Raw genomic sequence first — 124,868 nt, 5'->3', positions numbered from 1 at the left:
CGCCTTGTCTGTGGAACTGGTGTGCTAGCACCTGGTGCCCCAGGTTATATGAGGCAACAGATACATGTAACACCGGATGGCTAAGTTCTTGGTCATCTACCAACATGTTTAAATTGACATACACACACCCTTGTTCCCCCTTACAGAGAAAAGGTGGAGCAAAGAACGGTAGCGAGTAACAGACCATGACACCTCTTAGAGGATAAAGTTCTCTCATTTTCCCATGTGGAAAAATATATAGGAAAGTTCCAATAACAAAATTTTGAAATGGAGACATTAACAAATCATCTTTTCCCACAAACCTGGCTGAAAGTTCGTGTGTGCAGCATTTTGGAGCCAGTATGAAGGTAAATCCATTGAAAAAGATTGGGGCAGAGGTAATCTTTTGTAATCCAGAGTTTGTTGCCCTGAACTACCATTTATAGTATTTTCCATCTCTTGTTCTGTATAAACTTTTAAAGAGTAATATATAAAAAATAGTCTCAAGGGGTTGTTTTTTTAAAAAACAAAACAATTACGTGAAATCCATATTTATAAAGAAAGAACAGGAGCATATTTAATTTTCACATTTCAGGGCATAAATTAACTACTGAAGGATCTAATACAGGTGACAAAGTGCAAAATACAAAACTTAAATCTGTTCATGCAGAAGATCTAAACATACTTTGAAAGAAGTCCTATTGAGTTCAGTGAGATCGTGTACCCTGTAAAAAGTGTGTTTAGGTTTGTGTCTAGATTTGTGATTTATTTGAGTTTGAGTGGTATAATTATGTTTACATCAGAACCTTTGTATCTGATTAAAAGCCATGTCACACATACAGATAGCACCTGCATGTAGGAAATTCCCTGCAGGCCTCAGCCAGGTGCTGAATTGCAGCTTCATCTTCTCTTGCTGTGGAACACATGATCTGCCAATAAATGCTATCAATGTAGGAAATATGTGATTTTTGAAGTAGCTCTGGTGCATAGTGATACAGGGAAACTCCACTACAGCCCTAGACATTTGGGGAAGTTCTCCAACTATTGCCTTCCCATCCAGAAATGAGAATGATATTCATTTCTTACAATGACAATTGTGAAACAAATCTAACATGACTTTTGTAGAATATTATTGCACTATAGATGTGTGATTTAGGTAGAATTTTGCAGGCCATCTGGATTTGTCCAGCCATCCAAAACTGTTTAACCATGTATGTGTATGCGGTGTCCCTACTTCAGCATCATATAACTTTTGTAAAACTTGTCATGACAATAGCAGTGTGTGGTTATTCCAGCTAATGACTTGCAAGAGTTCCTAGGTCCATAGGCAGAGTTAATTTTATAATACAGCAAAGCCACATTTTCTGCTGATCTAGAGATTTATCAACATGAGTCTGACCAAACTGCGGGAAGCAGTGGAAGACAGGAGTGCCTGGCGTGCTCTGGTCCATGGGGTCACGAAGAGTCGGACACGACTAAACAAACAAAAAAGAGATTTATCAAGCAGGTAGACTGGATGTAGGCACTACCAAGCATACCCACAATTGCTGCCATTAAAGAGTAACTTTCTCTCTATTCATGACTTAACACCTTGGTAAAATCAGATGGTATTTAATATTTCCACTATGCATATATGGTAATTTGTAGTAGCCCAGTATGAGCTGTCAGGTTGAAGGGTGCCATGGCAACACTTAATTGATTTTATTTTTCAGTAGGGTGTAATGGGATGGTTTGTGTAGGATTTGGAAATTTAGCAATAACAGTTTCACTATTTAAAGAACCCAGAAATAGCAGAGTGTCTTAATGTAACTAGCTCAGCACATGTTCTGCATTTAAGTAGGATTTACCTACGCCATTGGAAATATTTTTGTTTACTTCCTTCCAAACATGTAGAACTGAGAGGTTGTAGTTCAGTGGCATGCTTTGCATGGAGAAGGTCCTAGGTTCAATCTCTGACATCTCCAACTTTTGTAGAATAGGTAAGGTGATTTATTAATGTTTTAAAATATTACTTTATTCCCATTGAATAGAGCAGGATTTATTTAAAGCGTTTTTCATTGCTCTTCAGCTGAATGGGCTCCCAAAAGAGACTTACACAGGATAACAAAATGGTGGCAGTGATGACCACAAACCTGGAAGCCTTTAAAAGAGGGATAGACAAATTTATGAAGGATATTCATATTGATGACTACTAGACATGGTGGGCATGTTCTACCACCACTGTTGGAGGCAGCATACTTCTGAACATCAGGTGCTAGAAACCACAACAGAGGAGAAGGCTGTTGCACTAAGATCCTGCTTGCATAGGCATCTGGTTGGCTGCTGTAAGAACAGGATGCTGGACTAGGTGAACTACTGGCCAGATGCAGTAGTGCTATTCTTACAATCTTACTAATAACAAAGAAAACAGTTGGTAGGCTTGCACTGTGGTGTTGTTGTTGTTGTTTAGTCATTTAGTCATGTCCGACTCTTCGTGACCCCATGGACCAGAGCATGCCAGGCACTCCTGTCTTCCACTGCCTCCCACAGTTTGGTCAAACTCATGCTGGTAGCTTCAAGAACACTGTCCAACCATCTCGTCCTCTGTCGTCCCCTTCTCCTTGTGCCCTCAATCTTTCCCAACATCAGGGGCTTTTCCAGGGAGTCTTCTCTTCTCATGAGGTGGCCAAAGTATTGGAGCCTCAGCTTCACGATCTGTCCTTCCAGTGAGCACTCAGGGCTGATTTCCTTCAGAATGGATAGGTTTGATCTTCTTGCAGTCCATGGGACTCTCAAGAGTCTCCTCCAGCACCATAATTCAAAAGCATCAATTCTTTGGCGATCAGCCTTCTTTATGGTCCAGCTCTCACTTCCATACATCACTACTGGGAAAACCATAGCTTTGACTATACGGGCCTTTGTTGGCAAGGTGATGTCTCTGCTCTACAAGACACGATACGAAAGGGGGATGGGGAGAGAAGAGGGTAAAAGCAAACTGAGGCATCAGGTCTTAGAGTCTTACAGTGACTAGCTTGAATAGAAGCTGGTCAGAGATGTGAAGAGTAGCTGAACCTTGTGCGAGAATTTGACCTGAATTATACAACTTTGGTCCTCTTTTCTGGGCCAGTCCATACAGTAGAACCTGGGGAGAATCTCCTTTCTTTTCCCAAGGACCGAGGCCTTAATAGTTCCCAGTAGGTTCCTGCCCCAGAAGTTATGGGGCTCCTCAGATGTGATGAAATTCCTAGATGAATTTATACCGTCCCTGCAGGGATTTGAATGCACATCGTCACGTTTGATAGCCTTTCACACTTGTCATATGGCACACAGACCTGGCTTCCCACTGTGTGGCACACGTGCCTTTTGTGTAAGAATTTGGCTACTTGTGAAGCAGACCGAAGAGTAGTACCTCTGTTTGTGCTTTGCAGAGCAAATGTTTGTGGCTCAAAAGTTTCTAGGAAAGGGGCATCAACAGGTCTGTTGCACACTGTGTTGGAATTGGACTTTTAGTGTGCTCTTTGGGACTCTGTCTTGTTACCTATCAGACAGGTGCAGTCTGTATTATATTTCAGTGCCTGATGAAGACCTTCCCACAAGCCTTTTAAATAAGTACAGGTTTTTATCCTGGTTTTTAACTGCAATCGACTTGAGATTGAATTTATATATGTTTTTAATTGTTAATCACTTCAGGATATTTCCTAGGAAGCTATTCATAAGTGAAATCAGTCATACTGTAATCAGTGGGATTATGAAACCAACTGCATTCATTCATTCATTCATTCATTCATTTATTTATTTATTTATTTATTTAGGAACTATCAAGACTAGTCTTTTAAGGTGCCACAAGAGTCTCTGATTGTTGTTGGTGCAAGAAACTTACACAGCTAGCCCTCTGGAAATAGTTATTAGAGTTTTCCTGTTCTTTTTAAACCATCTTTGCACTTGTAGAAAGCATCTGGAACTCTGCTTATTTTATATCACCTTATTACATTAAATAATCATAGTAATATTTATTATTGTTATATTCTTATCTATACCCTACCTTTTTCCCGGTTGGGGCTCAAGGCATCTTCCAGATAAAACCTAGAATTAGTAAAAACACAGAAAAAACAATCATTAAAAACAATTAAATATTGATGAAATTAAAACTATATACATATATAAAATCAGTTTAAAATATACAAATAAATACAATAAAAATAGCATGGCACCAGCCATCAAAATAAGTAATTTGACCAGAATATAATGTGAGATTAACTGAATAATGAGAAAATCATTAACATCTCTAGTATGTTTGACAAGTACAAAAATAAATACAGTTTTACAAAACAACTGCTATTCAATGCCGTAACTATGTAGCAGAATGTATAAAATAGTTCCTGTTCAAAATCAAGGCATCAGTACTCCGCTTGTTGACATGAGTAGAAATTTGATATAAAATATTGAGAGAAACTGACTAAATTTGAAACACTATTACCTCAATTCAGTGAAGCACATATTCCTGTAACTACGCAGACAGTATGAACAACCTTGACAAACATGGAATAGTTCACCAGCTGTTCAGCCCAGAAACAACTATATGTGATTGACAGTTATGCTTCCCAAGTCCTGACCCACTACAGTTCAGAGGAAGAAGCTACAAAACGTATTATAACTTCACAACAACTGGCAGATGGTACTAGCTGCAGTGGGCTGCTGCTCACTGTAATATATTGCCCTCTGGCGTGGTCTTGGTCTGCTTCAGGAGTAGCTAACCATTGGCCCTCTGGATGGTGTTGGAATCCAGCTCCCACCAGCATTTCCAGTAGTCACAGATAATGGGAGTCTTAGACCAGCAACATCAGTATTTTTCAAACTTGGGTCTCCAGATGTTTTTGGACTACAATTCCCATCATCTCTAGCTAGCAATACCAGTGGTCAAGGATGATGAGAATTGTAGTCTGAAAACAGCTGGAGGTGCAAGATTGGGAAACACTGATCTAGAGATTACTGGTTAGTCACACCGGTCTACTTCTTTCTTGTCTCTTTATGACATTGGATCAAATGTCCTTCGTCCCTTGTGTTCCTGGAGCTCTATACTGAAGTCACAAGTAAACTCCATTCAGCTTAGTGAGACCTTATTTTGAGTCAACATGTATAGGATTAGTGCTGCCAGTCTCCTGCTGAAAGCAAAAGTGCTTCCTGCTCTGAAGTGTAACCTGAGGTAGGTGTCAAGTAAAGAAGACATGGAAAGATTCACATAATTAATTCCATGAGCAAGAACAAAGTACTGAGATGCATAGAAACTCAAAGAAGAATGAGGAAATGACATACCATATGATGATGTCTTCTGGGAAAAGGGTAGGTGAACCAGAAGTAATTTACAAATGTTGAAAAGAGCACAAGGATCCAGTGTAAGGTCAAATTGTTTACTAAACTGGGTGTAGCATTTGAGATTAATTCACAAGAGACTATCGTTTTAACTGAGCCCCACTCATCTCTTGCCATGCTCCAAATTCCGCCAGATTTCCCCACATACAAGGAGTGATGAACCTTAGGCCTAGGGTTAAATGCAGTCCTCTAGATTATTCTTTCAAGAGATGGCTGGCTGCACTTCAGAGGGCAATGTGTTCCACAATCTGGGTGCAACTACTCGGAAGTCCCTTTCATCCCAACCAGGAGATCTATGGGAGTACGTGTACCAGAATTTTTTGTTTATATAGGTCACAGGACTAGTGGAATCTACCTTCAATATTTTCCTCAAACCTATCAGGAACTAGATCCCATCACACTCCTAAACAGTGTGTTAAATTGCTGCACTGCTCTTTTTAAATTTTAAATGATAATTTAAACTGCTCTTAAAGTCCCCAAAGGTCTTCTTACCTGTAATTTAAACTAGCCTACCTGCCACACAGGTGGCGCTGTGGGTTAAACCACAGAGCCTAGGACTTGCCAATCAGAAGGTCGGCGGTTTGAATCCCTGCGACAAGGTGAGCTCCCATTGCTTGGTCCCTTCTCCTGCCAACCTAGTAGTTTGAAAGCATGTCAAAGTGCAAGTAGATAAATAGGTACCACTCCAGCGGGAAGGTAAATGTGTTTCTGTGCGCTGCTCTGGTTCACCAGAAGCGGCTCAGTCATGCTGGCCACATGACCCGGAAGCTGTATGCCGGCTCCCTTGGCCAGTAAAGTGTGATGAGTGCTGCAACCCCAGAGTCGTCTGTGACTGGACCTAATGGTCAGGGATACCTTTACCTTTACCTGCCTTAAACCATTCCTTGTCTCATTCCTTGTGATCAGGTTAAATTAACCAGTGTTTCCTCCCTCTTCTTCCTGGGATCCTTTTTAAAAATGCATTATTTCAAATCCTGAAATATTGGCCCGCATATTCTGCCCATGCCCCTCATTCCACCATCAGCACTAAAGCACACATTCTCTTTTCTCTAGGCAAAACACATTCAGTTCCTTTAGCCTGGAAATCCTATTGGATTTTTCCTTTAGCCACGTGATTATTTGGGTAGAAGAAACTATTTTCAGCTTGTCAATAGCTTTTAACAAGGTTTTCCAATTTTACTAGTGACAAAAAAATAGCTTGAGCACTGCTCCTTTTGATAATTTGAAAATGCTGCTTCTCGGGCAGTTATCATCACCTAAAACATACATGCTTTTATTTTTGTATACAACAAGTCAGAGTTCGCGTGGAAATTTCATTTTGCTGCGAGCTGCCCAGCTCACCCATTTACTGAAATCATTTAACAGTGTTTAGCTCTGATCTCAGTCTGTTTTAAGCATCTCTTTATTTTGCAATACCAAAGTTTTATGGCAAGTGCAATCTAAATCGCTGATTAAAAAAAACCAAACCACTGAACAAAAGCAATCCTAGCACTGACTCAGACGGGCCTAGTGGAATGTAATTGGATAACACTTTCTAATTTGATTTCAAGCCATTTACCTTTCCCACCAATGGGCCACAAATCTTATAGCAGTTTCTTGAAATCAACGATTCGAAAGCATTATAATAATGTGGATGAGCATGGTGGAAAACCCAAGATATAATGCAAGAAGACAACATCTTTACTAAGCCAATTAGTTTGTCAGAGATTAAGCATGTCTGGTATGATCTGCTTTTGTTCTGTCAAGGACCACCACGGTGTAAGCAGTGGCTTTGCTTATACACTGGCTGCAATTTTAAGTGGGGTTGAGCAGATATTAACAACAGCACAAGCCTTACAAACTGTCACAAGCAACATCAAAGCTACAGTGTATAAACAAGACCTCGGCCATTGCCTTCTATGGTGAATTATCGCTTATACTTTTTGCCCAGAATAAAAGCATGCAATATTAGAGGAGGGCAACGATCTTGCTTTGAAATCTTTTCTTTCTTTCCGTTGACCAGGAGTGAATGTTTTCATCAGTATATTTTTCAGTAAAGATTAAACGTTCTTCCCCAGTGTATTCACATGCACACACAGACCATAAACAAATCTTAAACCCAGCGATGTCATTCTAATCTAAGGTAACAAAGTCTGCAACTGTCTGTGGCTTTTGTATATTCGAAATCAGGCACCATCAACAGGTTCATAAGGATTGCCATCAATAAAAATTAAAAGTTGTTGTGTTTAGAAGCACCCTAGGAAGATGTTTAAATTGTTAGGGCATCTGCTAATTCGTTTATTTAGTTGCTTGCATTTTTTTTTCAGATGAGAGAGAAGCTGATGAGCGATTAGAAAAGATGTGGAGAATTATCTGAGAGAAAAGACACTGTACACAACAACACACCTGAGGATGTTGGAAACCAGGGAGCCTAGATATAAGGCTTAGCTAACCAGAGAAAAAGAAACAATGCAATATGATGCATGCTTACTCGGAAGTCAAGTCTCACTTCATTCAGCAGATCTTACCGCAGAAAAAGGTGCATAAAATCACAGCCTAGCAGTGCAGTGCTCTGCGTGTTCAGTCCCCCACTGTGTTCTGTTACTTCTGAGTAATGTGCTTAGGGATTGCAACTCAAGAAACTTTAAGGAAGGGCTGAGGCTAAGAATCTAGAAATGCATCGAAAAACACACTTTTGTGGCACCAGCTCGATCCATAGCATTTAATGGTTAACTTTGACTTTAAGTTTCACTTTATTGAGGTCAATGGGATTTGTATCTGTGGGGCAGCTATTAAACCACACCACAGCTGTTCCGAGTCCACAGAGTGCTAAAGCTCACATGCCTTAAACATTCAGAGAAGCAAAGCCTGAGTAAGCTGTCCAGTTAATATAGAGTGAAGGTTGAGAAAGGAGAATGGTGGTTCTATATGACTACTATAAAATGTTCACTGCCGCTATTAATGGTGATGTCTAATGCTGTACTCTTTTTTTTGTAAATATATTTGCCGTAGTCACAAATTCTGAACTGCTTGCTGATTTAATGCCTGTGTTTTAATATAGGTCTGTATAGGCTTAGATTAAAATCAAAGCAAAAGAGCTTTGCCAATTGCATGCTGAAAAGAGTATCAGATTATTTCAGCTGTTTAATCTCTCCTCCACTGATCTGCACTGGGCTTGCTTCAAATAAAAATAACTTTATACCACTGGTTAAATTCAAGGTGAAATACTGTATAGCACTAACTTCTTTTGCAAATAAAGATCAATTGTGGAAGGATATTTTTCCCTGCTGGCATTCAAAACTCCAATATGACTTCAATAATCCTACATCAGGGGTAAGCAAACTTTTTCAGCAGGGGGCCGGTCCACTGTCCCTCAGACCTTGTGGGGGGCTGGACTATATTTTTTGAGGGGAAATGAACCAATTCCTATGCCCCACAAATAACCCAGAGATGCATTTTAAGTAAAAGGACACATTCTACTCATGTAAAAACACGCTGATTCCTGGACTGTCCATGGGCCGGATTTAGAAGGCGATTGGACCGGATCAGGCCCCCGGGCCTTAGTTTGCCTACCCATGTCCTACATCATCAGAAAGGCTGAGTGGAACATCATGAGATGGAGACCTGCATCTTGGTGCCATGTTGGCCTTGTCCTTCACCCCAGCAAATGTAAAGGCCAGACTGGAGGGCATGTCTACAAAAGATGTCCTCAAGATGAGCCGTAAACACGTTGAGACAATGTAAGGAGGAAGATCTAAAGGGGAGGGAAAGGGGGTTTCCCTTTCTGCTGCCACCATGCACTGTGCAGGAGATTTGCACTATCTTGTAACACCTGCTGCAGGCTGTATACTGAGAATTGGGTGGGGTAGTGCAGACATATGACCAAGCATGAAAATATAAAGGTGCTTCTGAGCCAGCCAATTGGTGCACCTTCCAGAGTGATACCTGCTTCATCGGTGGGCAACTTGAGTTCTGAAGGCCACATAGGGCCCACAAGCTGTCCCAGAAACTCCAGCGGGTGCAGAATGCAGCAGCAAGGCTCCTCACGGAATCTCTGCCATGGGAGCATATTCACCCAGTGCTTTTCCAGCTGCACTGGCTCCCGGTGGAGTACAGGGTCAGATTTAAGGTGCTGCTTTTGACCTTTAAAGCCCTTCATGGCCTAGGACCCTTGTACCTACGGGACCGCCTCTCCCGGTATGCCCCACGGAGAGCCTCAAGGTCCATAAATAGCAACACCCTAGTGGTCCCGGGCCCTAAGGAAGTTAGATTAGCTTCAACCAGAGCCAGGGCCTTTTCAACACTGGCTCCAGCCTGGTGGAACGCTCTGTCTCATGAGACCAGGGCCCTGCAGGATCTGATTTCTTTCTGCAGGGCCTGTAAGACAGAGTTGTTCCGCCTGGCCTTTGGCTTGGAGCCAATTTGATTCCCTCCCCCCCCCATTTTCTTTTTTCTTTTCCTTCTCCTGCAATGAGGCTACATTTTAATATTTTAATGTTTCAATATTTTAATGTTGTATTTTAATCTTGTTTTTAAGTTGTATTCATTCAACTTGTTTTTATTATTGCTTGTTAGCCGCCCTAAGCCTGGCATTGGCTGCGGAGGGTGGGGTATAAATAAAAATTATTATAATATTATTATTAGTAGTAGTAGTAGTATGCCACTCCTTATGCCTCCTTATGAAGCCCCATTTCCCCATCCTATCAGAGTCCCTTCCTGCTTGTTTCTCCACCTCATTATTATTGTTTTAGTTTTTCTCCCTACTTCAGTGCAGTTTCAAAATAACCGAAAGGGACAATATTTTATTTGATTTAAAATAAATTGATGTTGTTGTTTTTTTAAAAAAAACATTTTCCTAGGTTTGAGGTTCAAGCATTTCCTACAGCTGTAGGAGCACAAATTGTTACACTTCTCTTTCTCTCTGGCATGCTACAGTCAGAAAGGAATTGTTTTCACTTGCTTTCCAAAATGGTTGTCTGTATTGGTATGTTGCACTTTTTAAAAACAACACCACCACTGTGTATTTATTTGAGAGCAGCCCTGTCAATCCCAGTGGGGATTCTGAGAATTCTAATCTCAGAAGCCATGGTGAAAATGGCAGTAGAGTAGTCTTAATGCCTCTTTGGTTAATTCAGAACACTTTTGTCTCTGGCTCTGCCTACCTGGTACCAAATGACAACGTTAGTGCCAGGTGGGCCTCCCTGGGAAAAGCATTTCAAAAGTGAAGTGCCACAGCCCCAAACTCTCTCTCTAGGATTACTAGCAGACTTAATTTAGAAGGTGGAGGCACCTGGATGAAAGCCTCACATAATGATCTTTGGACAAACAGACTGATGCAGGTGAAAATCATCCCAGAGGCATTCAGGAATCCAAGACATCGTAAGATCAGCACAGTAGTTTGAATTGAAAACAGACTGGGAGCTAATAAAGCTGATTCAGCACAGGTGAAATATGATCCTGACAACAGCCTGACAGTCATATTTTGAACTAAGTGCAGGTTAGTTAACAGTCTGTAATAGCAGGCCCACATATGACATCTCAGTAATCCAACTCAGCCTGGAGGAACAAGGGATCTTCTCTCAGATTTCTATACCATCTCTTCCCTTTTATACTAGAGACACTTCATGGACACTCAGTTTAGATGGCAAATATGTTTGCAGTGTGCTTGCCAAACCACAGATATGGTGGCAACATTCAAAGGGGAGAGACGTTAATTTGCATCAGAAACTGGGCTGTGTTTTACAGGTGTATATTTCCTATTCAAGAGTATGCTATTCGTATCTTAATACAAGTATATTTATAGATGCACATGGGCCTTTCGAAAGTTACAGTGTTCATTGTGCTCATATGCAGAAAACACATTTGCAGCAGAAAAGCTATTTGGAAGTAATTCCTATTGAGTTCTATGAGGCTTGCTCCCAGGTAAACGTGCATAGAATTGCAGCTTTATTGATGTAGCCAACCAGCTGGGTGGGGGACATGTGGATTTTAGTATCTGACACCACTCCAGTTTCCAAGTGATATGAGATTCCAGAGTTCATGCTCCATTTTGGAATGAGGCACAGCAGAGACTGTGGTGTCTTTATGATATATGGCTTATTTACACACATATAAAACCTGAGCCTACGATGGAGGGGTTCACAAACATCAACACCCCAAATGCATCTTATTTCTCCCATAGCTGCAGCCTTGGATTCAAACAGACATCAAACATTGCTCTGTCTCTCTGCCTTCTCCCAGCTTGCTGTTTTACATCTGTCCTACATCACTGCAACTCTTTTCTCCAACTTTGGAGAAAACAGACTTTGTCTGTTAAGGGAGGGGGCCCCACCCATTCTTCATCTCACACAGAGCCCCTTAATTCCCCATTACCTCACCGGTAAACTAGCTTGACTATTCCAGGAATTAGAAGTCTTGATTAGCTGTTAACACTTGCTGGATCCAGGGATTAGAGGGGTCTGGCATACTACTTAACGCTCCCTCCTCAAAACTCTAACTGTGTAACCAGAAAGCCACTGAATTAAAGATTCATACTTAGCCATACTTTTCTACACAGATCACATCCATGCCTGATCTTTACTTTCACCAGCATAAGTCAAATAACATGTAGAGTCACACCTTAGTTGTCAAACGCCTTGGTACTTATCCGTTTTGGCTCCTGAACGCCACAAACCTGGAATTGAGTGTTCCGGTTTGTGAATGTTCTTTGGAAGCCAAACGTCTGACACAGCTTCCGTGGCTTCCGATTGAGTGCCTGAAGCTCCTGGAGCCAATTGGAAGCCTTGCCTTGGTTTCTGAACGTTTTCAGAAGTTGAACAGATTCTGGAATGGATTCCGTTCAACAACCAAGGTACGACTGTACAGCCAATACGGGCCATTTCATGCATCCCCCCCTTTTCTTTCTGAGATAATCTCTATTGTAAGAAGAAGTGTGAGTTTCATTTCTTCCAAAGCATAGTTTGGGCAGCTGCTTGATGGTGCTCTTTGAAACCAGGGGCATTTTTACATAATTTTAGACTATACCTTATGTTCTTACAGCTTCCACTTATTTCAAAATGTAGTATGCCACCCCAATGCATTGGGGGGGCACCTTCCTGCTCATTCTAGTCAGCTTGTGCCCCAGAATCCTACACCTGATGGCACCACTGCAGGAAACTGTTTCATGTTTCACAGCACCTTCTTAGTTGAACGAAGTCATATTTTGAGTAATAGGCCGTCTGCACCAGATTTGTCGACCGTGCATTCTACAGATAACAGCATTAATCACCAAAGAATAAATTCCCCACCCCAATTTGATATATGTATAATCACGCAGTAGCATGTATCCTAGTTACACACGTAAGAGCCTTTCATGGCACCAGACGAGGCTTGGATCCCCAGCCCTTAATTAGCACAGGATAAAACAAAAAGGTGAAATTTATACTTCTCATATACCTTCAATCCTCTTCCTCGCCTTTGATCCTTCAAGAGTTGCAGATGTCTCTGTTTTTCTTCTGCTCTAAATGGGGACGCTAAAGGGAGGGGGGGAGGGAAACAGCAGTAGCCTCAGCTGAGCAGGGAGGTTTTGTTTCTTATGAGCGATCTTGTACCACAGCAATGTCAAAAGAACAAAAAAAAGCAATTACTACATGATTTTACACAGCCATTATCAAACCAAACAGCTGCTCAGTGTCTTAAAACACAGCATGTGCACAGAACATGGTGTGTACAATGGATGGGGGTGGGGGAGAGACGGCTTGAAATGGTACTTCCTGGTCCTGTCTCTGATGTCCACACAGAGGCTGTGCATCCCCAGGATACAGATTATGGTCCAGTTTCAACTAACCCACCGTGCCAGTGGAAGCCAGTGCAACGGCTCCCGCTAATGCCATTGGGCTTTCTCTCCTCCCCTCATGTGTCCCCCTTCCCTTAAATCCACTCTGGAGTGTCGGAAGAACCCCCAGAACAGTGAGCAAGAGGAGGAGAAGGGGAACTGGCTAGCAGAAATGCTTGCACTCAGCGAATGATCAGAAGTGCGCAACCTTGAGTCCCTCCCCCACTGCACAGTTTGGACATAATGTATGCCTTTCTCAGGCATGTCAATTATTGTGTGGAGGTCCTGGAGGACGGCAGCAGGCACAATCCTTTCTCAACCGCAGTCATGTCAATGGGGCTGGATTTTGCCAAGTGCACAAGGAACCATGGATTGCTTAAAACAAGGGCCACATTCCCTTAGGGACCATATGCCAGTAGAGGATGGGGCCTGAGGTAAAAGTGAGCACAGCAATGGTTGTAGTTCCTCCCCCTTTTTACACCCTCTCTGTCCCCCATTCAGGCAAGCAAGAGGCATTATCAGAATTCAAGGATACATTCCAGCCAGGCCAAAAGAAATCAAGGAGGCTATGTCTCCTTTTTCTTTGGCGATCCCTCATAGCCAAGTAAGATTGTCTTCCATGAACACGGTTTTAACAGTGAGTCCATAAGTAACTGTGGAGGCCAATTCTGGATCCACATGTCCTTCCACAGTGGGGACATAGGTTTCTGGGCAGGAACGGATCATGGTGAGGGTTTTAAGTTTGGAATAAGTAGTTGCTTTGGAAGACGATAATCAGGCATCATGACCAGTCCAACAAAGTTGATGTTGAAGAATCATTGCTTCATGGTGATCTTTGCTTCTTCCAGTACACTAACATTAGTTCACCTGTCTTCCCAAGTGATGTGTCAAATTTTTCAGAGACATCGTTGATGGAATTATAGGAGGCTGTGAAGAAGGCCTGGTGTGGCCTGGACAAAGTGGTGTGGCTACAGAGGGTCCCATGGACCAGAAAGAGAGGACTGGAGGGTTGCGGTCAGTCCTTGAGCCCGAAGCGCTCCAACTCTAGTGTAAAACTCATCTCCATCCAGACTCTTCTCTATTCCTCTTCCAACCTTTTTGTGATGATCCTTCTGAACTCAGACATAAGACAGACATGGCCACAAACTTTTAGACTATATACACAAGGAGTAGGGAATCTTTTTCAGTTCAAAGGCTGCATTGCCTTCTGCACATCCTTCTGGGATGCCAGCGGTAGGCAGAGCTACAAATGTGTATTTTCCCTTTGTGTGGTAGACTAGTTTCTACACACTCTCGCCTCCCCGTCTCTGTCCTCCATCCAGGCAAGCAAGGGGCGTTATCAGAGTCCATTATCAGGCATATTCCAGGCAGGCAAAAGTACTCAAGGAAAATGTGAGAATGCAGCCAGGAGAGAGAAGATTGCATTTGCCCCTGGGACATGAGTTCCCCACCCCTGACCTACTCCATTCATGACCCACCATAGATCACAAGCATTGCAATTCAGGCTTGTAAGGAATTGTGCTGCTCCTGATTGCTCCTTCAGCTTCATGCTTTGGGATGGTGAAAGTCCACCTTCAGTTCTCATCATTGAGGCCAAGGGATTAAATTTAATTCAGCTCATAATATGTGAGGGATCTTTAGAATCATGGAATTGTAGAGTAGGAAGGGACCCTGATGATCATCTAGTCCAACCCCTTGCAATAGAGGACTATGCAGCTTTCCCATATGGGAATTGAACTTGCAACCTTGGCATTATCAGCACCATGCTCTAACCAGCTGAGCTATCCAGGATGAAGATGCAAAATTGGGCTGTTTCTGGCTTATTGACATAATCATTGGATGTGCAGGTTTTGGTGTCTTCGGGTGTCTTCCCGTGTAAGAGTCGGGGTGTCTGGGCGACGTTTCGACGAGGTCTCACTCGTCATCTTCAGGCTGGTGTTTTCGGCTTCTTGTTACTGGAACAGAGCAGAATCTGGTGTTTGAGTTCCTATAAATACTGTTGAGGGGTGTGGTGTATAGCCTCCAACGTTCTAGGCAGAGAGGAAGTTCCTAGATTAGTGTGCCTTTTCTTCTTTTGTTCCTTAATTACTTGAGGGATATCTTGAGTGATTTCATGAGTGATATTCTGAATACCACTGGGTGGGTCATTAAGTGTAGATTAGTTGCTAAAGCTTTCGTGTCTTGACCTCTTGAGCTTGTGAAGAGTTTTTCTGAGAAGATGGCTGTGCTGCATTTAGTTGTGCTCTGGCTTGGCTTCGTGTATAGGGGCGAGCTGTGATTGGATGTCTGTGTAGAGCAGGTGAGCAGGTGTGTTCATTTCATTCTTACTTTGGAATGATCATGCTACATTTTACAGAACAAAACTTTTTGTAAAAATCTGGAGTTCTGCCTCAACCCAGTCCTTTAATTTCTAAAAAAATATATGATGTTGTAACTCGTAATCAGTGAAGCGAGCAACAACTTCCTGTCTGTCTCTGGCTTATTGCAGAAATTGTTTGACATTGCAAGCAGCTCTAATTAGCACTTTGGGGAGCCAGCTTCCGCAGATACCCAATAGCTTGTATGAATAGTTCCAACATGTCCTGTTGAAAACAACTATATTTATCCATCGTGTTATGTGACAAGATGGGTCATGATGCCATCTCTTCTTGAGAGGCAAATACCTTTGCAGATATATTGGTTTATGCATAGTTGTCAACACACCAAACCACCATTGTCCTATCTTCCTAGCTCCTACTGAAACCCAAGGGTGTCACAGTGGCATCACTGGTCTACAATACTGTTTTATTGACAAAGACTTTTCAATTTACCACACCATAGATACCAGTAATGGCATGTTTGGTGCATTTAGAGTAGAGCCCCAGAGCACCTTCCCAACACCAACAACACTACTGCTTCCCTAGACGAGGCAGCACCAATGTTTGGGGAGCACAGGAAGACCTGTAGGACTGCCTGATGAGCAGCTCAACAGTCCCACTGGTGAAACTGCACAGCCCCAAACTGGTTGCAACATGGCAGCCATGGGAAGAGATGCAACCACAAAAGCCTTCCCCAATGCCCCTAGGAAAGAGGAGGAGGAGGAGGAGTTGGAACTTGATATCCCGCCTTTCACCCCCCTTAAGAAGTCTCAAAGCGGCTAACATCTCCTTTCCCTTCCTCCCCCACAATAAACACTCTGAGGTGAGTGAGGCTGAGAGACTTCAGAGATGCGTGACTGGCCCAAGGTCATCCAGCAGCTGCATGTGGAGGAGCGGAGATGCAAACCCGGTTCCCCAGATTACGAGTCCACCCCTCTTAACCACTACACCACGCTGGCTCTCTGGATGGTTACCTTGCCTCTGTTTCCTTGCTTCAACTTAAACAAAGCCTTCCATTGCAGCCAACAGAAAGCTTTATTCCAAGCCTAAATGCTGGCAAGGGGAGAGTGAGTGTTGTGGTCGCAGTGTGTTCTTGGTGCCCACAACAGTTTCTCCCATTTGCAAATATACCCACGAGCCTAGAAAGGTTGGGGACCCCTGCAAAAACCAACTAACTATGGCACTCCCTCCCATTAACAATCAGGCAGTGAAAACCACCCTTTTCACTCTACCTCTCTACTGAAAATTTTCAATAAAATATAATTAAAACCAAAACAAAACCAGACAGGCACTGCCCCTGCTGAGCTTCAGACACCTGGTTAAAACTGTTTCACTTCAGGAGACCTTTGCGCCACTAATGCTGTTCTATTGCTTTGGTTCATTAATATCCGAGGCCCTGTTTTCAATCTTGTAATTTTATTTTGTAAGATGCATTGACTCACCAATGTGGTGAAATGCAGGGTATGCGGTGTTTTTTTTAGAGAGAAATAAAAGATCCACAGCTGGAGGTAGTTTTAGCTGTAAACATGCCAAACTTTCTGCACAAAATAGACAGTGTACATTTTAGGCCTTAAGGTCTCGTAGTCATAGCAGCATCTGTTGGGGCAATCACAGCTTCATTCATACCGTCAGATTAATCGATAGAACGGAATCTTAGGAGAAGACACTGGAATCCTTCTGAAAAATGTGTTTCCCCCTCTTTATCCTAGAAGCTTTTAAGGTCCGTTGCCAGTTATAAAGAGCCAATAAAGCTTGCTATTACCTCCTTAAGTTACCTTTCTCGTTTTATCATCTTTCATGCCCACCACAGGGCTTCCTCATTAAGTGCATGCAAGATAGTTTAGCAGCCACATTAAATATTTTGAATTTTTTAAAAAAGGATATAAATGGTACCATAGCTGGGCAAGGCTAGTGCACAGGGGCATCACAAATGGATATTTTGGCCCATTGCCTGTTTTATCTCCATCTTCAAATTACCGTCAGGTTTCAAACAAGGCAGTGGAATAGTTTAGTCTTTGTCCGTTCATGAAATCAGTGGCTGCTGTCATCATCACTCAGCTGCTGTTGGAGTGAGGAAGTGTTGCTGATTCATTACTGGGGAAGGGGAGATATTAATCAAAGTATATGTTCAGCATTTAATGCTTTAACATTTAAGAGTCCCCCTACCTTTACTGGAGCTGGGTGTCTTTCTCCCAATACCTCCTACAGTCATTTGTATCGAGTTGATGGGGGTTTGGACGCTTGAACTCGTTCCAGATGAAGGAGGTCAGCTGCAAGCACTTTCTACCCCAATACATTCTTAGAGATCCTAAGGCAAATTTGAAGTCCTGGCTGCAAAAGCAGCAGATAGAAATAGCCACAATGGCATTGGCATGAATAGGGCAATGGCTACCACTACCATCTGGGAGCCAGTGTGGTGTAGAGGTTAGAATGTCAGACTAGGACCTGGGAGACCAGGGTTTGAATCCTCACTCAGACTGAGTGAATGACCTTGGGTCAGTCTCTGTCTCTCAGCCTAAACGACCTCACAGGATTGTTGAGGATAAAATGGGGAGGGTGGAGAGCCAGGTATGCCCCATTGAGCCCCTTGGAAGGAACGTGGGACATCGAGACAATAAATAAAGAGCAGTGCTATGGATTTGGGGAGAAAAAAGGGAGCATGGGCAGCTGGCCTCTAGCTCTATCTGCAAAAGTGTTGCCAAGTTCTTAAAGGACTTGGGGGACAGGCCTATGCCACAAATTTGCATGTGCTGATTGATATACATAGGATGAGCAAATCCAGAGTGGGATCTGCCAGTAATGCACTTGGCACTTGGCAGTGCACCTAGCCGCCCTGCCACCAAAGTAAAACAAAAACATGTTTTTGAGAGAAGGGTAAAAATTAAACTATGTCACTAGCTCAACCCACCTAGGCAGGAGATCGGGGGTCTGGAGTGGGACAGGACTTGGACGTCCTGGGCCACCCACCTCACAATTATTATTAATATTTATTAAATTGGTTTACCACCCTTCATCTGAAGATCACAAAGCTGTTCACAACAGAAAAATACAAAATAAGAACACAAAATACAGTGCTACACCGGAAGTCGAATGGAATCCGTTCTGGAACTCTGTTCGACTTCCAAAACGTTCAGAAACTAAGGTGTGGCTTCTAATTGGCTGCAGGAAACTCCTGCAGCCAATCGGAATCTGCAGAATCCACGTCAGACGTTCGGGTTCCTAAAACGTTCACAAACCGGAACACTCACCTCCAGGTTTGCGGTGTTAGGGAGCCAAAATCTTTGACTCGCACAGCATTCGGGATCCAAGGTACGACTGTACATAATAAAAACAGAAACAAATCAATACATATTGAAAAGGTCATAGACTGCTAATCAGTCAAATGCCTGATTAAAGAGAAATGTTTTTGCCTGACACCTAAAGGTGCACGATGAAGGAATCAGGCGAGCCTCCCTGGGGAGAGCATTTCCATACACGGGAAGCCACCACAGCAAAGAACTGTTCTTGTGTTGCCACTCTCCGGACCTCTTATGGAGGAGGCACACGAAACAGGGCCTCCAATGATGACCACAGGGTCCAGGTTGGTTCATAAGGGGCGAGGCAGTCCTTGGGGTATTGCAGTCCTGAGCCATTTAAGGCACAATTTCAGCCAACCAGCCTTTTCTTGCTATTATAATATTCTCGACTTCTTTAAGCCACAGCTTCACTGCCAGGTCTCAGGAGCCTCTCATCATAGAAAGTATCAGGAGTGTTGCTGTCTGAAGCTCAAAGCAGCATTTGAAAATTTACTGCCCTTTAATTTAATCAAATGTTCTCATGTCCTTGTGTTGTGCACTGAGGAACAAAGCAACCAATTACGATTATGTCCCATCACAATCAGGCATTTGCCAAAGCAACTCCCGCTCAGAATAAATAATCTAGAATGTCTGGAGTTTTCCCTTGATTGCAAATGTAGTTACATCCCTACATCTTGCAGTTTTAGAAGACACCTTTTCAGCCAACAATAGAAAACAATAAAACAGGTTTCACTTTTAAATAGTTATTGTAATAATGGTATAATGCCAAAATGATTCCTGCCTTGGTGGGTTTAAGCGTAGATACAGGTCAAGTGTGGTGTCTAGGGCTTGCGTAAAGAAACCAGAATTGACACATTCACCCATCCCTAGTCAGGGATAATGGCAGTTGCAGGATCTGGCCTGCTGTGTGAAGAGACTGCAGCAAAAGGAGAGTGAAGGTGCTTCTAGCCTCAATGCCAATAGCTTGGTGTGACTTATTTTGCCACAATGCCATTTGCCTTTATTGCCTCAGGACTGCAATCTACTCTGCTGTAAAAGCACCTCCAGATATATGAAATCTATAAAATGTAATGTTTATAGTTGTGTTAAACAACGGGGGGCAGCGGCTTGGGTTCATATCTTCAGAAATTAATGAGAAGTGTATGATTTAGCCAAATCCCTAAATGTCAACCCTAAAGCACCATAAGGAATCTTACCAGGGCTGGGGGGGTGCTTTGGGGCTCTAGAAATTATCATTCAACCTCTGGGGTTTGTTTTGATTAGGAATTAAAAAAAAAAAATTGGAAGGAGAAGACATGTTTCCAGTGTATCCTGGTAATGCTAAGCACATCGGGAGCCTAATAATAAATGACATAGCCACCCCGCCAATATGTTTTGCAACCCAAGAGAAGAATCAGGAATCATCTACAGTTAAGATATACATGCATACATGCATATCACCATTGTCCTGAGAATTTTTAGCATGGCAAAGCATTTCAGAATCTGGAAGGATTGCCTAGTTCTGCCATAAGCATGTTCGCTTAAATTTAGAAATTAAGCCCTTTGACAAAACCCATTACAACGGGGGAAACAACAATAGCAGTGGTTGCAATAGCCCAACTTGCATGGCCATAAAAGGCCCCCTGATGATGCTATTGTGATGGGAGATTAAAACAGCCAAGCAGAGTCATTGCAAATTACTGAAACCTCAACCTATAAACAGGGAATGGAGAGAAGCGCCATGCAGAATATATATGTTTCAAAGCTGACAGAGTTCCAGAAGAAATCTCTCCACCATTTAATATTTTGCTATCTTACAGTGCAGTCCTATAAACATCTGCTCAACGTGGCCAATTGTCAGGGGTGAGGGAAGCTGAAATCCAGCAACATCTGGAACTTCACAGATGTTTCCATCCCTGCTGTACAGTCTGCCCTTCCTCTGAGGAGCTCCAGGGGGCTGTTGCTGTAGTACCCTCACTCCCTTTATCCCCACAACACACTTGTGTGAGAGTGTGATTGACCAAGAAACTCATCCAGTTATCCAATCCCTGAGTCATCTGAAGGCAGCCCTGTATAGGGAAGTTTTGATTATGGGATACGAATTGTTGAGGGGTTTTTCGAAGACCCCCAAATCATTGATTTTTCAATTGACTTGCCTAACATCAAGGACAAAGTGCTGCCTATCGGCAATTCCCCCCGGATGTCAGTTCCACCTTTGAAATCCCCGTAATGTCCAGGAAAATCTGAACGTACGGCAGCCCTAGAAATAGTAATATGATGATGTATGTAATAGGACGAAATGTTGGAAAGTACGAAGTGAATTTTGCAACTGAGTGAAGATTTCAATCTTTATCCCCCACCCCGTGAGCCTAGTAGGGCAGGTGGGTGGGGCTGCCAAACCGTTGATATCACAGTGACACCCATTTTGTCTCCATGGCACTTTGAAGCCCCAACAACCAGCTGATCATTGGGGCTTCATAGTGCCACACATGGATGTCTGCAAGCACCAGTGGTTAGCTGATTGTAGGGACTTGCAGAGGGCACAGGGTGTTGCAGTTTCCTACAAACCACTTTTTGTCCCAGTCATGTCTTTACCTGCCCTACACCTGTCATATATGGGTCTAGTCAGCACCATGGACTGTAGGTTCCTCACCAATGTTCTAGCCCAACTCTCTAACCACTACACTGCACCACACCAGCAACCTTAAAAAAATATTCAATTCACTAAGTTTACTTTATATTTTGCATCAAAGGTCATACCAAAGCTCTTACTGAAGCCGTCTAAAGTCACAGTACGGAAAATGTGAACATTATAGAGCATCTTTTAAGCTGGCATCCAACCATTTTTCATTTTAATGAAGGCACATCCTTTGCCTAAGCAGCGATGCCTCTCCTGTGTGTATAAATGGGTTTCCTTAAGTTGCTGGCTTAAAAACAGCTCTTATTAGCAGGCCGTGGGGTAAATGTATCTATCTGTCTGGAGCAGGATGCATTAACCAATTTTATTTGCAAATAACATTTGGCAGAACAGAGCAATAAAAGGGGGAGACCTAATAATCAGAAGATCAATTTTATACTGCTGCAAAAGCTTTTGGCTGTGTATTAACATATAAATTAGCTCGCTAAGGACACAAGAATGGTTTATGAGCTAAAGATGTAGGTAAAACAATATATTCAAGGACTGAGTTAAAGAAGTAGCTTTTTTGCTGAATTGTGGAAGGGGGAGGAGTCTGTAAACTTGGGAAAATCTTCCCAAGGAAGGCTGGTCTTTCTCTCATGGACTGTATGGGGGAAACTTTTCTTCTTAGAAAGGCTTTGCAATGAAATATTTGCCGGACTTGTTTTAATCTCTTTTGCCAACGCTTCTGCATTTATAACATAGCCCGGCTGTTGATTTATTGAGGATGCTGTAAGCATTCTATGCTTTTTACATCCTATGGATGAGGTTTTATTTAGCTGCTGGTGTTTTTGTATTACTTTACCGTCCCCCATGCCCCTGCAAAAATGATCTAAATATGTTTTTAGTGACTCTGTTAGCAGCTCTGAAACTTCAAAGAAAGCTGAGGAAATAAATAAAGAAATTTGGGCTGCGATCCAATATCCACTTTCCCGGGACTTAGTTCTGAGCAGACATGCAGAGGATTTGCTGCAAAATAAGTTTGTCACCTGTTGTATAAGTGGTAGAAAATCATACCTCTCTCTCTCCCTGCACTGCAATATCATCTTCCAGTTCCATCCCTTCCAACATTTCTCCGATGAAAATAGGGGCATTGTATTTAATAGTAGTAGTGGTGGACTTGTGATATAGTGAAAACGTATTGGGAAAATATATATAATAAATTAAAGAAGATTTTTAGGTATACGTTTTTGAAAAAAACAGAGTCCTTCCTGTTGGGAATGGTGGGAGAAGACATTGACAAGAATGACCAGAAACTGTTCTTATACGCAACAACAGCGGCGAGGTTATTGCTGGCTCAGGTATGGAAACAGCAAAAATTTCCTACAATAGAAGAATGGCAGTACAAGGTTATGGAGTTTGCAAAAATAGCCAAATTAACAGTAAAAATTTGACATCAGGGGGATGAAACATATCAAAAAGAATGGGGGGAAATTATGTTATATAGAGAGAAGATGATGTGAAATAGGGAACCAGTAGAATTAAAATAATATCTCATAACGGGAAAATACAAGAAATTTACTGGATAATAATATCAAAATGAATTAAAAATGTATATTAGGACTATTTTTGAACAATATTTGTAAATGAATATAGACAGACAACAAGAACTTGTGTATATATAGAAAGGTTTATTTGTTTACAGACATTTAATGGAAAAAATGAAGAAGAACAATCTTATTGAAAATGGACAAAGACAATACGAAAAGTCAAAGAGGACATAAAAAAGCCAGAAGAAGGAAGGAGGGAAGTCAGCTCGAGAGAGCAAGAACAAATGTGAAATATAATGTATGTGTATGTACAGTATGTAACTAAAAATTTAATAAAGATCATCTGAAAAAATAATTATAATAGCAGTATTAGTAGTAGTAGTAGTAATAATAATAATAATAATAATAATAATAATAATAATAATAATACCACGCCCATCTTTTTTGGTTGACCCAGCCACTCCAGGCAGCTTCCAACGTATAAAAATAATAACAAAACATTAAACATTAAAAGACTTACCTATACAGGGCTGCCTTCAGATGACTTAGGGTTTGGATAACTCCATACCCTCCTCCCACTCAGTCGCCCTACAGCTGAGGGGGAGGTGGTGGGCAGACCATCTGGGGCAGCACGGAGCCTGCGGGCACCCAAGCCACCGTGTCACTCCCAGGAGAGATGTGTGGCTCAGGCAGGCTGCAGGCCCCGTAGTGAGTGCCACCTGGCATTTTGTCACCCCTTCTTTAGTGGTGACACCTGGGGCGGACCGCCCCCACCGCCCCCCCTTCCTCTGCCCCGGGTGCTCATTGTTGCATACGAAGATCTCTGAACTGTGCCAGATCAGGCTAAAGATCTATATGGTGCTTCCCATTGTTGTCAGCCACATGCCTTGAAAAATCTCACACAATAATTACTGTCCCCATATCTTTAAAGTTTGCTTTTTTAAAAAAAAGTGAGCACAGATAAAATCTGAAAAAGACACTGAAACATATTATGCAGCTGTCTTGAGAATCAGTTTATAGTCTTCCCAGAAGAAGTCGCAGAGAACAGGACAGTTCCACCAATGCCAATGAAGTATTATTACATCTTTCACTATTAACAGCTTATTTTTCATTTTCACCACTTCCCACATATCTGTTCTGTATTAGTCGGGACATTGGATTTCTGCAAGGACACGGATGCAATTCCAAAGTGAACATCAAAAGAGAAACACAGACTTCAGAGAGAAATCCCTTGCAACGTATTAAGTGATCCCCAAAGAGCAAATAAACAATTGGATTAAATCCCAGAAACTGGCGGGCTTCTGAACTATACTTTGTAACAAGAAATTGTGCATGATGCATAGCAAAATGAAATATTGCTGCCGCTCAAACATAAAGGACAGCAACCTTCAAAATGAGACAAAGCTCAGGTGTACTAATTTAAACTTTGCAAAATCAGGAAGAAAGGGAAAACTTTAAAAACCAAATAGAGTGAAGCACAGAGTCCTATTTACTGTGGGGCTCTTTGGACATATGGTAGGTAGTCAGTGCAGTAACATACAGGGGGTCACCAATCTTTTGAGGTCTGTGGGTAAATCTGCAAACTGGACAAACTGTTGTGGGCACGCACACACCCCTCAACCAAACACTTGGTACGCTCTGTTCTATTGGCTACAGCTGAAGGCTTCTTTCAAGCCTAATTTCAGAAAGAAGTGGGGCAGAGAAGAATCTATGGCAGGGGTCAGCAGTCTTTTTCAGCAGGGGGCCGGTCCACTGTCCCTCAGACTTTGTGGGGGGCCGGACTATATTTAGGTGGGGGGGGGATGAACCAATTCCTATGCCCCACAAATAACCCAGAGATGCATTTTAAATACAGTGGTGCCTCACAAGACGAAATTAATTCATTCCGCAAGTTTTTTCGTCTAGCGAATTTTTCATCTTGCGAAGCACTGTGTTGGAAAAGTTTTGGAAAAGCTTCAAAAATCACCAAAAACCTCAAAAAAGGCTACCACACTGCGTTCTATGAGTTGCTCCTCAAAGTCAAGTCGCAACTGTATTAACGGTGTTAAGAAAAAGGAAACAAACTTGCAAAAAAAGCAAGACGTTTTCATCTTGCAAAGCAAGCCCATAGGGAAATTCGTCTTGCGAAGCAGCTCAAAAACCGCAAAACCCTTTCGTCTAGCGAGTTTTTCGTCTTGCGAGGCATTCGTCTTGCGGGGCACCACTGTAAAAGGACACATTCTACTCATGTAAAAACACCAGACAGGCCCACAAATAACCCAGAGATGCATTTTAAATAAAAGGACACATTCTACTCATGTAAAAACACGCTGATTCCGGGGGCATCTGCGGGCCGGATTTAGAAGGCGATTGGGCCAGATCTGGCCCCCGGGCCTTAGTTTGCCTCCCCATGATCTATGGGCTCCAGGGAAGGCCTCTGCATGCACCATGTTGGCAACTCCTGAGAGGTTTATTTGTTTTATTGCATCTATACCTCACCTTTTCCTTCAAGAAAGCTAAGTGGTTCTCCCCCTCCTCATTTAATTCCCACAACAAACTTGTGAGTTGGTTCCATAATTTTTTTTGGGGGGGGAGATTCTTGAGCAGATCACCCTCAGCGGTTCCATCTCTTCACTGCTGCCATTTTTATTTCCTCCTCAGCATTGCGGCCACCTCACTTCCCAGTAGGGCTGGACCCAGGAGAGAAAACGGGGCACTTCTCCACCAAACTCTATCTGCCCATAGCCAGCCCCCACCCACCTGCCTCCCTACTTCTAAGAGGTGGCACTGCCTGTAAAGCTCCCTCCTCCTTAGTCTCAGTGTTGCCTCTTACAGAGCGGGAGGAGGTTGGGAACAAAACTCCAATGAGCTGGCTCTGCCTCCTAATGGTTCTGGCTCCCCCTACTGTTGGCCTCCCAGCCTTCCATTCCACCAGCACCAATGGGCAACAGCCACCACTGGCCGGACCAAGACATTTTGCTGCCCGAGGCAATTGTTTATATACATAAGTATCCAAGGCCAGCAGGCAAATGAAAAATCAGCATTTCATTCAAGGTGTCCTTTAGAGCATCCCTTGTGTGTGTGGATTATTATCGCCAAATCCTCCAATTCTGTAGTCCTTGTTCTTTGATCTCTTATCCATATATCCTTCTCTTGGCAGCAGAAACAATAGCGTAGGCTGGATTGTAGCCAGAAGTGCTTCTATATATGCAATGCCTAGCAGGAAAATCTATGTCAGTCATCTGAGCTGAAAAGATCATATAGGATTAATTTCAAAACGAACAAAGCGAGATTATTCCTAGCAGGATTCCTAGTAAATTGGTGCAGGTCGTTTTCAAGACAGGGTTGTATAATTGAATGTCTAGCAAGAAAGATTACATAAAAGTGGAAATGCAGCTTTTCCTTCTGGAGAGCAAAAATAACCTGGGAAGAAATTGGTGTGAAATTATTTGGGGGGGGGGGTGTTTGAAAAAGTTGGTGAAATAATAAGATGCTGTATTGTTTATGGAAGCCATCCAGATGCTGAATTTATTTTATCAGCACATGCCTAATCCAGTTCCAAACAGAACTAATCCTTGACTAAAAAATCCTGGCATAGCAAATCCTCCTCTTTTTTTGGCAATAAGTACTTATTCACAAATAGCCTTCAGGACTTCAAACAAAAATAAATGGAGAGTTGCGAGGAAAAGAGTATTACTCGGTTCGGTGCAGAGAGTATTACTTTAAAGAAGAGTTCACATTCAAACATAATCCTTTCATCACATGCACCACACATGGAAAGTCATTACACCTAGTGAGGGTGTAAGAGGCAAAATCTGCCTGGCAACAACGTTCTTCCCTTCTATCAATGATTTCCATCTGTGCTCGCTGGTCACTCTCCTAAATCAGCGTTAAGGCTTAGTACCAGACTTGCAATTACTTCGCTGGAAGCAGATACCTTTGTGATAGTTCAAGCAGAAGGATACACCGAGAAACTCTATTTCTTTATATTTCAATTCCGTCACATCACCTAGGTTGAGAGGATCATGCCGGTTGAAAAACCAAAGACACATAATTATTTTTACTGTAGAATCTTCATATTAAATCCCCCCTCCAGCTCTAAAAAAGATTAATCTTCCCAACTCTTCACCCCATCAAACAGCAGTTTAATCTCACCATTTTTAAATTGCATTGAGGCTCTTTAATTGTGGGGTTTTCAAATGGATAGGCTACCATTTCTGTGGGGCAGAACTCTACAGTTACAAGCTTGAGTTACTAGAGAAATCCCACCAGAAGAGGGTGGGCAGAAGGTAATTTGCTTCTCCCTTCGGCAACACTCTGAGTTAGCTCCACCCAATTTTCAGGGAGCCTCTTTTCCCCTCAGCCCATCATACTACAGCTCACCCTGTTCAGGGTGGTCCTCCTTGGGATGGACTTTTTCAGAGAGGGGGAAGGAGGACTGGGGAAATCACTTTCTGCCCAAACCTTTCTGCTTCTCTAGATCTAAATGGTGCAAAGAAGAAATAAACAGGATAATATACTTGGTTTATTTCAAATCATCATGGAACAATGAAAGGAAGAAGGTGATATTTCAAATATGCAAAGCCGGTGGTGTTTTTCATTTCCTAGGCCAATAACTTGCCTACTGCTGATGTCTCCCCAAGTCACCCATGGCATCCAACATGTAGGAGCAGGTTGCCATTTTGGATATAGTCCACAGGGGAGATTCCTATGCATTGCAATGAGCACAGAGTCTTCAATAATATACATGTACATGTCTCTGAAATTGGATCTATGAGCTAAAAAAGATGTGTTCTTCTAATATCTGATTCCAGGAATAGTTTGGAGTTAGATACCTTGATAGTCAAGTAATCGATCCCATTGAGGTCAGGTGTAGCCTTGGGAAATATTGGGAAATGCCACAAGAACCATAAGAAAGAAAGGTTATTAAAGACACGGGAAACTGTAAAATGTAATTAAATTTTAACTGCTTTGTTGAGAATGAAATCAAAACTTCTCTGGTGGCCAGTAATTCAGTATGTACATTTCCTTATTAATGGTATTTTTATATCATCCTTCAATCATATTCCTAGTGCTTTGTATTACAAAGAAATATGAATTAAGATATATACATTTTAAAGATAATCATTTTATTGGCTCCTGGGACAATGGCTTTGTCAAATGTTTCTATTTTTCTGATAATTGTGTGTGCATGTGTGTGAAGTTTCTTTGGTTTTGTCACTTGTGTTTTTGTAAGAATTTTATAATAATCAAATGCTTACACATTCCTAACACCATCTGAAGCTGTTAAAATAAAATCCCAGTAAAATGTGTCATTTTGCCTGTTTCGTACAATGTGCCCCTCTAAGTAGTCTGGACTGAGCTTCAGACTCTTGGCCGCCATTCAATCCTCTACAAAGCCTACATCCCACCTATGAGAATTTAATAGAAAATTTCTCTCCCATTTTATAACTTTAAAATGCATTTTTTCCCCTCATGTATTGATGGAGTACAGTTGGGATGGATCTCGAACCCTCAGTGAGTTAGGAACTTCTCCTGCATGTGAAGACAGGCTCCGGCAGGTTGAGAGGACAAGACCAATAGTAGGTCCCATGATCAATATGGCAGTTAGTGTAAATTGCTGGAGTCCCCCTTCTTTAAGATTTAGCCTCCTCCCCAGGGTCTCTAGAAGCTAGATCTCAGATGGTGGAGAGGGCTGATCTTACTTCTAAGTGCACATGCATATCCATGTGTAAAAAAAGGTAAAGGTAAAGGTAAAGGTAAAGGTACCCCTGCCCGTACGGGCCAGTCGTGTCCGACACTAGGGTTGTGCGCCCATCTCACTTAAGAGGCCGGGGACCAGCGCTGTCCGGAGACACTTCTGGGTCACCTGGCCAGCATGACAAAGCTGCTCTAGCGAGCCAGCACCAGCGCAGCACATGGAAACGCCATTTACCTTCCCGCTATAAAGCGGTACCTATTTATCTACTTGCACTTAAGTGTGCTTTCGAACTGCTAGGTGGGCAGGAGCTGGGACCAAAGACGGGAGCTCACCCCGCCACGGGGATTCGAACCACCGACCATGCGATCGGCAAACCCTAGGCACTGAGGTTTTACCCACAGCACCACCCGCGTCCCCCCCAAAAAAGGTAAGGTAAAGGGTAAAGGACTCCTGGACGGTTATGTCCAGTCAAAGACGACTATGGGGTTGTGGCGTTCATCTTGCTTTCAGGCCAAGGGAGACGGCGTTTGTCCACAGACAGCTTTCCAGTTCATGTGGCCAGCATGACTAAACCACTTCTGGTGCAACAGAAACCAGAGTGCATGGAAACACTGTTTACCTTCCCGCCACACCTGTACTTATTTATCTACTTGCACTGGTATGCTTTTGAACTGCTAGGTTGGCAGAAGCTGGGACAGAGCAACGGGAGCTCACCCCGTCACAGGGATTCGAACCGCTGACCTTCCGATCGGCAAAGCCCAAGAGGCTCAGTGGTTTAAACCATAGCGCCACCCATGTCCAATTCTATAGATGTCTCAGATAGCTCCAAGGTAAGTTGGTATAGGATCAGGGGTGTCCCTAGGTGGCTGGGCCAAGAGGCCACAAAAATCACATCTCTCCAATCTGGCTCAGAGTGGCTAGGAACCCACCTGTGCAGTCCCCAGGCCATTCTTCCAACGCTCAGGGTGGCCCACATCTCCTTGCCAAGGGCACAAGGGAGCCTAGGCACACCTCTGAATAGGATTGCAGCCTACAGTGACATATGGCGCACAGCCAGCCACTTCGAAAACTGCAGCTGCTGTCCTATATTTTGAACTGTCAATAATGTAACTATATGATAATCCCCCCCCCACCGAGCACCTCTTCGGTGGTTGAACTTTAACCCAAAAGAGGAATGAATTGTTTGAGCATTTAAATCAGTGGCCGGCAGGGCCATATTAGAGCCACCAATGAATACAGCAGGCAGTGGCAAATCTTCAACAACCTATCTCAATAATAATGGAAATGGTAGATATAGGGTTACCTAATAATAACAATAATAATAATAATAATAATAATAATAATAATAATAATAATAATTTATTTATCCCCACCCATCTGGCTGGGTTTCCCCAGCCACTCTGGGCGGCTTCCAACAGAATATTAAAATACAATAACCTATTAAACATTAAAAGCTTCCCTAAACAGGGCTGCCTTCAGATGTCTTCTAAAAGTCTGGCAGTTGTGCACCAATTGTGCACCATATGTCCAGGAATTCCCAGACATGTCCTCTTTTGGTGGTCCTACATGCCCCTCCAGGTAAAATGGTAAAATGGGAAATTTTACCATTTAAATCAAATGTCCTGGATTTGGGTATTATTTTTTTTAAAAAATGTGCCCAGGTGGCTCTTGTTCAGGCTCTGATGTGGGCAGCTCAGGCGGCACTTTTTGGGTCTGGATTTTTACCTCTTGAAATTTGACAACCCTGCGGTAGAACTCTTGATGTGATCCTTGGCATTGGAGTGTTGAAAGCACAACTCTCATTTGTGAAACACTGGAGAGCATGAATTAACAGAGAAAAGAACAGAGTACAAAAATGCATATTATGCCCAGACTGCAAGCTCTTCTCGCTATTGCGTGTGTAGCATTCAACCGACAGAGGCTTTGTGAAGCTTCAGTGGTACTGTTGCGTCATACGTAATGTGGCACTACAACAGCCGCCACTTAACGTTTGTAATTGCTGTGCTCTTTCACTCCTGCACGACTGCTGCTTAGGTTCCATCAGCTTGAAATATTTATGCATTTAACTGTGCATGACCTACTCCTCATGCAAGCACTTTTTAAAGAAAAAGGCTCCCGGAGTCTGGTTAAGTGGTTCTTGAGAAAAATGGTTTTAGTTCAGGAACAGGACAGCAGGCACACCCAACCCAACCTAGTAAAAAATAAATGCCGGTAATGAAGCACAGTGGCAGATTTATGGCAAAATAATCAAAAGAAATTCAATGTGCCTATTAGAATGGAGTCATAGAATTGCAGAGTTGGAAGGAACCACAGAGGTCATCTAGCCCAACCCCCTGCCATGCAGGAATATTTTGCTCAACACGGGGCTTGAACCCATGAATTTGAGATTAAGAGTCTCGTGTTTTACCAGCTGAGCCATTCCAATCTCTTTTGCACTCGTGGCAGAGGCAAGATTTGAGCCAGGCACCTCCTGATTTGTAGCTCAGTCTCTTTTAGACAAATTGTGAGGCAGCTACACAAATATGGGGGTGTAATATGGGGCTTTTTCTTTCTTTCTTCTTTTTAGAAAAAAAGGCAAGTAAGGGAGAGTACGATAGAGGTGACTTAAAGTATACATGGTATAGAGAAAGTGGATAGGGAGATGTTCTCCTGCTCTCATAATATTAGAACTTGTTGTTGTTTAGTCATTTAGTCGTGTCCGACTCTTCGTGACCCCAGAGCACGCCAGGCACTCCTGTCTTCCACTGCCTCCCGCAGCTTGGTCAAACTTATGTTGGTAGCTTTGAGAACACTGTCCAACCATCTTGTCCTCTGTCGTCCCCTTCTCCTTGTGCCCTCAATCTTTCCCAGCATCAGGGTCTTTTCCGGAGAGTCTTATCTTCTCATGAGGTGGCCAAAGTATTGGAGCCTCAGCTTCAGGATCTGTCCTTCCTGTGAGCACTCAGGGCTGATTTCCTTCAGAATGGAGAGGTTTGATCTTCTTGCAGTCCATGGGACTCTCAAGAGTCTCCTCCAGCACCATAATTCAAAAGCACCAATTCTTCGGCGATCAGCCTTCTTTATGGTCCAGCTCTCACTTCCATACATAACTACAGGAAAACCATAGCTTTAACTATACGGACTTTTGTTGGCAAGGCGATGTCTCTGCTTTTTAAGATGCTGTCTAGGTTTGTCATTGCTTTTCTCCCAAGAAGCACTTGGAAGAATTTAGAACCACCCAATAAAGCTGAACCTTGGAAGATTCAGGATAGACAAAGGAAAGCACTTCTTTACTCAACACATAGTCAAACTATTGTCTAATATAAGATGTAAATCCACCAACTTGGATGACCCAGTCCATGGAAGATAAAGCCCACAAAGGCTACCAGCAGGGGTATATCTATGTTCTACATCCACTGCTAAAAGCAGGCTGCATCTGAATGCCAGTTGCTGGCAATCACAAGCAGAGAGAGTGCTGCTTGCAGGGCTCTTATGTTCTTACCTGCATCACCATCCTGTACCATATATTTTAGAACGGAGTCCTCTGAGAAGCCTTCATTCCACCAATAACCCTGGACAAAGCTCCTAACCTTAGTTGCCTGTCTGTAAAAAGGATATGACTTAAACATGCATCATAGATTTGTTGAGAACGAATGTGGAAAGTTTATCCTAAATTAAACGCTACCCTAGGGACACAGGTGGCACTGTGGGTTAAACCACAGAGCCTAGGGTTTGCCGATCAGAAGGTCAGCGGTTCAAATCCCTGCAACAGGGTGAGCTCCCGTTGCTCGGTCCCTGATCCTGCCAACCCAGCAGTTTGAAAGCCCGGCAAAGTGCAAGTAGATAAATAGGTACTGCTCTGGCAGGAAGGTAAACAGTGTTTCCGTGTGCTGCTCTGGTTCACCAGAAGCGGCTTAGTCATGCTGGCCACATGACCCAGAAGCTGTAGGCTGGCTCCCTCGGCCAATAAAGCGAGATGAGCGCCACAACCCCAGAGTCAGCCATGACTGGACCTAATGGTCAGGGGTCCCTTTACCTTTACCTTAAACCTACCCTGAAGTTTAAATATAGATAAATACATGTTTAATATTCATTCTTACAGGGGGGATTTTAAAAGAAAAAAATGGGAAACATGTGTTCCTGCATCTGTCTTCTTTTATCTCTGTCCCCGCCACCTCCAGACTACCAAGAGCAAGTTTTTCAATAGTTAGAAGCTCCATAATGAGACCATCTAGATCCGCTGGTGATCTCTTTGTGAGCTTCCCCATCCAGCTCACATTCCCTGTTTATAGGGCGCATGGTGAGAACATGTGCAGGATGACAGACAGCTCATGTACTGACAGCTTTTGGCAAAGCTGCATTATTTCACAGAGGACTCTCCATCTGTCGCTACATTCAGCAACACAAACTGACCTCGCCGGCCCTGGCAGATTAACATTTAATGATGCTTTCAGTTTGAGCCCTTATAATTTTTCATCTTCCAGGGGGCAAACAGAGAGCAGGAAACAGAATTCATGTGGTCTAGAGCACACTAGGGACAGGTTGGCAGTGGGTCCTTGCCAACAGGATCAGAAATGCTGTTTGCTTGTTTGGGCACCAAAGGTTTTGTCACAATCAAGTGGTATGTGGATTTTGCAAAGCACATTTAAAGCACATAGCTACCCCCTCCCTCAATAATCCTAGGAACTGTAATTCACACATCACAGAGCTATAATTACCAGCTCCCTTAAAAACTACAGTTCCCAGGATTCTTTGCAGGAGGCCTTATGTTTTAAATGTGCATTAAATGTGCTTTACATGTATGGTGTGAATTCGCTATGTAAAATACAAAGATGACCTTGCGAAAGTGAATGCAATTTCATTGCTGCTCCTTCTCAGCAAACGGAAACTATAGCCAACTGTCAGGAGACGCGCATGCTCTCTGGATTTAAACCAGAGAGAAATAAAACGCTGCAATTTTTACCCCACATTGATTTACTTTGTGTGCGCGTTTGTGAGTGTAGATATACATATATATAAATACACGTTTCTGCAATTCTGTCAATTCTCTAGTAACTAGTAACTGGAATAAAGTGGGTCAGGATTGTGTTTTATTCATACAGAGTGAATTAACTGCACGCTGTCCCCTCAAGCATAATCCATCTTTCCCTGGCCTAGAAAGAAACCCTGCTACAGGCCTGCACTAAGACCCCGACAGCAAGGAAGTTACGCTCTGGGTCCCCGTGCGCATAGGCGAAAATCACGTAAATGGGGAGTTTCCTCTAAACGCCCTCTCTGCTGTTGTCTCTCTAATCTAGACCAAAAACACTGTATCCAACAATTGAAGATGTGGAATTGAAGCTCTGGGGCTGGCTGGAGGAGGCGTGGGGAAATGACTGCAGCTGCCATGCTGCCCCACACATCAGCTGTTAGGTGGGGAGGCTGAGCAGCCTAAACAAAGCCCCGCTGTGCCTCCAGTCTCTTCAGGGGTTGCTCCACCCTCAATGACATTCTCTTCAGGCTCCAGGGAGGGTCTCCTTGCAAGCCATGAGGGCTCACCAGCTCTCTCATGCCATTTCCAAGTTTGAATTGAATTATTTCTTTCTTTCCTGGCACCACATGTCCATGTGCAGTCAATCATGTAAGGGGAGGGGTGCCTATACTATTGGGAGAGGCCTGTAACAGCGCCAGCTCAAGATACATTCCTACAAAGCACATGTATAGGTGGCATAAGATAAAGTCATTTGGTTAACATGGTAGGTTTCCCCGTTGCCCTCCAATTGATTAGCGCGGGTTGCAAGAGCACAATATTGTGTATGGGGCACAAATCCCATTAGAAATCCAATTGTTTTTTCCCTTTGGTTAGGGGGCCAGTTAAACATGCCGAGAGGCTCTGCAAAATAAGATTGTTTCCGTCCAATTACTCTGTTACTCTATTGCACCATTAAAATGAATGATTACAGCCCAGTCCACAAACTAGATCAGACAGATAGTTGGATTTAAGCCAATTGTGTCTTACTGCGGGAAATCAGCTTAAACTGAAGTCGGCTCATGTGCTCGCCTTTGAATCATAAGCAATCACAGTTTTACTAGCAGCTTCTATGAATACCTCACAAAACAACAAAATGCTTCAGTTTTATTTACTCCCATTTGATATTCCCAAAACAAGGGCATAAAACAGAAGTTCATTAAGTGTTTGCCAGGAAGAATTAATGTGGCAAACGAGCTTTCAGCAGCACTAAAGATTTCCCCATCCCCATTCTTTTCAGGGAGAGTTAAAGCCATCCTTTCAGATGCAGTTCCGATAGAAATAGAAGAAGTAATCAGTGAAAAATATCCCAGCGTAGTTAGGATCCGTTGAACAGTCTGCAAGATCCTGGTGGAACAAAACAATAAATAAAGTAAGATTAAGATAGATCCAATAATCATAGCTAAATGTTTTGTTCTTTTTTAGTCTTTTTTATATAAAAAAATAAGACTTACTGGAGCAGCAACACGAAAATGGTAAGCACTGTCATGGAACGAGCTTACAGGGAGATACCAAATATGATGGAATCCCTATATAACCAAATAAGAGAGAGTGAGAGAGAGAGAGAGAGAGAGAGAGAGATGATAGGGAATGAAACTTGCATGTATGTCTATTGCTGGAAATGCACATTAGGGAAGTAAGCTACATAAGTTATGGTTAGCTCACATAACTTAGGTAGCAATTTACATAACTTACATTCATTTCAATGTAACGAAAACATCACCACCACGTAAAAAAGCCATTAATTACATATCATCTGTGCACATCAAGAACAACAGCAACGTGAATGAATACCAACTGCATTCATTTCATTGATCACAGACAAATACGCAAACTGCAGTAATTTCCGCTTCCTTTCCCATTTTCGTCAGAATTCTCTGACATTCCTATTACACATGTGGGAAAGCTAGAGTTTCTAAAGCTATGGCCATTCTGGGGTTTGCCAAGGTCAGAATGAGAATTAGTACTTTATCCTAATTCAAGGGAAATACATCTTGCTTGTTTACAAGCTTTTGTTGTATTATTTCCAAGAGCTGGAGCCTCCCTAGGTCCCAGAAAATATAACAGCAGTGGGCAGTGCTTCCTTCTAGTTGTTTTTTAAGTGACAGATGATGTAAATAAAACTTCTTGTATGGAAGAGACAGGGACGTGGGTGGTGCTGTGGGTTAAACCACAGAGCCTAGGACTTGCTGATCAGAAGGTTGGTGGTTCGAATCCCCGCGATGGGGTGAGCTCCCGTTTCTTGGTCCCTGCTCCTGCCAACCTAGCAGTTCGAAAGCACATCAAAGTGCAAGTAGATAAATAGGTACCGCTCTGGTGGGAAGGTAAACGGCGTTTCCATGCACTGCTCTGGTTCGCCAGAAGCAGCTTAGTCATGCTGGCCACATAACCCGGAAGCTGTACACCAGCTCCCTCGGCCAATAAAGCGAGATGAGCGCCGCAACCCCAGAGTCGGCCATGACTGGACCTAATGGTCAGGGGTCACTTTACTTTTACCTTTATGGAAGAGACAACAGAACTAAGTACCTGTGTAGTTTCTGGAAAGGGTTCCCTCTTATGACGGGTTTGTTGTGGAAGACGAAAGCAAGACTTTCCAAAGGTGATTTTGCATTGAAAGATGATGAGTGGTTCTGTTGTACTTCAAGGAACAAGGATAATATTAAAAGCTGCAAGATTCTATAGTACTGCTTTAAAAAAATATACGAAATAAGACCTTGGGTGCTTTAACAAGCAAAGCACGCAAGGTAAATGTGTGGCTCCATACTGGGAGACAGAATTCCACTGAAAATCAATGCTAATTCTAACAATACAACTGCTCAAAAGAGTGTATAGACATGGAAATGGGATCATAGCAATTTGGAAATGTTGAGTATAAATTCTATGGGCCAGTTCATATATGACTGCTTGCATTCCCATTTCGCAGATCAAGTGAATGATCTACTTCCAGGAGCACCATAGTATAGCAGGGGGTAACTCTTATCAATAGTGCAAATCAAATTTTGTGAATGTTTGAATGATGGACTTTCAGGGCCAGTCCCACCATTAGACAGAGTGAAGCAGCTGCCTAGGCTGGTGGATTGCTGGAGGGTAGGGAGCAGAGGGGAGATGTTGGAGGACCTCCTATATTAGTCAGCTGCTGGCAGGTTCAGTGGAAGATGCTGTCCCATCATCAGTGATGAGCTGAAGTTAGATTCAACGGCCAGTACACTCAACGTCTGCACTCACAGGGGGTCTCTACTGTAAACATCAGCAGCCAAGCACAACACATGAATTGGCTCTAAGGATGCAACCCAGCTCCATTAATGCCAACTGAGGTTTCCAGCAGAATGTGAACCATTAAGGAACATTCGTAAATTTCGATTTAGGCTTTCTCATCCTTGCTGTTTCATTAGGATCTGTTAAGATCTGGGCACAATCTTTATTCATACCATATACATAATAACAGATAAGGTTAAAAAAAAGTTTATCTATAGCAAAATCTGTCTGTGTACTTACTTGATTTCCAGAGAGATTTTCACTATGACAGGTGTGTGTTTGTTAATGGGAACAATGTAACTATAATTTCCAGACCTAAAATAATAAATAGTGACAATGGCATTCAATATTTTGAAATTCTAGGCAAATGTCAATAAAAGTGAAAAAAAGTCAAATGCTGAGCCAATCAGCTATATGAACTGGAGACTGCAAAGTACAGCCTTAAGCAACCATATTAACTATTCTAATGGGAAACAGCAATAGCATAGCTGGGCAACAATTTCAGTGGGAGGCACTTTGAGACAGTCACCAGCACTGCACAGAATAGCAAAGTAGCCTGTTTTTTAAATGGAGAACAGCAGTGAGCAACAGGTAAAATAATTGAGCCATCCTCTTGCAAATTATGATCCAACCTTCAGCAGCAGGTCCCGGGGTGGGTTACAACACTTTAAAATTCAGTATTAAGAACAGCTGAAATAAATGACAGTCGTATGAATGAGCTAGGATGTGAACTAAAAGCAAAAACAAAATTCAGAAAATCTTGCCTTTCTGAAGATTCTTCATCCCCATGTGCAGATGGTGATGATTATCATTATTATTTATTAAATTTGTATACTTTATCCAAAGATCACACTGTGATTTCACAATATCAGTTTCCTGAGCATGCAGTATCACTTTTTTTGTTCTTAGATTAAAATATTTGCACCATTAATTGTGGACGCATTACACGATCACCTTACATATGTCTACTCAGAAGTAAGTCTCATTGAATTCAATGGCACTTTACTCCCAGGTATAGAATTGCCCTCTCCAAATAGCTAATCCCTGTTGAGTTAACTATAAGTTAGGGTAAGACCAACTGACAGCTAGGGATTCAAAGATCCGTTTTCTCAATTTTGTTTCTTTGAATCTGAACTTCAGTTTTCCACATTTCACAGCAACTTAGCATTTTTTTAAAATCCTCATAAAAACTCATCTGCATTCTAGTGCAAATTTCTCTTAATAAATACATTTTTATATGTAGTTTTGATCAATGTACCAATTTTGGCAAGCAATTTCCCCTAATCTATGAAATTCCGCAAACATTGGCTGCCTCGAGAACTTCATTGCAAAATTCAGATTAAGTGCAATTGCTGAAGGATAGGTGTGTTTCAGTCTGCATATTGTTTCAGAAATTTGTCGGATTTGGCTTTAAGTGCTTCTGAATAAAATTTCCCCTCCATCCTTACTGATTTTTCGCAGCAAAATCCTTAGCTCAACTTAACATATTGAGGCTCTGTGCTGCATTAGACAAAGAGATGTAAGGAAACAAATTTACCCACCCACACTGCAGGTTTTTGCGACAATAACGGCGATCTATTTTTTGTTGCGTCTCTAATATCTGCATAGAGATGATTGATGTGTCAGTCCCTGAAAGGAAGAATTGTTTTCGTGAGCATAGACACTTGGCATGAAGAACCTTTTTTTAAAAAAATGCACACACAATAATAATGAAAAGTTTATATGAAAACTTTTTGTTATAACCGGCTCCCCATTCCATTAGCTGCCTTTGCCCTCTGCCCTCACCCTGGCACTCCTGGTGAAAGGCCCTATGACTCGGAGTCCTGCAGTGATTTCATGCTCTTTATTGCAGCTTGTAAAACAATTACTGAATTTCCCCCCAAACCCCAGGCTTTTATATACATTATTTACACACTGAGTCCTGTCTGATTGGCTGGTTCTGCTTCCCTCCTGGAGCCTGATTGGTCTTCCCCTGCAGGCCAATCAGTTGTTGCATGCTAGCATCCTACCAGCTGATTAACTTCCTCCTGGAACCTGATTGGTCTTCTCCTGTATGCCAATCAGTTGTTGCATTCTAGGACCCTACCTCCTTATTGTTCTAGGATCCAAGCTTAGTACATAACACCCTATTAATGGTAGTGACTTCGCCTTATGGTTTTTGCATGAAGCAAAAGTCAAGCTTTCAGAAGACATATTAACTTTGAAGAGTCCTCTGGAATTGTAACTCTGATACACACACAGTTTCATCCAAATCACACCACATGTGAAAACAACAACGTGGTACCATTTCGAAAACACATGTACAAATCGTGTCAGAAACAAAGGATGGGACTTAGGGGAGCAATGGGTCAGTGTGTCTGGCTGTTAACCAGATAGTTGGTGGTTCAAGCCCATCCAGGGATGGCTGTGGGCAGGATTCCTGCATTTGAGAGGGTTGGACTAGATGACCCCAAGGTCCCTTCCAACCCTACAATTCTATGCTTCTATATGAATGAGCCCCAAGAATTGTTTCAAAAAGTGCAGATTAGGTAGGTTTACCTTTAAATGCAAACTCATTCAAATTTCTCCCCGTTCCTGCTGGTAACAGGAGGCAAAAGGAAGAGGTGGAGGAGAACACGACCCATTGGGCCAAGTTGTGGGTGACATCCCCAGAATAATTATTCACAAAGTGGGTCTAATACATTCCCTCAAAACTATTGACAGGAGGAAATCGTAATGGACCACAGAGACTAAGATGTGCCAGCTGTCCGGCAATAATCTACAGTGGTACCCCGGGTTACAGACGCTTTAGGTTACAGACTCTGCTAACCCAGAAATAGTACCTCGGGTTAAGAACTTTGCTTCGGGATGAGAACAGAAATCGGGCGGCAGCGACATGGCAGCAGTGGGAGGCCCCATTGGCTAAAGTGGTACCTCAGGTTAAGAACAGTTTCAGGTTAAGAACGGACCTCCAGAACGAATTAAGTTCTTAACCCGAGGTACCACTGTATATGTATAACTTCTCGAAACTAGATCAACATTTTAAAGTAACCAAAGGGGTTTTGAGGAACTTTATTTTTCAAAGGAAATAAAAAAATACTTTACAGTCATTTCCAAGGTCAGGCTTCTCAAACCAGTTGTTTCCTGGCAGTACTTTCCTTTTCGTTCCTGAGGAAAGAATAGTGGGCCTTCACAAACTGAAACAATTATATGACAAAAACAAATACAGCAAAATGAGCTTCTGCGTGAGTTTCCCAAGCACAGGTTTGAAGGACGCTTCCAGATGCTCTATTTTGAAGACAGTTCATTTTATGAAAGGGGACTTTTTCACACTCTAGAGGTCATATTCAGTTTCTCAAGGACCATTCCATTTGGAGAAGAGAATAAGCAAAGGGAATACTGTATACGGTTTGCATTGTAATACTCTGTTTTATTTACAAAAGTATAAAGTGAATTAGGTGTTGGGGGGTGCAGCAGAAAGTCCCGGCAGGATGAGCCAGGGCATGTCCACTGTTAAGTAGAGTGAGATGGTGGCCTCAGACCTTACATGGTGGGGAGGTGCTGGAGAGAACAGAGCTGTGTGTGTCATGTGACCTGCAGTGTGCTCCGTAGGCCAGTGTCCTTCAACCTTGGGTCCCCAGGTGTTGTGGGAACTACAACTCCCATCATCCTCCGTTAGTTTAGCCAATAGTCAGGGGTCATGGGAGTTATAGCCCCACAACATCTGGAGATCCATAGTTGAAGAATACTGTCCTAAGCTAGCCTGCTGCTCTCAGCTACAGCGGGGGAGCAGACCGTCCCTTTGTCAGCCTTGAAGTAAGTTTTAGCTACCAGTCTGGCCACTTTCCAGGATATAGAATGAGATGTGGTTCATCACATTTGCCTCAGATAGCAAAATATATTCAGCCAGCCCCTGGTGCTGGTCTGAAAGCATGATCTGTTCTGGTCACCAGCACATCAGTGAAAGCCCAGAGAAAGATAGGTAGCCGTGTTGGTATGCCATAGTCAAAATTATTATTGTGGGTTAGGAGTTGTTTAAGATTGGGTGGCTGTCTGTAGGCAATGAAAGGTCTTCCTCCCAGAGCTTGAGAAAGAGAACTGTCATTGTCCAGGAGAGGTTGTAGATCCACAATAATACTACAACCAGACTTAACACGGACACTGGCACCAGAGCCTGCAATAAACCCAGATGCCAACTTTGCTGCCACATACACCCGGACAACACCATTACTGGCCCCAACAACATCACACATACCATCTCGGGACTATTCAATTGCTCATCGTCTAACATTGTGTATGCCATCAAATGCTAACAGTGTCCTTCAGCTCTCTATATTGGACAAACAGGCCAAACCTTACGCCAAAGAATAAATGGACATAAATCTGACATCAAGAATCACAAAACAGAGAAATCAGTAGGAGAACACTTCAATCTCCCAGGACATTCTATACAAGATCTCAAAGTAGCTGTTTTACTACAAAGGAATTTCAGAAATAGACTGGAAAGAGAAGCTGCAGAATTGCAACTCATTACCAAACTTAAAACCATGGAGAGACCTGGTTTGAACAAAGAAATTGGATTCTTATCCCATTATACATGACTAAGCCATTTCTCAGCTTTTCACCCCTTGCCTTTTCCTGTAAGACCTATTACAGTCGTTAAGAGTCGTCAACAGGCTCATCTCAGCTATCTGCCTATCTCCTATTCCCACCACCCTTCTGTGTAATACCCCTCCCCACCTTCTCACAATATAGAAGGATCTGGCAACTTCTGTTTCAGTGTATCTGAAGAAGTGTGCATGCACACGAAAGCTCATACCAAGAACTAACTTAGTTGGTCTTTAAGGTGCTACTGGAAGGAATTTTTTTTATTTAGCCCAGAGAAAGATAACATGAGTAACTCCGCTTGTGGCCTGTTTTGTTTTGTTTTGTTTTTCAGATGGGCCAGCCAGAGAGGCTGCAGAAAGAAAAACCCATAATCCACCTTTGAACACCTTGCAACAGCAAGGTAAGCTGTGTACCCCCACCCCCTTGAAATTCTCAAGGAATCCTCATCTTCCCTGAGAAAGAGACAGAAAAACTGAAAAATAATCTTTCACAGAGAAATAAAACTTCTGAGAAACTGAGAACAGATTTCAGCAAAGAGCTAATTTTGTCTCCACATTATCGTCATTGGGCAAGTGTAGGAACACAGCTACATGGAGAGATCTATCCTCAGCAACCATTTTCACAATCACTACAATCACAGAAATTGCCTTCTCGTAAGTAGTAGCAACATCCATTCATGATTTAACTTACTATGTTCCTTTGCCTTCACCTTCTGATAATTTAGGTCTTTTCTTACTGTTTGATGACTTGGACAGCAGTAAGTTTCCTGACAAGGTAAAATGCCACAAAAATTCACTTCAGGAATGACGCCAGTAGGTTTGGGGCTTGAAGACAGTGTGCTGTATCTGGTCACTACAGTAGAAGAAATCCATGAGTGACACACATATCACCTTCACCAGTTTTAACATAGAGAAATTTGGGTGTGTCAATACATTCTAATTTTTCAGCTTCTTTTCAACAGTTAATTCATTCTACTTCTGCTCTCCACATTGAGTAGCAATGCACACCACAACAACGGGAAATTTTGACCCACATACCTGCCTTCAGAAATAGGCATGCCACTTGTGTGAGGGTTCAGTTCTGGGGGGAATCCATGCTCAAAGACAATATCATGCAATGTCGGGAACTCCCAGAAGCCCCTGGGGGTTTATTGTTTCATTTGTTGCTATGTTCAATATTTTTGTGGCTTTATATTGTAAGTGATGTGCCATCTTCCTTACCACCCTTGGGATGCTTCCAGAGCCCTCATACCTCCTTCCCAGAGGCTGGTAAGGAAGGAAAACCTGCTGGGATTGTGGAAAATAAATAAGTGGAAAATAAATAAAGGGAGAGCAGGGAAACGTTTCTCCCAATCTCCCTTTTTTTCCTGCCCACTGCATAAGGTTGCATATGTAAAGTGAGCATAAGTTGTGAGTCTAATGTATAGTGCTGCCCATATATTTTTAAGTGTACTTCTTCAGCCTTATAGCCTAGAAATATGGAGCAACGTCCAATGACGCCTGCTTGTTCGCACTGTAGAGTTCCATTTGCACTTCCGGTTTCTCTTACTCACCCCCCAAGATCCCTGCAAACACACCCCAAAGATCTGCTCTGAGGGCATCTTCCAACCCCCTGGAGCAGATCAAGGAGGAATGGAAGGCTTTTCAGGACTGAAGAGAGGAGGATAAATCCCGTTGTATGAGTGGATGTCCACTCATGCTATGCTGGCTCTACCTCATGGGCTTATTTAAAAAACCAGCACAATGAAGGTTATGGTTCTGAGGATGCAGAATTCTGTGTCACCTGCCAAATTCCATCAATGCAGGGTAAAGTTTTTAGATTTACTCTATTAACATTTTTTCAGCCTCAAATAACAGCTTAAAGCACAGTACCTGTCAAAGTGGTGGGTGGAGGGAGTGTTATCAGACTTGTTGAATTGCTGGGAAAGGTTGATAAAATCACATTAGCATAATAAAAAAAAACACCATGCAGATATTACTCTAACACAGCAGCAACAAGGGTATATAAGCATATTCAAGTATGCTTTGCTAGCACCAAGTGGGAAATAGGCATATAAAAGTGGCTGCTCCCAAAGAGTGCAATTGCATCTCCATGGAGGCTTGCCAATCCTTTTCATTTAATGCTTATACACTTTAAATAGGCTGCTATCTTCCCAACCCCAGAGCATTACAAAGAGGAAACAATGAAAGTTCAAATGAGCGACAAATCAGTTACTTGCCTGCTTGTAGAACTGGCCGTGACTGGGTCGGGAATGCTAAGGACATAAATGGTGGCTATCGACAGAACACTGTAACGAGACATTTATTCCATAGATTGACATCTATAATCATATACCCCCCAAAAAAGAGTATAGAAGAAGCAAAATCTTCGAAATATCTCCTCCCCATTGTTGAAGTTCTCTTATGAGCCTCAGTTATCATTTATTTCACTAAACCAGTACTTAATATTAGAATCAAAGAAATGAAGTCTGATGGTGTTGATGATTATCACCACCACTTAAATGTGGATGTATGTGTGTGTGTTCTTCCCTACAACAAGAAAACCATGTTTCATTTTTATTTTTTTTACAAAAAGCTTTTATGAATGAACTGATGAAGAAAACAACCAAGTGGTTGTATCCAGTGCTGCTGTTCTGCTTGCACAACAGATTTCCACTTGCACAATGGAGCTTCCTCTTCTTTCTTTCTTGCAGCCTTCAAAATCCAGTCCAGAGGGTTGAGGGACCCTCCAGGACAAATCTGATAACACGTAGAGGGTCAGAAAGGAAAAGTAAGTCCCATTGCACTAGTAGAACTTTGCTTGTGCAATGCTGAAATTACATCCCAACATCTCATTAATAATATGCTTTTCTTTACCAGACTGCCATAACTGCAACCAAGGCAATCACAGTTATCTGGAAGATCCTGGAGCTGGACCATGACTGATTTTTCTCTGGAGAACACATCTGAGGAAGAAGGAAGGAAGGAGCATGGGCTTAATCCATAATGCCTATGTGGAGCAGGCAGTGTGCATCATCGGAATATTTTTGTGCGAGTACAGCTCAGAGTCAACACTGAAAACTATTCAACTCCTGTTAAAGTTCCTTTGGCACCTCTAGGCAGAAGATCCCACAAGCACTTCTCCCTGGGAATAAAAATTCAAGGGCTTGGACCCAGGCTTAAGAGTCAACCCACTGAAATCAATGGGTCACAAGTCTAATTTCAGTGGATTTCAGTGGAACTAAGTCTTGACCCAAGCCAGGGGGGCGGGGGGCAGGGATTGACTAACAAACCATATGCTGCCTTTTCCTTACATCCAAAATTAGCTTCCTGAGACAACCAATTGCTGAGTTGAGGTGTCTGCAAAAAAAATTGCTCTTTTTTAAAAATTATTTGTCCTTCCCCCACAGCGTGCAGTTTAGCTCACTTGCTTTAGCAACCTACAATGCATTCTTTCATACATCTGTTCAGAAGTAAGCTGCAGTTTGAAGGTTCCAGGACTGTAGCCCCAGATTATATTGCCCTACCTGGAAGAGCCAGGATTGGCTCCCAGTACGTTTCCGAGCACAATTCAAAGTGTTGGTGCTGACCTTTAAAGCCCTAAACGGCCTTGGCCCAGTATAGCTGAAGGAGCGTCTCCACCCCCATCACTCAGCCCGGACACTGAGGTCCAGCGCCGAGGGCCTTCTGGCGGTTCCCTCATTGCGAGAAGCAAAGCTACAGGGAACCAGGCAGAGGGCCTTCTCGGTAGTGGCGCCCGCTCTGTGGAACGCCCTCCCACGAGATGTCAAAGCGATAAACAACTACCTGACATTCAGAAGACATCTTAAGGCAGCCCTGTTCAGGGAAGTTTTTAACGTGTGATATTTTAGTGTATTTCTGGTTTCTATGGAAGCCGCCCAGAGTGGCTGGGGAGGCCCAGCTAGATGGGCGGGGTATAAATAAATTATTATTAATTATTATTATTATTATTATTATTATTATTATTATTATTATTATTTGACCTTTTGCATGCAGAGCATGTAGCCTTTCCCCAACTTCCCCATGCTTGTTCCTACCTGGAAGCAAGGTGATTTCCATGTGTGTCCCCCCTTCCTTTTTAAGAGATTATAACCAATTCAACAGGTTTTCTGTTTAAATCGATAGTCTTTTTATCTACACATCGGAGAGTTATTCGCAATCTGTGTTCCTACTTTTACTCACCTTTATGGGAGCTGATTTTCTTGATGGTAAACGAGAAGTAGCTTGGCTAAAAATCCTGGAATACATATTTTTTTAAAAATGCTTTACTTTGTGAATTCATCGCAGGAAGTGATTAAAAAAAGAACATTAGAAGGGAAAATCAGCAAGGAGGGGAATCCTGTTGTTAGCTTGCTCAGATGAATGCCATCAAAGTTTGTTTTTCATGTTGAAACATTGGTTAGAATGACAAACCCCAGTAGACCTGAAGGAGCATCTCCACCCCCATCATTCTGCCCAGACACTGAGGTCCAGCTCTGAGGGCCTTCTGGAGGTTCCCTCATGGCAAGAAGTGAGGTTACAGGGAACCAGGCAGAGGGCCTTCTCAGTAGCTGTGCCCGCCCTGTGGAACGCCCTCCCACAAGATGTCAAGGAAACAAACAACTATCTGACTTTTAGAAGACATCTGAAGGCAGCCCTGTTTAGGGAAGTTTTTAATATTTGATGTTTTATTCTGTTTTTAATATTCTGATGGGAGCCACCCAGAGTGGTTGGGGAAACCCAGCCAGATGGGCAGGGTATTAATAATAATAATAATAATAATAATAATAATAATAATAATAATAATAATTATTATTATTATTATTATTATTATTATTATTATTATTATTATTATTATTTCTTCCATGGAAACTGCAATGGACATTTGGAGTGCATTCCATTTACATGAAAATAATATGCAACTAGAAACAGTTTTGCCAAAAGAATTAACTCTTCAGAAATCATGAGTATCAAAGGGCAAATCTGACCATGGCAATAGCAGCGCACAGAAACGCCGTTTATCTTCCCGCCTATTTATCTACTTGCACTTTGACGTGGTTTTGAACTGCTAGGTTGGCAGGGGCAGGGACCGAACAACGGAAGCTCACCCGTCGTGGGGATTCGAACCGCCGACCTTCTGATCGGCAAATCCTAGGCTCTGTGGTTTAACCCACAGTGCCACCCGCGTCCCAGGCAATAGCTATGGGTGAGTACTAATCCCTGATGCACACTGCTGGAAAAGGGTAAGATGCTGCAGAGATGTCCACTGGACTCCACCACTGATGATATGGCAGAGTGCCTGCAGCTGCCAGTGGGTAGTCACTGTAGCTCTCAAAAATGGGGCTTATTGGGTTCAAGCAAGGCTGATAAGGAACCAAAGCCCCAGTCTATTTCCTGTGCCAGGCTCAGTTGGGGTTGCTCCCTCAACTGCCTTACTTTTTTTTTTTTAGTGCTCTGAAACAAGTTGCAGTCTAAACAAGAAAACACAAAAATGTTCCTGAAGTATCCAGAAACTGCCGTCCTATGAATTCAGCTCTACCTCTAGACATACAGGTTATGTCTGACATGTTAAGGAAGCTGGTGAATTTGGCTGTGCCCCCTGAGGAGAAATGCAGATACCTTCTTGCGTTCTTTTCACTGGATGTTGTTGACTTCAAGCTGTTTATCTGTTTCAGTCTGGCTAGTTTTTTATTCCACGCTTCCAACTCTTCTATCCGGACTTCAAGATTGTTTGTTAATTTGCAAAGCTGCTTCACTGCACCCACATTCTCCATGAAAATTTGATCCTTGAAAGAAACACAGACAAAGAATCCCATCAATAAATAAGATGTGAAGAAAGGAATTACCTTAGCTGAGCATTCTAGATGGCTCCCTGAAGGTATTATTTCTGCTTTTTTAAACCACAAAACTCACTCCCCTTCCATTATATCGTGACTAATGATGTGCCAAAGTTTTCCCTAGTCTTTTTTTTTTTCCCCTCTGAAAATGTGACAGAAAAACGGAAGCTTCTTTTGCAGGGGAAGAAAACTTTTGAGAATTTGGAGAGCAGAGTTTGGCACAACACTAACCAAATCACAATTTGCTTTTAAGACTCTTGTCGATTTCAAAAGCTCTTCACCATGCACCAGACGAGATTGCTGTTCAGGAAACACAAGTGTAACCTTTACAATCCTTTGGATACTACCCTTGACATGTGATTTCTCAGTTCTACCCTAAAGAGAGTTCAAGTGCATGCAACACCAACACCTTTATTCAAAATAAAAAGACCACAAAAATCCCCCCACAACCCCCAAACTGCTGGATCAGTTATGTATGTAAATAATAAAAATAATAAATTATGTGCCATCTGCACTCAATTGCCGGTGAGCACTTGTGCAGGAAAGGCAGTGACTAACAAGACGACATCATGCAGCACCACACTAAAACATTTGTTTTAAATTAGTGTTGTGCCTAAACACTAAATAGATCGTGACAGGCATTCGAGGTTTCTGAATGTTTTCCTCCACAAACTGTTTCCCATGGACAGATTCAGAATTCCCTGTCACACGGTACGTTCTGTGCAGATCAGATGGTGCAAGCAGACTCAGCTGAACCATTTATCTTGCAACTCCAACACAACTTCCCCAGGGAGAGAAAGACAGATGGAAGAAGAGAGTCCCCTTATGCTATTTCTGAAATGGGAGCTTGGGAAGTTTGTTTATTTTTTTTTATTTTTTTTTTGCTAAGCAAGATAACAGACACTGAATCAGCTAACACCAGGTCCTCTTTGTGGGCCTTCTAGGAGGTGTCCTTGTTTCTTATGTATGAACTGGTCAATTTATATAAACCTGAAAAAGAACTGAGGGAATACGGTTTGAATTTGAATGCATGAAGAAGTGGCCATGCGGCTACATTGCGGAACAAGTTCCAAACATGTTCCAGAGTGCACCAAAGTGAGATAGAAAGGAGGGGAGTGAGGGACTGGTAAATCTGCTATTTCTACTCTATGACACTTTCTCATGAATTCACCTGAAACTCCATTCTGTCCCATTTCCTTGTTGATCTGTTGTTTTTTAATGTGCTTATTGATTTTATTGCATTTATATCCCATCTCTCTTCCAAGGAGCTCAAGTGTGCATACAATTCTCCCCATTTTATCCCCACAACAACCCTGTGGGAGAGGTGAGGCTGAGAGAGCATGACCGGAGCCCAAGGCCACACAGCAAACTTCATAAGTGGCCCAACACACTGCGCTACTATATCACGCTGGCTCTTCCGGACACATTTAAAGATGTAGTTGTTTCTCTGAAAGTAAGCACTTGAGAAATCTTTCAATACATCTCTTGAGCTGAGAACTGCCTTGGAATATTTAGGAAGTGCACCAAGTCATTGGCCTTCCAATCTATGCATTTGCCTGACTAGGGTAAGGTCACTAAGCATAGGCACCTCTTCGGCTTTGCAACTGGAAACAGTGTGTGTCTCCTGGAGGTCCTCTCCACCATGATACAAAGCCTGGACTGATGCCTCCATGACATCATGTATGGGTTGGTGTGAGTGGGGTTCTCCTCCACAGCTCACCTCATCTTCACAGTCCTTAAAGCCTTGTACAGTGGTACCTCGGGTTAAGTACTTAATTCGTTCCGGAGGTCCGTTCTTAACCTGAAACTCTTCTTAACCTGAAGCACTACTTTAGCTAATGGGGCCTCCTGCTGCTGCCGCGCCGCCGGAGCACGATTTCTGTTCTCATCCTGAAGCAAAGTTCTTAACCTGAAGCACTATTTCTGGGTTAGCGGAGTCTGTAACCTGAAGCATATGTAACCCGAGGTACCACTGTACTTTCTATGTGTATACATTCTCAAAGTAGTCAGAGATAGGCTAATTTCTGGAGGAACGAGTTCAAAGCGCCTGCTCCTCCTAACCCCACAACAGCTGAAATGGGTTAAGGGGTAGCATACCAGGTACTTGGGATCAGCAGCAGCAGGTGTGTCTCTCTCTGGTGTGATGTACACCGCAGTCCTAAGCACTTAGCACTTACTGTGCCCATGGAAGGTCCCTGGTCCAATCTTTGATGGTCATATCAGAATTCACAAAGACCGGATTTCTCAAGCTTCCCTAGAAGGAGCCACACCATTGGCTCAAGCCACATCGTTCCTCTTCACAAATGCAACCACGGGAGTGTGAAAGCAGCTCACACACGACATAAGAATGCTCCCTCAGGATCCCGGCTTTCTTCCTAGATGTTTGCAGGGTTGTGATGCCTCGGCAAGCTGCCCTTTCATTCCCATTTTTCTTACTCATCACACAAACAAACACATTTCTGTACAGAGGTGCAGCCACTCCTATGGTTGAGGGAAGTTGTCTATGCAAGGCCCCCAGGATGCTATACTATTTATATCGCTGTATTTCGGCAAACTGCTTTCCCACACCATAACGTGCAAATTGAAAGCTGCCATTCAGCCTTTGAATAAAGCAGTTATTGTTCCATATGTTATTAAGCTGCCACAGTACGTTTAAGCCATACAAAACACCATTGTAAACGCCGCACAGAGATGGTCTGGGGTTTTTTTATGGTGCCCAAATTGTACGGCCGCATATGATATGTAGCATAAACAAAACCTACACAGTTCGGAAAGCCCACACAATCAACAGAGACAAGACATTCCACAATTGGTTCGCTGAAGGGTATCTTCAAAACACTCATGGTCTTGAAGCCATTACATCGATGACATGCCCTGCACAGGAAATATGAATCTGATGCCTTCCCAACCGGTCATGCCCAGATCTCCACAAAAGTATAGTTTGTATGAGGAGAGGGAGACAGACTGGAGTTTTATTAAGTCACAAGGTCCTGCAGAGTGCCAGAGCTTGCAGCCATTTAAGTGAAACTGTGCAAGTTTATAGTGAAATCCACAAGAGGGGAGGGGCCTGCTAAAACAAAAAGTTGCAGTGTAGACCATTCCTCTTCTTTTGTACACCCCTCCAGGCTGCTGATGCCTGCTCTTTTGTGGAGGTGGATAGTGCTCTTTTGGCAACATAAGGACTGGCACTCAGATAATTTACATCAATATTAGTATAGGGTACCCAATGTAATGCCCTGTTGTTGGACTACAACTCCCATCATCCCTGACCATTAGCCTTGCTGACTGAGGCTGATGGAAGCTGGAGTCCAGAATCTGTAGTGCACCACATTGGCAACCTCAGGTATATACTATTAATATTTTCAGAAACAATCAAATTCGGCACATTTTTTCTGAACGGATGCAAGTATGGTTAACCTATTCCCCTTTGTGAAAATGCTCTTCTCCCATCAGGACCCAGTGATAAGAAAAATACAGGTCTACTTTATCTTGAGCAGCCTGAAGATCTGAAAGATCCAAATGATGAGGCCTAACATTTAATTCATGTTTGCCCTTGGTCCCATTTCATGCCAATGGTACAGGACTGAGAGTCTTGGAAGTTAATTCAGCTGGCAACATTGCCATAACACGTTGGCCAAAGGGAGATCCATATGAAAGGAAGGAAGAGCTCGTTATTACTACTTTTTTATTTCCAATGTATATTCTGCTTTTCCTCAAGGAAGCTCAAAGTGGCGTACATGAATCTCTCTCCCCCCCCACTCCCATTTTATCTTAACCACAATCCTTTGAGGTAGGCCAAGTCAATAGAGTGTGGCTGGCCTAAGGTCTTCTTGTGCACAAGGCCGAGTTGGGATTTGACCCTGGGTCTCCCCAGTTCAACATTCTGAAGTTGCCCTCGCCCTTTCCCTGCTTGGATGGGACACCTGTTTCTAATCACTGCTGTATTAAAACACAGAACCATCAAAGAGTAGACTATTACTTCTCTAGAAGGTGACTCTCAAAAACGATGTGACTAATCGTGAACACTAATTACAGTGAACTTAACAACTTCTCTTTTTCAAAGCAAGATGGTTTACTGCACTGTAGGAAAACAGAATTACCTTATCAACCATGAGGAAATGATCCACTTTTTCTCCATTTTCACATGTTAAGTCTCCAGTGTCTCTCACAGCTCTTGGCAGAAGTTCCTGAACTTCCTGGGCAATTACTCCTGCTCACAAAAAAATAAGAGAAGGGGTGCAATCGAAAGCAGAACATTTCTCACAGGGGGTTCCTTCTGTAAGCACTCATTGTTGCTTTACCTAGAAGCTAGAAGTTTTATTTTATTCTTAAGCACTGTAAATATTAATAAACAATGGATTACTGACTGCTATGGAAAACAGGGAGGACCTCCCTCCAAACGGAATGGAGTATCCTGAAAAAAGAACATGGCTTATTGATTTGAATACCGAACAGAAGCATTCCACACTGCAATATTTTGTTGCAGATTCCACTTGTCTAGGTGCAATGCCTGTATGTAGTCCCTGGTATAACCCAGGGGACTATTCCTCCCAGTTCAGACCCTTGGCCCACCTGCACATTTTGTACCTTATTATTTACTGAAAGACAGAGGCACCCCAATTTTGGAGCGCCCCCTCTAAAAAGGTTGACCAGGTACCTACTATGAGGTGTTTCCTGTGCTAGGCAACTCCCTTTTTATTTCCCCCAACTTTCGAGACACTTTTCTGAACTTGGGGCCTTGTGTAAAGGTTTGCTGTTGTGTTCGCATTTGCATTTTAGGTGTTTCGTTCTTTTGCCCATTGCCCTGGCGATGTGATTGAAGGGCAGTCTAAAAAACACAATACAATGCAATTGATACATTCATTAATTGGATTACTGTGTTACGTTTGAATGCCAAGGCAAACATTGCAATATTATAAAGGAAGATGATGCTGGGGTGTATTCAATATTATTATGCCTGAAGACCTGAAAACAACAGATGATTTGATGGAATACCTGTTTCGTGGATCTGGTTAATCCCCATAACAGATGCAAACTCGGGCTTGTAGTCGTATTCAACCAGCCGCATCTGTGTTATTCTTCTCAGCTGCTCATGCGTATCAACCTAATTGACCAAAGACAAGGCTTAGCGTGTTCAAATATTTAACACAGTCAAGTCATGTCAAAGGGCTTTCATGTGCACATGCTTCTGAAGTCTGAGGTGGCTGCAGTTAATATGCCTAGTTGTTATTAAGCAGCTTTAATGCCCCCATATTCCAATTCGTATTTTGAGGCAAAGGGAGAGGCAGTGCTATTTATCTAGAAAAAGAGGTGCAGGAACTCACCACAAACACCTCCCTCGTTCTCTTATAATGGCAATGGCACCCACCTGGGGGGGGGAGCCCTAGGGAGAGGGTTTCCACAAGGTGGGGTACCCCATTTTTGCCAATTTCAGCTTACCTACTGAAATAATCTGTGCTATATCCCATGCCATTCCAGAGGCTTCCTCAACCCTCAGGAGTAGCTTTCTGAGGATCACAGGGGGCTTAAACTAATAGGACAGGTTGTTGAAAATTGAGTGCCATGTTTTGTACAAGTACAGAAGTGCTTTCCACTAGTGCAAAACCACCACTGGATGTAACCCAGATACAGTCATACCTTGGTTCTCAAACGCTTGGTGACTCAAATGTTTTGGTTCCCGAATGCCGCAAACCCAGAAGTGAGTGTTCTGGTTTGCGAACATTTTTTGGAAGCCGAACGTCCAATGCGGTTTCCGAGTGAGTGCAGGAAGCTCCTGCAGCCAATCAGAAGCCGCGCCTTAGATTTCTAACGTTTTTGGAAGTAAAACGGACTTCTGGAATGGATTCCATTTGAGAACTAAGGTGCGACTGTACAGACTTCAAAACGTAGTCAGGATAGGTTCCTTTAAAAATAGTTCAATGACCAGCATCTCCAGGTGGGCTGGGGGAGATTCCGGCCTTAAACCCTGGAGTGTCGCTGCCAGTCAGTGTAGACAATACTGAGTGAGATGGACCAATAGTCTGACTCCGTATAAGGCCGCTTCTTATGTTCCTCACTTCCCACTTAATGGAAATGATGGGGACAACCCCTTCCCCATATAACTACTGCCAGCCTGAGTTGGCAATACTGGCCTAGATGGACAAAATACTTTTATGCCGTATAAGGCAGCTTCTTATTTTTTCCTTCCTCCACATCCCTTCTGGCACCCTGCTAGTTTTTTAAGCTATGAGGCAAAAGCTATGAAACATCTGGATTCTTCGCAACGCAATGCCTGCCTCTCAGTCGCCGTCTCCATGCGAACATGCGCTGCTGTGTTGGGAAATTACTTCCCTGTCTCACTCACCTCCTGGATATTCTGTTTGGCTCGCCTGTCAGATGGATGCATGACTGCTCCCATAACTTTCATGTTTCCACAGACAACCAGGGCTTCATCTGGTGCGTCTGTGTTAATTCCCACTCGACCGTGGCAAACGGCGGTTTCAGGAACATGTCCTCGCTGCCAGAGCGTATCGCTGTCATTCTCAAACTGTCCAGGGTTAGAGGCCTGAAAACATTTTCAGGTCAGTAGCGTACAAACACAGAACTCGTTTTCTAAAGGGGGGGGGATTAGTACCATGCAAAATCCTTCCAGAGAAATGCACCCTCATGCTTCTTTGTGACACAGCAAAATTAACAGCTGGGTAAAAACAACCTCACCCAAAAGGAGTCGGTGTGTGTTGAAATACTTTAAAGATGCAACAGGGGGCAAGGAAGGGAAGACCTGAAGCAAACATCTGGTCCAAAATCACCTCACTGAATCTTATCAGAGAGGGAAGGGGGCAGGATGGAGGATGGGATTGGGAGCATCTACTAAAGCAAAGTGACTTTCAAAAGTGCACAACTGATATTAGACAAATCTGGCTAGATAACAAGAAAAGAATCTGCAATGGCATAAATCCCCCAAAGGGGTGTTCTGGGGCATGGCCTGAGCAGGACAGGGCAAGTGTCCCCAAAAACCTGGGACATCCCATTTTTTCCTCTGAAGAGGATGGTGGCCATTTTGGGTGCCATGATCTCAGGCAATTTCCCCCTTTAAAAAGCAGCTTTACTGGGCCACAATATTGTGCAGCTCCCCCAAACACACGTCTTTGGGTGCTGTGCCCAGAAAAGCACTTTCAGAGGGGATAATCGCGGTGAGAAATAGCACAAGGTCATGGCGTCCAAAATGGCCGCCATCCTTTCACAAGAAAAAGATGGCATCCCAGAAGATGGCGTCCTGGTTTTTGTCTTTGGTGTACCGGAAGGTATGAGAAGAGACTTGCACCTATTCCCAACCCTGTTCAGCTCAGTCATGTCCTCAGAACTCAGGCCCACCCAGCCAGCCATAATCCCTTGCCAGAGGGTCCTGAAGGAAGCTTGGAACAAGGGTAAGAGCATATATTACACTGGCCTAAATTATGCCCGCTTCCTGTTATTAGGATTGCTCTGTCACCTGGCAATAAATTTCACTCAACTCAGCCGGATGTAATTCTGAGTAGACATGCCTAGGATTGTGCTGTAAACACTATAACATTTGACTGGAACATCTTACCATTCAGGGAAGTGGGATGAGAATGCAAAATTAGGGCAGGTGTTCAAAATACGACGAAGCTGAGATTCTAGTGATTTATTAGCGTTTATTTTAAAAAAGAACAGACAAATGGGAATTCAAGGATTCCCATTTGTATCCAAGCAAAACAGCACCGGGGGAAGCTTTCTTTCTTTTTAACCGTTCTCTGCCATCTGTAAGTATGTGGAGCCAAGCACCTCACAATTAGAGCATGATCTGATATGCCTGTTAACCACAACTCGGTGAGTAGATGGCTGAGTTTTCCCAGTATTGCAGGAAAAGCAGAGCAGAGCTTCTCTCTTTGCTGCACATACCAAGTTAAGCAGAGATTTCAGATGCATGAAATCTTATTACGATTTTATTCCTCTTCAGGCATTCTTAATTTGTATCTGGGGTGGCAGGACTCTGCATGACACGCCAGCCCCCTCCACCCTGACCTTCCCACATTGAGTGGCACAATCTGGAGATGGGGGATGGAAACAAGATCAGCTGTGTGCCGTTAGAATTCCCTCTCAGACCATCCCAATCAACGCAGGAAGGTCGTGGTGGGTTGGTAAAGGGGTCAGGCTGAGATATGTGGTCTTGTGCCTCTCCTTGGATGCAAACCAAAAAGGCCTGAAAAGAGCTTTTGTTTACATGGCAGTCGTGGAATTTTTGGATGCTTGTTTTTAATTGTTTTGCTTTTAGTTTGTTTTTAATTTTTTTAAAAAAATGATTTTACTGCATGATTTTATATAGTTGCAAACGGATGTGATGTATTTCTAGAATGCAGCGGTATATAATATATTTTTTTACAAACAGATTTTTAAAATGCCAACTTTTGAATGAACATTTGCAACCCACGCTTTCGTGGTGATCGAAATAGTAAACATGGGTTATCCCACTTTTATTCTCACAAACGTCATGTGAGTTAGCCCAGGCTATGAGACCATTCCAGTTCCAAGCGCTGGATCCACTTGGCAGCCCCTTGCAATTGCAAGGACTTTTTAGCATCCCAACTTTCACAGGAATAAAATGGAAGATAAGACATGCTTCCCATTGCAAGCACAAAGGTGGGGGAAGGGAGGAAGAGGTGGGGCAAAGAGTGCGAAACCATTACTGCAGCAGCAAAGCCACCCCATAAATCTCAATAGTAATACTGCGCAGCTGAGGTGAAGAGCAGTAACAAAACACAGAGGGACGTATCCGGCACTGGACCTACCCTGACAATGATCCTTTCCGAAACATGAGCAGCCACCAAATAAGGCTGGTCTTGACTGACGGCGTACAACCCAGCAACTAACATGAAGTACCTAAACAGAATGTTGTTTTTTAAATTAGAAAATCATTTCAAGCATTAAAAAAATCACAGAACTGGCCAAGAACTCCGGAAACAAAGGGGTGTGCGCCTCAAAAACAGAGAAGCTTCCTGTACTCTGTCCAAGACTTACATCACAAGGATGCTAATGCTGTCCAAACCACACCCAAAGTTGGGATTTCCCTTTGAGTAAGGTTGCAAGCCGAAACCCACTTATCTGGAAGTCAATGCTATTGAGTCAATGGCACTTACTTCTGAGTAGACATGCTTAAGAGCTTGCCTGACAAAGTTTCTCTCTCTCTCTCTCTCTCTCTCTCCAGCCCCCAGGGGATCCCACACCTGAAGCTGGGATTTACTTTTGAGTAAACATACTGTGACACTCCACCCCAATCTCTGAGCGGTGTGAGAGTCCAGGGTCTTGTGTCCTTACCAGAGTCTGTGTTTCTGTTTGGACAATGAGGCACAACAGAGATTGCAATGTCTATATGATATATGGTTTATTTACACATATGTACAACCCAGGCAGTGGAAGACAGGAGTGCCTGGTGTGCTCTGGTCCATGGGGTCACAAAGAGTCGGACACGACTAAATGACTAAACTAAACAACAACAACATGAGCCTAGATAGTGAGAGTGCAGAGCATTCAGAACCCAACAGGGTCCTGTCCTTCTACTGCTGTAGCCTCGGATTCCAAGAGACCCCCAAACATTGTGTCTGACCTTCTCTGCAGAATGAAACAGACAGCCTACCTCATGCTCCTCCCCTGTCCAGCTTGCGAAACTGGCACCTTTTCCTGTTTGCTTACCTATTTTTCCACTGCATTCTGTCCCCCACCTTCCTGAAACTCTGGCCTTTTGTCTCTGTTAATTATCTCCCACCTCAGAGAGGGGCTTTCACCATTTGCCACCAGGGCCAGAGACTCTCTGCTAATGGCCTCCCTTGTGCTCTTTTAATGGTTCATCTCTCCAGGCAATGACTTCATCAGGAAGCCAGCCTGGCTAATGTTTTAACATGACTTATATTTTAACATGCTAAATTCAGGCACCCCGGAATTAGAAGTGGGGTCCAGGATTAGAAGGAGACACCAGGCACCCCACAAACTTATAACAATACATACACTAAGGTTGCAATCCTAAATCCACTTACCTCGGAGTAAGGCCCATTATTTCAATGGAATTTGCTTTAAGTAGACATGTTTAGGATTGTGCTGTAAGGTTGCACATGCCGTATACATTGATTAGACAATAGATATTCGCTGTTCTGAACAGTGGGACTACATGTGCAAAGGCTTACCTGGGCATAAACCCTTGTGCATTGAATGGGACGACTGAGAAGTGTGTATACACACACACACACACACACACACACACACACAAATCTGTATGAGAGATTTTCATGGACCAGAAAAAAAGTGAGATAACAGAGGAGCTGAAGAGTAATGAGCCTTAAAACATAATCACATGGTGAAATGTGTGAAATGCTTGCTGTCAAATGCAATACCTTTGGTCAGGGTTAGGTTTTCCTTTCTTCCTCATATTATTGGCTGTTGTTTCACTAAAGTGCAATCGTGCCAAGGTTACTTTGGTCACCTGGTCTCCTGGCAGATCAACTCTATAGCACAAAAGGGGGAAAGCACACAGATATCAGTTTAACTGTTAATTCACAGCAAATTTTCCACAAGGTGCCTAATAAGTTAAACTCTCAGTCCTTAACAGACATCTATGTAGTGCACAGAATTTTTTTTAATAACTTGTAACACACATGCACTTCAAAGAGAGCAACCCCTAATTTGAGGTGGCAGTGATAATAGGTGACTTTGCTCCCCACTTCCTGCACCCCAATTTAATTGCCTCTCTCAAGTATTCACCTTTTTACATTTGTGAAAAGATGTATATTGTGTGGTATCACCAGATTATTGACAGATAATTGGCAAGACAACTTGTGAAGACTCATTTTTGGCTAATGCTCTGCTGAATCTTCTTACAGCCAGATGCTCCCAGATCTCAACAGTTTTGGATTCCTTCCCTGGTGCTTTCCATCTCCCAAATGACATATCCCTCACCTCAAATACTCCTGAAGTGTAGGTGGGTTCCCATGATGCAAGACGCAGTGATAACAGCAAGAACCTTTATTTAACTACATAACTGGGAAACAGGGGCAAAGCAACTGCTTATACACATTCCTGAAAGCCTGGGCCACTCCCACTCCCAACATGATTGGCTGTCTAAACTTCCAAGCTGCGAATCACGACTCAGAATTCAAGGGCCAATGGCAGAGGCCCAAATCCTGAAATGTTCTGTGTGATTGGACATCATGTATTGAATCAGAACACAAGAGCTCAGAATCCTTAGTCCAGACTCAAGCTCAGGCAAACACAGACCACTGAATACATAACACCTCCCAGGAAAAAGATATGTCTTTGGCCTTCTCATCAGCAAAACAATGATGTAGGCAGAGGAACATGGAAACAGGGCTGGAGCTGCTCAACAAGCATCAACTGCAAAAGAGCCCAACTAAACATGACAGCATCCCCAAGATTAGCAATTGCATGAATGGCTTGCTAAACTAAACAGTGGGTCTGGTGAGTCCAGTTTGGACCCTGGCAGATTGCAATGGTGGAAGGGGGTCTTCAATGCCTACTGAAGTCCCAACCCAGATTGGGCCTGAGGAACACCCATAGTATCCACTTTTAAAAAATCACTTATGCAGTTACTAATTGTGATGAATGATGTCACATCTAATTTGGTCCCCAGGCTGTGCATGCAGGATCTCAGCCTACCCACAGGGAGGAAGTTGCCCTAAGGAAAGTTGTTCTATGGAAAAGTAAAAGGATGGAGCTCATTTATACTCACACTTCCTAATTCTAAGGGTAGTACTGCCACAATCCATGGATTATTGACAAATGCAGACAGGCAGCACCTGAAGACGCTAAATTTAAGAATACAATAGTACCTCGGGTTAAGTGCTTAATTCGTTCCAGAGGTCTGTTCTTAACCTGAAACTGTTCTTAACCTGAAGCACCACTTTAGCTAATGGGGCCTCCTGCTGCCAGAGCACAATTTCTGTTCTCATCCTGAAGCAAAGTTCTTAACCTGAGGTACTATTTCTGGGTTAGAGACTTAACCATCCAGTGGTCCTTTACCTTTACCTTACCTTTACTAAATTTAGAGTTAGTAAAAAAGTTTTCTGACTCAGTAGTGCACAGCTTAAACAGTTTAGTGGCTTTAGCAAATGAATAGTTAGGGTGTCCACACTTCCCCTTGTGCCATGCCTAGAAAACATGGGTCTGAGCAGTTCTCCACTTGACCTGCCCTTTTTAGGCAGGGGTGGCTGGGTGGGTGGGTGTCTGGAATGGAAAGGTGCCTAGACTGGAAATCAAAAGGAGCCACTGTGATATTTCTAAACAGAAGAGTGGGATATGTCCAATGAATAACTGAATGGATACATATACTTACTTGTTAAGTACAGTGTTTTATTATGCTTTTATATTTGTAGGAAGCCGCTAAGAGTGACTGGGGCAACCCAGTCCGATGGGAAGGGTACTACTAATAATAATAATAATAATAATAATGTGTGGGTTTTGGTGTTTTGTGCTTTGTATGTTTGTTTTTACTTACTGAACAGGGTGGAAAGGTTTTTTGCTTCGATCAGGTTGAGATTGCTCAATGATGATTACTTGATTGGGAGCTTCCATCTAAATATGGAATAACAAGCAAAGGAGGTTTGAGACTCTCTCTCTCTCTCTCTCTCTCTCTCTCTCTCTCTTTTTTTTTTTTAATACCAGAAGGTTTCTGTACATTAAACTTATCTGGGAAAATACCTGACCTCCATCCAGGCAAGCAAGAGTGAGGATCAGAGTTCAAGGGCATATTCCAGCCACACAAAAACATTCAAGGAAGGTGTGAAGCAGGGCAAGTGAGGGGGGGGAGGCTGGGAAGAGTCCCAAGGGTTTGGAGGGCTGTATTTGCTTCCCCATACCTGCCCTAAAAGGTAGCATAGAAGTATCTGAAATAAATTAATAATGAAAATGAGAAAGAAAGAAAGAAAGAAAGAAAGAAAGAAAGAAAGAAAGAAAACACACTTGCCTTAATACCAAAAGTTTTCAAGTAAAACGTTTCTACTGGCTTCAGCCCCAAATGGGTTTTGACGAATTTTGGGTGTCCAACCACTCGAATGTAGACTGTGATCTGGAAATGGTTTTTCTTCTGACAAACAAAAGCACTATCTGCTGTTGAAAAATTAAATCCTTTGTTTGTAACAATGTAATATCCCACATCTGGGCTGGAAAAAAACACACACACAAGAGGAATCTGTAAGTGGAATAATATTTCAGCAAGTCACGTCACTCAGACAATATCATAGATGTGGATACTCCAGTAACAAATTATTCATGTCTTTTTGGAGGGGGATCTTTGAAGTAATAATGGATTCTTAAATTGGCTTTTAATGCCGTACAGGAAATAGGTAGAGATACTTAAACACCTCAAGTACTTCCTTTTTAAGAGAGTGATTGGCTCCTTCCAGGGTTGACAGGAAGCAGAGAGGAGCACTGTTGCTCACAATGCCTCTCTGACGCAGTGAGCAAAAAGGCTACTCATTTTTCTCATGTAACCCTCATTTTAAAACATCCAGTCAGATATTTATGACAGTCAACCAACCAATAAGTCAAAATACAAATATGAAATGCAAAAGCACAGCCTCAGCAAAAAAAAAACATTTATTTTAAAAAATGCCTAACTAAGAACTAACAGCCACATCAGGTCTAAGAGACATGCTGATGTTTTGCAGCTGCTCATTAATAAATGTAGTAGCACCCTCAAGGAAGATACTCTTTAAGTATACTCTTTAAGATGGAGGATATATTGTGTGCCATCAAACCCCCTGATGTAAATGACAGTAAAAAAATACATGGAAGATTGTTTCAACCTCCTGCAGTATTATCCAGTAGAATTTTTCTGGGTAATAAAAAATTTCCTACATTTGTAGTCTCACGAAGATTAACACCCACTTCAACTGATCTCCTGTTTAGTTAATATAAGTATGTTTCTTTCTACTTCCTCGTGTCTGTTTCACTTAATGCTAGCAACAGATCTGGAAAACTGATGCCCCTGGGGTTTCCAAATTGCTTCTTTGTCCTAAAATCATAGGCATAACCTGAGACTTGCAGCAGGCTCTAGCAGGGACATATCCAACCAAGTCTACAGTCTCCTATCTTGAGACAGCAACAACATCAAGCCCATTTTTGTTCCTCATTTGCTTATTTGTTTCCCTCCTCAGCCTCCATCCCAGTCCACGGCTTTGTTTTACATCTCAGCCTGGAGAAGAATTCTGGAGAGCATTAAACCTACATCCTATTTTGTGACATTTTGTTTTGGTCCTAATAAATATACTGTGCAACATGGATTAGGAGGTGATCACTATGCAGAGTCACTATGAGGATGGCTGCTATCATGTGCTGTTTAAACGTGTGTTTCTACCAAATGTGAGACCCTTCTTTTCTGCTATCGTGTATGGAGCAAAGGTCTCAGAGGCCTTCTAGAAAGAAGCAGTGAATTAGCTATCTAGGACAATTGTGCCTCTCTGTCTGCATCTCTGTAATACATCACTTGAAAGCTACAGCCCAAGACTCAAAGTCTCCATTATATAGAGTCACTTTGTTCATTAAAGGAAGGCTGAACAATGATCCCTTGTCACATGGTACTGTGGAAACTCACTTTCCTCCCAGCAAATGAAAGGTAGCTCTTTGGGATTCCTCCTTTCACTTGGCCATTAGAGGTTAGAATGTATAGACTTTTGGAAAAGATTTATTTCAACTTTATGGTCTCTCGGGATGGTGAAGAAAGAGCAAATGGTCCCTTTTGAGACCTGTCACTTTCTTCATGAGATTTTAATCTACGGCAGAGAAGAGAACCGGCTCATAAATAATGTCCACTCACTTCTGGATTTGTAAAGCATGTAATAAAGAGGATATCAAGTTTCAAAGATACAAATGTCTGAAAATCAGGCTTTCTCTGTATTTTTAAATATTTCTTCTACATTGAAGAGTAAACATTTGGTAGTCCCAATATTACCCTGCTGGTGAAAGAATAGATATGCCCAGTTTTGGACAATGGAGACAAAAAAATATATAGACTGAGAAGATATTCACTACTTCTCTTTTGTATTGTGGACACCTCCACCCCAGCCCAGTCTCATATCCCTGCTCATATTATGGGACTACTTCTAAAAAGATGATAAAGCAAGAAATGGTTCTAACAATTGTGCATTTCCAAGAAATAAAATAAGGTGTTCATAGATATGAATGACTTTGGACTACTGCACATTTCCAAGAAGTAAAATAATGTATTCATAAAGTAAGACTATATTAAGTTTTAAGCAGTAACACTTAACCATAACTACATTGACAGTCACTTGATTTCTAACAGGATGCAAGAGCATCAGAGAGATGCCATGGTGCCTTGTTTTTATGACCCCAGCAAACCCCCGGGTGCTTATTACCCCTGATTTAAACGTAGGTACCCCTGACCATTAGGTCCAGTCGTGGCTGACTCTGGGGTTGCGGCGCTCATCTCGCTTTATTGGCCGAGGGAGCCGGCGTACAGCTTCCGGGTCATGTGGCCAGCATGACTAAGCCGCTTCTGGCAAACCAGAGCAGCACACGGAAACGCTGTTTATCTTCCCGCCGGAGCGGTGCCTATTTATTTACTTGATTTACACAATACTAAAAATGCAGCTCAAGCCACCAATCGGTTTCAGGTGAAAAATGTCTCTTATTTTCAAAGAATAAGAAGAGCTGCATTGCTGGATCATACCAGAGGTTCGTTTCGGCCAGCATCCTGCTTTCTGCAGATGCTTCTAGGAAGTCCACAAGGAAGCATGAAGGCAATAGCTCTCCTCATCTGTTCCTCCCCAACAAACAATATTCAGAGGCAGCCTCCATGCTGAATGCCTGGAACTAACGGACACAGGGTGTCCATGTCGGAAATGAGGGCAGAAATTAGAAATGCCATCTTGAAGGTGGCTCACCAAGTGGACACACAGTCAAGCTGAACAGTTTAACAGGGTGAGCCACCGGCTTGGCCTTCCTGATGTCATCTGCGTGTCTGGCATGGACACCCAGCATCCATTAGTTCCCCTTAATCCTTCCCTCCCCAGCTGTGTGCACTCCCCAAGAGTGCCTCCTGTGTAGCAAGGTCCCAGGTCTCACCTCTCTTAAGTGGGGCTGGGGGTAACTCCAGTGTCTGAAACCCAGGAGAGCTTCTGCCAGTCAGCAGAAACCGTATGAGCCAGACGGACTGTGTTCTGACTTGGGACAAGGCAACCTACAACCTAACATCCCAGTCATGATGTTTTATTCTGTTTTTAATCTTTTGGGAGCCACTCAGAGTGGCTGCGGAATCCCAGCCAGATGGGTGGGGTATGAATAAATTTATCATCATCATCATCAAACCCATTTAAATTTGTAGTTCAAACATCAATTCAGTCTTTTCCTCAAGAGAAGCCTGTGGTGTCTATTTCTTTCCAATCTGAGCATCACAATGAAAAAAGGATGGAATGTGATAAGCACTTACAGCTTTTCATAATTATGGTTGAACAAACTGCTCCAGGGAGATATCCGATATGGTTGCCAGGCGAGGGACGGATAGGATTTTTCAACAGACGCTATGTTCTGCACACCACTGTCATACTCTTGCATGTCAGGAGAAGAATCCTTTACAGTCACTGGAAGGAGATCAGACCATCAGATGATCTGTCATATTGTTGTTTCTGGGATTCTGCCAGGCTAGAAGAAGCATGCCTTGGCCCTGTATACCCGAAGGAGCATCTCCACCCGCATTGTCCAGCCCATTGTCCAGCTCTGAGGGCCTTCTGGCAGTTCCCTCACTACGAGACGTGAAGCTACAGGGAGCCAGGCAGAGGGCCTTCTTGGTAGTGGCGCCTGCCCTGTGGAATGTGCTCCCTTCAGATGTCAAACAGATAAAATATTTGACTTTTAGAAGAAGTCTGAAGGCAGCCCTGCTCAGGGAAGTTTTTAATGGTTCATATTTTATTGTGTTTTTAATATTTTGCTGCGAGCCGCCCAGAGTGGCTGGGGCAACCCAGTCAGATGGGAGGCATCTAAACAATAAATGATGGTGATGGCATCTTGAGCCATTGAGACGCTCCTGTACCATCTCTTGCTTGTTGTTCTTGGATAGCAGTTTACAGGATTAGAATTGCAGAATCTTGGGGCCAAAGAAGATGATACATTGTGTGTGCAATTGCATGCGGAGCGCAGCACCCCCCTAAACAATTGTGCAAGAACAAGCACTTTTGGCTGTACAACTGAAGTTCCTTTCCCTGTGTACTCCCCACACATTCCTAAAAGATGTCCTGGCTTTCCTCCCAACCCTCCAGAGCAGATTTAGGGAGTGCACAGGGTTAGTGGTGAGAGGAGAGGGAGGGGAAGTTCTGCTGCCCAGTCAAAAGTGCTTGCACTGGCAGAACTACTGAGCTGAATGCCATCCGAGGTGTCCAGGTCTTTCCGTTCAAACAGCAGTGGTGCAGAGGCAGGGGGTGGACTGATTGGCACATTGGATCAATGACCGCTCCCCTCCTGGTGCAAATTCATTGGCATTACACATGAGACATGTGAGTTGCATTGATCTCCAGCCCACAGAACACAGCAAACCAAAAAACAAAATTAAGGAAATAACTAAGTCCAAGCCTCCTCATACAGGTCCCTGAGGAATGTCAGTGATCAGTTTGATAGGTAGATAGACAGATCTTGCCTCAAGGCTGGGTGTTTTTAGTTTCATGCTTTCCATCTTCCAACCCCACTATTATATTACTTTAAAGTCTCAGGTGTATGGAGGTGGACATATCTGCGCTGAAGGATGATCCCCACCCCTATCCACAAAATATACATTTCCACTTACTTTGTCCAACATTGCCAGACCATGTTTGAAATTCTAGAGGGTCCTCCAACATCTCAGAGTGCTTTCTCTTTTTAGATACCAAGGAAAGACTAGAAGGAACATGAACGTTGATACCGATTGATTAAAATGTTAATGCAATGCAATGTTTCAAAGAAGGATCATGTGACAAATGCAATCCTAAATTCGACTGAACACAATGTAACTTAGGTAAAGGTAAAGGGACCCCTGACCGTTAGGTCCAGCCGCAACTCTGGAGTTGCAGCGCTCATCTCGCTTTAGTGGCCAAGGGACCTAGTGTATGTCTGCAGACAGCTTCCGGGTCATGTGGCTAGCATGACTAAGCCACTTCTGGCGAACCAGAGCAGCGCACGGAAACACCATTTACCTTCCTGCCAGAGCGGTACCTATTTATCTACTTGCACTTTGACGTGCTTTCAAACTGCTAGGTTGGCAGGAGCAGAGACTGAACAACGGGAGCTCACCCTGTTGCGGGGATTCGAACTGCCAACCTTCTGATCGGCAAGTCCTAGGCTCTGTGGTTTAACCCACAATGCCACCCACGTCCCTTACAATGTAACTTACTTCTGAGTAAAACTTGCACAAGACTAAGCTGTTCAACATTTAAATGCTGCCACCTTGTGGAGAGATTGAAATTTTATTTTGTGTGCCTTAACAACATGAATTTGCTGACAGCAGCTCTTTCTTACAGAAGGAAATGCCTCTAAAATATGACGAGCCTCTAAAAGATGCAGCAGAATTCTTTTCTTCTTTTTGCAGGTGAAATTTAAATCAGAGTCATTTTTTTCTCCACACTTTTTCTTGCTAACCCATGAGGGGAAAAGCACTGGTTACAGTAATATATATTTTAAATTACCTGGGGTTGTGAGAGGGTCTTAACGGGGAGCAATTTAAAGCATGATTATTTGATGGCATGGAGTTATTCCAGGGAGTTGGCGCATTGCCTGTCTTCAGACTGAAGTCATGGTGTGCACCACACGCTTGTCCGATAGCATTTGTCTTACAAGAAGTCTCAAAAAAGTTGCAAGGGAACTTATTGGTGGGTCCTACGGAAGGGAGAGATGCTGAAGGTCGCAACCCGGTAGGGTATGAAATGTCATAATACGTGACTGTGGAGAGAGAGAGAGAGAGAGAGAGAGAGAGAGAGAGAGAGAGAGAGAGAAGCATTGCATCATCCAGCGCCACCACTTCAGATGAACACTGAACACCCAATCCAGAATGCCAACCAATCAGGACTCACACAACCAACCTTTGGTCTGTGGTGGAGAGCAGGGCTCCGATCCTGAATCTGGCGGGGAGTCTGGGAACGTGTTTTGCCTAGAATTGGAGTCGAGAGGGGCAGGGCAAAAAAAAAAAGGGGGGGCATTATACAGATAACAAAAATGTATCTTCCAACTTTTCTTCTTCTTTTTCTCTTTATTTTTCTTTTCTTTTTTCTTTCTTTTTTTTCTCTTTTGTTCCTTCTTTCGTGTATATGTGCTTATTTGAAATATATATTTATTTGCAATATTTTGTAACAATTATGTTAAATAAACAATAAAATTATAAATAAATAAAAAATATAAATAAAAAAATGTAGTTTCTATGTGTTTACAAAACCCCCCACAAACCTATTTGTTAGCTATGCCAAGGCCATGTGGATAGCTTTTAATGCAGATCTACATGTTACGTGAGCTATTAAAGTCTTGTACTGTGAGGATTCCTGATAGGCCCAATAAATGTGTGGGCTAGCCCAACCCCCACGGATGGCATTATAACAAGTACAGTGGTACCTCAGGTTACATATGCTTCAGGTTACAGACTCCGCTAACCCAGAAATAGTGCTTCAGGTTAAGAACTTTGCTTCAGGATGAGAACACAAATCGTGCTCTGGCGGCGTGGCGGCAGGAGGCCCCATTAAGCTAAAGTGGTGCTTCAGGTTAAGAACAGTTTCAGGTTAAGTACAGACCTCCAGAACGAATTAAGTACTTAACCTGAGGTACCACTGTACTGAAGAGAAACTGTGGTTATTGAGATCTGCAATTGATTCTTGGGAAATTATGATAGCAGCGTTTGTACTCTTTCCTTCTCCTTCCAAAGTGAGTCTGCTATTCTAATGACCGCTGACACTTGTCTTACCACACATTCACATGGAAGAGGAAGCAGCACAATCCAGAACTGATAATATTGCCACCTTCTCGGCATTGGCATGGCTCCATTAAACAGAAGCTTGGGGCACATTTGCTGTTCTCTCCCTCCCATTCCACAGGATATTTCTAAGTATCAATTGAGACGTTGAAGATATTGGCTCAGGTCCTAAGTTCACAGCGGAAAGTTTCCCATTCCTTGCTTTCCCTTACAACCTCTCCCCGCCCCAAGCCTATTCAGAAGGTATGGGGCTCTCTTGAACAATGTGGGGTGGAAGACACAGGAGCAGGGATAAAATAAATCTCATTGCTGTTTAGCAGCCATTCATTTGTCATTTGTCCTTGAAAAAACTATTTTGAATAAAGTACGGATCTTCACCCTGTTTCAGGAATGGCACGTCATCCCTGCCATTATTTGTGTGCAATTTTAAGAAATTGGTGGAGGAGGGAAATGATGAGGAAAACAGTGTACTTTTCATACTTACAGGCTTCCAAAGGATTCAAAGTCACTGTCTATGAATTCTTCCAGCATCCGTGTATCCACCAATGCATTCTCCAATGCTCTGTGCACATCTTGCCCTTAAGATTAAACATGGAGAATTCGGGCTATGGTTTTCGGCTGAAAAATGCTGTTATATATTCATTTTTTTCAGTGACCACATAATTCTCCACCCTCATCGTTCAGCCCAGACACTGAGGTCCAGCGCCGAGGGCCTTCTGGCGGCTCCCTCACTGTGAGAAGCGAAGTTACAGGAAACCAGGTAGAGGGCCTTCTTGGTTGTGGTGCCTGCCCTGTGGAACACCCTCTCGTCAGATGTCAAGGAAATAAACAACTATCCGACTTTTAGGAGACATCTGAAGGCAGCCCTGTTTAGGGAAGTTTTTAAATGTTTGATGTTTTATTCTGTTTTTAATATTCTGTTGGGAGCCGCCCAGAGTGGCTGGGAAACCCAGCAGATGGGCAGGGTATAAATAATAAATTATTATTATTATTATTCTGACTTCAAAGATTCCAAGCACAATAGTATCATAATGTCAAAGGGGGAAGGGGACTACAGAACCACAAGCAGCATATATATATATATATTAGCTGTCCAATACTAAAAAACAAACTGAATTATCCTTTATATATTTATAGCTTAGAAAATATAGGATGTAGCTAATGTGAATATGTGGCTAGATTTCAGGAAGATGTTTTGATTAAAATTCATGTAAAGTCGCTGCCAGAGGATTTTAGGGTTTTCTGAAAAAGATGACTACGAAGTTCATTCTCTTATCATTGTTCATTTAAATATTTCTAAATGTACAGTCGTACCTTGGCTCCCGAACGCCTTGGAAGTTGAACGTTCCAGCTCCCAAACGATTGAAAACGGGAAGTGAGTGTTCTGATGTTCTAATTTTTTTTGGAAGCTGAATGTCCAGCCCAGCTTTCGCTATTGTTTCCAGCACACCTGCGGGAACCAATTGGAAGCCGCACCTTGGTTTCCAAACTTTTCGGAAGTCGAATGGACTTCTGGAATGGATTCTGTTCGACTTCCAGGGTACGTCCGTACTACGATTTTTAAAATTAAAACCCCACACGCATGCAGTGCTGGATAAGATCACAGGTTGAAGCTGCATACAGTATGGTGAACATTCATGTGTGTTAAAACCTCAGGTTCAAATCTCTACTCAGCCATGAAGTTTACTGGATGGGCTCATGCCAGTGATCTTTCAACCTAAACTTCCTCATAGGGTTGTTGTGTTGTAGTCATGCATGGCACTAGACCTAGACTACCTGGCACCCACACTACCATTCTTTAGGCACCAGGAAAACACGAAAATATTAGCCATTTTAATGGCTTTATGTCTGCTCTGAGGTCTGTTTACATTTTCTCTGTATTGAGTTACAGTGGTACCTCGTGTTACAGACGCTTCAGGTTACAGACTCCGCTAACCCAAAAACAGTACCTTGGGTTAAGAACTTTACTTCAGGGTGAGAACAGAAATCGCATGGTGGCAGTGGGAGGCCCCATTAGCTAAAGTGGTACCTCAGGTTAAGAACAATTTCAGGTTAAGAACAAACCTCCAGAACGAATTATTAACCCGAGCTAGCACTGTATTTGATTTTATGCTTCATATACTCTGTAGTCCCTGTAGTCCAAATATGAAGCATAATATATAAATATCATAAATGAATCAATCTCAAGTTCCTGGGAGGTAAGGCAGGATATAAATATATTAAAATATGTTCTGTTCTACTCATTCACATGGCCCCACCCACTCAATACATGTGCTCTCTTTGGAAATGAAATTGGGAGAATAGCCCTGCAAAAAGTCGTCTTTTGGTGTATATGAATAAGGAGTTATCAGAAGAGGCAATGAAAATACGACACACTCCCTTAGCGCAGACAAAACGTTCTTTTACTTTAGCCGCTGGCCACCTACCTTCGAAGAACTGTTGAAGAGCCTCATTTTCACCCACAACATCCATGGGCAAGTAGGGGGAGGTGGCAGTTTGCACCCCCAAACCACTTTGCGAGCGTTCAGACTTGCTCAGCTAGTTACGGAGAGCTGGCACTTTTTCAGAGGGCTGCCAACATGTCCAAAAAAGATCTCCTTCATTCTTGTCAAAACACACAGTCTACGCGTGCCAGAGAGAATCCAGGACTTTTGCAAATGAGCTCCTGGTCAGATTTGAGGGTTTCAGCACCAAATAAAGATCCTGCCACAACTTTAGGACCAAAACGTGTGCAGTATTTTCCCCTTACGTAATGCTGATCCCAGTAAGAGTTTCCTTCCTTAAGGACCTTTACCCTTTAATTCCCTCAGCTATGCAGCATGTGTGCAATTAAGAAGGCAACAAAGGTTGCTTATCTCTTGCCTGTCCTTCCCCTGCATGTGTTTATGTATAGCTAAGGTAAATGCTGTAAATGGAGGCATGATCTGATTTTTTGCTTTTTCTTTTCTTTTTAAAAAGCTAGTCTGAAGATGCAGCGATTTCTTGATGATCAGTCACGGTCCGAGATGGCGCTTGTTACACCACTGTGCTACAATGGTTAGACTGCTGAGCTAGGATCTGGGAGACCCGAGTTCAAGTCTCCACTCAGCAATGAACTTGGCTGAGTGAATTTGGGCCAGTCCCTCTCTCTCCACCTAACCAACAAACAGAGTTTATTGTGAGGGGGAGAAATATGTAAGCTACCTTGAGATCCTTGGAGAAAAGTTGGGGTATGAATGTTACGATACATTCATTCATAAATCTGTTTTGTCCCATTTCTGCATTAATCTGATTAAACAACAACAACAAAATCTGTATAAAAGTTTAAAATGCTCATTTTTGTCTCTATATACATTTCCAGACATATTTTATCTTAAAATACAGTTGACATTTGGGTTGTTGTTGTTTTCAAAGCCAACACCTGTATAGCAAAGCAAGTGTAAAACCTGAAGGATAATTATATTCCAGTCTGCATGTTTAAAGTCCAGGAAGTGAAATGCAGAACAAACTTTATTCTTCTCCACCCACAGTTGCACTTCTTATGTACTTTATGTATAGTACCAGAAACCTCCAATATATTTGCCATGTGTGTGACAGACCAACCTGTATTTGGTAAAATAGTTAATGAAGTTTCAGGCAGCTTTAATTTCTGTGCACTTTTTTGCAAAATGAGCATAACTTTTAACTTTGCAATTTACCATGGACAAATTCAATGATATTTGGAATCCATTCTTACGAATACTAATAGATCAACGTCTGGTAAAGTACAATAACCACCTTGTAAAATATAGTTTGGGGGTTCCCCCCTCCCCTCTTTATTTTCCCTTCTACACATGTCTCACCATGTTTAGTGCACATATAATTATGTACTTTTTGAACTTTCAATAAATGTTTTTTAAAAAAGAAAAACAAACAAATAAAACTTTGCAATTGTCTTTTTCCATTTTCCCTCATGGCAGGAAAACAGCAAAACTTTTTCTGTTGAGGAAGGGAACTCCAAGGAATCAAGTCCAGCTTACAGCCATGAAGCGCACCTAGAGGAACCGTGGGGAACCACAAACCAGGGAGCCAAATGCAGCCCTCCTGGCTGCTTCTCTAGCTGGTCCCAGGAACTCTCCCCAGACCACACTCCATACCAGCCCTGTTTTGTACCCTCCTTTTGGCCTGGCAGGAATGTGCCGCCAAAACTCTGGTCCTACTTTTTGCTTACCTAGCTGGAGGACAGAGAAGACTGTACAAATGTTCATATGAACTAGCCTACTATACGATAGTAAGACTCACATTCATTTCTCTGCCTGCTTTTGCGCCTGGCCCTGCCCACCATTAGCATGTGGCCCCCAAACTCCTTGTTGCTGGCATCTGTCTGTCTCGGGAGACAATGGAGGAGTCCATCTTTGACACCCCGACTTCTTACAGTTATGCTTAATACACTATCATGGGATGGAGTTGTATTCTAGTCCTACTCAAGAGTAGACCCATTAAAATCAATAAATGTAACTCAGGATCATCCATTTCAATGAGTCTACTCTGAGTAGGGCTTTGGTGATTTTTTTGTAGATCAACTTGGATGATGGACATTACCAAAAAGGCTTGCCCAACATAAGGATATTTGCAGGGTACCATAAGTAAAGATGGAATAGATGTGCAAAATACGCAGATTGCCTGTTTAGTTACACGATCCAGATTGAATGAAAAGCAGCATCTGGCCACTAGCAGTGTGGTTATGTGACTAAGCCTCTGGGGTATTTTAAACACGTTTATGGCCATACCCTGGTAAGTCATATCCCAAAAGCTCAGATGCCATGAAAAGATGGCACAGAAGGCAAGGAAAAATGGTCCTCTAGTATTTGTCAGAGTTATTTTCTTTATAAAACGCTGAATGGTTGGGATATGTACACCTTACATTAAGTGCACAAGCATTTTATTTAGGTTCTGGAAGGAAATAGAACTGGTGCGTAAATTGTCAATCCTTGGAAGCTCATATGGGAAAAGGGGTGGAACACAGGTGGAACATACAAGATAAACCAAGAAAGTAAAAGATTCAATACAGAAAAAGAGGTCCGGGTTGGGGGGGGGGGTAGGATGAATTGAAGCTAGCTGCTGGGAGCCACAAGTGGACAGAGGGGCTGTTGTACCGAGTCCTTGCTTGCAGGCTTCCTATAGGCATCCGATTGGCTACTGTGAGAACAGGATGTTGGACTAAATGTCCAGAAAGGATTTCTCATGTTCTCCACTCAAGAGGTAAAAGGAAAAGGACGTGGGTGGCGCTGTGATTTAAACCACTGAGCCTCTTGAGCTTGCCGATCAGAAGGTTGGCGGTTCAAATCCCCACGACGGAGTGAGTTCCCGTTGCTCTGTCCCTGCTCCTGCCAACCTAGCAGTTTGAAAGCACACCAGTTCAAGTAGATAAATAGGTACTGTTACAGCGGGAAGGTAAATGGCGTTTCCATGCGCTCTGGCTTCCGTCACAGTGGTCCGTTGAACCAGAGGTGGTTTAGTCATGCTGGCCACATGACCTGGAAAGCTGTCTGTGGACCAACGCCGGCTCCCTCGGTCTAAAAGCATGATCAGTGCCGCAACCCCATTGTTGCCTGTGACTAGACTTAACCATCCAGGAGTCCTTTACCTTTACCTTTTTACTCCAGAGGTAAACCCCTATAAAGATATTTCCAACCCCATAGACACCAGGTGGGTAATTTGGGTAGTTTTACTATTTCAAAGCCCTAGTTTTTGGTTGGTATTGCCATATATATTTACCCCAAGCTATTAACACCAAGTTCCCTATAGTTATGGGAATATCTGTACAGAAACATGCCCCTCACAATTTGCAGAATGCGCACTTCTCCTTTTAAAGTTCGACACCACAGGACTCAAGTTTGAGTTAACTTTTATTAAGTCGAAATCCTACATTATAAACTCTCCAGAACACAAAAATGAACACAATATTTGAACAGCATCAAACCTGCGTTTCTCAACTGTTAAAGTTACAATCGCTATAGTACACCTGAAAATCCTCTTGCCTTCATTTCAAACGAAACAATAATGTCCATCCTTGAATAAAATCATCTTGCTGAACTCCAAGAGTATGTGGCGCAATTTGCACAGGAGGAGAAGCCTTGGACCCTTTTCAAAATAAATATCAATGTTGTGACAAGGATTTTGAACCACTCCGAAGATATGTACATATATGGAAGTGCATGCAAGCACCAGAAAAGTGTAGCAGTTACAGCTCTTCCTTGTAATATCCGAGTTTTGCCAGCGACATCTCTTTCCTCAGCTGCATAACCTCCCAAAACATCTGATCCACTGCACAAGAAAAAAAGAAAAAACCCAAGACATTGTAGTTGCAGCTAGACTGGTTGTAAAAAGGGAAATGGAAGCATGTGTTTACTATGGTGAACCGTTGGTGTAAGAAAGCTTTGTTCTTAGGCGTCTCAGAAAAATTAACTCATTATCTTAAGGCTCAACCAGTGGACTTTGCTGCCACTTGGAGGACTTCTGCCATACACATAAACAAACATATGAAGCTACCTATCCCAGTGAAGCATGACTTTATTGGGCAACACCTCTGACATCTGACTTTGTTAGACTGTGTGGTCCAAATCATGCCCCCTTTCACCCAACCCTACTTAGCAACATTCTCTTTTTTTCATTTGCTGTCTTATGGCTCCCTCTCTGCTTTGTACTTACCTTGGTTTTCCACGAAGTGATTGTTTTCGTTTTTCCTTTACAGTGGTACCTCGGGTTACATACGTTTCAGGTTACATATGCTTCAGGTTACAGACTCCGCTAACCCAGAAATATTACCTCAGGTTAAGAACTTTGCTTCAGGATGAGAACAGAAATCGCACAGTGGCAGCATGGTGGAAGCGGGAGGCCCCATTAGCTAAAGTGGTACCTCAGGTTAAGAACAGTTTCAGGTTAAGTACAGACCTCCGGAACGAATTAAGTACTTAACCCGAGGTACCACTGTAGTATGTTTAGCGTTATTTTAGTAAGATTTACTAGTGCTGCTTTCCTTTTAAAGTTTTAACAAAAGGTAAAACAAAGAAAACAGACATGCTGGGGAAACGTGTTTCGTTAAAAGCTCCCAGCTTTGCATACTTATCTACTTTATATACTTTCATGTTATTCCGTCCCTTTTACAGAATGCAAACTGGTTGCAGAAGTCGTATGAGTCAGACAAAGACATTCCAAAACATTAACAAACTAACATTAAGTATCATCCACTGCGCCAGGAACAGGGGCTTTTTTCTTTTCTTTTCTTTTTTGAAAGAAAGAAAAGGCAAAGGGTCTTGAGTTTTCAGATATTAAAAATTCAGTATTTAAAAATAATGCAGCTCGAGAGCATCGCTACAAAGCTTGGCTAATGCATTTTGCATTAGAAACACTACTAGCCTCTCATCAAACTGCCGAGGGTTCAGTTTTCTTACCAATTTAATGCGGTTGGGCACGGGGGAAGGGGAGAATATAAGTAGTCTACCAGACTTGGTTCGAACAGGGGTCCACCAAGCCTTGCCCGTTGGTGCAATCTGAGTTTTCAGTAAGTGCCACAAGCAGTACCCACCTCCAATCCCTTTTCCCCGCCCCCCACTGGCACCCCTGAGAGATGGAAGGGAGCTGGGCAAAGATCAGATCCAGCGGAATTCATCTGAGCCTTGGAAAGCATTCACAGCTGGAAGTGGGAAAGGGTGTCAACTCTTCCAACTTCCTCCTTTAGCTATGTACTTTTCAAGGTACCTTATGTCACCTTATGGGCAAGAGGCAGGGGAGGGGAGGGGATCAGAGTCTTTGTGGGCAAGGATGCCATTATACCATGTTGGTGGCCCCTGAACCCCAACTATAAATCATGTGTGCCCGTGTGTCGCAGTCCCCGAATTTACAACATTTGTTAGAATCCCCCCTCCAAAAAAAATATTTTCTGGTTATTTTAAAGCATAGGGAGAGAAAATTATCTGGTTACACAGCATCCAGTGATAACCTGGCAATTTATAATTTGGATTGCAATCTGGTTTTCGGGACACTTCCTAAATCTTACCAATAGTTAGGTGATATAAATCTTATATTATTTCAGGCTTAGTTATGAAGACTTCTCCTCGCTAGCTGTATTGCTTCTTGTCCATATTCCCAAAGTACAGTTGTACCTTGGAAGTCGAACAGCTTAGTTTCAGAACGTTTTGGCTCCCAAACGTCACAAACCCAGAAGTGACTGTTCCAGTTTGTTAACTATTTTTGCAAGACAAACATCTGCTGTGCTTTGGTTTTCGAACATTTTGGAAGTCAAACGGACTTCCGGAACAGATTCCGTTCGACCTTCAAGGTACGACTGCATATGGTATATGCATAGCCCTAGAGGTTGAAAAGCAGGGATGGGGAAGCTCTGGTCCTTTCTGATGTCGTATGACTCCAACTCCCATCAGCTCAGTCAATGTTGATGGAATGATGGGAGTTGTAGTCCCAAACATCTAGAAGGCAATGTTTTGGGAAAGGCTGCTGTAGAAGTCTTTGCTCAATTAATGGAGACTCAAACCGGAGTCACTTCCAATAACAAGTAGGCAATCTTTAGGGTCAGAAAAGTCTCAGCTACAGATAGACACAGAGCCTTCCTACAGTAAGTTCACCAGTAAGTAATTTTTGGTGTTTGCATTAGACATAGATCTTTACTTACCATCTTGCTGCTTCACAAGCCCCTGTTGTATATACCGAATGTACGTGAAGAAGTTACATACAGATGTAATCTGCACAAGAGAGACGCAAGAGTTATAATTTAATATACTTAATTGTGCGCATTACACAACTGTCTGCTCCATGAGCAGAGTCAAAGCACAGGGAACCCCAATACTTACCCTATATCTACAGAAAGGAGAAATATAGTAATAGTTGCTTGAGTCCCCCAACTTGATTCTATGCTTGCATGTTTTACTTTGTCCGCTGAGAGCACATTTCCTGTATGGATGGAACGGAAAAGTAGTTTGTTTGTTGTTGTTTTGAAACCTATCTAAACTACATGAAAACTGAGTTCTGGTATAGTTGCATACAATTAAACAAGAAATCTGCAATCTGATTTTACACCATGATTTACAGACACCACTTGACATCGTGAACGATAGTTGTGCACAGTGGTCATGCAGCTTTCACGCTCTCTTCCTCAATCGTGTTCATTGAGTCCCAAAATCTCCTTGAGAGAACATCCACCATAAATTCTCGGTCACTTAATGTGCCTCAGGTGGACAGCAGAGGTAAGGATATCCAGTAAGCCACTCTCAACTGTGAACTATGTTGCTAGCTATCAAAGTCAAGACACAACAAATATTTAAAGACAACTGAAAGGACTGTGCTTATGACTACTTTCAGCTATTATGTGGCAATATAAATAAGCACTTGAAGTATTTACAGAGAGAGAGAAAACTATGTTATGCTAACTTTATAGTACACTGTCAAGTTGCGAGAATCACACTAATAAAGCCCAGGTCCCTTCCAATTCCATGATTCTATGGCAATGACATGGCAATGTTTACATTATACCAAAATGAATCAGGTTTGGGTGATCAGTTCCAAAATTTAAGTGCAGATTTTAAGTAATTTCTGTCAAAAAGGGCCACAGCTGGCGAACCAACTGTTGCTGGAAAAAGGGACTCCTAGCCACCAAGGCCACTTGAGCCTCCAAGACAGGTGAGGAGCACCCCCAAAGTACAGACCTGCTCCTTCCTAAGGAGAGCAACCCCACCCAGGTCCAGCTGCCTCCCCAACTCCTGAGCCTGAGAACTCAGGATACATAACACCAACTTTCCTCAAAGGAACTCAGGATAAGGCCTGCCCCACTGTTCACACAGCAGCTGCCATTTATGTTACTATGCCTGAATGCACATGCACATTGTGATTCTTTGGCACAAAACAGCTCACATGGAAAAGAAACTCGGATGGAAAAGAAACCCTGTGGCCCTTTTCTGCAGCACCCTATGACATTTCTGGCCTTTAGCAAACCTATTCCAGTCATTTATAGGCAGGCAGGCAGATATTGTTTTGAAATAGCATCTTTATGTCTCTTGCACGATCCGATTCCACCAGTTTGAACATACTTTGGTCCTCCACATTCAACCGCAGAAGCTTTCACAAATCGAACAGGTTGCAAGCCAACTGGTTCAATGCTTAAGGTATTGTTTTCCACAGCTTCCAAGACGGCAGATGCCAGCTGAAAATGGAGCACGTAGTTTAGATCTGTTGAAATTTCCTTAAGATATTAAATACACAGCATGCTACCCTGAAACAACTGCACACTTAGGCTGGATCCAGGCACATCAAAAACGCGTTTCGGAAAACACGCTGTAAACTTGGTAACGGGAAATCCCGTTGATGAAAGACGGGACATTACAGCGCCATCTGGTGCCACAGTGTTATAACCCATATAAAACACTTTCTTTACGAAGGTAGCTGAACCCAGAGTCTCTGGGACAGCAAGCAACCGGATGCCTGTGAAAAACCCACAAAGCAGGATCCTGTGGTTTCTAGCAATTGGCATTCAGAAGCATTCTGCTCTGACCATAGAGGCAGAAAATAGCAGCCATCATTGTTAGTAGTCACTGATAGCTTTCTCCTCCACAAATTTGTCCAACCCTCTTTTGAAAGCCATCTAAGCTGGTAGCCATCACCGCCTCCTAAGGAAGCGAGTTCCTGTATATGGTTCCAAAACGTTACCTCACTTTTTGAGAAGGTCAAACACGGAAAGATATCTTCCTGGTAGATTTTATCCAGGAAAGGGCATGCCCTGTCCATAGTGGGATCATCCTTCCAGGATCTGAATTCGTTATACAGAGCTAAGTCAGCCTATCATTAAAAAAACAAAATGAAAAAGAATTCAAAATTCATAGTAAAGTCATATATTGCAGATGACACCCACACCACCTTGAATACAGAATCTACATGACTATAAAGAGAGTAATAAGAACCCCTAAGTCCCACTGATTTACACATATCTAACATGGGTAGATTACACCCTAATACCACAGCTATAGGCGTCAAGTTGCACAAAGGTTATATTTCCCTCCCTGTTCAATCACTAACTAGGGCATTGGTTACCTGCCAACGTCTGCCTTTGTTTCTTAACCTCAGCTCGTGCTCTTGAGACTAACTCACATAAGGGTGCAGGTATTTTAAATTTGCACGCCTTATTTTCTTTGAGTGCACAAAGGAAATATGGAACACCTGATATAAGCCAGTTTTATGAAGTTCACAATCATAAGAAATATTCTGTTTGCGGGTCATTCTAAAGACCTGTTTAACGGGGTAAGGGAGCTGAATTTAAAAACAACTGAATCAAAAGACAGTGCTCGAAGGCAATCCTTTAGGCAAAATGTACACATCTTTTTTGAGGGGAAACAGAGTGATCTGGCCACAGCTAGGCAGCCGAATTAACAAACTGTTCTTTGGAAGAGAAATGCAAATGCTTCGTTCCATTGCCTCAATGGATGGTACTGCCTTATGACAGCTTCCAAGTGCCATTGTTTTCTACCAGTTCATTGCAGGTGTTTTGATGCAGACCTACAATACATACAAACGTGAAATACCTCTTTGCAGTCTTTCACAATTGGCTGCATCATGGCAACATCCTGGTTGCTGACACCCATCGCACTGCTCGTACTCTTGTTCCTCGCATGGCCTTTTTTGAAGGGTGTCTTTCCGCTAGATTGAAGCTCTTTCGTGGGCGACGTTGGTGAAGTGGACAGCACTAATGTTTTCAGGGCTGCTACTTCGGCCTGAAGGACATCAATCTAAACACGTATGAAAGAAAAGGAGAGACCAAATAATTGATTGGAAAGCAAGCAAAAGCTGCTTCTACTACAATCACTCATTTGTGACAAAATCCTTCATGGAATAAAGTATTTTGTAGCCAAAATGTCCTGAAGTAACCAAGGGACCTAGCCCTGGAGACCTAGGATTTCACTCGCCAGTAGGATGCCAGAAGAAAGCTTATCCATTCAGAACTCTGCATTAGCAGACTTCGTATATTTGAATTAGTTTGGGGTTTGCTTTTGGATAATTCGACAAGAACACTCTGGGGCATTTCTGAATATGAGTAACTTGTGCGATGCCTTACTGGCAGAGTTGAAGGTGAAATCTCAGCAATGGGCTGGCTACAGAGGTTAGGGGTCACCAGGTAAGTGGCCTTTAACAGCAACGCTGCATGGCCACAGCTATTAGTGTCATTCTCTGCCCTTTCACCTGCTTGAAAGATCTGTTTTGTTAAAAACCAGGAGAAAGGAAGACATCTGTGTGCCCCAGAGTCACAACATAAAGTCATTTTCACAAAAGCAAGAGAGCAATCGACTTTATATCCTCTTGTTCAACAGATCTTTCAGTTTACCATTCATGGTCATTCTTGCATTTTCCTCACATTGCCATACAGTGGAAACAGACTAAACACGAAAGTCCACTGGGGAGGAAATTATTCATCTCTAAGTACGCTACAAATGGAGTCCATCACCTCAGCTCACTGTTGAACTAGAAAAACAGAACTCTGGTGACTGAAGGGGCAAGGAATGTTCCAGCTGAAGTCTGTAACATACTGCAGAATAGTTACAAAGGGAAATAATGACACAACTCCAAGTGGGTAGTGTAAATTAGACCTCTGGCAAGAACTAGCTCATATATTTGTTCAATTTGTCGTAAAAATATTTCTATAGGTTACATAAATGAGAATCACTGAGGCCAAACAATCACCAAATAGTGCCGGATGGAGACAGAGCTTGACACCACCAGCTCACAATTACTAACGTCATTTTCTACTGGATATCTAATCCCCCTCTGGAAATTACTAAAAAAAAAATATTACAAAATGTCACAGCATTTTCCTTGTGGCAAAGAATTCAATATACAGTGGAACTTCGGGTTACATACCGTCCTCCTTACGAACACTTTGGGTAATAAGCTCCGCTAACCTGGAAGTAGATGTTCCTTGTTGTGGACTTTGCCCGGGATGCAAGCAGAAGTTGTGTGCTGGTGGCGCGCCAGCAGCAGAAAACCCCATTAGTGAAAGCACACCTCATGTTAAGAACGGTTTCAGGTTAAGAACGGACCTCCAGAATGAATTAAGTTTGTAACCAGAGGTACCACTGTATAAGCTTTCCTCAAGCTAGAGTGACTCAGCCTTCCCACTTGGGGCAGAATTTGCTGATCCAGAGGGCTCTATATGGAAAATACTTTTCTTTCATATTCTCCCCTTCCCACGCCCATTTGCCTCTGAAAGTCTTTTTGCCCAATTCCTGTAATTTCTTCCCCTGTTCTTCCTTCACACTCAGCTTGTACTTTGTATTCCTCCTCCCTTCAAGTTTCCCTCCCCCTCTGCCTCCGCCTCCTCCTCCTCCTCCTCTGTTGTCCTTTCACGTTCACTTCTTCCTAACTGCAACAGATTTCCGCTCTTATCAATTTTCCTTTATATTCCCAATTTTATTTTTATTTATAATATTAACCTTTCACCTCACTTTCTAATTGCCTCCAGCATGCCCTCTGGCCCTTTATCTTTAGAAAGGAAACTTTCCTTCCTGTGTCATCCAAAACATCTGTCTCCTGCCTACTTTTACTCAGCACAAGTTGCTGGTACTGGCACTGGGTCCAACCACAAAGCTAAGGCACAACAAGGATGTACAAGGCAGGCTCTGGTACCAAGGCCCACCTGAAACTAGCCCAAGGCCTACTTGTGAGTCCCAACCCACCTTAGTCTGTTTTTACACATCTAACCTCCTCGATTGACTCCACTAGTGGGGGTTTTTTAACACCTAGAGTTCAAAGGTCAGTTGGCAACTTGAGGAGGCTGTTTTGTGAGTGAAAAGCTGGGGAAAGGAATGCATACGCACAAAAACAAATCCCTCTGGGTCACAGGGATATCATTAACTCACTTTTCCTTGTGCTTCTTTCAGTTGTTTTTCAGCTGTCGCCTGCTTTATGTTTGCTTCCCTCACCATTTTGTGTGCTTCCTACAAGAACAAACATTTGCATGGTATATAAACACTTTTGCATGGGTTTTCCTGCCACATGAAAACAGTAAGCTATTAAATGTGGCTCTTTTTTGTCTTTATAAAGAATAGATAGCAGGGATAAGATTTTGAAGTCACCCAATCACACAGTTGCTTTTCACATTGCTTTTGAAAGTCTCAAGTGACAGACAGGCAAATCGCCCATACCTTAAAGATAAGCGACGGAAAGTGCTGGAAACAATGTTTGAGTCCGAGGTCCAATCAGGAGAGACAGCTACTTTGCGGTTTGATTGCCATTCAAAAGGCAACAATATAGCTATTCCACCCAGGGAACCCGCCATTTATTTGGAGAAGCATGGCTTTGACAATTTTGACTACTCAACCACATTTACAGGCATGAGCACACACACCCTGGTGAATCTGCTGTCAGTCACCCCAACTGGTGAAGAAATTTGCTTCATTTTTAGTAGATGAGCTCACAAGAATAAACTACTTCCCAAGCTTCCCATTTTTGAAGGTGGGATGGGGGAAGACATTCAAGCACATCCTGAAATGGCAACCTCAATCCGAAGTGTGTTATCACAGAAAAGTATCCAAACAAACCTCAAAGAGGCTGGCAGTAAGTTCTTCCAATTCCTGTCCGAGTTGGTCGCGCACTTTGGAAAGCCTCTCGCATTCTTCATCTTTCAGTTTCAGCTCCTAAGAAAAAGAAATGGGTGTTAATCTTGAAAGTTATAATTTACGACTTTTCCAACCCTGGGCAGAAGAGAGATGTTTGGACCAAACTAGACACGATACAGCAGCCATGTGCATTTTACTCACGTGTCTGCTTTGTTCAGGTGTAAAAGGGCAGTGGCGTTACATGAAATGGAATATGCAGGCAAGAATGGGAGATTGAGTTCCTTTCTGCTCCTTTCTCCTGATGTGGGTCTCATACCAGAAGCAAGTTGTGCAGGAGACAAAAGTGCTTGAAGCAATGGGGCATAGCAAGGAAAGAGAGGAGAAGCTATCGCTGTCCTTCTGCTCTTGTGCTCTACATTTTCAAAAGAAACAGGGCCCACTGCTTCTTATGGGTTGCCTTGTTGCCCCTTGCTTGTCTTTTGCTGGAACAGAAACCTTGCTCCATACAAGCTCTTCATGGGAATTGCTACTGGTGCATAGCCAGTAGTTTCAGCTTGATGATATACTTTCAGGCAAAGTAGGAATCGCAGCAAAACAACCCTTGCCTCTCCCCCCAAAGACATGAAGAATGAACCAAAATGGAAACAATCCCTTCACCTTTTCATTTGCCAGTGTTAGTAAGTATACAGCACTAGGGGGCAGCCAATATTTAGAAGACATTCGTTACAAGCTCACACAGAACAGAAAACAAAGAGTTATATCTCCAGGAGGGTAACAGGATACTTTCGGGATGATGGATAAGATTTGCAAAGGTTTGCAAAGCTCACTCACAAGCAACTCGGCAAAATTGCAAAGTAGCAAAGGGTTTCATTTTGAAAGCAAGGTGAGTTGAAAAGGCAGTTCCAAGGCCCGTTCCTTAGAAAGAGCCCTGTTTACGTGAATAGGGCTACTCTGGACTAAGCAGCTTGAAGATTGGGACGTGAGAAGTCTTGGCTTAAAGCAATGCTGACCTGGCCAAAACAAGAAAACAGAAACCAAGCAGAAGGATCGTTCCTTCTCTTTCATGACATCAATGCCTACATTGTACAGCATCTCCACATGCTATGGCCATATGTGATTTATATGAGTGAAGGGAAAACCCAAGACTTGCATCACTTTTCCAACGAAAATCAGTCAACCTAAGTTCATTTTATAGATACAGAACTGAAGCCCTGAGATGTACGGATGAAGGACAATATACACATTTAACAACATCAACATCCTCACCATCAGGATACTGAAGCGAAAATAATGTTCATTTTAAAAGAGATTGAATGATTAAGCTTGGCTAAATAAGCCTATGTAATTAGCAAGAAAATTGGGGCGGGGGGGGGACGACTTCTAACAGCACGTTCTTAGAGGCCTGTTAGAAAATAAGAAAAAGAGTAATGATAGCTTTGCAAAATGCCCTTTTGGCTATTCATAACTATGTATTTTAACACTTAAAGTATGCTGTACCTGAAGGTTAGTACTGTTAGAACCTGTATAAATCACTGAATTGGCAAATATTTGTAGTTTAAATTGCTTTACTATTCATAGGGAGGGGGTACAGGGCAATGAAACACTCTCCCTTGAACGACTGAAATTCATATTGACAATTTATATCACAACCTTTGAAATTCCATCAAACGTTGCCCATGCAGCTTGAAGCCAGTCTTCATCATCACAGAGATATGCCACTGTCATCCATGCACTTTCCACACTAAATTACTGCAATGAACTTTATGGGGTCATATTACACCTATCTTACACCGTTACTTACTAGACTGTTTCCAAGTCCTGTTAAAGGTACTTTAACATAAAGCCTTAAGTGGGTCCAGGTCATGGAAAGTCTTCTATAAGAAGTCCTAACTCTCCCCACCATATACACATGTTTTGTTCAGATGCAAGATTAGATTCTGCAATCAACCCAATGAGAGGCTATTCCATATAGGCCTTGTTATTTGCCTCCTTTTCAGAGACAATCAATCACATTTTTATTCTTCTGGAATGTTAGAGTGCAAAACCTCTTGATCAAGACTGAAATTTGAAGATCTGTCTGCTTCTATTTTAAATCTTTTACCCCTGGGGTGCCTTCCAACTGATTTTACAAGTTTTATTTTTATTAAGTGCCTCGTGAACAATTTTCAATATACCAATGACGTTAAGAGAATAAATAAAGGAAGTCTGGAAGTTTGCACAAACTCCAAGATTTTCAGGGTGCTGAATTCTGCGCTCAACAGTAAACTGCACTTACACAGAACTGAAAAAACGTACCATATACATTAATCTTACCCTTTGAGCTTTAGCAAGTTCCTCTTTTAATCTTTCATAGCCCTTTTCTCTGACTTCCAAAACCGATGGGCTCCGTAGGCGAGACAGACTGTCTGTGCTCAGTCCCAAAACATCATCACTTCCTTCAGAGGAGTCTGTTATGGTTGCTCCCTGCAAAAATTCTCTCTCGGCATTGCTACCTGCCTTTCTGGAATTATCATATTTGGACGAAGCACCTTGGAGTCCCGAGGTAGAACAAGGAATGGTTTCTGTAACATTGATGCTGAAAGAAAAAGGCATACATATTTTAGCAATGTATACTGCTGCACATAAAGGATTATTATTAAAAAACAAAACACAGACGAACACATACACCAGAAAGCGACTTATAACAAAGCTTGCTTAGATCATCAAGAGAAGATTTTCACAACCAACCTGATACCTGATGCTTCTGCACAATTGAGGTGCCTAGGAGATGAATAGACGGGTTGTGTAGGAAGATCAGAGACGTTCAGGGCAGTCGGCTGAATTGGCGTGGAGCACACAGCTGAGGCATGAAGCCGGTAGATGACCGTGGGTGAGGTAGTTTGTTCAGAAGCACTAGATTCATACACTCCTAGAAGATCTGGAGTGGTGGGCGAGGCTAGATTCACTTCATGAAAACCTTCCAGGGTGTCGTTGGCCATAATAAAAGATTCATCATACGAAGTCCTAAAATGAGAATAATTTTTTGAATTATTGCACTACATCAGCTGTATTGGCTTGTTTACCTGAGATGACCCTTAGGAAACGGAGAGGCAAACAGTGTGGCCAGATATGGCGACATTGGATGACAGCTAAGTCATACTTAGTAGTTCCATTGAAATAAATCACTTAAGCCATTGGGTGGTACCCAACTAAACAATTCCACTAGTGCAAGTGCTTTTAGCAACAGAATCCCCTCCCAGCACAACCCCTAAATCTGCTCTAGAGCAATGTTTCCCAAACTTGGGTCTCCAGCTGTTTTTGGACTACAAGTCCCATCATCCCTCACCAATGGTCTTGCTAGCTAGGAATGATGGGAGTTGTGGTCCAAAAAAACAGCTGGAGACCTAATGTATCGGTCTGGGGAATCAGCATGGGGCAGGGGCTGAAGCAATGCAGATGGGAAACCCAGCTTCACATTCCCATTCAGATGTAAAGTCTAATGGTGCCTACCTTTCAAGGGTACTCTGATGTTATGCTGCTGCTCTGAGATGCTGAGAAAAAGGAGAGGATAACAACACATATAGGATACCATGGAATGATGGTAGGTTTAAACCAAAAATAGGAGAACCGCTGAATGACAGCTATGAGCTTTCAGATAATTTTATGCAGGACAAATGGAGAAAGCTCCAACTATGGAAAAGATGTGTTTGCCAGGGCGTGTGGGTGGGAGGAAAGAGATTCTGCTGCTTACTAACATGAAGGTAAAAGCTTAATATCTATTTCAGTCATTTAATCCTTTTTTTCCACAAGTATATTGCAGCTTACTTCTCTTCAAAATGTTATTTTTGCTCCTATTGCATACTGCGCGCAGACGTGGCGTGCGATAAATTGTTACCCTGACAACTGTACTCCAGCTTTTGACTGTCGAAGAAAATAACCCAAGAAACAGCCACACAAAAGGAACACTGTAATTTTCTGTGGAATGCGGCTTCATCTCCCAACTGCCAAAGTGTTCTGTCAAGAAACCCCCCACTAAGTCTGCGCAGTAAACAGGGACTTCCTGGTATTCCTACTGGTTTTCTAGAGGCACACACTCTGTCCAGTCTCCCTCCCATCTCCTCTCAAATGGTTGCTTTGTAAGGAAGAAGAAAGCCTGAATATACAGCTTGCACAAACTTGCATAATATCTCCTTTTAAAAACGTAGTCTTCTACGGTTGTGCTTAACTAAACGCTCAGTTTCTATACGACAGTAATAAAACTTAAGCCTGGCATCCCCAGCCTTCGGCCCGCCAGATGTTTTGGACTACAGTTCCCATCATCCTTCACCAATGGTCCTGTTAGCTAGGGATCATGGGAGTTGTAGGCCAAAGCATTTGGAAGGCCGCAAGTTGGGGATGCCTGACTTAAGCACACAAGGAGAAAAGTGTAGCTACACTTTCAGTTCTTGCCTACAGTGGATGCGGTGCTCTCCTTTTTTCTTACAGCCTACATAAATGAGAATTAAAGCTTCTTTTAATGTTCACAGGCACACAAATTACTTTTTGTAACCAAGTCTGAACCTTGTGGTTTTCTATATTGCCTACCCGAAAAGACCAATTTCCATGGAGTCAAATATACAGAACTGATAAAAGCTGGAAACTGCAGGACAATTCCTCACCCTGAAAGTATGGTTGGCAAGGCAAAACTGCTGCAAACCCAACAGCTCAGAAATCACTATGTTTCTGCAAGTACCGTGCATGTTGTTGTTTAGAGGGAAATATTCAAAAGAGTTCTCCATATCGTAATAAATTTTCAATTCATTCCTCTGTCATGAATGGCATGAGCCTTGCTCAAATGTAGGGATAGCAAATGTAGGTCCCCCTCCAGATGTTGCAGAGCCCCAACACCCATCACCCCTACCATTGGTAATGCTGGTGAAATATAAACCAACAACATCTGTTGTTGGCTAGCCAAATTGGCTAACTCTGCTGTAATGATTGAATCTTTATTTGCGGCAGCCATCGGCCATAGCAATAAAACAAGAAATAAAAAGTCAATTATATAAACTACATTTTAGGGTTTTGAATCAATAGTCAAATAGTGGATCTTATTCTGATTGCCCCAGCTAAAAACCTTGCAACCTTTGCTGTCACCTGCTCATCTTGATCTGCCAAGAGAAAGGACACGGTGGCAGTGGTTGGGCAACCCAGAATGGACAATAAAAGAGGGATGATAATCTCATTCCTCAAGTCTTTATAAAGAGTGCAAGCCAGAAGGGCATGGCCACTGATTCGGTACTGCCATCTCCACAGGGATATAAGCATTTTCCGTGTGGAATCTGTTGGAATCATCCCTCAAGTACAGCTGAGGGCAATATATTCAATCTTGCAAGAGCAAAAGCATGTCTATATTTTAGAATTGCTAGTTATGCAGATAGGGTGCCAGAGATTCGAAATGGGAAGGTGTAATCAAATCAGTAGTGTGGGTCAGAAAAATTTCGAGTGCTTTTATTTTCCCAAAAATACATAGATAGAGAGAAGATAGATATTCATTTCATAAGCTCATTAGTAGCAATGACTGGATGACAATTACAAATATGGTCTTTGGGAGGTTTGACAGTATCAAATTTTTAGCATTGCTCATTAAATACAAGTGAAACAAACATTCCAAGTTAGTAGTAGATAGGTAGCCGTGTTGGTCTGCCATAGTCAAAATAAAAAAAATTCCTTCCAGTAGCACCTTAAAGACCAACTAAGTTAGTTCTTGGTATGAGCTTTCGTGTGCATGCACACTTCTTCAGATACACTGAAACAGAAGTTGCCAGATCCTTCTATATAGTGAGAAGGTGGGGAGGGGTGTTACTCAGAAGGGTGGTGGGAATGGGAGATAGGCAGATAGCTGAGAGAGCCTGTTGACAACTCTTAACGACTGTAATAGGTCTTACAGTCCTGCTGCCACATACACCCGGACAACACCATTACTGGCCCCAACAACATCACACATACCATCTCGGGACTATTTAATTGCTCATCGTCTAACATTGTGTATGCCATCAAATGCCAACAGTGTCCTTCAGCTCTCTATATTGGACAAACAGGCCAAGCCTTACGCCAAAGAATAAACGGACATAAATCTGACATCAAGAATCACAAAACAGAGAAACCAGTAGGAGAACACTTCAATCTCCCAGGGCATTCTATACAAGATCTCAAAGTAGCTGTTTTACTACAAAGGAATTTCAGAAATAGACTGGAAAGAGAAGCTGCTGAATTACAACTCATTACCAAACTTAAAACCATGGAAAGACCTGGGCTGAACAAAGACATTGGATTCTTATCTCACTATACATGACTAAACCATTTCTCACCTTCTCACCCCTTGCCTTTTCCTGTAAGACCTATTACAGTCGTTAAGAGTTGTCAACAGGCTCTCTCAGCTATCTGCCTATCTCCCATTCCCACCACCCTTCTGAGTAACACCCCTCCCCACCTTCTCACTATATAGAAGGATCTGGCAACTTCTGTTTCAGTGTATCTGAAGAAGTGTGCATGCACACGAAAGCTCATACCAAGAACTAACTTAGTTGGTCTTTAAGGTGCTACTGGAAGGAATTTTATTTATTTATTCCAAGTTAGATCATTCTCTAGGGCAGAGCTTTCCACACTTTTCAGGTTGGTGAAACACTTTTTAGACGTACATCACTACGCGACACAGTAATTCAGTTTTACTTAGCAAAACACAGAGGTTAAACTAATCCCTTTCCGCCCCGGGAGGAGAGCAGGGAGTGTTTGTATCACACACCTACACAGTGCAGCCGACACACTAATGTGTTGCGACACACAGCTCGGAAAGCTCTGTTCTAGGGCATCTAAACATTTTCCAAAGCAAAGCACCCCAATTTGGATAGGAAGATTTTCCAGAATTATTTTCAGAATGTCCACAGCTAACCAGAAGACATAACTTGACCATACCGTGCCTTTCTTCAATACTCAATATTTACAGTAGAATCTGATGTCCTTTGACTCAGTGTGTTTGACCAGGCTTAATCCCTAAAAATCGTCTTATGAACATCTTGAAAAATAACAACTGTATAAAAATCATGAGGGTCAAAGCTTCCCAAGGCACTGCATTGCTAAAGCTTTGTTTTATACAGTCAGTAATCCAAACCCCCAAGGGAGCTGGTTGTTACCTGATGCAACTCCTGGACTCCCTTCCCCCACCCAGCACATCTTGAGGCTTGAGGGTTTTTAGCAAGACAGGCAGCTGCATTCAGACAAAGGATGTGGAATGCACATAATTGACACTGAAGAGGATGTAAACAAATTACAGTAAATAATTTAATGTTTCTAGAGACAACAATGCACAAAAACCTCTATTCGTATTTTACAGCTAAGCATTGTCTTAGAATTCAACTGTTAGCAAAAAGAAATGGCGAGGAAAGAGATTACTCCAGAAACTATTGTAGCAGGATGGTTCAAGTAGTGCAGATATAGCTCAATTCCAGGAACAGGCATCTTAAGATATTCATTTTACCTCCAGAAGCAAAAATGAAAAAAGCAGCATGCTATCATTAAGAGCAATGACAAACCTAGACAGCATCTTAAAAAGCAGAGACATCACCTTGCCGACAAAGGTCCATATAGTTAAAGCTATGGTTTTCCCAGTAGTGATGTATGGAAGTGAGAGCTGGACCATAAAGAAGGTAGATCGCCAAAGAATTGATGCTTTTGAATTATGGTGCTGGAGGAGACTCTTGAGAGTCCCATGGACTGCAAGAAGATCAAACCTATCCATTCTGAAGGAAACCAACCCTGAGTGCTCACTAGAAGGACAGATCCTGAAGCTGAGGCTCCAATACTTTGGCCACCTCATGAGAAGAGAAGACTCCCTGGAAAAGACCCTGATGTTGGGAAAGATGGAGGGCACAAGGAGAAGGGGACGACAGAGCACGAGATGGTTGGACAGTGTTCTCGAAGCTACTAGCATGAGTTTGACCAAACTGCGGGAGGCAGTGGAAGACAGGAGTGCCTGGCGTGCTCTGGTCCATGGGGTCACGAAGAGTCGGACACGACTAAATGACTAAACAACAACAACAAATGGGTAACAGAAAATGGACACTTTTGATCACCTCCTCATAGTCATGCCAGAGACAGATAAGGGAGGGGGAGCATGCAAGCCCCCAAGTCTTGTTCCTGCCATGATCAACTATGGTTGAGCATGACTTCCCAACTGGCCAATTTACACACAATTTGATCCTAGCATTCGGCATTGCTCTAGTCTGGAAGTGTCCTTGTCTTCATTGTGAAAAGATGAATTAGTCAAGTACAAATGAGAGTGGTAACAAACTCCTGCTCAGTCAAGTAACGCCCTCTTCCAGGATACTCCAATCCATTCAATGCCACCCCCTTTTCTATTTGTACCTTTCAAGTCCACTCAGCATGCTCAGCTTTAGCCAGGCTGGGGTTTTTTGGGTGGGGGGCAGCTCTTAGGCTATTTCTTCTCAAATATGTCCTGTACTTCTGGGAACCAAGCCAATCATTCTCTCTTGCTTCAGTGGCCTCATTTTGGCTAAGATCCTGTCAGCACTCACCAGCCAAACCAGCTATTAGACGGAGGGAGTTACACTTTCAGGTAACAAAGAAATGAATACAAGAACCAGTTTTGTGCTCATTCGGATGTAAAACAGACAAAACAACTTTGTGTTCTTACCAAGCATTGCATGGTGATGGAAACGCCAATTTCAGAAGTAAAAAGGACCTTAGAACTTCTATAGAGATAGTTATGCCATGTTTTGTCACCATTATGATATGGCAAATGAGACATTTTATGTAAATTACTGCCAGAGTAGTTCTACGCTCTCAAAGAAAAGCCAGATTAAGCCTCATGTGTAAAGACAATCTAAGAAACAAGGAAGTTCCAATATTTAAATCTCTAGTGAAACAGTGACGGAAAGTTGTAAAAACACTTTAAAAAACAAACCACCATTTAAAGCTTATTTATGTTTTAGTTCTATAAACAGGGTGAAAGTGATATGGTTTAATCAGCACTCAAGGCTTGCTTACACAATGCATTAGCCCCTGAGGAGACCTTAAAACATGTTTCGGTGTCACATGTGTCAAACGTTGCAAACTAACTAAAGGAAAGAGGCTTTGAATACAAAAGGCTTTGGACTGGCCTCTGTACAATTTCTGGGTAAGTGGCTCATAAATTATATTATGGACTTTAGCTTGGTAAGCACCAGACATTGGAGTCATGGACACAGTTAACACCACCACCAAAGATAACACCACACAACACGCAAGCACAGGGTCAATCCACATTTTCTGAAAGCACATGTGACACAGAACTAATTAAGAGGGTACAGTGGTACCTCAGGTTAAGTACTTAATTCATTCCAGAGGTCCGTACTTAACCTGAAACTGTTCTTAACCTGAAGCACCACTTTAGCTAATGGGGCCTCCTGCTGCCGTCACGCCGCCAGAGCCCAATTTCTGTTCTCATCCTGAAACAAAGTTCTTAACCTGAAGCACTTTTTCTGGGTTAGTGGAGTCTGTAACCTGAAGTGTATGTAACCTGAAGTGTATGTAACCTGAGGTACCACTGTACTTCAGTAAGGTATGAGATAGAAACTCTGTTCAGTTTCCCAGCTACATCCTAAAGTCATAAAACTTACAAAGTTTTAAGTTCTTAAAATATAAATCATTTTAAACATGCATAATAGAAAGAGTCTATGACCACATCATACCTTGCATAATATATTCATTGGAATTTTAATGTAGATAATGACCATTTCAGTTTTCCAGTCCATTAGAATGCTAACTTACATATCAGAAATGAGTGTATCAAAAATAGGAAGGGAAACAGATTTTAAAATATTTTTTCCACTTCTAATAAAAACATAATCTTGCCATTCTTTCCAGTAATGGTTTTCCCTTCAGGGGAAGACATCAGCACTCAGTGCCCATGGGCAGCTGTCGAGACCCCAAATCCCTGGCAAGGTCCAGTGCTAATGTGTCTAGCCCCCCACTTTAGGTCCCCCCCCCACCTCACGTAGTGCTCTGATCGGCACTGGCTGGCTGTTCTAGGTGCCACACAATTTCCCCCAATTCCCCCAATGAAGTGGCACTCTGGGGCATTAAGGGAAATTTAAATAGTGCCCACCCAGGGCTGCAACTGACTGCTGCTAAAGTTGGGTAAGCCAGGGCCAAAAGAGATGAGGATTCGCCAGGAAGGCCTTTTCTCCAGAGAACCCACAGAACCTACTCATCTTCCAACTTTCTGCCCACCACCAGATTTATAAGGATTTGTGCTTTTCCTGTATGTGTAGGACAACAGACCGAGAGGTTCCTCAATTCACTTACACAACAGCATTGAAGGGAAAGCTAACTCAAGATATTGCACATTTATACATGAAGGATTAATTCTCCGCTAAGTACACAGCATGAACTGATAAACACATGTGACTCGCCAGCAGGCTTTTGCAATTTAGGGCTATTTTTGGCATTTTGAGATTCACAGACGTCTTACACCCACTCTGTGTAGCTGCCCACAAATGCAGAATGCCACATTTAGATTCGGCCTCTGCATGAAAACCCTTAATGAACAGCCTGCAAGACAACCTCATTTATCCCAATCAAGCAAGACATAATCAAATCAGTAGACTTTAAAAAAAAAGGAAAAATGTCGGAGGCAAGGGAATAGTTACATCTTTGATGAGGATTCTGGAAGTTTCCCCAGATTCCTGCCATCACTACCTTTGCAACCAATCACCAGAGACTACCTTCATCAACAATAACAACATAAGACAGAAAGCTGCTTTGTGACTTCTCTTGCTGTTTACTATGAGATTCTTTTCTTTTAAAAAAAATAATCTAGTTTCAACTGCAGATTTGCACCAGGTTACTACATATTTTAAGAAACATTGTATAATACAAGTGAGCATTTTAATTTTTAAAAAAATGAGAACTGTTTGAGTGGAAATTTATATGCATTACTAGTGAATTTGCATTAATCCCAATTCAGTGTTCTTCCATTAAGGAATGAGGTTTCTAATCCTGTTTGAAACCCTAATGCCCATTTCTGTCAGATGCAATTTTTTTTATAATAAAAAAGGAAGAAAGAGCAATAACATGTAATTGAATATTTTGAAAAAAGTGTGAATTCAATCACTTTTGTTGTAAGGAAGATAACAGAAATGCAAAGTGAGCCCCTGGTGCAGGAGGAGGAGCGGACTATTTCTGGATAGAAGTACAAATGTTAACTGTTGGTTTACTATGGAGTTGAGCTGGTTAAAGATCCTAAGCTTAGAGCTTTACCTATCTTAAATTCCAAAGAATGTGTCTTTCGTTAAATATTTTAAATGTAATCTTCCTAGCAAAATTCTTTCAATCTTTGCCAACAAAGCTATGGGTATTTTTTACTCTGACCAAAGAACACGACTCCCTTGAGTTAATGTTTATTTGGCAGGAAATGTTCCACTTCTTCTGCTACCCTTATCCTCTACACTTTTAGTGTTAAATCTCAAAGTTTCCATTAAAGCCAAACATTTAAAGAGAAAGTGGTATAGCAGTTAGAATGTTGGACTAGAACTTTGGAAAATCTCTACCCAGCTGTGAAGTTAACTGGGCAATCTTGGGCCAGGCTCTCAGCCTATCCTGTTGTGAGGAGAAGCATGCACAACATCTTCAGCACTCTTGAGGCAAGAGGGACATCGGTGTGATAATAAAGTAAATCTCCTGCACCTCTGTATTAGGCAAAAAGCAGCAAGACTGTATAGAATTAAACCCTACATGAAGAGGCCATTATTCAGTGATAGATGCTATGTTTTGCATGCAGAAAGTTGTGGATTCAATCCATGAGACAGTCTGATAAAAGTTCTCTGGTAGAAGGTGGCTAGCAGAGACACTGGAGAGCTGCTATCAGTCAGAGTAGATGGCAAAAAAAGTTAAAGGACCGCTGGACGGTTAAGTCCAGTCAAAGGGGACTCTGGGGTTGCAGCGCTCATCTCACTTTCAGGCCGAGGGAGCCGGCATTTGTCCACAGACAGCTTTCCGGGTCATGTGGCCAGCATGACTAAACTGCTTCTGGCGCAACGGAACATGGTGACGGAAACCAGAACGCATGGAAACGCCATTTACCTTCCTGCCACAGCAGTACCTATTTATCTACTTGCACTGGTATGCTTTCGAACTGCTAGGTTGGCAGGAGCAGGGCCCGAGCAACAGGAGCTCATCCCGTCATGGGGATTCGAATTGCCGACCTTCTGATCAGCAAGCCCAAGAGGCTCAGTGGTTTACAAATGGCAGTTTGTGTATTCAATAGTAGGTTTGTGAGGTTATTATGAAGGATGACTTGCTTGTTTCTTTTCCTAGTATCATGGACATGTAAACACTACAAACATGTATTTGGTGCATGTTACAAATCAAGTTGCTCAGCGGCTCTGCTAGGTCACTGAGCCACTTCTCGATAAGCACCTAATCCACTGAGCCAATGGCTCAGCGGGGCTATATCACTAACTAAGAACAACTTGCTGGATAACATGAAACAGGCAGTGCAATGAACCAAGGTGATCTTGGAAACAGAGTGAGGGCTAACGGAAGTGCAGGACTTATATCAGGCAAGCAAAACACAACTTTGTGGCTGCATAATGTTACCTACTATCTCAAACCCTAAGGCCAGAAATACTGTTAAATCAATTAGGCCCAAACTCCAAATGACAGCTATAATGTCCCCTCCCCCTTTTTCCAGATTACAGTCATACCTCGGGTTACAGACACTTCAGGTTGCGCATTTTCGGGTTGTGCACTGCACCAAACCTGAAAGTAGTGGAACGGGTTACTTCCGGGTTTCGGTGCTTTGCGCATGCGCAAAAGCGCCGAATTGCGACCCGCGTGTGCGCAGGCGCGGTGCTGCGCTGCAGGTTGTGAACGCTGTGGGTTGCGAACATGCCTCCCACACGGATCACACTCGCAACCCGAGCGTTCACTGTATTACATTGCCCCCTAAATCTCTCTTCCTCCCCAATCATTATCAACTGCTCAGTCTGACTAGTGGTACTCCTCCTGAGACCAACCAGTTCTCAGACAGTGTGAAGAACTGCTGCTGGAGGTAAACAAATGAGACAGTAGCCTATGTATCCAAGGAGCATGGCAACCAATGAGAAACAGCAGTTGACAGAATGTGCATGGCAATGAGGCTATGAATCAGGACTAGATTTCTAGGCAAGCTAGGGGTAATACTGTTTACTACTTGCATTGGGCAAATTAAATTTGCATACCTGTGCCCACAGCAATCTGTGCAGAGTACAAGGCTACTTTTCAATGTGCACTATTAGAATATCCATTAACTTGCTTCTAGGTCATTTTAAAAATCTTCAAAATATATTTGTTTTCAGGGTGCTAAGGAGATGTCATGATACTCAAAATATGTTTTGCTCTAACGAAAATGACAATTCTAAGGTACACTTGAATATTCTCCACTAAATATGGCCCTTCTAAAATGAGATTTGAGTATTAAGTGTCAGCTGCAAGTTACATGGACATTAGTTATTTATTAAAAGCATAATGACTAGGATAAATTATTTATCCCTCTTTATTCTCAAGGTAATGTTAACCTAGCGTAACAGAACTCTAGCACTACTAAATGGCCTTGGGGGGTGGAATAGACAAAGGACTTAAGGGGGGGGGAGGGGACAGATAAAGGGTGATGTGACCATGCACAGAAAACAAGAAACATATATAAACTGCCAGAAACATAAAAAAGCACACAATTTTGTTTTAATTTCTGCATACCAACCCCCTTGTTTCATGTATAATAGATTAAACTTATGCAGTAATGACATTCATATGCATGCATTATCAACCTTTCATCTATGTTAGAAGCAATTTTCAAAGAACCATACATTATTTCTTTATTTTTTATTTTTAATGCCCTAGCATTTATGAACCAAGCAGACAAGGAAGAACTTGTACAAATGAGAGACACAAGACCTATCAAAATAAAAGTTGCTTTCACAACTTTTTCAAACCAAACACTGCTTCAGAAAATAGTTGTTTTGTTCCCCACAAGCCACCATCCAGAACTTTTAACATTAACTGTGAAGGAACAGAGACTCCATTTATCCTTCCTTCAACTTAACCTCAATTTCATAATACTGTTACCTTAAATCTGTAGTACTTACAGTATTAGTAATCTCCAGTTACAAGGTATTAGCATGCTATCGAAAGTAGGTCTCCTATTGATAAATTGTTCTAGACATCACAATGGACACTTTAATTTTAAGAACAACGGACACATTCTGCTTTACATCCAGCAGAACTGTCAAGTTCGTATCAAAACTTTAAAGATGTTTTAATGAAAAACCGACAATGTTTATCTCTAGGAACAAAGTTTTACTGTCAACTCTTCATGAAGAGTAATTCCAATCTGTTCTCCATGTTGATTTTTAAAGAAATAGTTACCAGCACCTTCCCATTCCCTTCATGAAATTTGCCTCTTAAAGTCATTTGACTTCGTTTCTTATGCAAAGCCTTCTTTAACATCCTCCCAAATTCTAGTCCCCCTTCAGTCAAGATCAAGTTCAGAATAAGTTGTGCTAATTAAACTTGCATATATTGCCCTTGTAGAATTTATTCTGCTTTCAAGATGGAATATAGGGGAAGACAGCTGGGAACAGCATTAAATTATGTAGCCGGCAGAGCCGGGGAAGCAGGGCATAGAAACAACAAACGCTCTCGGAGAATACAGCAGACGACTGGCTGGCCAGACATCATTATGGCTGCCACAGGGTTGCAAACATTACTCTGCACGTTTGCAGGCTTTTCAACTTGCAAGGGCTGGCTTTCTGAAAAACAACAGAAAGACTGACTGTGCAAAATGTGACCGTCTGCAGATGGCCGGGCCACAGGCGCTGAGTGCTGGGAACCTCATAGGGTGTTTAGAATGAATGCAAAGTCACTTAAAAGAGTGTCAAGGGTTTAAAAACCATAGATCCTGGGTGTCCAACCCTCTCTTAATAAACACCGTTAAATGCAGTGCTATCTAGGGAGCTACATCAGGTTACCCCCCCCCTCCATCAAATACTATCTTCATTCACCCCTTCTCGCATCTAAATTGGTGCCATCGGTATAGGGTTGTTAGACACCCTCCTTGATGAATGCACTAAGGTGGGGGAGGAGAGAAAGAGCCGCTCCTGAGCGTATCTGGGCAAGGTGACTCCGTCGAGTTTGAGGGCTGGACGTGATCTTGGAGGCGCACCCTGCGTGGAAAGAGAGGGGTGCAGAAGGGCGCCTCTCCGCCATGGGTGCCTAAGCAAAACACAGCAGGGACGGAGGCGGCGGCGGGGAAGGGAAGGGCCTCCCCTCCAGGCGTCCCGGTTGCTCGGGAGCTGCGTGTTTCGGGTGCCCCGCGGAGAGGAGGAGCCCCCGACGGGATGGGAGGCGAGAAGGTGCCACAGGTGGGGCTGGGGCGCCCCGAAGAGCCAGAGTTGCAGAGAAGGACAGAAAAGGCTTACCTGCCAAGCCGAGTGAGACGCTTCCCTGCCAAAGGCGGCGGCGGCGGCGGCTCCCTGCGCTGCTCCTTCTTCCTTCGGCGGCTGCAGCCAGTCTCTGATAACAAGAGGGCAAGCGGAGAGGCGGGGAGCCGCCGCGCATGCGCCCAAGGGGACGCGGCGCCCTCGGGCCGGGCGGAACTCCAGTAATCAGATGCCAGGTAAGAAGCAGCGGCCCGCTGGGCAGAAGGAGGAGGAGGAGGTCCAGGTAGGCGGCGCCAGAGGGCCCCGCGGGCTCCCCCTGGAGGCTGCGTCCCGTCACTTCAACGCCTGTCCGGGCCCCAATAATGGGGAAGAAGAAGAGAGGCGCAGAAACTCCGCAAAGCTCTCCCTTTGCACTCAGCCGGACAGCTTGCAAATTGTTGTAGCTTAAGCGGTCTGGTTTCTAGCACTTATAAAGGGATAAGCTGAGTGGTCTGGGCTCCTCCTGCCTCGTAGCCCCCTGAAATTTGAGCACTGATCAGGAGGGAAGCGCTGACTAACTGCAACAAATCCTTGGGGGGTGTGTGTGTCAGGATTACACCGGTATTGTTTCGATGTAGTTCGTTGACAGCAGAAGCGCCATGACTAGTTTGTGTGTTTGGCAACCCAGTAAATCAATGCTTGTTTATTACATTTGTTTATGATAGATTTACTCTTTATTACATAGAACGCTTTCAAATATATGTATATCACTGTAGTAAACCCCCTATTCTGTTCTATTTTTTTTAATTCAATAAAGTTGTGGTATTTTATTATGAAAGTTAATTAAAGCTGTGTTTTAACCAGGGTACGCTGAGAACTTAAAACTGTTAGTTTTGCAAAGCAGTATGTGCTAACCTTGAAAGATAACAGTGCAGCCAAGACCCAGAAATTCTTAGAGCCAAGAAATATGTTAGCAACTGCTTAGAAGGAAATGCTACTTTTAATTAAAAGTGGAGTTTTTTGTGTGTGAATGGTTTTCCTTGTCGAGGCTGAAGCTGGGGTGCAATCAAGGGGTGAAGATCAAGCTATACCTTTTAATTCTGAAATGTAAAATTCATTTTTAAAAAATGTATTTTTATTTGTCTTATTTCTATCAACTGCCCTCTGCATCCTCATAAAGATAAAATACTAACACACAATATGAAATATATCATTTTCCCCTGGTTTCTGTCTCTTCTGTTTCCATTGTTTTATTGTTGGCTTCTTGATTTAATGAATTTGGTATTGCTTTGTGTCATTGTTTTATATTGAGATACAATAAAGCCATCAATGAGTTGACATTTTGTCTATAAAAGTGGGGTATAAATTTTAATGTAAATCATAAGATTTTTTTAAAGTATATTGAAGACTATGCCTAGCAGAATGAGCAAATTCTTTGCATGCTTATTCAGAAGCAAGCCCGATTGAGTACGCATTTATTTCATCATTCAATTGATTTATTAGCCACCATATAACAGAAGGTCTGTGGGTGGCCTGCGAAGGAAAACAATAATTTAAAAAATCACATTAGGCAGAGAAATCAAGCAGGATAAAACATTGTTTTTATATGCAACAACTGCGGAAAGAATGTTACTAGCCCAAAGATGGAAGCAAGAAGATTTACCAACGAAAGAAGAGTGGCAGATGAAATTAATGGACTATGCAGAATTAGCAAAACTGACGGGAAGAATTTGGAACCAGCAGGATCAGGTTTTTCAGAAAGACTGGAATAAATTTATGTTATATTTGAAAGACAACTGTAAACAATTAGCATCGCTAGCAGGGTTATAGGAAGTTTTGTAAGGAGAAATTAATCACATTACTTATTGTAGTTAAGTAATTATATAAGGATAAGATTTAGCAGGAATAAGAAAATGCAATATATAGAGATTTGATTTGAAAACCATCAGTCGGGTAGGAGGGAAATCACAGGCTCTTGGAGCCAGATGTTCTACTTTTGTAAAAAGGTTGCTATGATGTCATGCAAGAAAGTATTCGTAAAAACCAATAATTTTTTTTAAAATTAAAAATCATAGTTCTGTGAAAGACAGTTTAAACTCTGCAAAAGTACAGCTTTAAAATCAGATAGCTTTATAGTCAAATAGATCACTTAGAACAAGCAAATAAAACACCACAGCATCATAACAATTAAAGTAGAGAGCAAAGAAGTAAAACCTATCAGAGAACTAAATCACAACAAAATAAAAATTTAAGCGGTGTTAGAAAATAAAGAGAAATTTACATGGCACTGAAAGGACATTAGTGCATTCAGAATTGCAGACTAGAGCTTCCTTTGAGGTAAGACTTCACTTAGAAATCAACCCAAGATAGAAAAACTCCCTTATTCTCAAGACTTGTTAAAACTCAAATATTGCTGTGGCTGTGTTTATTTATATTTTTATATTTATATCAGTATGAGAGCAGTATAATTCTTGGAAATTTACAGTTCAATCCTGTGTATATTTACTCAGAAATAATAAACTCTACTAAGGTATATGGTGCAGATTCTCTAAAAGTCAGTTTTAAGATTGTAGTTTGAATGTTCGCAGCATACCTGAAGTACTGCAGTGTCAACGAACTACTGGAATAAGTGGTTGATAACAATGTCTGGATAGGATCCTAAACACATATACATCTAAGTAAATCCTCTCCCCATTTGCTCACACATTTCTGGCAGGCTTTTGTTCTGTCTGGGAAGGGAAATGTCTGCTCTTGCAGCCAGTGTTTTCCTAGACACTGCCAAGAACTGAGCAAGCAGCTGGTGCCCCTGAGCAAAAAGGCCATGGCCCCAATCCAGCAGAGGATCGGGGTACCTACTGCTGCACTCACTGAATACCCATTAGCATCTAAAATGTTAGCAATGCTAGCAGTTGTAAAAGTGCTGATCTCTTGATGGCTGGCAAAGATGGAGCGTCTCGATTCCCTATTCTTCCTTCCTAACAGCTACTGTCAGTGCAGAGTGGAGATTTGCAAATTCATTCCAGGTACTAAACAAGGCAGGTTTGGAGAACTTGTTGCACACCAAATGCTGCTGGATTTCAACGCCCGTCAGCATAGACGGTGACCATGGATGATGGGAGTTGTAGTCCAATAAGAACTGGAGGACCATAGGTTCTCCACCCCTGAGTGCAAGGTACAATTGTCCCCTCTATAGCAGTCCTTTGTACACAGCCAGTCTACACACACAAGATCACTCACACAGACTGAAATGCCAGAGTACAGTCGTACCTTGGTTTTCGAACAGCCTTGTTCTCGAACGTTTTGGCTCACAAACACATGAGTGTTCTGGTTTGCGAACTACTTTTGGAAGCCGAATGTCTGACAGGGCTTCCGCGGCTTCTGATTGGCTGCAGGAGCTTCCTGCGCTTTGGTTTCCAAATGTTCTGGAAGTCAAACGAACTTCCGGAACACATTCTGTTCGACTTCCAAGGTATGACTGTACAAAGGTTCTTACTTGGGATAGAGGTGAAATTCAGTTTTGTTTGCATGATCAATGAGAAACTACCTGTTTCGCATTTCTTGAACCAACACTCAGACTGAAACCCAGCTAGCCTTTGAAATTCACACTTGATGTAGTTCTGCCACCCAACAATGTGTACATAAATGCATGAACATGGAGAAAGTGAATATGGAGAAAGAAATGCATGTATTAGTGAAACTACTATACAAATATGCATATATTAAAGGAAATTGCCTGTAACGTGTTTAGGTGCATACAACAATTTTCTCATCAGGGGACATACACACTGAAATGCTGGTGAATTTTAATTAAGTTTTGGGGGTTTTTAATTGGATAGTACTGCAAAAATGTGGAAAACTGAATCTAAGAGTAGGAAAATAAGAAACGGGGCAAATTGGCAGATTCATCCATCCCTAGCTCTTGCTGATGGAAAACCTGAATGAACTACTGAACTGATGTATCAGAATAAACTACGGTATCTCTGAATACTGGAAAAATAGTCAAGAACAATGTCACTAGCAAAGCCTAAAAAACCCGGTCAATAATGCAACGATTTCATCACATGTCAGACTTAAGTCCTGATTCATTCATCTCGCATATTTACCATGCTATATTATTTATGTTAACTGATTCTACTCTGCATTCCAGACATTGGTCCCTTCAAGCCCCAAATAAATTCCCTGAGCCACTACTTCTCACTAGTTCCATTTGTTTCCAAGGAATGAGCAAGCCTCCTGCCCCACCAGTCAGACCCCTAACCTTCCTCATCTTGTAGGCTTTGGAGGAGAGAGAAAATGCATCACAGAATTCCCAATTCTTCCACCAGGAAAACCTAGGCCACCAAAACAAAGCATATTCACATCATGAGTCAGGTTACAGAAAACACACACACAAATGACATGTTCAATGTGCATAATTTATTCTAATTGACTTTTTTTGGGGGGGGGTTGTTTTTGTTTTTGCTATTTTCTGTTAACAGGATTTAGGATTTTTTTAAAGCCCAGAATCCCAGACCTCACACATCTTCCTATTATACAGTCTTCAGATTAATCACATTATTTTTGTAATGTATTTTCTCCTGATCTCAGCAAGCACTGGAGACAGGCACAGACAGATTGCCTTCAGAAAAAATAAAGCAGGCCAAGCAATACCTATTTATTGATCCAATTCCCCTTCACCAAATTGCACAAGTTTTTGAACTTTGCAGAGCAGTTAAGGGTTGCAACCCAAAAAAAGGGGGGTCTCATTTGTTTTTGACACAGGTTGCACTGTAGCACTTTAAAAGAAGCAGGCTCCTGTTTTTTTGAAGTGGTTCTTTACTTCTTTTGCACTAGGCAGATGGCAGAAAGGGGGGGGGATCCAAGCTGAAAAAACATCATGGCAAATCATGCCCACGGTTGGTTCTGCATTCAGACCAAAGGGGGTCCTCCTTTGGATAACAAGTGGAGTGATAATTATAGATTAGAAAAGAGCCAGATCAGCAGCTGCTGCTGCTTGCGTTTGTTCCCTGTTGTAGCTGACAGCAGTAGAGAACTTGGCAAAAACAGGCTTCCAGAAGTGGAAAGACACGTTAACCCCTGTGCTTGTCAGTCCGCTATGGTGAGGACTCCAGGGAGCAATTAAAGCCCTGATAGGCTGTGTGCCTAAGGTGGAGAGGGAAACAAAGTGACCTGAACGCTCCCACGCTTGGGGAGCGCAGAAGGCCTCAGATCATCATCTCCGCGTTTGAGTGATCTCATCAGGAGAGCAGGTTAGTCGATTTTTATTTTGATATCCCTCCGTGCTTGAGTTAACCTAAGTTAACAATTGAACAAATATTTTTTTTGGGGGGGATTTTTAAACATGCAGCAAAGCCCCATTTACCTCGACCAGTCATGCTATAGCCTTTCTGTGCCTGCATGTGATTGACGTTCTTACGGTGTTTTATTTACACTTGCAATTCTAGAATACACAGTTACTGTACAACACACACAGCAGTTATTTATGGTTGCATTAAAAGTACTGACTGTAGAGGCATTCAGTGGTTGCTTTTCACGATGGGGAGATTATTGTCTGTCTGTGATTATTTAATACTTTTTTTAAAAGCTTGCGTGATCAATTTATATGAGCTCGTTTCTTGGGAGGGTGTCATGGAAGGGCCTCAAAGGGGAAATGGTGAATAGAGGTGGAATTAATACTCCTTTCCAATATGAGTTTTAAAAATCTATTATTATTTTATTATTATTATTTTGAAAAGTTTGAGTTATAAATTGTATAAATAATATGGTTTGGAGGCTAATGTACAATCCCATTATGCATTATGTGTGGCTAATAAAACCATGCAAGTCTGCATGCAAGTAAATCCCCTTGAATTTTGTGGGGCTTGCTCCCAGGTTAAGTGTTTAGGGGATTACAGCCTAAATTCCACCATTTTCCGTAAAGCCAGATTGAAGCTCATGTCTTTGTTAGGTGGTTTCTTAAACACAGCCAATGCATACTGCCAATAGCATTGCAACTACTGCCTTTTGCTACTTTAGATCCCAACTGGCTTAATCAGTGCTTTGAAAATGTTTCAGCTAGAGATTCCACTAATGCAGGCATGTTCAACAGGTAGATTGTGGATGTCTGCGGTAGACCACTGGTAGATGACCCCAAAGAAGCTGCACAACTGTGGCTTCCCTAAAAAAAGCTCAACAACTTTGACCTGAACCCCAAGAAACTGCCAGTTTTTAACTCTGTGAGTAGATGGCAGTCTCTTGAGAGTTGGTCACCCCTGCACTAATGGAACATTTGCCTTAGTTGGGAAACACGTCTCCTACTGCTGAGTCTACCCGGCAGATGGAAAGCTGCCTTCTGAGCAGCATGTTGAAACCCCGGTAAAAGTCCAGAGGGTCTATTGGTATTTCTATGCTCGTTGCAGCGTCATTGTTAATGACATGTTAGATTGGCGTTAGAACAGCTTGAGTTACGTAGAATATATTTTGTCTATTAGCAGGGTTGCCACACAATTGCAGGATCCGGTGTCTCTTACAGAATTCATAATTTACAGCATATTGTTATCCCTTGGAGCTACGTAGCTTGGGAAAATGTAGGCTATGTCTGTGGAAATCACAGCAGGCATCCGGATTGTATATGCTGTGAATACTCTGGTAACACTGTTCCTTGTGGTGGCTGCTGTGATGCTGTATGTCCAAGTTGATATTCTACGTAAAAAAAACTGGGCTTAAATCCTGGAAAGAGGGGCCTGGTGGATGAGTAGTTCCCAGATCCAGCAGACAGCTGGATTTCCTGTTCTGGGTGGGGTTGCACTTTCTCTGAAGGAGCAGGGACGCAGTCTGTGGGTACACCTTGAGCCACCTCTGTCACCAGAGGCCCAAGTGACCTCCATGACCAGGAGTGCTTTTTACCAGTTCCTGCTGGTATGCCAGCTGCAACTATTTATGGACCACAGAAGCCTGACCACAATGGCCCAGGCACTGGTAACCTCAAAGCTTCAATACTGTAACAGACTTTACGTGGGTCTGCCCCTGTATCCTTTCTAAAAGTTTCAACTAGGGCAAAATGTAGCTGCCAGACTGTTCACAGGAGTGGCTTACTGGCAACAAGTTACTCCGCTCAGTAACTGCTGAGAGAGATGCGCTGGTCGCTGATTTGCTACCCAACCAGGTTCAAGGTGCTTGTGTTAATTCACAAAACCCTAGTCAGCTTAGGCCCAGATTACTTTAAGAATCATCTGATCCCTTCAACGCTACCACATGTACTGAGATCTTCCGATGGGGCAAGTGTGGTAGTCCCCCACACTCCTGAGTTTCAATTGTCCTTCACTAGGGAGTGGAAGGAGGCATTAGTGTGGCGTGTGGAACACCTTACCAGTAGAGGTTTGGTGGGACCCACTCCTATATTCTTTCAGACCCCTTTTTTAACCACTGATGCTTTCTCGATCTTATAATAGCATTTTTATGGATGTTTTTTCTGATTGCATTATTATATGTAGTATACGGCCTTGGTGTATATTTTTTTATGAAAGTGTGGGTTATCAATACGCAAATAAATAAATAAAAATTATACGGGTTACCTGTTGTGTTTTGTCTTTCCATTTTCCCAGGAGCAACCAGCAGAGGCGATGACAGTCACATACTCTAGTAAAGTAGCAAATGCCACTTTCTTTGGGTTCCACAGATTGCTTCTCAAGTGGAAAGGAAGCATCTACAAACTGCTTTACAGAGAATTTTTGCTCTTTGCTTTTCTCTACACGGCAATAAGTCTATTATACAGGTACTGGGGGGGGGTTTTCCCCACCTCGTGAAAAACTTTGTATTGCAATCTTTCCTTGGATAATGATGGAGGGATCTGCAACAAAACGTTTCAGTATGTTGTTTTCTGTTCAGGATGCAGTTGTAGCCAATCCTGCCCTTTCTCAGGATACTCTGTTCCAGGGATGTGTAGCCCTCCAGATGTTGTTGGGAGTCCTATCAGCTCAAGCCAACATGGCCAACCATGCTGAAGGATGATGGGAGTTGTCATCAAGCAACATCTGGAGGGTGAAAGATTAGCCACACCTCCCAGTTTTATGGCTCCCATCCCCCTCACCAACACTCAAGTGATCTGTGGCCTGAACTATTCCCCCGCCGCAAATGCATGGGTTTGTTCTCCTCCACAAGGAATTTATTTACTTCTCCAAACCTGAATTTCCCCCCAGGTCTGCTTGTATCTTCTTGTAGAAGGATGGTGCTATCTAGGCCACATAAAGATTGGTACTCAAAGACTTGAAGAAACATGACTATGTGGGACACAATCCACTAGGATGTTCTCCTGCACAAGCTCTACTGAAGGAGCTATGCAATATCACTATTTATTTAATCTTCTTAAATGTATATCCTACTTTTCTCATGGAACCCGAGACAGCGTACAAGAGGTTTCCCAGGGTCTACCCATCCAGGCACTGACCAGACTCAGACCTGCTTGGCTTCAGCAAGAGCATGCATGGTCCAGGGTCTCTTGTACAGAGACTTTTCCATTTCATTGTCAGTCGGCATGCCTCCTGTTCCAAAAAGGAAGCTGACTGCCTTGCAGTTACCTTGGGAGTCACTCCTACGCCGACTGACAATGAAATGGAAAAGTCTCTGATATTCAACAGCAAAAGTGTTGTGAAAACAAAGCTACATGCCTTTATGAAGACAAATATTCAATTATAATAATATGTCAATAGGAGAGCTAAAGTTTCCCCTCCCCCACAGTTAGTAATATATTCTAGCAAAAACAGGCCCATTTATGTCTTGCGATGGTTTTTCCTCTCAAATTTCTGCAAGTAGAGCTTTGAGTGTGGGTTGCTTCCTGAGGTGTCCTTGGCCAGAGCTTTGGGTTTCTTCAGAGTTGGATCACATGACAGCTTCTCCAGGGACATTAGACTGGCCCCATCTCTGATGACAGTTAGACAGGCAGCAAAAATGTTTTATAATGCTGCATGCTTACAGTGGTTTTTTATTTATTGTGCTCTTGTTTGATCTGTAATTTTCTGTTTTAATTTTGTTGTTGAATTTTAATTTTGTTATCGTCTTCTTGTTCACTCCTACAGGGGGCCCTAGTTAGGACTGAAAGGTGGTGTAAAACTGTTTTTTTATAAATGAATAAAAAGGGGGGTGAAATCTAGCCAATTTTGTCTTGTTATAGATCTTTTGGGGAATGTCCTGAATATTAATGAGAGTCGTTTAGATGCAATCTGCATAGTTTGATCTGGGTGCTGATGTGGATTTAGAGTTTGCATCTTTCACAACCTCCAAGATTCACAACCTGCATAAGCTGTTATGGCCATTGTTTGATTGATTCCCCCTTTCCCACCATGGATTATATAATCAGGTCTCTATTTTTAAAGGGCTGTATTATTACCGTTATACGGAATTGTGTTGTTATAGAAATATTGTCATAATGCACTGAATATTTCTCATTTCCACCCACGTTGCTAAGCAGGGACAAGCCTATACATGTCTGCTGAGAAGCATGCCCCAATGAGTTATATGCCAGGAATAATAGTTGTATAATGCATTTCATTCTGCATATCTGAGATTTTTCCATTCACTTGTCAGTCTCGGAGCAGTGGCTTTTGTCATAATTGTGAAACACACAGACGAGCTTCCTTATCACCTCCTATGCAGTAAATGACTATTAATACTAGTATTCCTGCTTGCCCATATTATATTCTTAAGAGGGAATTAACCTGCTCTTTATACAAAACTAATTTGAAAAACTAGTATCTTTCTCCCCCCCCCCCTTTTCTTTTGTCCTTGCAGATTTTTTCTTACTGGTAGCCAGAAACGATACTTTGAAAAACTGGCCATTTATTGTGACAAATATGCAGAACAAATCCCAGTTACTTTTGTGCTTGGTGAGTATATACATATATATATCCCATAATCACCATGACTTCGTTTAGGACTTCACCACTAACCTTGAAGCAGGGATGAGCAGGAAGACGATTGGGATCTACTGGATAGATCTCTGGGTGAGTCATGGTAGATTGGCCCAGATTTCTTACTCCCAAATTGTTTAACAATATTAACTGCACATCATATGCACCAGGGTTGTACAGGCAGTAGGCAGCTCAGTTCACAAGCTGCTCTGATGCTGGTACGATCACAATGTCAGTACCAGTCTGAGGATGGGAGACATGCTAGCACCAGTTTCTCCCCATTTACCAGGGCTGGCAAAGTGCAGCATCCGCTTCAGGCAGAGCGGATATCATGAAAAGGCAGTGAGTTGTTACTTATTTAAATTATTAGGATTGTATTTTTACTGCTTGGGAGGAGAAGTTCTTGTGGAATTTTCTGCCTCTGTGCTCAAAATAATATGGCTGGTCTTAGGTGCTGTGCACCTTGAATTGTGGCGTGGGAGTAGGAATGCACTTGCTGCTCTGTCGCGATATTTTCCTGTTGAATACTCCCGTCAAGAAATCTGACTTCACAAAAGAGCTACAGCAGTGGTGGAAAACCTCCTTTGGCCCTCCACACATAGGAGCCAACTCCTAGGGGCCGAGGTGCTTTCAATCCCCCCAATAAAATATTTGAAGGGCCCACCCCCCCTAAAGTTGACGGACATTGCCATTCAAATGGTGTGTGCGCGCCACATCTTGTGATCAATTATGCATGGCAGGGCTTCTCTCCCCCCCCCCCATATTTTATTCAAGTTGGCACCCCTGCCTCCAGATGTTACTAGACTGCAACTCCCATCAGCCCTAACCATTGTGCTTCCTGACTAGGGTGGGTGGGAGTCCAGAAGCAACTGGAGAGCCACAGGTTCCCCACTACTGAGTTATAGGCCCCAGCGCTTTCCACGACGGAGTTGTTTTAAGCCTAGGTGTATATTTTAACTGTGCACATTTTTTGGAAGAGCCAGAGCTATGTGATGATTTGCAGCAACGAATGTGAATCGGGATCTTTCAAAATCTCCAGGCTTCTATGTTACTTTGGTGGTGAACCGTTGGTGGAACCAGTTTGTAAATCTGCCGTGGCCAGACAGACTTATGTTATTGATCTCCAGTACTATCCAGGGGAGAGACGAGCACGGCCGCTTGCTCAGAAGAACTCTAATACGTTACGTGAATTTAACGTCCGTCCTCATCTTCCGTTCAGTGAGCACAGCTGTCTATAAGCGATTTCCAACAATGGACCACGTGGTAGAAGGAGGTATTTGTCCATTTCTTTTCTTCTCCATCTCAGCCATGTCACATGTGGTCATAACTGAGCAGGGGCAGAATCTTTTGACGTATCAAAAGCATATATATAGACAAGGCACAGGGCCACATCATCAGAAAGAGAAGCATCACTTCCGTCCTTATCCTGGGAGTTGCTTTTCTAGTTAGTAAGTACTTAGGGTGATGCTTGAACCATGACAATCATGCTAAATGTAGCATTATAGGAAATGGGATTCCACAAGCAGGTGCAGTTTGACTTTAAGAGCTTAGATTCAAAATGGTAGAAACCCATCGTTAGAGTTTCTGTCAGAGGCCAGGCACCTCCTTCCTAAAGCCAAGGAAGCTTCTGCCCAACTTAGGGAGGAAGGCGTGATGCTCACACGCACAACAACCACCACCACCACCACCCCCAAAAAAAGAATTGTCCTCAGAAGCTGATATCTCTGACTCTAACTGTTCCCCTACAAAAAAATTCACCGCATGTCACTGCTATCCTCCACATTCTGCAGCAACGGCTGCCTCCAGACCAACCCCAAAGGTGGCTTGGGACCACCATATATATGCAGTACACAGCATGAGCTGTTGCTTCTCTTTCTTTCAGGTGAAACTGACAGTTTTTTGTTTTTTTTAAATACACCTTGGCTACAGTTTGGTTGGGCCACTGAACGTCATATAAAACTGCTCCAAGAGCCGATTCGTCACCCTTGTTTTAGACATAACGTTTGATTGTACGAAGGGGTTTATGGTCATCCTTTTAATAATACATGAGTACAAGCAGAAATGAGTAAGGTTGTTTGGGGTCACGTGCTTCAGAGGATGCGCTTTCTGAACATATATAGGAGATCCAAAGCCAACTCTATTTCTTTATAAACAGGTTTTATGACACCAGAGGAAAGGAAAATATTTGATGAACTTAAATCTCCCCACCTTAAATACTGGGTCCCCTTTGTCTGGTTCGGAAATTTGGCAGCGAAAGCGCGACAGGACGGAAGGATCAGAGACAGTGTAGACTTGCAGACCCTTTTGATCGTAAGTAAGCCAACACAGCTTAACGCCATAGGGGGTGAGATGTGCTCTTTCTTAAACATTCCTGTTTTACATATATAAACCATAGTCCTGTCTCTTTCCTTTCCATTATATCATAGTGACTGGGTTTCATCCTACACTACAGTACACTAGGGCCAGCCCTAGATCAGATGACACCCCAGGCAAGGCATCTTCACATCCTACACTTCCATTGGTTCGCATTTCGAATGCCTTATTTTCATTGCATTTGTAGCCTGTTGCAGGGCTGCTGTCAGGCTTGAGTGTGAGGCAGACAAAGTGCCCACTAGTGATTCCTCTCCTATGCTGGCAAGTCTCCTCTGGCTTACCTAACAGCAGTACTAGGCAATTGGGTCTGGGAGCCGCCATTTTAATTTCCCACAATGCCCTCGTAGTAGTGTCATTCTAGGACTTTGTAAGACATTAAAATTGCTGTTCCTGGCCCCAGGAAACATGAAAGGTGTGTTCCAAAAATACAGTGTTATATTGTCTCCTGTCATACACAAGTGACCTCCTCTTGCCTGTAGCAATGATATGATTTAAAGTTCAACTGAAAAATCCAGGATATACAGTAATTGCATAGTTTAGGCTGCAATCCTATCCACAGATACCTGGATGGAGCAAGCCTCATTGAATTCAAGGGGACTTACTTCTGAGTAGACATGTATAGATTGCACTGTCAATTTCATGAAATGTTACTATTTGGCTTTAAGGTTCCAGCCTTAGGATTCCAGCTCTAAGATCTGCCATCCCCCTAGGCAATCCACTGCCTAAACCAATCCTGCTCTGCTACGCTGTGACATCACATCAGTTAAACCAATTGCAGCCAGAGAGTCTGTTACATCACTATTACTACCAAGCTCCACCATGCTAATAATAATAAGAATGAAGTCACATTCTCTTCAGTGACCACATCAACTTTGTGTTTGTGTTTGTTTGTTTTCCACTTAGGAGATGAATCGTTATCGATCATGGTGTAGCCTGCTATTTGGTTATGACTGGGTTGGAATTCCCCTCGTGTACACACAGGTATCTAAGTGAAACCTTTTGCCAATATATAGAAACAATGTTGAATGGTGGGTAGAGATGGATCTTGGGATGCTGAAAAGTTTAAACTTAAATGTAGTGTATATTCAAAGCCTGAAAGGTTTGTGTTTCTCCCTCCACCTCCTCCTGCTTTCACAGATAGTTGATTCCATGAATGGGGATCCTGTGGCCTTATAGATGTTGCTGGACTCCAACTCCCAGAAGCCCCAGCCAGATTGGCCAATAGCCAAGGATGGTGGTAGTTGGAGTCCTCTGGAGGGCCTCAGGTTCCCCATCCCGGTTTATTCACTTCTTAGGGCTGAGGTGGAATTGGAGACTCAATAAAGACCAAACCTAACAGCCCAACTTGGAGCTGCTCTCCCTCTGCCATGTCACATTTGTATCATCTTGCATGAGAATGTATTGCACTGTAGGTGACCAACAGAACTTTGCACATTCACTGTGTAAGTCTAGAGATAGATAGATAGATAGATAGATAGATAGATAGATAGATAGATAGATATGGCACACTTCTTATACAGTAATTATATCCGTAATAGGGATGCAGGTGGTGCTGTGGTCTAAACCACTGAGCCTCTTGAGCTTGCTGATTTGAAAGTCGGCAGTTCGAATCCCTGCAACGGGGTGAGCTCCTGTTGCTTTGTTCCAGCTCCTGCCAACCTAGCAGTTCAAAAGCAGTGCAAGTAGATAAATAGGTACCACTGCAGTAGGAAGGTAAACAGCATTTCTATACGCTCTAACTTCCGTCATGGTGTTCCGTTGCGCCAGAAGCAGCTTAGTCATGCTGGCCACGTGACCCAGAAAGCTGTCTGTGGACAAATGCCGGCTCCCTCGGCCTGAAAGCAAGATGAGCACTGCACCCCATAGTCTCCTTTGCCCGGACTTAACCATCCAGGGGTCCTTTACCTTTTACCTTTGCCTTATTATATCCTTAGCAGTAGCTTAATGTGGCCTTAATTCATTTCAGGTTGTAACACTTGCTGTCTACACCTTCTTCTTCACGTGCCTGATAGGACGTCAGTTTTTGGACCCTGAACAAAACTATCCAGGTCATGATTTAGATCTTTACATTCCTATCTTCACATTGTTACAGTTTTTCTTCTATGCAGGATGGCTAAAGGTAAATCGCTACTATAGTTTTCCAGTGTGTTCAGAATTTTCTTGTGATTTTTTTGTTCAAATTCAGTGAGTAAGATTTCTTCCAGCCAAGTCAATGGAAGTAAAGGGCCCCTTTAAAAAGCTATCTATACTTTTATTGCTCCTCTTCTCCTCTTCCCTCCCCCTCCCCCATTCCCCTCTCCCATTCCCTTGCAAATCTGCTCTGGAAAATCTGCTCTGGAAAGTCTGTCCTGTCACTCAGATAGAAGCCCATTGTAGTCACACAAGGTCACCACTGGACACAACCCACTGTGAGCTTCATGAAGCTCAGCCAACAGCATCATACCTGACATCCATGTCTCATAGTCCAAGCCAGGCTAAGATAAAGTAACAATGATAATCAGACTGCTTTTTTCTATTTAAAAAATATTCTATAAAGCTTAAAAGCACACCGCTATGCTTCTCAGGCTTGCAATCTGAATAGACGCAATTACAAAGTAAAGGGGATAGAGAGGGACACTTAGCAATTATTCAGGATACAGCATCACATAGTGATTTAGGCAGTGCTTTTTTCTGGGGGGGACGCAGGGGTACACATACCCCGAAACATTTTGTGAATCTAAGTTGGGCCTCATTGAGGGGCAGTATTTCAATATGAGTAGGAAAATGAGAGTACCCCTAAACACTTTTTAAGGGGGGGAAGCACTGGATTTAGGTAATACCAAAAATATATAGCTATCCAATGTGCTATGTTTCTTACAACGATCTGAACACATTCGCACTGCTGAAGGTTTGGCATTTACGATGACACTGCGAGCAGCATTTCTGGATTAGAGGCTTCTTGCAAACTCCAAGTATTATGCACAGCATCCTGCCCACACCAATGTGTAGCTTGTAGCTCAACTTTGCAAACAGCCCCACTATCAGCAATGCAGGTTTTGGCCGTTTTATACATAGCCTACTATAAATTGCTGTAAGTGTTATTCTGTCTCTTGAAATCCCACTAAGAAGCCTATGTACGTGGTGTATAGAGGAATCTGCTAGCCTTGGATTTCACAGACCACTTCATCAACTGTAGTAATGAGGTGGGGGGGCTTTAAGGCTGCTTTTAAGGGCAGTAGCCCACTCAATGGTGCTTACAAGGTAAAAACAAAATAGTACATAGACAGAGAAAGAGGCAGAGACAGAGAGATATGAGTAGCTAGAGCTTCCTGCTTCTACCATAGTGGATATCACAGATGAAGAGGGAAGTTGCTCTCCAATCATTGTCCTACAATGTACAGTGGTAACTTTGTTCTCAAACTTAATCCATTCCGGAAGTCCGTTCCAAAACCAAAGCACGCTTTCCCATAGAAAGTAATGCAAAACGGATTAATCCGTTCCAGACTTTTAAAAACAACCCCTAAAACAGCAATTTAACATGAATTTTACTATCTAACGAGACCATTGATTCATAAAATGAAAGCAATAATCAATGTACTGGACTAAAAAATAAATAAAACAGTATTGTAGATGATAAAAATAAAATAAAAAGTACCGGTATCTCCTACTTGCACTGATGATAGCCATTGTTTGGATTTTATCCATTTCCGCAGTCATACAATCAATCAATTAGTAGCTGAACTGGGTTCCACACAGTCACAAAAACAATTTAACCAAAAAATCCTCAAAAACAAAAACGCAAAATAAACAGCAAAAACAAAAGCCCCAAATACAGTGGTACCTTGGTTCTCAAACGTAATCCATTCCAGATTTCCGTTCAATTTCCAAAATATTCAGAAGCCAAGGCATGGCTTCTGATTGGTGCAGGAGCCCTGGAAGCAATAGCCAACAGCCAAATTGGACGTTCAGCTTCCAAAGAATGTTCAAAAACTGGAACACTTGCTTCTGGGTTTTCGGTGTTTGGGAACTAAGGCATTTGGGAACCAAGGTACTGCTGTATATGCATCTCCCCACTCTTACCAGAGCTCCATATTGCCATGTACACCTCATTGCAATAGACCATCCTTGGAAATACAAAAGCATACATGGCTGTGGAAGAGCTCATGTCTCCCCGAAAGGGTACAGCCACTGTATCAGATGAAACCTTGCCACTGCACAGGGGTGGGGAATGTGCGCAACTCCCTGATGTTGGTCTCCAACTCCCATCAGCTCCAGCCAGCATGGCCAATAATGAAAGGCAATGGGAGTCATTTAGAGGGCCTCATGCTCAGCCTCCCTGCCAGAGTAGACTCCTGGCCAGGAGCAATAGGAGCAATCAAGGCTGAACATACACAGGGCCTCCGTGATCTGTAGGGCTGTGACGGCCCTTTCAGAAGCCATTGCACACAGAGACACTGGTGCAAACAAATAGTTCATGTGCATGCCTGTCTCCCAGGAGTCCGGTGAGAGTTGTTAGCTAGTATGGGCCTGCCCACAGAGTTGTGAAGACGTACCTGGGGATGAGTAACATACTTGCTTTTTCCTCAGTGCCTCGATAATATCAATAATTGCAAATAAACTGATTGCCGCAACAAAACAGTAACCCTCTGCTACTATCCTCCTCCAGAGAAAATTGATCCTCTAATGCTGCCTATTTAGGAACATCAAACCATATGTTTTAATTTGATTTTACCATATGAAGTAATAATAATTTTATTATTTATACCCCGCCCATCTAGTATGTTATGTTTACATTGTAATTCTCACACATCTTAAATCCTAGATATGGGGCAGGTTATACATTTTAATCAGACATAGAATCATAGAATTGTAGAGTTGGAAGGGGCTACAAGAGTCACCTAGTCCAATCCCCTGCAATGCAGGAATCTTTTCCCCCAGTGTGGGGGAAGTAATAAAAAATCACAGCCCAGTCCAATTTCATCATAAGAACTTCCTAATGTCACAATGCAACTAAAAAGTAGCAGCACTTCCAACCTCCCAAAGTCCCGAAGCAGCTACATCACAAGTCCTTCTTGCAAGTACGGTCATACCTTGGAAGTCAAACGGAATCCATTCGACTTCCATAACGTTCAATAACCAAGGTGCAGCTTCTGATTGGTTGCAGGAGCTTCCTGCAGCCAATCGAAAGCTGTGACGGATGTTTGGCTTCAGAACACTCACTTCCAGTTTTCGATTGTTCAGGAGCCAAAACGTTCAGCAACTAAGCTGTTTCAGATCCAAGGTATGACAGTGCTCACTGGGTCAAACTCTCCCCTCACTCTCTGACAATATCTACAAAGCAGACCATGTCATAGTGAAATCGCAAGTAGGAATGCACCCTCTGCTGCATTTTTAATCAAAAGGTTTGTTGCGGTTATGCTGCTGGCCCTGGGAATGATGTTAAAACACAAGTTACTGCCTGATACGACAATGTGAAGAACGCAAAAGAATATTATGTTGATTTGTTAACCAAAGAGAAGTGCAAAAATAAATAACAATGTACACCAAAAAGCATTACAGCCTGGAAGGAGAAGTTACAGCACAGCTCCAAAGGTATTATGCAAAGGTTCCCTCTACAAATAACAACGATACATAAAAATAAAAGCATTCTCCTCCTGTGAGTTCTATCCTCACTGAAAATAAAGGTTCTATGAAGTCTTAGATGAAAGGGACATTTGCATCTACTGATGGCACCAAATACAAGTTAGTTTGCAAAACAGGTTATTTGAAATCATTGTCTGGCTGCCAGTCATTGCTGTTATGTATAGGACAACAGTCCCCCTCACATGAGGCCCTTTTAATCCTACTTTGTGTTGTCCTGGATTAGTCACTAATCTGTTCAGTTCTCATATCCAGGAATCCTAAAATAGCACTTAATTGTCCTGGTTTGCATTTCTTTTCAGACTGTGATATCATGTGCCGCATTGCCCGTGGCAGATGAGCCAACGCAATGTTTCCGCTTGTAGTCACTCTCCTTTATAGCTTCCACATTCATTTAAGGATGCCCTGCAACGTGATTTCTTGTTCACAGATATCTGCCTAGCTAGGTAGTCTAGCAAGTCTCATTGTCCTACTTCTGTAGCATCTAGATACATAATTGTTCGTAAAATTGTAATTAATCTTGAATCCACTGGGTTCGTGCTGGGAACCACTGCACCTTTGAGCCAATACTTCTGCCATCACAGGATGGTAAGATAGGCCCAGTATAGACCTTTTCGTCATGTTAGCCCAGGAAGTGACATAATGAAGTAACACTTTCCTTCCTGAACCACACATCTTCTGCTTTCGCCGTCATGAGCAACTGGGCTTTCAGGGTGATATTGGTCATGCAGCTACTATTATGCCATAAGATCCACTGTCCTGTATGAGCTTTAAGTACTGATGAAGCCCAGGATGGCAAAACAAGGCCAATATTCTGGAAATCCTTGTGTAGACTCTGTGTAAGGATTTTGTGGAACTGTAACAACCTTTCATGTGGATTTTTTGGACTTTACGAACAGACAGATGGAATAGACACCATTACACAGATGGACCTTATGCATGAACTGACTAAAGTATGATCTGATCCACTGGGTCTTCTACTTTGTTCGTTTGTTGAACTTTATAAGTTACTTCTGCTGCAATTTATAATTTGATACTATGAACAGTATACCTTATTTATCTAAGAACACAGCCGGTTACGTCTCGCATGCTTATTGGGTCTGTTAAGCCCCAGCACGACTGACGAGGGATTTGGATTCTTCTACCCATTCCTCTTTGTAACCTGCAGAATCTGTCAGATTTATCAAAGAAAACCCAGCCTCTTTGTATACTTTACCTCCCCTACTCCAACAGATTTCTCAGTCCAGTAGATCAGGTGCCACGTGCTGCAAAATCCACTTGGGAAAATGTGGAGATTGCATAATCACCTATCAAAAGCATTGGCCTTACCCTCTAGGGGACTGTGCATTAATACAAATCTGTAGCATAAATATCTTTTGATATTCCAGCTTTTGGTGATGTTCTTATATATACGTGCAATTCTAATAACAGGTTGCTGAGCAGCTCATCAACCCATTTGGTGAAGACGACGATGATTTTGAAACAAATTGGTGCATCGATAGGAATCTGCAGGTGTGACTTTTCTTGCTGCCACTGACAATTATTTTCTTCAGCTCTGCAGCAATGTAATTTTTTAAAAAATTTCTGCCATGGATAATATTGCGTGATGCCCTCCTCCCACATTTCACAGATTAGACTACAGACATATTTCGAACACTTATTCGCAAGCTCCACTTCAACACATTGCTGAAGGCTCTTCACTGCCTGCCATGTTCATTTATTTTGCTGTGACTGATTTCGGAGCTAAGAGGCTGATTGTTCTCTTGGCAAAAGTACAGGGGAAACACATCATTACCCTACAATATGCTGTCATCAAGAGTTCCAAATATTTTTTTGCTGCAGTATCTGAAATGTCAGGCTGCATGGCTCTTTAGTGTTCATATGCATGCATTTTTCCTACAGCAGGTACTCTAGACCCTAGCAAGCACTCTGGCCAATGGTGGCGTTTTCTCCTCTGAGGTTGTCTCACTTTCCTCTGGTTTTGGCCATTGGCTAGTCTGGACAGATTGTAGCTTAAAGCTACCAGAAGGGAGCTCTTTTATGCATGTTCAAAGCCTTGTGGGAGCAGATCCGCCCTACTCCAAACAGCAACCACTTCACATATTGCTTCTGAAATGCCCACGTTTCAATATAATTTTGTCATATGGTGCAAGGAACTGCTGCTTGGGAAAAAATTAATGACAAGGTCATGTTGGGTGTTCTGGATATAAATAGTGCATTTCTCTCTATTCTCTAGATTGTGGTCAAAGTTTATTGCGCCTAAAACTGTGTTGCAAGCTTTCTAATTCACGGCCATTGTTCCAGGTTTCACTTCTGGCTGTTGATGAAATGCACATGAATTTACCCAGAATGAAAAAAGATATTTACTGGGATGATTCCTCCGCCCTCCCGCCCTACACATTAGCAGCTGCAGACTCCTGCATTCCATCTTTCCTTGGATCCACAATCGAAATGCGGTACGCAAGTCTGCGGTCTCCTACCATAGTTAAGACAGGGTCAAAATGGTTCCTCATGGCCCCAGTTTGTTTCATTGTTAACAGCCCAGTCCTAAAAGAATTCAGGCTTAGACATACCTAATTCTTGATAGAAGATACCAGACTGTTAAGAACATAGCTCTTTTGTCTGATCCAGTAGAGCTCTTGCTATCTCGTGCAGTCTCTTGTTTCCAGTCACCAGGCAAGCACATGAGGGCAGCAGCACTCTCTCATTGTTGCTTCCAGCAAGTGGTATTCTGGAGAACGTTGCCTCCTATCCAGTGTAGGCAACCTTTAGCACCACAACTAGTAGGCAAATTCATGTTAGAGGAAGCTATCGGTGACTACTAGTCAGAATAAACGACAAGATATTGTAGTTTATTACAAGATGAAAACACATGTAAATAACTAAAACAAATCAGCGGAACAATAACACACCCTTCCCACAGACACATATTAAAAGCCTGCAGAATATTAATCTGCCCGAGGCCTGGTTGAAGAAGAACGTTTTTGTCTGATGCCTAAAGATGTATAATGAAGGCACCAGGCGAACCTGCCTGGGGGAGAGCATTCCACAGATGGGGAGCCACTACAGAGAAGGGCTGTTCTCATGTTGCCACCCTCAGGACTTCACATGGAGGAGGCACACCAAGATGGGCCTCAGATGATGAGCATAGAGTCTGGGGTGGTTTATATGGAGAGAGGCAGTCCTTGAGGTTGGGCTGTGTTTTTTTATGTTTCCCTCATAGAGTTCCCCTCCCAAAGGTTTTGTTGTACTTCTGTAAATCCAGGGGGGGGGGGGTTGCAGAAGTTGCCTCCCTTTACTTCATGGATGATGCCTCCATGTGTGGATGGGGCCCCATAAGGATCCACATGCTAAGAATTGAGTTCATTGTTAGCAATAGGGATAATAACTGCTTTCGTGTTTCAACTTGCAGCCTGACTGATAGCCAGTTCCTCCATGGAGAAAACTGGCCCCGGAATAACGATAAACCCAGAAGGCAGCATTCGATGCTGAGAAAAGTGAAACGGTTCCTGAGTGTCCGTGAAGGCTCTCCTGCCCCAACAAGACGGTCCTACCAAAGGCAGTCAAGTGAGAACTCTGTTTTCTTCCCCTCTCACGAAATGCATCACATTGGCAAGTTGCTAGAAATGCACTCCAGGGGGAGACATTTCTCCTCAAACAGCATGAAAAGCCATGAGAGGGGGCACGGGAGCATGGATCTTGGAGTCATTAGAGAAAGCAGCAGGAATGAAGGTCTGGAGACAGGCTACCAGTCCGGTGCGGAAGAAAGCCTAGCTAAAATGGACTCGGCAGTCGTTGAAAAGATGGTTGTTGAAAATGAAGGCAGATTGAATTCACAAATAAACAGGGACATTAACATCCTGACAGAAGAAGATTTTGACAACCAAAGTGAGTCAGAGACTGATTCCGAAGGACCTGTGATGACCCACTGTGCCCCGCTGCACAGCTCTCCCACAGATTTGCTCATATCTCCTTCAAAAATTGCACCACCTCATATGGAATCCAGGCAACAGGATTCATCCACTGGTGCAAAACAGGAAAAGGAACCTCTCACCCATCAAAGCACCACATCCAGCACCCTGCCAAATGATCAAATGTGGCAATACCCAGATGTTTTTACTCACCATGCGGCACATAGGACAAAACCTGAATCTCTTTCAACAGAGTCTGGGACAATGCATGGAGAAGGCAGCTTAAGTACTGAGAGCACTCCCACTTCTTCTCCTCCTGCTGCTGCTACTAATACATTTGACATAAGCCACTTACCGGAACAAGTGGATGCTAGAGAAACTGATATCCTTTATATCGTTGAGTGTAGCAATGAGAAAAATAAAGGACACCTCTGACAAATTGGAGAGCGCCAAGATCTTGTGCTGCTGACTCCTGCCACGCAGGGCATCTATTTTTTAACAGCTCACCTCAGGACAGGCAACAGCTTGCAGACAACATTATTCTTCGCAAAAGCCTCAATATTGATAATACAATTTGAAAATATTTAATCCTATCTTGGTTTAATTATTCTGGGTAATTTAGCACAAACTGAACAGGTAAATATGAGATACAGGTGGGGGTGTATGTGTGGGTGTACACAATAAGATGACCATACAGGCAAGCACGCCATTTATGCACGTTCAATATGTGTGCGACTGTGTATACAACCATTGCACCAAACCCGGAAGTGACCCGGAAACGTCATAAAGACGTCATTGAAATGTCACTAAAAGGGCAGAATGGGGGTGGGGTGGAGTGTTTGCAGGCTTTTTTCAATAGGTTTCAGTTATACACAATTTCACCGATGCGTGTATTGCCTTGGAACGTAACCCTCGCATAAAGAGGGGGCTGCCTGTATCTCAACTGGTGTTGGAGCTTCTTTAAGAGCCACAGATAAGAAGGCAGCGGCAACATTCAGCAGGCCTATTTCTGCCCATTACTGAGACATTGTAACTTGAGAAGGGTGAAGATTCCACCTCTGAGCCCTGTCCATTCTGGCAACTGGTTGACATTTTACTGGTGCATTTCATTCCGTATCATTTCTAGCCTGTTTTGCTACTTAATAGGTAGAAAAGAAATAAGCTCCTAGAACATCCCATCAGTCACTATGTCACAGTCTGGTTCACGGGCAATCGAAGTCCCGGCAGGGGACGTCAGGACTGGGGGCAGGATGGTGGGGTGGGAGCAGGAATGGGGGTCCACAAGCCAGGAGTCAAGAAGTCAAGGGTCTGAGGATCAAGAAGCAGGGAGTCAAGAAGCCGAGGTTCAAGTATCAGGAAGCAAGAAGCCAAACCCAGCAAGGCAGGAAGCTATGGCAAAGAGCTGAAGCGAAATGCTGACCTTATATCCCTTCCCAGTTCTTGCCACCAGGTGCTGTGAGTTACCAATCGGCCTCACCTGTGGGGCCGCGCCTTGCCTCTTCAGAACAAATTTAGGAAGGCCCCAGTCCTGCAAAGTCCTATTGGTCACAGGGCCTGGCTCCTGCACACACACCTGACACACTAGCCTTATCCTCCGTGGATAAGAGCTACTCCGTGGACATAGAGCTACTAGCCATGGTGGCCTCACTCTCCTTCCACAGTTAAGAGCCAGTACTGCTTCTGAACACCAGCTGCTGGAAACTGCAGGAGCAGGTGGAGCTCTTGTACTTGGGTCCTGCTAGCGGGTTTCCCATTGGGGTATCTGCTTGGCCACTGTAGAACAGGACGCTGGGCTGGGTGACCCATCATCCTGATCTAGCAGGCTCTTGTTAAGATTGCATGGAGAGGGCATGGCATTGCTTCCCATTGGCCCTGCCCCACCACCGAGACCACTGCCAGCTCCACCTCCATGCCATGTTGGAGAAATGTCTGCAATGGGAAAGCGAAGCCTGGTGTATGTGTGCATAGCCTTTCCCTTGATCTCCATTTGCCTGTGGCAGTGATGGAAATGGATAATCTCTTTCTATGTGATGTTTCCCCTGCCGTAATAAATTTGTTCTTGCTACTGTAACATGGGATCCAGACACACTCCTTCACTCAGTTGCAGAGATTGTTACAGTTCCACTTCTTCCCGCTTTATTTATTCCTCACTGACTATATTGTGTGGATGGGATATTGCACTACAGTCACTCAAAGGCAGCGCTCTTCACAAAAGGTAAAATGTGGCATGCTTTGAAACAACCCTGTTGCCTTAAGATCCATCCTTCCCCCTTCAAACTGTGAACAAATAAATATGAGTTGTCTTTGTTCGCTAACACTCTGGCAGGTTTGGCATTTTGCAAAATAAGCCTCTCACAGTTCTGACACCAGCGTCGGATCATCAGTTTCTATCAGCCTTCTTAATTAGTGTGACATTTCTAGTGATGTTTTCAATTAGAAAGTGCCACAGAACTATTTCAGCGGCCTTCTTCAACGGAAAAGAAAACCGGTTCAAAAACACATGCAGGAAGCCTCGAAAAATAGCATACGCTTGTGCAAATATTATGAGCGTTATTTGCTTGAAGTGGGATATCATTACAATGACTTCGTTTCTCTTGAATTGTCCTTTTAATAACTAACGCTTTTCAAAACTTTTCTTTCTTGTTGTTAGTAAAATTGCACTCAGATTTTTAATAGCTAGCTCAACAATTATAGAAAATTTAGGAGCCAATTGACTGGAAAGCTCAGGAACCAATAAGACCAAAAGAATGGGGGGAAATGATCTAGGAAACCACTGTAAGCAGATGAAAACATTAGCAGGATTCTAATAACACTTGTATGTAGCAAATACTAAGGTTGATATGGAGAGATATAAAATGTGGACTATGAAATAATATGCAGTTGAGAAGGTGGACAATAGGACCCATGAAGGAGAAGGTGGGAAGTCTAGAGATTTGGGAAATATCTCTAAAAATGGATATGTAATTTGTATTGTTATAGTTCTTTACTTGTAAAATCAAATAAGAATTATTATTATTTTTAAAGAAAATTTAGGAGCCAAAAATAGTCCTAATGATTAGCACTACGAGAGTTACATGATCTTACTTTGGAGCAAATAGAGAAAGTTGCCTATCAACACAGTTGCATATATCAAGAGGTTCCTAAACTGGTCCATGGATCACCAGTGGCCTGAGAGCTCCATGCTGGTGGTCCACAGTGTGAAGAACAGCAGAAACAGCAGCTGCTCCATCATAATCTAAGCCTGAGCTTTGCAGTGTAGCTTGCCCACCCGCACGTTGCGTGGATAGCAAAGCAGTCAGCATTCCCCTTATCTCTTTTCCCTAGCTCTAGCTGCAGTGGCTGTGGAAAACAGGTAAGCGGCATTCTCCTCAGGATGTACACCAGTTCTAGACCACATTCACTTTATAATATGTTTAAAGCCCTCTGATACCACTTTAAATGCTTTCCCCAAAGAATTCTGGGAGCTGTAGTTTGTTATGGGTGCTCTGTTGCTAGGAGACACTCATTATTCCCCTCAGATAGCTACATTCCCCAGAATGGGTTAACGATAAAATCCCTCATGACAGGGAACTGTATGTATGAAGTGAATATGGCCTCTGTGGCCGCTTCCACACTCTATTGCTGTGCGTGTGCATCAAGCGACTTTTCAGGCACATAGTCAGTCAGAGAAATTAGGGCTTGACAAATAGTGTCACAACTATTGTCCTTCCCCTCTTATGCCCCCCAGGTGCCCTTCCCTCCTCCCCCTTTTGATCCCCCCCCCGTCTCACTGTTTAAAGCAGAAGTCTCATTTCCCCCTCAACAGCCCAAACACTCTTAATATGGCTGGTGCCGTTGAGAGACACAGGGAAACTTTAAAGTGAGGTTTCTCCCCCCCCTCTTTTTTCCCCTCTATATTTTTGTTGGAAGTCGCCCAGAGTGGCTGGGGCAACCCAGTCAGATGAGTGGGGGTATAAGTAGTAGTAGTAGTAGTAGTAGTAGTAGTAGTAGTATTAAAACCAACCATGGAAATCAAGTCCCTTCAAGCCTCACTTCCACTCAGCATATGAACTTGCCTTCTTGCAGCTCCACAGCATCCCATGGCTGGGCGATTACCTCCTTCCGTCTGCCATTTGGACCACCTGAGGGTTGAACGCCACAGCAGTTGCCAACCGCGTTCTGGTAGGAAGAAGGGGAGGGACCTCCTTTATATCCACCCAGGAGCATTACTGCTTTTGTGACATCACAGGCAGTCCACTGCCAATGGCAGTAGCTGTGGAAGCATCATCGTGACCTCAGCAAGACCTCACAATGGTGGGTGCGGTTCAGCAGCCTTTATCTGCACTGGTACCAGAGAAGACATTTTGATACCCAAGGCAGAATCCAGCCCAATGGCTGCATCCCCTTGTAGTGACTATTCCAGGGGCTGAGTGCCAAGAGTGGGTAAAATAATGTTTTTTGTTTTAAATGAAAAATAAACAAAAGTGAAAAATAACCAGTGTAGATGATAAACCAACAGGGTACAAATTAACAAACTGACAGGAATGAAACATTGGCAAAGGCCTGGTGTCATGAACAGGTTAGAGAGTCCAAAGTGCGGGCAAAGGAGAGAGGAAGATGATCCAGAAGAAAGGACCGTTGATTTGTGGGGTTCTGTGCCATCCATGAGGCAGGGGGAAGAGGAAGAGGCTGGGCAGTCAGAGACAGGAGAAAAAGTTGCAGGGAGGCACAGAGGTGGAAGAGACAGTCCCAAAGAGAGTTGGGCCGTTAAAATCTCCTTGGTCCTTCTCCCACTGTCTGTAATATAAGTAAAGGTAAAGGACTTCTGGACAGTTAAGTCCAGTCAAAAGCAACTATGGGATTGTGGCGCTCATCTCACTTTCAGGCCGAGGGAGCTAGCGTTTGTCCACAGTTAGCTTTCCGGGTCATGTGGCCAGCATGACTAAACCACTTCTGGAGCCACGGGACATCGTGATGGAAACCAGAGCGCGCAGAAACGCCATCTACCTTCCCGCTGCAGCGGGACCTATTTATCTACTTCCACTGGCGTGCTTTCGAACTGCTAGGTTGGCAGGAGCTGGGCAGAGCAACAGAAGCTCACCCTGTCGCGGGGATTCAAACCACCGACCTTCCGATCAGCAAGCCCAAGAGGCTCATTGGTTTAAACCACAGTGCCACCTGCATCTGTATCTGAATGCAAATGGCATGTGGGGGTAGTGGGGCAGACGAAACAATGATGTTTGAATCTGCGCACGGGAATATCAACTAAAAGAGGAGTTCTCACATGATCCATGAAGCTACATTTAGGGTGGTTATCCTTCTGGCTGAAGTAAGAACTGTCCTGTTTGTAATAACAGGATTCCTTCAAATTTAAATATGCTGTTTGTCTCCACCAAATATCTCCAGTCAAATTAGGAGAATGCAATGAAAGGAAGAGGTGTAAATCAAAGTTGGCAGCAAACACTTTAGTGATTTCCACTCCATTACATTTGGATTTTCCCCCTTTTATGCCTCACAACAATAGAGACATTTCTTTGTATGACAGAGTTAATGTCCTCCATTCCCTTTTCCCACAGCATAAATCCGCAAGAGGACACAAACAGAGTGAATTCATTTGCAAATGAAAACAAAATGGTCAAATAAAGTGAAAACAGGACAACCCCAAAGGGCATTTTCTTGATCAACTTTAATTCATCCATACATCTGATTCTAAAACCAGATTTAACAAATCTAGCCCTGTGGGCATCAGTGAAAAATGCAGCCTTTTAAAGTATCTGTTTAAACACCATTTGATTAGTATTCAGCCTTTGTAAAATATTTTTGTGTAGGAGAGATGGCCAAAGCAAGATCTAAAATGTGACATGTTGACACAGTTGCCAGAAGTAAAGTTTAAATTGCTTTAAGCGATTTCAGCATCTGTAGTTGAGATTT

At 42.8% G+C, this 124,868-nt stretch overlaps 3 protein-coding genes across 8 annotated transcripts; 1 reads left to right on the top strand and 2 right to left on the bottom strand.

The window, feature by feature from the left end:
- Window positions 1-34,680: 34,680 nt before the first annotated feature.
- MYRFL (myelin regulatory factor like) lies at window positions 34,681-69,994 on the bottom strand. 4 transcript variants are annotated; one of them, XM_082241094.1, is made up of 25 exons: window positions 69,618-69,985; window positions 67,676-67,769; window positions 66,314-66,381; window positions 65,921-66,173; window positions 65,047-65,135; window positions 63,700-63,850; window positions 60,214-60,409; window positions 59,746-59,822; window positions 57,629-57,739; window positions 56,033-56,123; window positions 53,587-53,787; window positions 52,239-52,347; window positions 51,344-51,453; window positions 47,026-47,192; window positions 45,610-45,664; window positions 44,284-44,372; window positions 43,647-43,715; window positions 43,300-43,346; window positions 42,119-42,280; window positions 39,926-39,988; window positions 38,383-38,470; window positions 37,082-37,156; window positions 36,113-36,224; window positions 35,041-35,115; window positions 34,681-34,933 (listed from the first exon to the last, which is right to left on the bottom strand). In XM_082241094.1, the coding sequence occupies exons 1-25, from the start codon at window positions 69,661-69,663 to the stop codon at window positions 34,847-34,849; spliced, it is 2,685 nt and encodes an 894-aa protein (XP_082097220.1). In that variant the 5' UTR covers window positions 69,664-69,985; the 3' UTR covers window positions 34,681-34,846. The 4 variants fall into 4 exon arrangements, 3 of the variants coding, with proteins under 3 accessions (XP_082097220.1, XP_082097221.1, XP_082097222.1); XM_082241095.1 differs by having other exon boundaries at window positions 65,921-66,110; XM_082241096.1 differs by lacking the exons at window positions 34,681-34,933; window positions 35,041-35,115 and having other exon boundaries at window positions 36,148-36,252; window positions 69,618-69,990.
- A 3,046-nt stretch (window positions 69,995-73,040) lies between these two features.
- On the bottom strand, window positions 73,041-97,352 carry RAB3IP (RAB3A interacting protein). Its single transcript, XM_082241126.1, has 11 exons — window positions 97,232-97,352; window positions 84,489-84,764; window positions 84,075-84,336; window positions 81,744-81,839; window positions 81,063-81,140; window positions 78,735-78,938; window positions 77,866-77,994; window positions 77,250-77,362; window positions 76,017-76,116; window positions 75,839-75,908; window positions 73,041-73,476 (listed from the first exon to the last, which is right to left on the bottom strand). The coding sequence occupies exons 2-11, from the start codon at window positions 84,737-84,739 to the stop codon at window positions 73,394-73,396; spliced, it is 1,386 nt and encodes a 461-aa protein (XP_082097252.1). The 5' UTR covers window positions 84,740-84,764; window positions 97,232-97,352; the 3' UTR covers window positions 73,041-73,393.
- Window positions 97,353-101,984: 4,632 nt separating this feature from the next.
- Window positions 101,985-119,402, top strand: BEST3 (bestrophin 3). 3 transcript variants are annotated; one of them, XM_082241097.1, is made up of 10 exons: window positions 101,987-102,420; window positions 104,755-104,924; window positions 106,937-107,031; window positions 108,095-108,328; window positions 109,211-109,365; window positions 110,332-110,409; window positions 111,395-111,547; window positions 116,479-116,559; window positions 117,352-117,503; window positions 118,460-119,402. In XM_082241097.1, the coding sequence occupies exons 2-10, from the start codon at window positions 104,773-104,775 to the stop codon at window positions 119,391-119,393; spliced, it is 2,034 nt and encodes a 677-aa protein (XP_082097223.1). In that variant the 5' UTR covers window positions 101,987-102,420; window positions 104,755-104,772; the 3' UTR covers window positions 119,394-119,402. The 3 variants fall into 3 exon arrangements, with proteins under 3 accessions (XP_082097224.1, XP_082097223.1, XP_082097225.1); XM_082241098.1 differs by lacking the exon at window positions 116,479-116,559 and having other exon boundaries at window positions 101,985-102,420; XM_082241099.1 differs by lacking the exons at window positions 101,987-102,420; window positions 104,755-104,924 and having other exon boundaries at window positions 106,943-107,031; window positions 108,183-108,328.
- Window positions 119,403-124,868: the final 5,466 nt, after the last annotated feature.

The sequence above is a fragment of the Podarcis vaucheri genome, assembly GCF_965113315.1.
Source record: "Podarcis vaucheri genome assembly, chromosome: 10".
NCBI lineage: Eukaryota > Metazoa > Chordata > Lepidosauria > Squamata > Lacertidae > Podarcis > Podarcis vaucheri.
This window is presented reverse-complemented; position numbering and strand designations above follow the sequence as displayed.

Excerpts from the sequence above, each read along its gene's own strand:
- RAB3IP (XM_082241126.1), bottom strand. The coding sequence starts at position 84,739 with ATGGCCAACGACACCCTGGAAGGTTTTCATGAAGTGAATCTAGCCTCG. Across the intron at positions 81,840-84,074 it reads AACTTGCTAAAGCTCAAAGG|GAGCTGAAACTGAAAGATGA; the intron begins GTAAGATTAATG and ends TCTTTTTCTTAG. Across the intron at positions 75,909-76,016 it reads CTCCTTTCTGTAGATATAGG|ATTACATCTGTATGTAACTT; the intron begins GTAAGTATTGGG and ends TCTCTTGTGCAG.
- MYRFL (XM_082241094.1), bottom strand. The coding sequence starts at position 69,663 with ATGGATGTTGTGGGTGAAAATGAGGCTCTTCAACAGTTCTTCGAAG. Across the intron at positions 53,788-56,032 it reads CGGAAAGGATCATTGTCAGG|GCCTCTAACCCTGGACAGTT; the intron begins GTAGGTCCAGTG and ends AAATGTTTTCAG. Across the intron at positions 42,281-43,299 it reads TCCACCCACCACTTTGACAG|TGACCAGATACAGCACACTG; the intron begins GTACTGTGCTTT and ends CTTCTACTGTAG.
- BEST3 (XM_082241097.1), top strand. The coding sequence starts at position 104,773 with ATGACAGTCACATACTCTAGTAAAGTAGCAAATGCCACTTTCTTTGGG. Across the intron at positions 109,366-110,331 it reads ACTTGCAGACCCTTTTGATC|GAGATGAATCGTTATCGATC; the intron begins GTAAGTAAGCCA and ends TTTTCCACTTAG. Across the intron at positions 110,410-111,394 it reads TTCCCCTCGTGTACACACAG|GTTGTAACACTTGCTGTCTA; the intron begins GTATCTAAGTGA and ends AATTCATTTCAG.